Source organism: Haemaphysalis longicornis, unplaced genomic scaffold (assembly GCF_048455015.1).
Source record: "Haemaphysalis longicornis isolate Haplotype H1 unplaced genomic scaffold, Haemaphysalis longicornis Haplotype H1 scaffold_15, whole genome shotgun sequence".
NCBI lineage: Eukaryota > Metazoa > Arthropoda > Arachnida > Ixodida > Ixodidae > Haemaphysalis > Haemaphysalis longicornis.
Genome location: NW_027526257.1, coordinates 22,708,242 through 22,852,420, shown reverse-complemented (window position 1 = coordinate 22,852,420; position 144,179 = coordinate 22,708,242). Strand labels below are relative to the sequence as shown.

General features: G+C 47.4%; 2 pseudogenes; both read right to left on the bottom strand.

Annotated features, from left to right (window-relative positions):
* Positions 1 to 43,186: 43,186 nt before the first annotated feature.
* LOC144165721 (uncharacterized) lies at positions 43,187 to 115,845 on the bottom strand (annotated as a pseudogene).
* Positions 115,846 to 116,481: 636 nt separating this feature from the next.
* On the bottom strand, positions 116,482 to 118,510 carry LOC144165720 (uncharacterized; annotated as a pseudogene).
* Positions 118,511 to 144,179: the final 25,669 nt, after the last annotated feature.

Below are 144,179 nucleotides of genomic sequence, written 5' to 3'. Positions count from 1 at the left end.
CAAGTTCAGTGAACTCAAGTACACTGTAATGTGCCATGATGCATTGCGCCCTGGAACTATTGCCATGCAGCAATGAAGAGGAGTTACTTTAGCACTCCACGCGTCATAAAGCAACCTTGCATCCCACCCAGGGAATGACACTGCTGCAGGGAGCCAGCAGTTATCAGTGCACAATAATAAACTTGCTATATTACCCCCATAGTGCAGACCTTATTGAAACGGTGCTTTGAGAAAGGTATAAAGCGTTGATCAGCGCAAATCACCTCCACACTCGTCCACCAGTGTGTCGGCGTGGGCTGGGAGCGAGTGGAGAAATTCATGCAGGACGTAAAAAATGGCCACTTGTATGGCGCTACCCCAGTCCTGTTGGAGCCGTGCCGCTCGTTCCTAGTAAAATAAAAGGTTGAAACCACTGCTAGCCGAAAAAAGAAAAGGGGTGAGGAACAGAGCATGTGTAGAAGAGCTCGCTCCGCCAGTCGCAGTAACAACGCAATGTAACAATCTAGTTCAACTGGCAGCCTCCACAAAGTGCAGCCACTACCAACAAAAGTGCCGCGCTGTTTGCTGATGTAATGATACCCAAAATTCACTGCAGCACGCGATGCGCCTCCCCATAATCATGCATGCCAGGACGGCGATAGAGGTTCCCATCAACGCCGTAATATTACCATTCCTAGCGTTGCCTGGAGCACGTTTAATGGGTATGCTAAATAAACATCACCACGTGAGCGTCACCATTTAAGCAGGTTGAATTCACTGCGCAACGCGACTGCGCTGTACGAGGACAGATCACAGGATGACGAACAATGACAGCGCGATGCCGCGCACACCGAAGTCGGGCGGCATACCGCAGTAATCATAAACAGCACAGGATCGCTAGTGTTCCCTCGCTTACGAAGAAAACAAAGTGTGCGTACCCAGTTGAATCTCTTGGTGAGGTTCTCTATTTTTTACATCACGTGCTTAGACGTGAACAGCTCCACCACGGCAGAAAGAGCGTTCAGCTCCGCCGCAATGGCCTCGTAGTAGCGCGCGTTGCGCGAGCAACCTCGGAGCCGCGGAAGATAGTACTTCCACAGGTTGATCAGGGCCGTTGTTTCTTCATCACTCCTTTTGATGCGCTTCTTCACCTCGACTTGTTCGTTACCACTCACGTCCACACCACCTTCCATCATTACGCTTCAACTCTGTGACCGCGTTGACTGCGGTTAGCGCAAACTGCGAGACCGAACTGAGGTTGCCAAGCTAGAATTGCGTTAACCATGGTTAGCGGGGTAACAGCAGTTTCGTCTGTCGTGTAACACCGAAAACTGCGGTTTGGCCTAACCGCGGTTTGCTTACCCGGGGTTAACTGTGCCCGTGTATGTAGTGTATTATACGAACGACGTCATGTACTCAAACAGGAAATTGATATACGCGCGACGTGACCGCTGTGCCACCTGTTAACCATGTCGGCTGCTATTGCGCTCCTGCGCCCTTCCTCGAAGACCACGGTCCGCTTCACGTCGTCCCTAGCACCTATGCATTTCGTGTCACCAGCAGGGCTTTGAAGCTCTATGCCACGTATGACACGTTTGCGGATTTTGGGAAAACCTTCATAGAATTCCAATTCCGGAACAATGTCCTTTTCGTTACCAAAGCTCCAAAAACTGTTGAAGTAGTGAACTCTTGTCTAACTCCCAGTTTGGAGCGGCTTAAAGAAGAGCTTATGTATGCAAACGCTAGGCACGTTTGCAAACACAGTGATAGAGCCAGGACCACAGGAACTGGAATCCGTCTCAATCAAAGGTGAGCGGAATTTTCGAACTTGTTCTTGGCAGTAAAGCACATGGCTTACCGAGCCATGTGCACGGTTGTTACGATAGTGTTGACTGCGAACATACGCCCATTGTTTTAGCCACGTGTAAGCGATGGTAAGATCCTTCCGCTTGCCAGGCCAAGCTCTAGAACAAGGATCTTTATCTGAGTTCGCATGTCGTGCGGAATTTTCTTTTGGCAGTAATACACATGGCTTACCGAGCCTTGTGCGTGGTTCTTATGACCGTGTAGACTGCGAACATGCGCCAATTATTTTAGCGACGTGTAAACAATGGTAAGATACTTCTGCATGCCAGTATAAGCTCTAGAACTAGGATATTTATCTCAGTTTGCATGTCGTGCGGAAGTTTCTTTTGGCATTATAGCACAGGGCTTACCAAGCCCTGTGCGTGGTTCTTACGACCGTGTAGACTGCAAACATGCGCTATTTGTTTCAGCAACGTGTAAACGATGGTAAGATACTTTTGCTTGCTAGCCGAAGCTCTAGAACACGGATATTTATCTCAGTTCGCATGTCGTGCGGAATTTTCTTTTGGCAGTAATGCACATGGCTTACCGAGCCAGATGCACGGTTCTTACAATCGTGAACACTGCGAACATACGCCGATTGTTTTAGCGACGTGAAACGATAGCAAGATGCTTCGGCTTGCCAGCCGAAGCTCTAGAACGAGGATCTTTATCTCAGTTCGCATGTCGGGCGGAATTTTCTTTTGGCAGTAATGTGCATGGCTTACCGAGCCATGTGCATGGTTCTTACTACCGTGTAGACGGCGAACATGCGCCATTTGTTTTAGCGAAGTGTGAACGATGGTAATGTAGTTTGGCTTGTCATCCGACGCTCTGGAGTAGGGATTTTTATCTCAGTTGGCATGTCGTGTGCATACTGCAGGCTCATGTGCTTCTGAGCACCCCTGTTTTCAACTAACGTCATGAAATTACAATCATTTTTTGGTCCCCCATCTTTTGGCTGTGCTTTTATTGCTTTGGTGTGAATACATGTTTAATCAGATCACTTTTATAATACTTCTGTCTAATAAATCACATTTCCATGATTTTTCTGACCATCAGTTGGCTGATATTTTGCTTGCAGGACAATGAAGCAGCTCTAACAAGTGACGGTCGTCACTGCGGCACGTCGTTTGACCCAGAAAATGCAAGTGACGAAGTTACCCGCCGTGGTGGCTCAGTGGCTAAGGCGTTGTGCTGCTGTGCATGAGGTCGCGGGTTCGTTTCCCCGCCGCGGCGGCCGCTTTTCTGATAAAGGTGAAAAGCAAAAACGCCCGTGTGTACAAGATTTCCGCGCACGATAAAGATCCCCAGGTGGTCAAATATAATCCGGAGCCCTCATCTATGGCGCGCCTCATCGCCTGCGTTGCGTCGGCGCGTTAAACTCTAATTCAATCAATCAAGTGACGAAGTTGGAGCTGAGCCACAATCATGAGGTCAGTGAGCATATGTACCAGTAGTACCCAGAAAGCCGGCGCCTGAGAGCTGAAGAGAGGCAGTTTATGCAGCCATTGGTTGAGCTGTACGTGCCACCATCCGAGATTGTTAAGAGCCTTAGTGAGGACACTGCTCAGTCATTATAGTGGTCATGATTTATACATACACGGTGTGTGGACTATAATTGGAACACTTTAAAATTTTTCGTGAGTGTGTTGCCGCTCGGTTCGCGCTCAAACTTCACACGAAGGTCGCATTTTGTAGTTTAATTTGTTTACGAGTGAAAAAACAGTGCTAAAAAGACAGGACAAGAAAGGACACACGACCACAGCGCTGACTAACAACCGAATGTGTTTTATTTCTTGAGTCGGCATATATACTTCATCATTATAACAAAGCAATGACAAACAAATTGATTGGAGTACTCAGCCTGCGCAGAGGCTAAGAGGCGATCAATCAGACATGAATTTTATCTTTTTTGGAAGGAGGGAATTTGAGGGGAGGCTTACACACGCCTAGCCACTGTTGTGGATGTGACAGGCTTCTGAAATGAGATGCGCGAATTCATCATGGTATTTTGACAAGAAAGTAGTATCTTAAAAAATTTGGTGGCACTTGCATTTGTTACAGTTCTTACAATGAATGGATAACTGATTATCAGCAGCTTGTTTTTTAACCTTATTCGATTGTTCCCGCAAGCGATAATTCGCGCACCGCCCCGTTTGACCGATATAATAATTCCCGTAAGAAAGAGGAATTTTGTAAACAACACCTTGGCGACATTCAACAAACTTCTGCTTATGTTTGTTAGTACATCATCTTGTTTTCCTTCTCCCCTCTCGATTCACTTTCTGGCACAGACTACCGAGCTTTTTTTGGGGAGAAAACAATAGCTTAAAGCACCGACAACCTTCTTAAGATCGTGCGCCACCTTGTGCACATATGGGATGACGCCTAATTTTTGCTGCGAGTTTGTCTCCGATTGTATGGCAACTGACTGTTTTTTCTTAAGCCCTGCTAAGAAGCTTTCAGCAATGTTAGCCAAAAGCGTTGCTGGAAAACATGTAAGCTTCAGGCATGCTACTTGCGACAGAAAACTTTCATCAACTTGGTGGTCACAAGACCTATTTAGCGCCGCCTTCATTCACGCTGTTGCCATGCCGCGTTTTACAATCTTCGAGTGGGCAGACGAAAAATGAAGCAGGCTTTTTTCAGACCTTGGCGCATAACGCCAACAGACATGGCTATCTGAGAGCGCGATTTCCAAGTCTAAGAAGCGTAGTTTGTTATCTGCAGGGCGCTGAGTCGTCAGTTCAAAACAGCTCAATTCTGCGACAAACACGTCAAAGACAGCCTTAGCAGCAGGTTGCTCGTCAGAAGGTTTAGTGCTGTAAAATATTAAAAAGTCATCCACATATCGCATCACCTCAACCGCGCTCGTCTGACTTAGCTTGCTCTGAAGCTTACGGTCGTAGCTGGCTAATAAAATGTCACTAAGAACAGGGGCGATGCAAGATCATATTGCTGCGAACCATGCATTGGGTTTGTTTATTTGTGTTTTGCTTTTACCGCCCGGCTGCGCAGGTCTGTGTTATCTCTGTGCCAAGGGAAGCGCGTGTTCCATTCTTTCTTTCTGTGCCGCATGTGTTATCTGTTCTGATAGGAAGAGCATTCCGATTTAACGTGAACATTCCGGGATAATCTTCTTGCATCTACAATGTTCTCGATGCGAATCGACGCTTCGAGAACCACGCGCGCCGAAAGATAAAAAAGCCTGCAGAGCAGACGCCGGGGCATTCGATTCGACGACACTCGCCTGTGCAAGTCACTTTGTTGACCGCTGCTTCGCCGCCTCTGTATACTTTTGAGTTGTTAGGGGAGCACAAGTTCGCTCCAATAAACGTGTTTCTCATTCAAGACAACTGCATCGTTCTTGTCTTCACGACATCTGGTGGAGTTGCTGGGTACTAAGTCCTTATGCCCTCTACGACATCTCGAAGCCGCCAAGCCAGTCCAACCAGAGAAAGCCCCCGACTGCAAGGATTGCTACCCGAGTTCGGTCTTCTGCCAGAAGGGCCCAAGAGAAGGAACGCTGCAACCAACACCTTGGTGCAAGAAACAACGTCGCCAATCATCCTGCAGCAGCCCCAACAACCGCCATCGTTCCGGGGAGCCCCCGCTGAAGACACCGAAGAATGGTTGGAGAAGCTGGAGCGCGTCCGCATCTTCAACAGGTGGGACGACGAAGAAACTTTCCGGCATGTCTTCTTTTACTTAGAAGATGCTGCTCGAACTTGATTCGAGAACCATGAGAGCTCTTTGACCGACAGGACTCAATTCAAAAGGGAGTTCCTTATACTTTCACTACCGTGGTGAGAAAAGAGCGAGCTGCGCTTTTGCTTGAAACTCGAACGCAGCACCCCAACGAAGGAGTCGTGATTTTTGTTGAGGACGTGAAGCGACTTTTTCGTCATGCGGACCCTGAAATGACCGAGGAAAAGAAGCTCAGGTTTCTAATGCGAGGAGTGAAGCAAGAGCTTTTTGCTTGTCTAGTCCGTAACCCTCCGAAGACAGTGGCGGAATTCGCGTCTGAGGCGGCCGCGATGGAGAAGACGCTAGAAATTCGAACGAGGCAGTACGACCGCCCTGTCAACGCGCTGTTCTTGGAGACCATCGGTGCCGCAAATGGAAGATCCGATACATTGCGAGAGACCATCCGAGCAGTGGTCAGGGAGGAGCTTCGGAAGCTTTTTCCAACGACGCCGCAACCTGAAGTGGCTTCCCTGACCGACGTAATCCGAGAAGAAGTCCAAAACGCACTGGGAACTACTACGCCATCGGAAGCACCCCGCGAAACACAAGCCATGACCTACTCCTCGGCTGTTCGTCAACCCCGCCCTGCTCCAACCCGTCGTCAAGAGGCCGAGCCATACCGCCGTCCAATGCCGCCCGCCCGACGCCTTGTAGACCAATACCAGACGCCAAGGAAGACCGACGTGTGGCGAACGCCCGATAATCACCCGCTGTGCTACCACTGCGGAGAGGCCGACCACATCTACCGTCGCTGTCCCTACAAGAGGCTCGGTTTGCGAGGGTTCTCCGTCGACGCCCCACGGCCCCGATACGGCCAGCGCCCTGCTGAGATCGAAGAATACCTCCCCAACACCAACCGAGGACCAGCCCGCTTCAACCGTTCACCGTCGCCCTACCCGTATCAGTCACCGAACCGCCGCAGCACTGCTGACTTCTCACGTGGAAGGTCCCCCAGCCCACGCTTGAGAAACTAAAAGCAGCAACTTCGGTAGGTAAAGTTGCACAACGGCGGAAAAATGAAAACCCTCCAACGGCGCAGCGACTCGCTGAAGACCATCATTCACGACATGCCCTCAACCCGACGACCCGACCTAGCCCTAACGAGACTCCTGAACACGACGACAGCTACACGGCGCGACGCGTACCCGACCTGACCGAGACGTCCGTTGAGAAGACGACGACAACGACGATGCACAGTGCCCGACCGTCAACACGTACAAGCATAGATACGACGCCCCGACGAACCCGGAACTCGAGGAAGACTGCATCTGACGTCAAGGTGTCCATCGACGGCTTTGACGTAGTCGCCCTCGTAGACACGGGAGCTGACTATTCGGTAATGAGCGAATCATTTGCGTCTAAACTGAAGAAAGTTATGACCAGATGGGACGGTCCGCACATACGCACAGCAGGAGGCCGCCTCGTGACGCTAAGTGGAACGTGCACATCGCGTGTCACCATAGACGGCACAACGTACCCTGCGGCGTTCGTCATTCTGCCTAACTGCTCCCGCGACGTAATTCTTGGAATTGACTTTTTGATAGACAACGGTGCAATAATCGATCTGCAGACCAAGTCAATAACTTTTTCCCCCAATCACTCCATGACGCCGGAACCGAACCCTGAACGACGTGCTGCTGTAAGGATTGCCGATGATCATGTCACCCTGCCACCCCGCGCAAGCTTGATGGTCGCAGTCTACTGTTAAGATGCTGCTCCTGACGTCGATGCTATCGCAGACACCGATCAAAGGGTGCTTTTCAACCGTGATGTGTCGGTCGCAAGAGGCATTGCGCGCTTCAAAGAACACCAACCCCACATTTTGGTTACGAATTTCACCGAGGAGTACCAGCATTTTAACAAGGGCGCGGCAATTGCATTCCTCGAAGAAGCGCAAGAAGCAAGTGGCGTGATCGCGGTCGCCGACTTTGAACGCACACCCGTAGAAACCTTGAAGCTCCCGCAGCCTTTCGACGCGAATCCGGCGCTACCGCAAGAACAACGGAACAAGTTATTGGCTTTGCTGCGTCGCTATAGCGAATGTTTTTCGTCGAGCGAAAAACTACGTCAGACCCCTCTAGCGAAGCTACGAATAATAACCGAAGATGGAGCCCGACCCACCCGACAGTCACCGTACCGCGTCTCTTCACACGAACGGGAAGCCATCCGGACTCAAGTCGACGACATGCTCAGCGACGACATTATACAGCCCTCGAAAAGCCCCTGGGCTGCGCCCGTCGTACTCGTAAAGAAAAAAGACTGCACATTAAGGTTTTGTGTTGACTACCGGCGACTGAACAAAATCACGAAAAAGGACGTGTACCCCCTCCCCCGAATCGACGACGCCCTCGACCACCTCTGCCACGCGAAGTAATTCTCATCAATGGACCTGAAGACCGGCTACTGGCAAATTGAAGTAGACGAGAGAGACCGAGAGAAGACTGCATTTATAACCCCAGACGGCCTATACGAGTTCAAGGTGATGCCGTTTGGGCTGTGCACAGCACCAGCGACGTTTCAAATAGTCATGGACAATGTGCTAGCTGGCCTTAAGTGGCACACCTGCCTCGTATACCTCGACGACGTAGTGGTATTCGCCCGGACTTTCGACGAACACCTTGCAAGGTTGGAGTCTGTACTCGAGGCCATTCGTACGTCGGGGTTGACGCTGAAGCCTGAAAAGTGCCGTTTCGCATACGGAGAACTCATGTTCTTGGGCCACGTCGTCAACGCCGCGGGAGTCCTAACTGACCCGGCAAAAACTCCAGCCATTGCGAACTTCACAAGGCCGAAAGACAAGAAGGGCGTGCGAAGATTTCTCGTGCTGTGCGCATAATACCGGAGCTTTGTCGCAAACTTCGCACGCATTGCAGAGCCACTCACGCGCTTGACGAAAGATAGCACCCCTTTCAGCTGGGAAAACGACCGAGAAAAAGCATTCTGCGAGCTGCAAAAACGCCTGCAAAGACCGCCCGTGCTCGCTCATTTCGACGAAAATGCCGAAACGGAAATGCACACGGACGCCAGTGATATAGGCTTAGGTGCCGTCCTTGTCCAAAAGCAAAGCGGCTGCGAAAGGGTAATCGCCTATGCCACCCGTGGTATGTCGAAGGAGGAGAAAAACTATTGTGCCTCAGAGAAAGAGTGCTTGGCTATTATATGGGCGATTTTAAAATTTTGCCCATACGTGTATGGAAGGCCATTCAAGGTTGTAACAGACCACCATGCGCTGTGTTGGCTCGCCAATTTGAAGGACCCCTGTGGCCGTCTTGGGCGGTGGAGCTTGCGCCTGCAGGCGTTCGACGTTACAGTCGTTTATAAATCCGGCAGGAAACACTCCGACGCCGACTGCCTGTCCCGCGCCCCCGTCGACCCACCACCACAAGACGCTGACGAAGACAGCGCGTTCTTCGGGATCGTGACGGAGAGCGACCTAGCCGCCCAGCAGCGTGCCGACCCCGACTTACGCGTCATAATCAAGTACCTCGAGGGATGCAACGTTGCTGTTCCTAGGACCTTCAAACGCAGCTTACCAGCATTCAGCCTGAGAAACTCCGTCCTCGTGAAGAAGAATTTCAGCCCCGGAACAAGAGCGAATTACCTTCTCGTCATCCCCGCGGACCTTCGTGACGAAATTTTGGAAGCGTGCCACGACGACCCGTCTTCCGGACATCTCGGCACAGCGCGCACTATTGGAAAAATCAAGGCGAGGTACTACTGGCCCGGCCTTACCTCTGACGTCACCCACTACGTCCGGAGCTGCCGTGACTGCCAGCGACGAAAAAAGCCGCCGTCAAGAACCGCCGGACTTCTGCAACCGATCGCCGTCCCATCGAGACCATTCCAACAGATTGGAATGGACCTTTTAGGCCCGTTCCCTACGTCACGATCAGAGAACAAGTGAATTGTCGTAGCGACAGACTACATGACGCGCTACCCAGAGACCGCCGCTCTTCCGAAGGGGACTGCACAAGAAGTGGCAAAGTTCTTTATAAGCCAAGTTGTGCTGCGACATGGAGCCCCGGAAGACCTAATCACCGACCGCGGAACGGCATTTACTGCGGAGCTGATGCAAGGAATCTTACGCTACAGCAACACGGATCACCGAAGAACGACGTCGTACCACCCCCAAACGAACGGACTAACAGAACGTCTGAACAAGACAATTGCGGATATGCTGTCCATGTACGTCGACGTTGAACATAAGACTTGGGACGAAGTCCTCCCGTTTGTCACGTTTGCGTACAATACAGCGACGCAGGAAACTACGCAGATGACACCGTTCGAGCTTGTCTACGGAAGACGACCGACTACGATGCTCGACGCCATGCTTCCGCATGTAGAAGATGACGACCTCAACGGCGACGTCCAAGGATACCTTCAACGTGCCGAGGAGGCCCGCCAACTCGCTCGAGTTCGTATAAGAGACCAGCAGCTGGTGGATGCCGGCCGCTACAACCTCCGACGCCGAGACGCCGAGTACCAACCAGGGGATCGTGTGTGGGTTTCGACTCCCATCCAACGACGCGGACTGAGCGAGAAACTTCTGCGACGGTATTTCGGACCCTACCAGATTCTGCGACGTGTTGGCCAACTTACCTACGAAGTGATCCCCGATGGTGACTCCGGCACATCACGACGACGTACGCGGCCCGAAGTCGTACACGTGGTTCGCTTAAAACCTTTCTACGAACGATGACGAACTTTTATTTTTATTTTCGGACTGTCGCTTATGTTAGCATCGGGTCGATGCACTCTTAGAGGGGGGGTAATGCCGAGAACCATGCATTGGGTTTGTTTTTTTTGTGTTTTGCTTTTACCGCCCGGCTGCGCCGGTCTGTGTTATCTCCGTGCCAAGGGAAGCGCGTGTTCCATTCTTTCTTTCTGTGCCGCATGTGTTATCTGTTCTGATAGGGAGTGCATTCCGATCTAACGTGAACATCCCGGAATAATCTTCTTGCATCTACAATGTTCTTGATGCGAATCGTCGGTTCCAGAAGCACGTGCGGCGGAAGATAAAAAGCCTGCAGAGCAGACGCCGGGGCATTCGATTCGACGACACTCGCCTGTGCAAGTCACTTTGTTGACCGCTGCTTCGCCGCCTCTGTATTCTTTTGAGTTGTTAGGGGAGCACAAGTTCGCTCCAATAAACGTGTTTCTCATTCAAGACAACTGCATCGTTCTTGTCTTCGCGACAATATGCACACACCTTTCCGCTGTTTAAAAAGGTTATCATCCAGGCAGATGAAGGTGGATTGCATATAGAACTTTAAACATTCTAAAAACCAGTCTATAGTGGTTCCACATGCGTTCTGAAACTTAGTAGCCCCGTATCTGTCAATGCAATTGCTCACTTCGGTACATACTTCTTCCTGAGGCAGCGAATAATATAGGTCCCTAATGTTCACAGAAAACGCACTCACACCAACTGGACACTCCTCCCGGAGATAGTCAGAGACAGTACCTGGCGTCCAAATGAGGTAGGGGTCGTCGACTTCCAGAAGACACAAGCACCTTTGCAGAAACCTACCAAGTTCTCGCTGCCAGGTTCTCCGATCAGAAACAATGGCTCGGAATGGGCATAGTTCCTTGTGGTTCTTGGCACTGAAAAGGCCGAAAGACTGGTCTCTTTGCAGGCCGTCACGGAAGATGCAAGTTTTGAAAGTCCGGCTCTCTTGCACATCTGAACAGCCCTCGCTTTCACCTTCGCAGGAACCACCCTTTTTACTTCGTTGAAGTTACCACGGATGGCCGCATCTGCTTTTTCTTTGTAGAGACTTGGATGCATTACGACAAATCATCCTTCTTTATCAGAAAGGAGCAGGTTTAGCCCATCTTCTGGAAGAACGGTAACCGCTGTGCAAAGCCTAGAAATACTGCCTTTTTTAACCCGCTGAGGCAGGCAATCAACGCCTTCTCTGATACACCTGTCACTTCATGCAATCTTGCTCTACCAGCAGCTGTCCTCACCAGGCGGAGCAGCTCTGTCTTATCCAGATCAGGGTGCTCACAAAATTTCGGCCCAAGCTTGAGGAGATCAGCCACGTTCTTCGGGATTGAGGCATCACCAAGCACCTTGAGTTTTTGACCTTTTCCTTTAATTTGTTGCTTGCTCCTAGGCAGTCGAACGACTGCGTTGCCCCATAGGAAGTCGGCAGTCTGTGACGCGAGTCGCAGGTGATGAAGGAACTTCCTTTGGGCACTGGGCAAAGGCAAGTCGTTGTGGCACACAAAATGTAAGCAATCTGTTTAGAAGCGTACTTGTCGGCATGCCTCTGACCTAAAAATTCCGCACAATCTTTTGATGTGGCCTTCCGATGGTATTAGTGCTCCAAAAAGAAGGGTAGCTTCCTGCGGCAGGTACGACTGCTTGAGCGAGTAGGCGTAGAGACGAGCCCTACACGTAGCCGTAGCTAGCAGATTGATGCAAACGACTGAAGAACGTAAACACGAGGAAGCTACAAACGATGAAAAAGATCCCTATGTAGTAGAAATGAACTGCAATAGGGTACGCATTTGGGCTGGTTGGTTCATGATTACGAGTGAAAAAACAACGCTAAAAAAACAGGACAAGAAAGGAAACAGGACCACGGCGCTGACTAACAACCAAATGTGTTTTATTTCTTCAGTCAGACCCGCCGTGGTGGCTCAGTGGCTAAGGCGTTGCGCTGCTGAGCACGAGGTCGCTGGTTCGATTCCCGGCCGCGGCGGCCGCTTTTATGATGGAGGCGAAAAGCAAAAACGCCCGTGTGTACGAGATTTCGGCGCACGATAAAGATCCCCAGGTGGTCAAAATTAATCCGGAGCCCTCCACTACGGCGCGCCTCATCGCCTGCGTTGCGTCGGCGCGTTAAACCCCACAATCAATCAATCAATTTCTTAAGTCAGCATATATACTTCACCATTATCACAAAGCAATGACAAACAATTTGATTGGAATACTCAGCCTGCCCACAGGCTAAGAGGCAATCAATCAGACATGAGTTTTATCTCTTTTGGAAGGAGGGAAATCGAGAGGAGGCTAACACATACCTCGCCACTGTTGTGGATGTGATAGGCTTCTGAAATGAGGCGCGGGCATTCATCATGGTATTTTGACAAGAAAGTGGTATCTTCAAAAATTGGGTGGCACTTGCATTTCTTACAGTTCTTACAATGAATGGATAACTGACTATCAGAAGCTTGTTTTTTAACCTAATTCGAATGTTTCCGCAAGCGGTCATTCGCGAACCGCCCCCATTGACCGATATAATAATTCCTGCAAGAAAGAGGAATTTTGTAAACAACACCTTGGCGACATTCAACAAACTTCTGCTTATGTTTCTTAGTACATCTTCTTGTTTTCCTCCTCCCTTCTCGATTCACTTTCTGGCACAGACTACCCAGCCTATTTTGGGCAAAAAAAATAGCTAAAAGAAATAAAACAATGACTGAAGAAATAAAACACATTTGCTTGTTAGTCAGCACCGTGGTCCTATGCCCTTTCTTGTCCTGTCTTTTAACGCTGTTTTTTCACTCGTGATCATGAACCAACCAGCAAATGTAACAGGGATAACCAATTAGCTCTGACAGGAGTAAAACCGCCCACTGCAGTGAGGAGAAAGGTTTACAGGAAGTGTAGATCCAATCCCTTCAAGGACCAACTTTCCGACGGTGAGCCGGAACCAGCGTTTCAACTACGCTATCCGCACACAGAATACCCTCGCTGATAACTTAGGGGACTGCCAACCCGAGGTATTTGTTAGTTTGCTTGCGTTCTTAGTGGACGTGAATGCCTCCTGGCTCAAAGGTGAAGTTTTAGCAAAGGGCATTGATGACAATCTCGTTGATTTGGGAGTATGCAACACCTCTTCCGCTCAGTGTGACATATCTGCAGGAGATCGATGCACTAGTACAAATACAACGGTGGCAGTACCGTCTGTACAAAACTGTAGTTCTGTGGAAGGCAGCAAGTAATCTCCTGGTATTAGGCTGCCCGTAGTGAAGTGTCGAGGACGGCCACAAAAACGGGTTCTGCAGCGCCAGGGTCATCGGAACAAATAAAATGAAGGACAGCCAATGCCGTTCAAGCCCCTCTCAGAGGAGTTTCAGCAAATGAATAAGTGGTCTGTTCATGTGAGGTCCTAATATTGGCTCGGATAAAATTTACATGAGTTTTGTTTCTATGTTAAAGCTTTTTTTTCAGTGCTGCTATAATCTACCGCAAGCCATGAGGTCTGTGGGCAGGTGCTCAGTGGCTCGCAACTTGTGAAGGGAAGCAATTTGGAGAGCATAACCGAGCGCTTGCCAAGTTTGTTGCTGTACTATAGGGTTTCGCTACCATAGTTAAAGCAGTTTGTCACACCTGAAGCAAGGCTCTTGCTGCAGTGCTCAAGTGCGTGTTTTTTACTGTCGTTTGGGTTGCATTTTGACGAAGGACATGCTTTAGCAACTAGTAACCGTTGCAGAAAAAAAGCGTCTGGACCTTTGGTTTTGTGCCGTGTGCAAAGTTGAAGAGAATGGGACAAACATGATCTGCTGCAACCAGCGCTTGGAGTGATTTCACTGGTAAGAATGCACTAGTCAGACTACAAAAATCAGGCGCTGTGAAATTGCCGTACTCGCTCGCCAACGCGCCCCAACAGCGCACGCGTAGACTGGGTGCTGGCGGAGTGCTGGATTAGCGCACGTTGTGCTGGAAGAAAAGTTGACGAGAGACGAGGATGCAAGAACCTTGAGGAGTATTTAAAAAGATGAGAATTTACAAAGCGAAGGGGGCAGAACATAAAATGCGAGGGAAGGAAACGCTGCCACGGTTGAACTTACAACCGCGGGGGAAGGAGTGAGACTTCGGGTCGCGAAACGAGCTTCAAAAGTACGGCATGCAACGGCTGCAGTCCGTCTCAAGAGTACGGTAGCTGTGTGGCGCAATGCACGGTAGGTTGCTTGCTAATGCTAACGAGGAAATCTTGAGTAGGGAGGGGGAGGGCGGGCATGATTTCACGACACCTGAGAGGCGCACATCCGCACCTTAAACGTATCCTGCACCCCCATAGCTGTGATTCGAACCGAAATCTTGAACAGTTTTAAACGGTTACAACAGTACTATTGTCGTTTTAAAAGCAAACCATGTACGGAAGACATGAGAAAAAACTCGCTCCTGGATATAAACTTGCGACTCGTAAACCTGGAACCAGAGCGAAGGGCCCGGGATGCACGCCTCGCAGGCTAAGCTGTATGTGCTTTGAGGCATCGATGATCTTTCCAAGTTATGTTGAAAGTACAGCACAGTATTGGGCGAGTTGGTAATCAGAAAAACAAGAAGTAAAGCTGAGGCACCCGGGAGGAGGGGGGGGTTATTCGTTTTTGCGCTGTAAAATTGTCACAAAGCCAAGGACGAAGCAGTTGTCTTGAAGGAGAAACAAGTGTTTTGGAGCGAACATGTGCTCCCCTAATAACTCAAAAGAATACAGAGGCGGCGAAGCAGCGGTCAACGAAGTGACTAGCACAGGCGAGTGTCGTCTAATAAATGCCGCGCCGTCTGCTCTACAGACTTTTATCTTTCGGAGCAAGTGTATCTGGAAACGTCGATTCACATCCAGAACATTGTAGATCACAGAAGATTATTCTGGGCTAGGGGCGTTATGGCGAAACAGTCTGATTATCTGAATGTGATAGCCCATGCGGAAAACAGTAAAGAATGTAAGACGCGCTTCGTTTGGAACGCAGACAACACAGCCGGGTGTGGCCCGGCAGTAAAAACAAACAATGAATAATCAAACCCATACTTGGTTCGCGGCATTACCCCGTCTAAACGTTCATCGACCCGATGCTAAAATAAAACACAGTCCGAATGAACAACAAAAAAAGTTCGTCATCTTGGATAGTAAGGTTTCAAGCGAACTATGTGGACGACTTCGGGCGGCGTGCGTCGTCGTGATGTTCCCGAATCACCATCGGGGATCACCTCGTAGGCAAGTTGCCCGACACGTCGTAAAATCTGGTAGGGCCCGAAATACCATCGCAGACGCTTCTCACTTAGTCCGCGTCGATGGATGGGAGTCCAAACCCACACACGATTACTCGGTATCTCGGCGTTGGAGTTTGCACCACCCGGCATCCACCAGCTGCTGTCCGTTGTGCGAACTCGAGCCAGCTGGCGGGCCTCCTCCGCCCGCTGAAGGTATCCTTGAACATCGGTGTTGATGTCGTCGTCTTCTACGTGCGGAAGCATGGCGTCGAGCATTGTAGTCGGCCGTCTTCCGTAGACAAGCTCGAACGGCATCATCTGCGTAGTTTCCTGGAATGCCATGTTGTACGCAAAGGTGACGTACGGTAGCACTTCGTCCCAAGTCTTATGTTCAACGTCGATGTACATTGACAGCATTTCCGCGATTGTCTTGTTCAGGCGTTCTGTTAGTTCGTTCGTTTGGGGGTGGTACGCCGTCGTTCTTCGGTGATCCGTGTTGCTGTACCGTAATATCCTTTGCATCAGCTCCGCAGTAAAGGCCGTTCCGCGGTATGTGATTAGGACTTATGAGGCTCCAGGTCACAGCCCAACTTGGGTTATGAAGAACTTTGCTACATCTTGAGCAGTCCTCCTTGGAAGTGCGGCGGTTTCTGCGTAGCGTGTCCTGTAGTCTGTCGCTACAATAATCCACTTGTTCTCGTATCGGGATGTAGGAAACGGGCCCAAAAGATTCATTCCAATCTGTTGGAAGGTTCAGATTGGACGCCGATCAGTTGCAGAAGTCCGGCGGTTATCATCGGTGGCGTTTTTCGTCACTGGCAGTCACGGCAGCTCCGGACTTAGTGGGTGACGTAGGATGCAAGGCGGGGCCAGTAGTACTTCGCCTTGATTTTCCCAATAGTGCGAGACGTGCCGCGATGTCTGGAAGACGGGTCGTCGTGGCACGCTTCCAAAGTTTCGTCAAAAAGATCAGCCGGGATCACAAGAAGATAATTTGCTCTCGTTCCGGGGCTGAAATTCTTCTTCATGAGGATGGAGATTTTCAGGCTGAATTCAGGTAAGTTCGTTTGAAGGACCTGGGCTCGCCGACGTTGCATCCTTGGAGGTAGTCGATCATGACCCGTAAATCGTGGTTGGCACGCTGCTTGGCGGTCAGGTCGCACTGAGTCAAGACTTCTAAGAACGCGCTGTCTTCATCGGAGTCTTGTGGTGGTGGGGCGACGGGGGCACGGGATAGGCAGTCGGCGTCGGAGTGTTTACTCCCGGATTTATAGACCACTGTAACGTCGAATTCTTGCAGGTGCAAGCTCCATCTACCAAGACGGCCAGAGGGGTCCTTTAAATTCGCGAGCCAACACAGCGCATGGTGGTCTGTAACAACCTTGAAAGGTCTTCCATACACCTATGGGCGAAATTTTGAAATGGCCCATATAATAGCGAGGCACTCTTTCTCAGAGGCTGAGTAGTTTCTTTCTTCCTTGGACAAATCACGGCTGGCATAGGCGAGAACTTTCTCGCACCCGCTTTGCTTTTGCACGAGTACGGCACCAAAGCCTAAATCACTGGCGTCCGTGTGCATTTCTATTTCGGGATTTTCGTCGAAATGTGCGAGCACAGGCGGGCTTTGCAGGCATTGTTGCAGCTCGCAGCCGGCTGTTTCTTGGCCATTTTCCCAGCTGAAAGGGGTGCTTTCTTTCGTCAAGCGGGTGAGTGGTTCTGTGATTCGGGCGAAGTTTGCGACGAAGCGCCTGTAGTATGCGCATAGTCCGAGAAATCTCCGCACGCCCTTCTTATCTTTCGGTCTTTGGAAGTTCGCTATGGCGGAAGTTTTCGCCGGATGAGGCTGGAGTCCCACGCCGTTGCTGACAAGTCCCAAAAAATTGAGTTCCTCGTACACGAAGCGGCACTTTTCAGGTTTCAGCGTTAACCCCGACGTAGGCATTGCCTCGAGTACAGGCTGCAACCTCGCAAGGTGTTCGTCGAATGTCCGGGAGGATACCACAAAATCGTCGAGGTAGACGAGGCAGGTGTGCCACTTCAGGCCAGCTAACACAGTGTCCATGACTAGTTGAAACGTTGCTGGTGCCGTGCACTACACGAACGGCATCACCTTGAACTCGTATAGGCCGTCTGGGGTTATAAATGCAGTCTTCTCTCGGTCTCCCTCGTCCACTTCCATTTGCCTGTAGCCGGTTTTCAGATAAATCGATGACAAGTACTTTGCGTAGCAGAGGTAGTCGAGGCCGTCGTCGATTCGGGGGAGGGGGTACACGTCCCTTTTTGTGATCTTGTTCAATCGCCAGTATTCAACGCAGAACTTCAGTGTGCCGTCTTTTTTCTTCACGAGTACGACCGGCGCCACCCATGGATTTTTTGATGGCTGTGTAATGTCGTCGTTGGGCATTTCATCGACTTGAGTCCGGATGGCTTTTCACTCGTGTGAAGAGACGCGGTATGGTGACTGTCGGGTAGGTCGGGCTCCATCCTCGGTTATTATCCGGTGCTTCGTCAGAGGTGTCTGGCGTAACTTGGAGTTCGACGAAAAACACCCGCTGTAGTGACGCAGCAAATCCAATAACTTGTTCTTTTCTTCTTGCGGTAGCGCCTTATTCACGTCGAAGGGAATGCGGAAGCTTGACAGTATCGTCGGGTGAGTGATCAAAGTCGGCTACTGTGATCGCGTCACTCGCTGGTTGCGTTTCTACGAGGAACGCAATTGTAGCGCCCTTGTTTAAATGCTGGCAGTCCTCAGTAAAATTCGTGACCAAAACGTGGGATTTGCGCTGCTTAAACCGCGCAATCCCTCTTGCAACAGACACACCGCGGTCAAGAAGCAACCTCTGGTCACCCTTCACGATAGCATCGACGTAGGGAGCAGCACCTTCACAGTAGTCGGTGACCATCAAGCTTGCGCGGGGTGGCAGGGTGACGTGGTCATCGGCGACCCTTACAGCTGCACGGTGTGCAGGGTTCGATTCTGGCGTCACGGAGTGATAGAGAAAAAAATTTATCGCCTTCGTCTGCAGATCGATTATTGCGCCGTTGTCCGTCAAAAAGTTCATTCCGAGAATTACGTCGCGCGAGCAGTTAGGCAAAATCACGAACGCCGCTGGGTACGTCGTGCCGTCTATGGTGACGCGCGATGTGCACGTTGCACCTGGCGTCAAGAGGTGGCCTCCTGCTGTGCGTATATGTAGACCGTCCCATCTTGTTGTAACTTTCTTCAGCTTATACGCGAATGACCCTCTCATTACCGAGTAGTCGGCTCCCGTGTCGATGAGGGCGACTACGTCAAAGGCGTGGATGGACAACTGGACGTCGGACGCCGCCTTCATCGAGTTCCGGGTGCATCTGGGCTTGGCGCCTCGGCTTGTGCGTGTTGACGGTCGGGCACTGTGCGTCGTTATTTTCTTCTCAGCGGCAGTCTCGGTCATGTCGTGTACGCGTCGCGCCGTGTAGCTGTCCTCGGGTTCGGGAGTCTCGTCAGGGTTAGGTTGGGTCGTCGGGATGAGGGCATGTCGTGAATCGGTGTCTTCGGCGCGTCCTTGAGTCGTTGGAGGGTTTCCAGTTTTTTCGCCGTTGAGCAACTTCACCTCCAGAAGTTGCTTCCTTTAGTTTCCTCCGCGTGGGCTGGGGGACCTTCCACGTGAGAAGTCAGCATTGCTATTGCGGTTCCGCGACTGGTATCGGTAGGGCGACGGCGAACGGTTGAAATGGACTGGTCGACGGCTGGTGTTGGACAGGTACTCTTCGATCTCGGATGGGCGCTGGCCAGTTCGGGGGCGGGGTGCGTGGACAGAGAACCCTCGCAAACCAAGCCTCCTGTAGGGGCATCGACGGTAGACGTGGTCGGCCACTGCACAGTGGTAGCATAGCGGACGATTGTCGGACGTTCGCCACACGTCGTTCTTCCTTGGGGCGGGGGGTTGCACCGCGGGTGGTCGGGCCGGCGAGAGGGGACAACGGTACAGAGCCTCGTGACGATAGGGTGTAGGTGGGCGAGGGCGATGGACAGCAGCCGCGTACGTCATGGCTTGCGGCTCGCGAGGTGCCACTGGCGTCGTTGAAGTTCCCAGCGCTTGCTGCACTTCTTCTCTAATCACGTCGGTAAGAGAAGCGACTTTTGGTTGCGGCGGCGTTGGGAGCAGTTTCTCCAGCTCCTCCCTCACTATTTCGCGGATACTCTCCCGTAGGCTATCTTCGGGAATGCGCACGTTGTCGAAGCAATTCGCATTGGCCTTGCTAACATAGTTCCGGTAGTACTGCTTAGCATGCATTTCGAGGGCTTTTTCAATGGTGCTGGCTTCGGTCACGAATTCGGCGACGGTCTATGGTGGATTTCGGGCAAGGCCAACAAACAGTTCCTCCATCACACCACGCATTAAGAAGCGCAACTTCTTTCCTTCCGTCATTTCGGGGTCCGCGCGGCGAAATAGCTGCTTCATCTCCTCAACCAAGACTACGACCCCTTCGTTGGGGTGTTGCGTGCGCGTTTCCAACAAAAGGGCGGCTCGTTCTTTCCGCACGACGGAAGCGAATGTTTTGAGGAACTCGCTCTTAAAGAGAGTTCAGTTGGTTAGGGAGCTTTCACGGTTGTGAAAACACGTCCGGGCCGTATCTTCTAAATAGAAGAAAACGTGGCGGAAAGTTTCTTCGTCATCCCACTTGTTAAAGATGCCGACGCGCTCCACTTTCTCCAACCAGTCCTCAGGGTCTTCTCCGGGGGATCCGCGGAACGATGGACGTTCTCGGGGCTGCTGCAGGATGATTGGCGACGTTGTTTCTTGCACCCTGGTGTTGGTTGCAGTGTTCCTTCTCTTGGGCCCTTCTGCCAGAATGCCGAACTCGGGTAGCAATCCTTGCAGTCGGTGGCTTTCTCTGGTTGGACTGGCTTGGCAGCTTCCAGATGTCGTAGAGAGCACAAAGGCTTAGTACCCCGCACCTCTACCATATGTCACGAAGCGAAGGACGACGCAGTTGTCTTGAGGGAGAAACAAGTTTATTGGAGCGAACTTGTGCTCCCCTAACCACTCAAAAGAATACAGAGGCAGCGAAGCACCGGTCAACACAGTGACTAGCACAGGTGAATGTCGTCCAATGAACGCCGCGGCGTCTGCTCTGCAGGCTTTTATCCTTCGGCGCAAGTGGTTCTGGAAACGCCGATTCACATCCAGAACATTGTAGATCACAGAAGAATATTCTGGGCTAGTGGCGTTAGGGCGAAACAGTCTGCTTATCTGAATGTGGTAGCCCATGCGGCATAAAAGTAAAGAATGTAAGACGCGCTTCGTTTGGAACGCAGATAACATTGCCGGGTGTGGCCCGGCTGTAAAAACAAGCAATAAATTATCAAACCCATACATGGTTCACGGCAACATTACGTTGCCAAGTGCTTTACACGATACATATGGTAAAGTTATTATGGCGAGGATGTTGCGCTACACGTACTTCCCCGAAACAACATTTTATCCAGAGAAAACGCACAAGGCGGCAATACCCACGGTCATTGCGGCTGAGCGAGTGGTACAAAGGAAAGGAAGGGCGCAGTAGTAGGCGATTCAATTAACAGGTGGCACGGCGGTCGCGTCATGCGTATATCAATTTCCTGTTGGTGTACATTACATTGTGCATATACCATTGTTAAAAAAGCCTGAGCGGTCGTGTGTTCCGAACCCATTGTGTTGTGCGTTGCCTTGTAGTCTGTGGTCCCGCGCTGTTAGAAAACAAAACTTGCGCTAATAAAACGTTCATGGCAACACATTTCAGCCGCAGATAATTGTTCATGTGACTACAAGCCACAACAAAATTTTACGGAACCGCTGCCGTGTTGCTTTGTGTATTGGACATTTTTATATTACCTTGCGCCGCCACTGCAACAAGAGTGAAGCCCATTTTTGGTGAAATTTCGGACTGTTGTGTCAAGAACGAGCAAACTAACTGCGACTTTAAACGCAGTATTAAAACCCGAAAGGTGCTGTACGTTTTGTTTCATAGCGAGTGTTAACAAGCTAGAACTTTCGGCTGAATATTTTCGCATGGACGTGTGGTAAGTCTGGTGCTAAGTGCTGTATTTAGTAAGCAGCGTGCATGTGGCATTAGAGTGAATCATTATTTTTTAATTATTACAGGCGCTACGACATAAAGGTGTTTCCCTTGGAAAAGTGGCCTATGCAGGCGAGACAAGCTTTCCAAGCTGGGCTATTCTTTATTAGTGCTGTTCAAACATATTGTGATCTTGGCAGGTCGGCGAATTACCGGGAGGGATGATGGTCCTTTTTTCATTAACCTGAATTCTTTTGCTTTGTAGTTGTCTCAAGCAGTTAAACGAAGCATAATCGGTTCGCGCTTCATGAGCGGCACTGTTTTCAATTTTTTCTCGACAATCGTGTTCGTGTTTGCTTTCGTGTTGGTGTTCGCATTTTTGCCACTGTGTGTTCGTATTCTTGCAACTGTTAAGCCGGTTTGTCGTAAGTTTGATGTGCATAATAAAAACCTACAAAGGGAGACCCGGTGTGTTTTGTGGCTGAATTCTTTTTGGTAAGTCACGTAATTGCTTCGCAAAGATGAGGCAGTTTGTTTATTGTGCCTCGCGGTCCCATTTCTGTTCTGTTTATCCATGCCATTGTACAAGAAACTATTTACGAATGCGCTTAAATAAATATACCGCACTAGTTAAACATTTTTCCTGTATAACGGCATGTATAAAGCAGAAATCTGGTCGCGAGACAACTCATAAAATAAGCATTGGTTATGAGGTTTGACCGCAAACCCAAAAATGTGCAAGAAAATAGCGTTGGGTACACCCATAGGCGTTATCATGGCAACATAATTTGACAGCGTTGCCCAATATCGGCCTTCCAGAGCTTGATCAATTGATGGGTTGTCACCCTTCCCAAGCGCCAGCCAATCGTGGCAGCCGAGGTATTGCCAAACTCGGACACATTGGCCACTGATAATTGGCCATGCTTGGTATTGACAATTTCTGCTGCTTGGGTGGCTGTCGGCGGCTGCCGCGTGGTGTCAGAGCGTCTCGCCAGCCGAGGTCCACTTCTATCCCCTCGAATCAGACGTCGCGGTGAACGCGGACGGCACGGTTCTAGTCCCCGCAGCTGTCCTAACGGCCCCTTTCTTCCAGCCTGACGGGGCTGTGGCTTCAAAGGTCGGAGAACTCGGCCACCTCTTCGCTAGGAGCCTGGTTCGCATGTGTGAGTTTATTCACGCTAATAACAGGGTGGAGAGGTATTTCTAAACTGCGACTACATTTTTCGCGAAGCAAGCACGCACACGGCCGATTTCACGCTCTTCCAAAACAGTCTGATGTTGGAACTTTATTTCCGCGAAGACGAAGAAGTGAGTGTAAAGGGTAGAAGAAGAGAACGATGAGGAACGATGGCGGCGACCGGACGTGTTCTGCTTGTGATCTTATGCAAAAAAGTTATTTCCCCCTTACCGAAGGTGTTATAGTCGCGACATGGTGGTGCCGAACTCCCGCGGGATCAACGAACGATGATATGTATTTCAACGGTTGCGGCCAATGCCTAAAAAAAACTGAAACCGCTCTCATCATTTCCGAATCCCGAACGAAGCCTACTAGAGATCAGCTATACCGAAAAAGAATTGTTCAACGCTCCACTATAACAATTCTGATCTCCCAAGCGAAGCCTGCCACTCTCAAAGCGGACACAACGGATGAAGCAATTTGCGCCATAAGCCAACGCCTTGACTACGAGTCCGGACACTACGGAACACCGACAGTGGCATTGAACCATTTCTGACTGGAAACTACGCTCAGCAAGAGTTTATGGACACTTTTGAGTTTTGTAACATCATCGTCACATGGCAATCAAGGTTAATGCAAGCAATGCAGTGCCCATGAAGCGAGCTTTGGGGTGATTGTCTCAGATACGGCAAAGTAGCGTCGCAGTTCCTCGCCCACACCAAATTATGCAACTTCAATTGCCCCAGTGAAGCATCACGGGTCACCACACCTCTTCAAGCCTCAAGCCACTGCATGAATGCATTCACCGGTATTGAGGGCTCTACCGACAACATCATGATGTATAGAAAAATGCCGAGAGCTAGCGTTCAACCCGAACAGGGAGCTCAAGCTATGCTTGCAGAGAAAGATGCATATCTTAACGCTGTGCTTTGCCTCGATCAACAAACCAACAGAGAACAGAATTCAACGAGTGACACACGAGAACAAGCTGGAGACATTGCAGCTAACCACTTGTCCCCAACGTAGTTGTGGCTTCCATCTCATCTAGAAGTGGGCGCATGGAAGGACGCCCTGCCAAACAGAACGGGGGTGAATCATATACGAAAAGACAATAGCAGGCATAGCAAACACCATTGATGCCATCGCAACATTTACTTTAAGTGTCTCTCTACACCGATACAAGAACATAAAACCAAGAACTTGCATCACACATGCCGTGCGCGGCAGACATCAGGGTCATCACGATCATGACAACTTACATTCTCCAATAAAGAACGGCAACAACCGAATGAAGGCTTCTCCTGCTGCTCGACATACTTGAAAATACCGCTGCAAGAACCACCAGCGAAGTGACCGTTTGCCCTAGATAACTGGAAACTGACCACGCAAGCAAAGATGGCTCTGTTGGGAGTACAGACGCAAAGAGGGGTTCTAGAGCTATCCCCAACGAGTCACTGTCTTTTCGCCGTAGGGGAGGTTGTTGGAACTTCATTTCCGCGACGACAAAGAAGTGATCGCAGATGGTAGTAGAAAAAGCCAACGAAGAACGATGGCAGAGATCCGAAGTGTTCTGTGTGCATTCTAATGTAATACAGTTCTTTTCCCTTGGCGAAGGCATTTTAGTAACGACAGCATGGCGTTATACCTTCTGCGGTATGGAGGAATGGTGCAGTAGTTAGGATACGAACGGCTGCAGAGAGCGTTCTCCGAATAAATCGGCTTTGGAGCGTTTTCGTATGCAAAGCACCTAGCGATTAGCTGCATAGTTTATTACACCAATGAACCCTCCAAAAACCGCCGGGCTTTGCGTCTCTGCACAAGGTGCGTGCGCTAAACGGGAAAGTGGCAAACGGAAGTTAAGTGGTTACCTTAGAAGAACAAAGAATTCAGGAGAACTTGACAGGAGCGCAGAAACTTGCATTTAAATAAGCTATGATTACACGACATTTGTAACGCCAAATTAAGTCAGGTGGGCGTCCTTTTATGAAATATTCGTTTATGCAGCAGTAACAGAAGAAGCAACGTTGTACGTGGCAGTTAATATATGTTTTCACCTTTCTAAGAAGGGATTGTTTGTACTGTGTTCCGAAAATGGAATTTATACCATGAAGACATATGTTTAGCCTCCACTATACCTTTTGCACAACGGCCAACGGAGATGTACCTATTTTCTCGAATCGATGGGAGACCACAGTCTTCAAAAATGGCTGAGACCGCAGCGATGGATCAGAGGTAAAGCACTCGCCTCTTATGCGCGAGGTACCAGATTCGAGTCCTGGTGCCGCCGGGCACCCACCGGTTTTTTTATTGGGTACATGCGTCCCTGGTCGAGTGCGGACCATTGAAGAAGGGAATCCACGCCGGAAGCGCTGCCTTTACCATTGCAAGGGGCCCCTGACCCTTGTCCATGTGGCGGGGCCCCCGCCATCGTGCCACATTGCGCCATTGGCAGGAGTGAAAGAGTCTTGCGGCATGTCCTGCCACAGGCGGTTGCGAGTTGAGCGTCCAGCATGGCCATGGAAGGTACCATGTGACTTCGTGTGCCTTGGTGGCGCCGGGCACCTACCGGTAAATACAAGCGACTCCCCGGCTTGGCGCTCACCCCTTGTGTGGGACTACAGCGCCTGGGAACTTCATCCGGCGTGCACGGGAAATCGCCCCGATGGAAAAATGCGGCTGCAAAAACTCAGGAACTTTTTTTATATAAATTTGTTTTCTTTGACACCGACCCTTTCTCCCCGACTGGACCATGCCTTATTAGTGACACGTGTGAAATTCCACACTTCTCAATACTCACCGTCCTTCAAACCTTGCACCAGTGTGGATTGGAAGGCCATAACAACTCACATTGTAAATTTAACAGATACGACCAAATTCCAAAACTTTTACACACGTAGATGGTATGTTAACTTTACAAAAAAGTCCTTTTATAGGTTTGTTGAGAAGTCTTTTTTCTTATTTTTTGTTTGTTTTACTTTCTTGTAGCTTTCTTTTTCTTTTTTGCCTTGCACTCGCTTGTATTAACTTGTTTGCCTAATAACGTGCTGTTAGTACTCTTTTTTGTTCGTTTTGAACGTTTCCCGCCCCTATGTAATACCCTGCTACAGAGAGCCTTTAGGGGTATTTTTGGAATAAATCAAGAAATATTAGAACAAAGCTCTCTACAACAAATGTCGACGGGTTTCCTTCACGCACGAGAAACTGCTGCATGTGAACAGCCTCAAAATACGCTGCGGGAACTTTGACGAGCAGGCCACACCATCGGTGCTACAGTGGGCATCTTCAATTTACCAGCCAGAGTGGATTGGCCAATGCATTTACCAGAATGGATTCGGACTGAAAGTCGTGTAGGTGTAAATGACAAAACCGAGCACTTGGTCATCTCTCGGTCCGTGCACGGATGATGCGGGACTGAAAATTGAGAAGACCCAGTGGCACCGCTTTCTTCCCCTGCGCCGTGCTGTCAATGCCACAGTTCATCGCCTTTATCAGGCCGTATTGCTATATGGAGTTTATCTTGTGTCGGCGTTCGTTTGGGCGCGTGCAAACACCGCGTATGAGTCACCATTCACATCAAAATACCCTACGGGGTCAATTCAATGCTTTGCCCACGCCCAAGACCTTACTGTGTGTGGATATACGCTCTGAATATGCAGCGGATGCAGTATTGTAGCGGCTAAAATGTGTATACAACACACAGAATTTCTGCCGGTTAGGTTCATCCCATTCAAATTGTAGCGTAGCACCCCAGGGTCGAGCAATGAATAGACACACATAACGATGTTTATATTCTGGTTCTTTGTCTCTCGTGTTCAGCACTTCAGTTTGAAACCGGATTTTACGACGAACTAATGTGATAGAGCGGCCGGCTTGAATCACGCGGCCTGCATACTTCAAATAAATCTCCATGAAACGTGTGAGATTTTTTCAGCAATAAATCGACAATGCACTTCCATTTCAATGAAAAATCGTTTCGTGCCTGGAAATTTCCCATAAAATGTTTCAATTCTGCAGATGCCCCCTTCCATTGAGTACAATGATGTGTACACGTGGGATTTTGGTTGTCATCGTCATATATGTGACATGTTTGCTGAAGTGATGTTTGTACGAGTTATTTTTCCGGTTTTTACACCGCCGGTGTCGGCTATTTTCGCTGGATGAATGATATCCGTAATTGTGCTTACATTGCGCTATTTTTAAATGGTTCATAGAACGTATATTTGTGCCGTGGCCACACAGTACTATATTCTCACGAAGCCACAGATGACGCAGTTGTCTTCGAGGAAAATAAATTTATTGGAGCGAACTTGTGCTCCCATAACAACTCAAAAAATACAGAGGCGGCGAAGCAGCAGTCAACAAAGTGTCGTACGCATGCGAGCTACGGCGCGTCGAATACCCCGGCGTCTGCTCTGCAGGCATTTATCTTTCACATCTAGATTCACATCTAGAACATTGCAGACCCAAGAAGATTATTCTGGGCTGTTCAAGTTAGATCTTAATGCTCTCCCTATCAGAAAAGATACCAGATGTGGCACAGAAAGAAAGAATGGAACACGCGCCTCCCTTGGCAAAGAGATAACAGACTGGCGCAGCCGGGCGGCAAAAGCAAAACATAAATAAATACATGCATGGTTCGCCGCAATATATTCTTTGATATGGATTCTGATTTTTCTTAAACACATCCGAAAAATCACAGCCCACGACCGTTTTAGAAATAGCCGGCACTGCTGTTGGGTAAACAGACTGCTTTTTCAGGTATATCATGCCTGGGGCCCATCTCCTCGATGAGTGTAAGGGTGCTTTGGGATCCAATGGAAGGAGAACTCGAAAACCTCCTCGCCTACGGTTGCATCCAGCCTGCAATGCGGGCACTCAACTCCACCCGCAGGCTGCCCGGTTTGGCGGGTTCATCCCGGGGAAGATGATGTACACGACTGCGTGCGTTAAGGCGGGACCGTTTGTTCATGTGATATAACGTCGCGCAGCGGAGGACGACGCAGGGTTTTCACGGAATGAAACTGATTGAAGTAGACTAGTGCTGTGTAATAATCCACACATACACCAATGTCGAAGTAGAAACTCGCGTAGAAACAATGGCCAAAATATAATAGAGTGGCGGGCATAGACGATTTATTCGAATTCAATGCGGCGGTATTTGCTCTGTTGGCATTTATCTGTCGCGCTCTCCTTACTGTAAACATCGATTCACATAGAGAATATTTTTTATTAAACAAGCGCCCTGTAGCACAGGTACCATACAGCAGGACGCTTGGCAATCATGCCGGAAGTGCGCAGTTGGGGGAAGAGCGTGGTTAAGGGTGCATGATTCGGCAACGGTCCTCTCTCCTGTTTACGCTGGTGCGGCCTACACAAGATAAAGGAAACACCCGCTTGCAGGGCCTTGTAAGGCGCTCGTAAAAAATCTTGAAAAAGCAAATCAAGGGTTAAGGTTCGAAGAAACAGGTAGTTGAGAAATGTTTGAAATGAGGGGTGTTGCCAGAGGTTTTCTGTCGAGCTTTTTGGCGAGAGTACTTGGCAGGTGGCGGATTAAAAATAGGCGAGATGTGCTATACATATATGTGCATGATATTTGCAAACAATATAAAGATGGTGCACGGCAAAATGGTGAAGTAGTAAAAAGCTGCGCAAGGTTCTTGGAGTGGTCAAACTTTTTGACGGGAGCATGTGCTCTGCATTAACGTAGAATCAATGGCCAAATGTCCACTAAGCAGTCACCCAAGTCTTTCGAGCGTCATTAAATTGACTAATGAGGTGATTGCCCAGCTGGCATATCGGAGGGCTCTGCCTTCAAGAAACGTCCAATCACACTGGGAACATTGTCCGTCCTAAATCGTGCGTTAATCTGTAAGATAGCGATAGTTGAACGCGAATCCTTCACGTGAGGGTTCCCTTGGTTGTAGTCTCATGACTCGCAGACGTTTTGGTTTTTGACTCGTTGAGCTTTCTTAGACTTTCACACAGATAGGACTTTTGATCGCAGCGGCTTTCACTTGGACCCTTCGCGGTTTGATTTTGCGTGAAGAAACTTTCGTTTTAAACCTTCAAGAATTGCTTTCTTTACACGGAAGGGTGCATGATTTTTCTAATTTTGCACGTCCAGCTCTCTCCAAATGAAACCTGCTTCGAACGTGCCGGAAAGCCGCCATAGGATAGACGTCAGGTATACAACGCGACAACCAAATTTCCATTCCGACCACTGGAAGCGTGTCCTCCCCCGTTTACCCACGACCATCACCATCGCAGAAAGTTGGCTTTTCCGCAGTGCGTTTTATGATGAGCACGTACGCCATGAGTCATACATAGGAAGATGTGCTTCAAAAAAGTCACTCGGGTAAATGACTGGATGCATGCCCCGCTTGCCTTTCAAACGTTTCTTTACCAAATGTTTACCACAGTGCTCTGACGACAGCAGTAGCATGAAACGCGACGGCATCCAGCCACACGCTGAAGAAAAAACAATTCACAGAGCACCATTCGTGTCGTCGCTCTCCTTTCAGAAGTACATCGTCGCGATGATGAGGAAAAACGCTTGAAGAAACAAAAAAATTGTATTAAGAAGCGCAATACGTTTTGAGACGAACCACATAAGCGCCGAAAGCCGTCGTACGTCATTGGGTTGTCCGGCAGTCGTTTCATTGTGTAGAGGACGACATATTGTTTCAGAAGCTTCGTAATCCGACTGCGCCCTAGGAGTAGCTCCAAACCTACCTAGGTTACGTTGCTGACATACGGCACGTCAGCGTCGAAGATTCCAGCGTGGGAGATCAGTGTGCGTACGCGGGCAAGATGACCGCCTGCTCTACGCGTTGTAGGTATCCTACGACATCAGCTTGAGGCCGTTGTCATCTTCGTGAGGTAGCATGGTGCCATGGGCGTCCGGAAGTGGGGGACGAGGGAAGGCAGCCCCCTCCTTTTCCCTGGAAATTTGGATCTTTTTATGCACTACAAAAAAGCTGCACAGCTTGGTCGGCCCATAATAAAAAAACTTTGCCCCGAAAGACGGAAGAGAGGAGAGAACGAGACCGACGTTCTCTCCTCTCTAACGTCCTTTAGCGCAAAGGTTTTTAAATATGTACCTGAACTACCTAGCCCAACAATCCGTGCTACTCAAATGATTAGCACACTAAGGTCCTGCGTATCCGCAAGGAACGCTTTTCAGTATTGCGGTCAACATTGCACTTAAAACACTAAGATTGCCGGTCTTGTGACCGCAGTGAAACAAACGGCCTGTGCTTGCTATTAAAGATAGCGAAAAATTCTGAGAGGTTTGACGTTTATTTTTGTTTTTTTTTAACTCTATATTTTTTATTTTATTTATTTATTTTTAATACTGCCAGTCTCGGGCGAGCCCATAGCAGGTGGGCATTCATACAATTTCAGCAGGAACAACAGCGAGGGGCCTAACAATGGCCAACAAGCAAAAACAACAATAACTGCACAATAAAAGGGTACCACACACTTTCACTTTACGTGCAGAACCACTGAGTTGCACAGCATCGTCAACGTTGAGGTTTCCCGCAGGGAGCCCTTGCGGGGTGTTACATAAGGGGAAGGTAAAAACATTGGTATAGACACAACAATGGTGTAGACATAAGAATACAGGCAACAATACGGACGTACAGACATGTAAACAATGTAAGGACATAGACATACAAAGTCTTTGCGCACTGTAGACCACCGAAGTTTAGTTTACGAAGAGCATCGAATTCCCTCCACCCCGACATCCAGTTCACGCTTCAAAGCGAACGCTACACGTCACTTCCCCCCCCTTCTTCTCCTTCTCCCTCGTCCTTGATGTCCAAGTGACGAATAGAAGTAGGAGCTCTCCGCTCACAGGAAGACGACGCACACCGGTCGTCACCCTCAGTTTAGTTCGGCTCCCCCCCCTCGACCGAAAGGCCTCAGGCGTGTCCTCCCTATTCCCAGAGCGGCGACTGTTTGTTTCCCGGATTATGCCCGCAAAGAGAGCAGAACCGAGTAATTTCGGGCCCAACAACAAGAAAGAAGAAAAAGGGAACCACTTTAAAGATTTATCTTTTCCGTGTCCGCCGCCGTAAGCAAGAGAGGGCGGCTCACTGCGAGAGGGCATCGACCGTCGGAGCCCTGGAACGCCGAAGCTGGTGCCCGGCGTGCCATGAGCAAGCGAGGCGCCAGACGGCTTATTCAGAAAAGAGGGGTGTAAATCGTCCATAACCATCAACGGCGACGGGCTACCCGATCCGGCCCCAAAGAGAGCGCCCGGAAGGCAGAAACGAAGTCTGCGGACAGAAGAAAGGACGCAGCGCCGTCGACAAACAATGCGGGACGGGATACCAGAAATTGAACTTGCAGGAACGGCCGTCCTCGAAAGGGAACGAACTGGGGGAAGCAGCCCCTCCCCTTGTTGCCCCACCGGGCCTGATTCATTCGGTTTAGGCAGTCTTACCGCATGAAGAGTTTTCTGACAAATTTGCAGCGATATCTAGCAAAAAAATTCTTCACCGCTACACTTAGTAGGGAGAGTGTATCATCCTTCCATGCCATCCCATCACCTGGTACACCCTTTTCTTCGAAATTGCGAAACGCAGTGGTGGGAATGCCCTCGAGCATTTTGAAGAAGCCTTTGGAACAGGAAAAATTTGCTTTTGGAGCTGCCACCTCTGTATTTGGAGCAGACACGGGATTATCATGAAACACAGAGAGGAAAGACGTTTACTTTTTTGTTCTCTTATTTTATATATTATTTTAAAATAGGTAGAAAGACCACAAAATAAGCACTAAAATATAAAAAAGTAGGATTACACACAGAAGTGGTTATAGGAAAGCGGAGAATATTGTACCAACAAGCTGGCTGCAGCAGGAAAACTGTTCACAGACAGAAATGCACAAGTATACATTATATATTGTCACGTGCCAGTCTGTGGGATGAGAGCATTAAGTAGGACAGACATGCTAATCCCCCGCGTGGGTACGTGCCGTGTGATGGGCACAGCAGAGGACGACGAAGGAGCGCGTTAGCTAGCGGCTCGTGTGCTCGGTTCTTGGTCGCCATTTTGCTAGCCACCAACCGGTGCTCTTTGTGTGTTTCCTCTGGCAAGTTAGGCACCTCGCCTAATAAATACTTTGCCCCTGCGTCTTCGCCAAGACAACTTCTCTGCGCCCCTGTTTGACAGGACGCAACACTGGTGGAGGGTGCTTCCGATGCCCCGTACGCCCCCGGACGTTAGCCCCGAGAGACCTTCACCCGTCCACACTCCGGTTCATCGGTGTAGCCGCCGGAAACTCGGCCTTCCTCCAGAACAGGGCCCTCTCTTGGTGTCTACATCACGAAGGCACGCTTCTCAGCCAGAGGTAACGGCGCAGGCAATGCCTACTACGGTAAAAAGTAGGGGGGATTAGCGGGGGATTTGCGGGGGATTAATCCCACGCGGGGGATTAGCATGTCTGTCCTACTTAATGCTCTCATCCCACAGACTGGCACGTGACAATATAAAAGCCCAAAATATATCACCACTCAGTGCTCTGAGTTTCGCACCAGCACAGCCCAAACTAATAAATAATGCACTAACAAAGACTGATAATTAATTACCAAATGAAAAAGCAATGTGTTTGAAATATGCTCACTTTTTCTTAGCATTATTCACACACCCTAGTTGTTTCGTACTAGCTGCCCATTTCTATTTTCTCTCTCGCTTACATCAGTAAAACCTGTCTACTTTAGATGCCACCAAAATTTTCGTTTCACTCCGCGCTCTATTAGTAGTTTCGCATTTTTAACATGCACTCTGCATCCACAGCTTCATTTTGTCTGTGTGCTTTATTTTTGCTGAATGTTGATTGTTCAGCATGAGTTCGGTGCCGTTCAAGAGCCTGCTTTTCCTGTTCAATTTGTTGAGACTATCGCTTGGAAGCATTTCTCAAAGCTTTTACATCTGTTCCAATTTCAAACTTGCAAGGGTCACTGCCATATCATTGTGCAAATGACAACGTGTGACGAATGCTACTTATGCTTTCAAGAAAGAGACTGGACCTATCATGGAGCACTCTGCAATTCTGCCTGAGCCCACGCTCCACAACCACATTTCCATGTGGTAAGCTGAGAAGAGCCTTCGCAAGCTTTGTCGACGGGGGTATGTAACTTGGTTCTCGGCATTCTTTAGCTCAAACACGTTTTTCCAGTACCTATCCGGCCATCCATCTAAAGCAGCAGGTAACGGCTCCAAACAAAACTCTGTCACTTCATCCAGGAGAGACGACCCAACACATGAGGGTATAACTTGCGGTGCATATTTATCGAGCTGCCTGAACGACTCTCTTCACAATTCCAAAACGGAAGCATGAGGCTACAAGAATGGAAGGTGCATGAGAACAGAGTTTTTCAGGAGAAGCTGGTTCTGAAGGTAGCTGGCACACGTCAGGTAGAACGTTCATGCCCCAAGTATAAATGCTGCCTTTTCATCGGCGCTCCATGAAACCATGGCAACTTCAGTGTTTGCGCCAAGCTCAACGTTCGCCTTCTAGTTCTGAGACGATTCTATGTCTAGCGTGGCTAGTTGAGGCCAAGACCTGTTTTAAAAGGCATCCAAACTCATGAACCTTCACAAGCTTTTTTAGGAGCGTCACACACTCAGAATGAAGATTGTAAATGAATGGCTCACTTTCTGGAATAACGTAAGTAACTTTGGAAGCATCTCTGCTGCGTTCTTCACAAAGAGAGCCTTCACGTGAAACTCGTTTTTATTGATGTTCTTCGTCAAACGCTCCTTCATGCTCCCACTACTGCGCACTGGTGCTCCGGCAGAAAGTACACACTTGTGTGCAGGCAACGGTTCAAGTAGCCGCTCCAGAGCTGGCATGTGAGAGCCAGTGACTGCTGACGTCACGCAGAAACACAGTTTGAGGCAGTGTTACAACGTTTTTATGTTCTTTCAAGTGACTGCTCTCAACCGACGAATGCTTCAATAAATAGTATGCGGCAACTACGGCACTTTCAACTTTAACAGCAAAAGAATCTAGGCCATCAGAAAATTCATTCTGTACATTATTGAGCCAACATTATCCCATGCCCATAAAAGATAGATTATCATCATCAAGTTTTTTCAGCGATTTTATCACGTTGGAACCATCACTGAAGAAAGAAAAAAAAAAGCCCGCACGAGGAATGCTTACAACTGCCTCGTTAACACATTTCAAAAGTACAACGGAAGTTGCACTTTCTAAGAACGAAATGAGCGCGAATGCTCCACAAAGACTTCGTTTTGCACTTCCGAAAAAGAACGCAAAAGGATGTCGGGCTGCTGACAACGCAGCTCAGGCAGTGGTGTTTACAAGTTCTTCAAAATGCAGACCAAGGCCTTCTGAAAGAATGTGGTATATTTTTTCGGACTGCATAAAAAATCTCGGGTTTTTTTTAGTCTGGAAGGATCACATGGTACAAAGGTGTCACTGGGTCTATCCAGCTGTATGGCAGTTGTCGTGATGTAAGAGACAGAGCAAAACGTGCTTCAATGGCCGTCCCAGTGCCAGATTGGGACATTATTTTGCTTGCTCAGGTGAAGTCCAGAAAAGCCTGAACCGTCAATACTCGCTAAAGAATCAATGTTTTGGAAAACTAGGTATTTTGGGTTGTATGTGTAAATAACTACCTTTATCTGAAATTCTCTGCTCATAGCTCACCGTAAAAATAAAAAAAAATACTACATAACGGGCCGCGCACCCCCCGATGGGCGAGCCAACGCAAAGCGGACCCATACTTCGCGCTAACGCCGCTGTTGGGCCGTCTTCCGTAGAGTCGCAAATCCCGCGCTTTCTTTTCCCGCCATTAGTGCTTGTGGCCGTGGCGTGCCGAGGAACAATTCGCTTGTTATTGGGTGGCCCGCAGGGCTTTCGAGTTTCCCAGTGCCAGATTGGGACATGATTTTGCTTGCTCAGGTAAAGTCCAGAACAGCCTGAACAGTCAAAACTCGCTAAAGAGTCAATTTTTTGGAAAACCAGGTATTTGGGTTGCATGTGTAATTAACTACCTTATCTGAAATTCTTTGCTCATAGCTCACCGTAAAAATGACAAAAATACTACATAACGGGCTGCGGCACCCCCCGAGGGGCGAGCCAACGCGAAGCGGACCCATACTTCGCGCAAACGCCGCTGTTTTGCCGTCTTCCGTAGAGCCGCAATTCCCGCGCTTTCTTTTCCCGTCATAAGTGCCAGCGGCCGTGGCGTGCTGAGGAACAGTTCGCTTGTGATTGGGGGGATCGCAGGGCTTTCGAGTTTTCCCGTCGCATGTGCGAAAATACGATTGGCGCTTGCGCGCGCTCCTCGATAGAGCGGGGTGATCCGAAACGAGTTCCGACACGCTAAACGTGTTCTGTGCACTGAAGCGTTCTACGAAACTAGCCCGCATGGCCATGCTGAAGGTGGTCTCCGGCGTTTCTAACGATTGAATCGGTTCTTGTAGCAACGTAGTTTTTGCACTGACTATACAACAATACGATGCTTCAAGAACACGCAATGGTGCCTACCACTGGCCCTACACCATGCTACAAGACGCTGGCACTTGCAAAGCCGAGTGCGGCCTCGTACGTAACAATAGTCAAGCCTCCTAACACTACATAAAAAGCTCGGCAGTATGAATTTGTTCATCACAAGGTTAACCCAATGTTGATGCGGCCAACAACATAGCTGACAAAAAGCACAAACAATCGTCCTCTAATCAAAATGACAGTGTGCGCGTTTTCAAAGCCCGATACAAAGCCCAACTGAAAATTTTCTTTAAGGTAGTCTTGCAGTGCAACCCATAAATTGTAAGCACGCTAAACAAATAGACCTCACTTACCTTTCGGGAGCGCCATGACGCATCGGCAGTGGTCAGTGAATGCGGCCACCATAACAAACGGCCGCGGGGAACACACCAGGAGTTGCTTGTAGCTTACGCTGCTCACGTTACGGCGCCATCACAGTGCCGCCATAAAAAATACAGCAGCGCAGAGTAAAAGATGGCGGCCATGACGTTCTACCACTCACGAATCGCGCTGTTCGCCTAAACATTAGTTTCGGTTTCAAAACCACATTGTGGCGTAGCAATGGCGACAATTCGGCCACAAAGACCCCTTTGGAGAAGTATGGAGCAGTAATGTCCAGTTGGCGCAGATTGGAGCAATTTGCGCAGGTTTCGGACCACTGGAACTATCGGCAACACCCAAGCCCCGAAACAAAACCTATAAATCAGCCGCTGAAAATGCTTATACGCCTGTACTGCATTGAAAGTAAGCGAGGGCAGTAGTATCTTTAATGTGTGAGCCATTTCAACAAAGTTTGTCCCACATGTCATATCGCAATTTTCCCAGAAAAACCCGATGTGTCTGCCACTGCTATTCGAGGAAGATTGACGGAGTGCAGTTGTATGTATGTGAACGTATTTTGCTGTGTGCTGGTGTTCAGTTGGGGTGAGTCGAGAATCCTCACGCAGCAAGGCTGTCCACTCTTGTTTACGAAGTGACGGTAACTTTTCGCGTTTTCTTCATGATCTCTTTTTCGCATTTCAGTAATAAAATTCAATGTATATTCTCCAAGTCCTGTTCTAATTCGCTGTTTGTAATTTTTTGTAAACACAAATAACGCCTTCTTGGTGCTATCCAACCGTACCTCTCCCCCCGCTTTTGGATGCCCCGACCCCCTTGCAAAAAATTTCTGTGGACGCCCTTGCATGGCACCCACCACCGTAGCCTGCTTTCCTGCGTAGGCGACATCGAATCGAGTCATCTGCGTCATTCATTGAGCCGTGTTTGGCACAACATTTATAAAACAAATTTCTTTTAACTTCTTATTTTCACGATATTTTTAACACTGCGGTGGGAAGCGACGATATGAGCGAGAGTAGGTCGCACGCTCGCAATGATTACTTTTGTACGAGCGACTTCTGCTTAGCTCTTCCAGCGAGCGCGAAACACTCTTCTTCTCGTAATTGTTTTTCTTCATGGGCATTCTATAATCTGTCCATTGTAGCGAAACCAGCTGTTGAGGTCACGTTGCCTAATTACATTGTGAGAGAAAAAGTTCTCGTTGTACATTACTTTGCAGTAAGAAAAAACAGACCTCATTTGCCACCCTTCCTCTTAGAACCCGAAAATTTTTGGGGAGACGTGGGCTCGCAGCGACCACCGCTCATTTGCGTCGCTACGATGGCATGCGTTTGCTTTGCAGCTTTGACGAATCTCAACAGTGCCGCGCTGTTCGCAGGATTGCACACTTCGGAACGGGGCAGCAGGAGGGTGCAATATTCATCTGCAGCACCTGAAGTTGTTTGAGGAGGGCTTTAGCTTACACTCCGGCAAGAAACCCTTGTCTCCGCTGTCGTGAGTTAATGCCACTGGGACGCAGCCTTCCCGAATACAGCTCAGAATGTGCACCTAAAAAGACGTTCAACGTGCCGCAATTAGGACATTTTAGTTAACACAGCAATTCCCTTTCCAGTGATTTTTGCTAGCAGTTAAGTAGGGACATTCAGGAAGCGAGAAATATCGCAAGCTGAAACGTGCTTTCCCCTAAGTTCGGAATTATAAATTCAATCGTGCAGGCTAAAGCTGAAAAATCCTATATCAAAAACTCACCAATACTCCGCCTGCAATATCTGGCACGTAATTTTAGTGTTTTTAAACGGGCTTTCTTACTGCATTACGAACAATTCCTTATTATGGTCTACTCATCACGCACATCTAAATGTGTCTCAAGTATACTTTGCCTGTCTTTCTTTGCATTTCCATACCCATCACATCTTTAGCTCTGCAGGGCGACTGTGGTGATGAAAATTCAAAATGTTATCTGCAACTTTAACCCCGCATAGTGAAGTCCAGTCCAAACCGAGTAGATTTTGCTTCGAAGTTGGTATGAAGTGGGCTGCACACCTTCGTACGGTGCTGATGAGCAGTAAAGACGCCAGCACCTTAGTTGATGTCCTAACATACAAACCCCCGCAACCTCGAACGGAAACGTGCCTGTAGTCCTTAGTCAGTCCCACGTATGGTAGTATTCTTAGTATATCCACCACTACATCTGTTACCTCCACGCCGCCTGACTGGAGGATACCGTCATGCTTTTTACACGCAAAAATCGCTTTCTAAGCCTTCTCGACTGGAGGCTCCACTGGAATACAATTCATAATACCAGCACAAGTGCTTTACCTGCGGCTTAAAAGTATAAAATACATACCTTGCGTGACTTATTCCAATTTACAATGTAATCATCTTGCGTATATATGTCCAGTTACCTCGAATAATAAAATTATGATAAAACATGCACCTTAGCCGTACATTCCATGTTTCACCCCGGCTTACCTATAACTTCCAAACTGCACATTTTCTGGCCAACCTTACAAGGACCATGAACACAAAATAAAACTTGTTCAAGCTGAAATAACTGCTGATGAGATGCCAAAATGTTCCGTCGGTAGGAATCTCAAAAACACGTTTGACTGAAAAGATTGTCTCGACTTCTAAGTTGTATGATGGGTGTTGTCGAATATGTCGCGTGTTTAGTTGTTGTAAGTGTTTGCGTTGTGTTATGTCAAGTGCCTTGCATTGAATGAGTATATGAATTACGGATAGGCTCTCTCCACAATTGCTGCACATGGGTCATGGGGTTCCAGTGAGCAGGTGGAAGTGTGTTAAATGTGTGTGGCCTATCTGCAACCTTGCCGAGGCAACTTCCGCGTGTCTCGTGTATGACTCGGTTGTGTATCGTCCCAACTGTGGTTTTGCAATGTGGAGTTGTCTGTCTGTTCACTCCAATGTTTTTGCCTAGTTTTACGTAGTTGTTATTTATATGTTGTTTCAGGTCAATTTAGGAAACCGTTGTGATGGGCACCGTGTGTCTGACTGCTGCAGCACCCATTTCATCTGCCGCCTCATTTCAAGCGATCCCTGAGTGGCCTGAGACCCAAGAAACAGTCACCTCAAGGTTTCCGCCACATGCCGACATAACTGTACTAAGAACAAGATTTACGACGTAATTTCTGGATTTTTTGAAGGATGATGGAAGGACAATGCTTAGTGAATCAGTGTAAATGGCGGATTTGGGGATGTGACATTTCAGAATGTGATTCAGAGAAAGAAAGATTCCACAAGCCTCTGCTGTGAAGATGCTACAAGTTACATTCATGAATTCAGAAACCTTGAAATTGGTCCGTCCGCAGCACATGACACGGCGGAAGCACTTTCGGAGGCGTCGCTATAAACTTCTGTACACTGGTATTTCACCTGCAGTGACATAAAGTGCTGCAGAATCGCACTTCTGGTACCCCATTTTTGTCGAGTTGAATGAAAAGGAAGTCACACGACACAGCGCGAAGCTTCCTTGGCGATATAAAATCAATGCATGAAGATTTGAAGGTCTTTAAAACGGAGTCGTTAAGAAAAGCCGCAAGCTCTCTCACTCTTTATGAGAAGAGAACAGAAATACACGGGCTATTTAAAAAGAGCTTTGTTGTGGAGTATCCATAAAAAGCGGTTTAAAAGGATGGCTATTAATTGATGAGATTTTAGAAACATATAAAAGATCAACATAAGTTCGCTGGTGCTGTAGGCACCATTTGGCGCATTCCATATACAGGCTTTGGACAGGGCCTGTACGGAAAGCGCCACACGAGAGGCAAAGCGCCAACTGCAGCACTAGAAAATGCTCATCCCATACACAACACTTCCGTAATCCAAGCGAGACCCTATTGGGGTGGTATAGAGGCGCAGCAGGAGTTGTTTGTCGGAATCGTATGATTGGTGAGATATGACTTTCAGAATATTCATTGTTTAAATTTAGACCTTTTCGCTTGAGCTGTTGGACATGGCAGATGAATTTCACTTTTTCGTCCATCACCACACCAATAAATTTTGTTCTTTTTTAACAGAAATTTGGTCACCATTGAGTGTTATTGCAGGATCTGGTCTTACTCCGCGTCTCTTTGAAAATACGACTCAGGTAATTCTCGCGGAATTAAGAATAAAACCATTTTGGTCTACCCAGCTATAAAGTTTGTTTACCATAAACTGGACCTGATATTCACATATAGATATGTTACAGGATTTAAAAGATATTTCTACATTATTCACATACACTAAGCAGGAGATCGATGAAGGCAATTCTTTCCGAAGCGAGTTCGTGTTCACAATGAAGAACGAGCAGCTAATGCCTCCGCCCTGAGGCACGTCATTTTCTTTAACGTGAACGCTTGACAGTGCCGACCCAAATCTGACATGAAATGTTCATTTGGTGAAGTAAATATCAAGGGTGACATGTTACCTGTTAAGCCATAAGATTTTAAGTCAGCAAGACTGCCGTAACGTCATCCCGTATGATAGCCTTTTTCGATGTCAAAAAATACGGTCGTATAATACGGTTTCTCTATAAAGGCGTCCAGGATGTATGATTTTAATGCAACTAGTTTATCATTTGTGGATCGTCCTGCCCGGAAGCCTGCCTGGTAGCTCTCGTGAAGACAATTGTACTTAAACAAGTACACGAGCCTCCGGTTCATCATCTCGAGAAGCTTACACAGGCAGCTGGTAAGCGCAATGGGCCTATAGCTGGCCAAAGTAGAAGGGTCCTTACCTTCCTTCAGGAAAGTCTCTACTATGGCCTCCCTCCAAGAGCGTGGAATGTGCCCCGAACGCCACATTTTCTTGTATGGGTGTAGAAGTGTTTCAAGAGTGTCTGGGTGTAGGTGTTCTATCATGGTGTATGTAATCTTATCTGAACCGGAAGCTGAAGGTTTAAATGTGGTCAGAGAAGACTTTAGCTCGTGAATTGAACAAAGAAAATTGTATGAAGTGTGTGACTTGTCGCTATCACGCAGATACTTCTTTTCGCAAGACATTTGGTCTTTAATGGAACTGTTTGTGTAGTGTGCTGAATTGGATACGTGTTGGAAGTGTTGTGCAAGTCTGTCACTCTGTCTTCGAGTATGTCCCCGGTTGTGCTAACCAGGCGCAGGCTGTCCCTCTGTTGTGCTTTGAGCTTACGTATATGTGTCCATACTTTGTACGTGTCAGTGTAGTAATTATTGCATGTCAAGAGGGTGTGCCAACTCTCTCGTTTTACCTCACGGCGCACATGTTTTCCTAATGCCTTGGCCCGTTTGAACAAGAGGCGGTTACCCGACCTGGGGTACCGACGAAGAATACCCCACGCCTTGTTCTGGCCCTCTTCCACCCACCTACATTCCCCATTCCACCAAGGGCTCCTCTGACTTTGCGGTGGCGTTGATGATGTGCGCCGTGAGGAATTTGCGGCTTCATCTACGTGTAGGTGTGTTATGGTTGTGGCCGCGGATGTGGTCGTGCGGCTCACCCTACAATTAATTGTACATCACTTTCGACAGAAGCAGGAGTCCACAAGCCGGGGGCACCCGTTGAATGTGGCTGAGCAGCTCAGCAGCCTGGGTGTTCTCTGGCGCGTGGCTCGTCGTGCGTGTCGAGGCCACGCGCTGGTGGCGCTCGCACAGCGGTCCATGGTGATGATAGTGGCCGCTACAGGGCTCCGTCCTAGCGCGGAGTGCGGTAAGATGAAAACAAAAACAACATTAGCTAGCCAGAAAAGCAATGTAAAGAGTGCACAGTCAAGGTCCTTAATCAGTCCAAGTCAAAGGTGTCAGGTATATTCAAGTGGTCATGCTCAGTTCCCTAAGAGATTCCCGTAACAGTACAGGTTGTCGTCATTAGAACGTCTGTGGGGCATTGCAGCCTCTGGTGGCCTGGCCTGAGCGCGGAGTAACGGACGAGCTTGAGCACGGGTCGTCGGGTGCACTTTGACGCTACGGCAGTCATTCACAGCTATGCCGATGACGGAACGGTTCTGGAAAGGCGGGCGTTTTAAACGCAGCATTCCATACTGCCAGTGCTCCGGGGTAAAAGCAGCACGACTGCAACGTTGAATTAGAGGTGAAGAGAGTAGATTCGGGTACATAATCAAGGCGGACGCTTGACTTGGAAACTGAAGGTGTCGCCGGTGAGGCCCGCGGCACTTTCATGGTGCAAGAGTCACCGCAAGCAGTCGACGATACGGACAAGACCGACGAAGGTTCCAGCGCAGGCAGTATGGGCGTCAATGTAGCCAGAGCAAGCGGCTAACTTGGGATTTTGCCCTCGCAGAAGATGGTCCTAATTGTCGGTGCTTGCGACGTCGGTGGTTACGTTTAAGCTTGATGGCGTATGAGACTGCTGTTTGAGCAATGACCGCAACGCCTTCCTTGATGTCAGCGTTGTGGTAACCATTGGTCGTGCATGGCTGCGGGAGCAGCTCGTAGGAGGACAGGTTTTCATCGCCGTTGGTAACGAGTACAATAGTGTGCGTCTTGGGCGGGATTTGCGGTGACGGCAGGAGAAACTTAATGGACGCGTAAGCAAGAGCACAAATGGTTTAAATGCGTGGCGAAACAGCGTCTTCGACAGAAGTATGCAGGCGTGTGGGTAAACACGGCGTCTTGTATGCCGAAAGTGCACCTGGGTTCTCAGAAGCAGCTTGCATGAATGCTGGTAAAAACGGTTTCCTCAGGAGCCAGCCCGGGGCTTGAGTGCTGCGGGCAGGCAGCGAAGATACATTAAGCGACGGACTGCTAGGGTGTGAGGTGCAGTCCTTCATTGTCGATGCCTCTTGGCTGCCGTCCGCTGGGCATAGCGTGGTCATAGTAGTAGTGTTGTTGCGGGGTGGTACCGCTGACGCCAGCATGCTGCTGCTAGGAACAAGGTCCCCGACCGTGGTGGTGCAAGGCCAGCCGGCTGGCGTGGGTTTGAGGTACCGACCGTAGCTTGTCAGCAGGACGACCCTGAGCTTGTCGTAGGGCTGGACTCCAGGTTTCGGCAATGTGGAGGCTAAGCTTGATGGAAGGAGCTCGTACATCAGTGCGTGACGGTCCTCCTGAGCTGTGACGTGGTACAGATAAACAAAGCATTCTATCTGCATAAGCCTCACTCCGGGGTTCTTGGGGTAGAAGGGTGGGCGAGGTGGCAACGCCGTTGTATTGAGTGGCTTGGCGGAATCACCAGGAGTTGAGTGCGTGGCCGCAGCCAGATTTGAGTTGCTGAAAATAAATCAACGTTCAGAGAAGCCGGGTGGTGGTAGAACGTCTCTTTGCTCTTGGGTCGGAGAATCGCCTTTAGCGCGCCAGTAAGCCTGCAAGCAGGTAAGCACGGTTCCCATTACATCGTATGGGACGTCGTGCGAGGCAACCTTCAGGAGGGGGCGATGCAGCGTCCTTGTGGCAGGAAAGACTCGAGCCGAGGTGCGCCATCACGTAGGCCTGTAGCGTGTGGTAGGGCCGCTCACCGTGTCTCAGCGGCTCACAGCGTAGGGCGTCCGGAAGCAGGATGGTGGTGATGTGGTAGCGCTCGTTCTGTGAGTCGATGCGGCGGATGAAGAAGTGCGCTTCCATGAAGAGTAACCAGGCTCTTGGGTAGCGTCACTCAAAGGCCGGGTACTGCAGCACCGGGCAAGCGTAAAGGGGCTCCGTATTGCCAACGTCCGGGTCATTAATTAATGTGGGCGCCGATGTGGTCGTGCGGCTCACCCTACATTTTTTGGAGATAAGTTTCGAAAGCAGCAGGAGTCGGCGAGCCGGGGGTTGGCCCGTCGAATGCGGGCGAGCAGTGAAGCACCCTGGGTGTTCTCTGGCACGTGGCTCCTCGTTGCGGTCGAGGCCACGCGTTGGTGACGCTGGCACAGCGGTCCATGGGGATGATAGTGGCCGCTACATGGTTATGTAGTTCAGTTTGGATGTCTCTGTAAATGTATTGGAGTTCGCTGGTGCTTCATTGAACCCACTGTGGGAAGATGGCCTACATGGGCCTTTACCTAAATACATTAGTAAGATGTGGGCACTGACCCACTCCCGTGTGGGTCAGTGCCCACACCCCACTCGAGACAAGAAAAGCAAACTCCGGGGCGAATACCAAGTCAAGAAAGAAGTGTTTGTTGTGTCCGATACTGTAGTATGTACGCGGTTTATTGTTGAAAAGGCATGCTCAAGAGGATGTTAAAAGGTTCTCTGTCAGGCGACCTCATGCACCCCTGCGAGAAAAGCCCCGAAAAGAATTGTGTGAATTAAGGTGTGATGATGTATGGTTCGGGCAGCTGGTCAACCAGCGCCTCGATATCGGAGCTCGAAAGTGCAAAATCTGGAGGAATGTATATGAAGCATGCCGTTACCAACGTATTCAATAATATTGTGTGGAATGATCTGAATACCATGTATCTATTCAAGAAATTTTGGGGCTTGGAATTCTTGTGTAGTTCCTGAACACACAATAAAGTTTGCTGATTAGCATACAGTATTTCATATACATCGTCACGATTTTTAAGAAGGCCTCTGCAGTTTTATTGGATTCTGTTTTCTCTTCCCATATGATGTGTTCGGGGTACTGGAATGTGTTATTTATGTATCGTCTTTCTGGGCTTGGACTCTCGCAGAGGGTTTTTCGGCCTCTCTGCAATTTTGGATGCGGGGAACCGCTCTTTCCACAGCGACGAAACAGGAGCGGTCCCACGTCCATGTCATCCTCGGATGTCCTAGGTGTGTATGATGGACCAGGCCCTTTTTGATGTGGCACCCGATTGGTGCCTTTGGTTTTCTGAGCCGCAACCGCCGAAGGCTTTGGGAGCATCACAGGCGGCAGGGGCGGTGCGGCAGAGATGGCAGCCACTGCGGCACCCCCGTTGTCCATCTTCTCCGCATGCTCCAGTGGAAGGAGGGAGGGTGGGAAGCAGGGGCGGGAGGGGCATCGGTCCCCACGGTGCCTGTTGCCACCCCAGCCGCTGCTGGCTCAGCGACCGATGCGGAGGCGGGTTGGGCTGCCCGAGGCAATCCAGGGGGGGTGCGGGACCAAGTCCGACTCTCTGTACTGGGTCCCCGCCGAAACCAGACGCCACTCTGCCCCCCGGCGAGCTGTGTCGGCCTACCTCCCCATGGGGAAAGAGGCTATTGCGGAGGACCGAGAGGTTAGCGGAAGGCGAACAGCGGCTGAAACGGGCGAGCCAAGGAGGCAGTGCTCGTCCTGCTTGGGAGACTGCGAGCGCAGTGCTGTCGGCTTGGTGTCTCGATTACAACTGCCGGCCGCGTGACTCGTGCCTCGTGGCTCTGAGGTAACACGATGCACTGCTCCGGTGGTGCGAGCTCGGCTGCCATGGCTGAGCTGCTACAACTACTCCCCCTGTAGTTGGCTCGCGGTATCGAGACGCGAGAGAACGAACAAGAAATTACCAAAAGAATGAGAACAAAAATGTCCCATGTACACTTTACACTATATACAAGTTCATTCCAGTCGCAGTCCCATAGGGAGGGGAACGGCAAGGTGTACACTATATACAAGTTGTGTCCAGTCCTGGGGAGGCCGTGGAAGCTTTCCAGTGGTTTTTCGTTATTTCATGTGGTCGTCCCAGGGTGCTCAGCGGTTGACGAGTGAGACGGCGCAGCGCGAGTCGAGGACAGAGAGAAAGTAGTCTTCTGATTTGGCGAGATCTCGCACAGAAGCTCTGGCGGTTCTAGGGGGAGAAAACGAGGCTGCTTGGTGGCAGAGCGGTGGCTGCACCAAAGGTAGGAGGCTTCTGATCTGAGAACACTCCGCGGGGAACCTCAGGAAACTTTCAGTCGAGCTGCGAGTTTAGGACGTTAGGAATGGAGGGCCTTTGTTTGACCGCCGTGTCCTAGGAGGTACCGTTTGGTCCGGCGTTTGTGCTGACACTGCTGATTGTAGCCTCTTGCCGGCGGTCGTTGTTCACGGTGACCGATTGGCGGCTGGTTCGCCATCCTGGCCATCGTTCTTTCAGGTACGATAGTCGCGTCCGATTTCTGGGCATAGGGCTTGCCTTCCAGAAGGTCTGCCCCACCAGCTGTCTCTGACTGCTGAGGTGGAACTGGCGACAGGCTGCTTGTTCGTTGAGGTGATTTGCGATCACTCGCATTTGAAATGGCAGAACATAAAAGGCCTCTCTCTTGGGTGGAGGACGTCACACGCTCTGGTGCATCAGCGCAGACACACTGGTCCGCTTCCCGGGCGTGGTTCCCAGTTGGCACTCTGATCATGCTATCAGCAGGCGATGCGGAGCACAGAGCTGATGACGACGCGTCCGACATTGGCGATGGCACACTGTCATGAGTGCGGGGCGCACTGGGCATGTTGTTAGGCACCTGTAATTGGACGGGTACTGTCCATGGATGGGTTGGTTCCACGTGAGGTGGGGTCTCAGTTGCAATAAACTCACTCCCGGTTGTATTCGACGATGGCGACGGTACGCACTTGGGCATGCTTGTTGGACCCACTCGTATGACGAGGTCGATACAAGATGGAGAACCCGATGATCCAGGAACATCGCTACGGGCAGCCAGGGCTGCTGGGATGCTAGGCGGCGAAGAGATCACCGGCCCTGGTGCTAAGTCATGCTGACGAATGCTGGTGGGCGAGAGGATCACTTGCTTCTTCAGGAAGTACTGAACCGACGCAGCAGAGAGACGTTTTTCGCGAATGTCGGACAGGTGGTCGGTTGGCAGGGCTCGAATCACAGCTTTGCACTTCGGAATATCATTGGTAATGCCGTTGCCAGCGAAAAACGTCTCGGCCTGAGCGAGCCATACCTCGACATCTTTGGTGTAAAACGGCTGTAGTTGCAGGTAGGGTTTGGATCTGATAACTTCTCTGATGAGCTTTGTGGTGGTATCGACGGTTCCGTGGTGTGGATGACAGTTAGGTGCGTATCGGCGTCAGGTTATGCCGCAGGGTGTTCTTGCGATGCGGAGGACGGAACTGAACGTGGCGTCAACGCAGTGGCAGTTGATAGTCCTGGGGCTGTTGCGGCAGGAGAAGTTTGCTGACGATAAAAAGGGCTGGTCCAGCCGAAATGAGCAAGGACTGCCTTTTTGAAGTCGTTGTACACATCGTGGCTTTGCAGCGGCAGCCTAAGTTGTGCCACGATGTGCTGTGGGACAGCCTTGCTGGCCATGTTGTAGCGCTGCGCCTGCTCGTGGATGCCTCGGATGAAAAAATTGCTCTGAAGCAGCGCGAACAAACACGAGAGTCCTTCTCGTAAAACTCGTGTAGTCCCAGTAGCGTGAGGTTGGGTTGCTGGACGGATGAGCTTGGGAAATAGACCGGTGCGGTAAAGCCACGGCGGATGTGTCCTAGAGTGCGATCGCAACGCTGACGTAGCGTTGGTGATGCCGCTGAGACCGTTGCCGTGAACATCATCAACGCCGGTGCGGGCTCGTTTTTCGGGTCACCATATATGAAGGGGGCGTGAGATGAGGTCCCGCCTTCATTTATTGCGGAGGACCGAGAGGTCAGCAGAAGGCGAACAGCGGCGGAGACGGGCGAGCCATGGCACTGGTGGTGGTCCTGCGTGGCAGAGTGCGAGGACAGTGCTGTCGGCTCGGTGTCTCGATCCCAACTGCCGGCCGCGTGACTCGTGCCTCGTGGCTCTGAGGTGACGCAATGCACTGCTCCGGTGGCGCGAGCTCGGCTGCCCTGGCTGAGCTGCTACAAGGCGAACGTATTTCGGGCCTCTGGGAAAGTGATGTTCTCGTTGACTTTCAAAGCAATGATCTCTTTCTTTTGTTTAAACTTTTCAAAGCTTCTCGAATAGGCAGCGTGCGGTGCCTGTCAGTTTGAGCAAGTGAAGTTCTCGGATTCGTAATTGCCAGGTGGATGATCTTGCTCTGCACATTGTGCGCACGTCCGTTTACCACGACAAGAGGTAGTGCCGTGCCCAAACCGCTTACACTTGAAGCAGAGGTGGTGGTTCTGCACGTAGGGTCAGACCGCGCATCTCATGAAGGCTGCGTTGAGCTACTCAGGAAGTGTTGAGTGGTCATACTTTAAGTTTATGTGTTTGGTTGGTATTATCTGGTCATTTCACTGCATAGTTATTCGCCTCACGGCTGTCGCGCCCTGATCACTAAGGCCATGCGCAGATCGGCTTCAGTTTAACTTATAAGATCCCGATCAGAGATCACGCCCTGGCAGCTATTAAGGCTGCGTGTGGGCGTGATCTTGATGTCAACATCGACCATGCGCGTTTGTGCGAGGAGGTTAGCGCACTGCTGTTTGTTGTCTACCTCAATTAGTAGTTATCCCATTTTCAGTTTCTTAGCCTTGTATTACAAGGCTTTCAAGATACTTGAAGATTAAAAACACGGATTGGGAAGTGATTAGCTTTGTCTTATAAAGAGATTCCATGATGAGAAAGCACGAGAAAACCGGGCTTTGGGAGTGAGATTGTGTGCAAAGGAGGAAAAGAAACTTCGGTGCGACCCCTTTTAATGGACCTATCACGTTTGGTGGGGAGGTTAGAAAATACCATATATCATAGTATAGAAGCTGGGGACGGGGGTACTTTCTTCACTTGGGTTACCCTGATACCAAGAGAGGTCCTGGAACTTCTTGCCTGGTAACCAAACAGGGACCCATCCACCGGAACTCGACCTGGGCTCCGAGGGCCACCGTTTGTGGTTTCTACCCTTCACCATACAACACATCCCCAGGATTGATTCGAGCTTGTGTTTGGGTGCTGGGGGTCCGCGGTATCGCCAATAACGGTATCAAGATTGCTCAAGGTGCCCCGTGCGGGGTCGCCGGGACCCTCACTCTTTTTTGAAATAAATACCACATTATAGTAGAACGCTATTGCTTGTAGCAGAAAGGCATTGCTTTATAAGAATTTGCACTTCCATGCACGCCTCTCCAAATCCTAACTGCTTCCAGCTTGCCGGAAATGCGTCTGTGCTAGTACGGCGTTCTGCGCTAGTAGTAGGAGACTATTCGCGCGTTTTTTGTTTCTTCACGAGGCATTACACGATTTTTGGTAGGTACTAGGCAAATAATACTTAAGCATTAAAAACCGCACGCTGACATTTACACTGCCACATTTTTTAACTGTCGATGCCAGCTTATTCCACCCATGTGGTAAAATGGGAAGGAGGGGTGATAGTTTGTAGCTTGTGCTCTTATGTGGTTGAATAACTTTTGGTCTTGATAAAATGATAACTACAAACAAACGTCGGAGTTCTGCTTCGGCTCTCCGGCTCCTATGCTGTCACTCAGGGCCGTAGGCGTCTTTTTTTGGATGGCGCTGTGAGTTATGGGAGTGGCTGAGCTTTACCGAAAGGAGCAGTTAGTCTCCCTGACACGCTGCCTAGAAAAAATTTAGGAGAGGGTTTGAACCCCCGAAACCCCTATGGCTACCTGAATGGTGGCACTCACCAAAATCGAAGGCACAAAGCTCACGGTTATAGAAAGTGTAAACTGCCGCTGCGTTTCCCAGGATACACGGTAATAGATCTCGTAACTAAGGGTCTTTCTCTTCAAAGCACAAATATCGAGATACCCCATTGTTGAGCCCAGCGTGGAAACCATAGTCATTGAAATCAGTGAAGATATTTTAAAGCTGTAGAAGGGAATACTGACATTATAGTTTTATTCTACTCAGTTCGCGCGGAGCCAGGCCCAGAGCGCCGCAAAAAGCACTCTTGTCATTGTAGCCCGGCCACGCCCAAATTTAAAAGCGCCCGACAAGTTTACGTAGCTGTTATTGCATCTAATAACTCAAAACATCTCGTTTGACTTCGTTTAACCGGAAATATCCGCTTACAACACCACCAAAACATTCAAAGCACCAAAGCAAACACAGAAAAAACAACGGAAGGCCGCGTAGTCAAATGCACCGGCTCATTCCACTAACGAAGGAAGCGCTGAGTAGTGGCGCCAACCGTGCAGCTTACCGGTCCCAATACCAACTTGCCACAGTCGGTGCTCCTGTGATAATGACGGCTGACTGATGCACGCATCGTGATTTTTTCAATGTACGCTTCTGAAAGATCACGCGCCACAGTGTCACGGCTACGGTCACTCTGTGACCGATAATAGTTTCTTTGAGGTGCGGCGTACAACCATAATCGCGGCAATTAATGGGCAAGTGTGATCTAGTGCCTTTCTTGATTGATAAATCGCGTCCTCTGAGCCGGTCATTCATGCAACGACCACTTTGCCAAATATACACCTTCTGACATGTGAGCGGTATCTCGCGAACAGTGCCAACTTTGCCTCCCACGAAATTAATGGCATACGGTTCCTCCCGCAAGAGTTAGGCTTTTCTTTTTTGCTGATACGGCTGCACAACCCCCTTAGCTTGTGTGGTGCGGAAAACAGAATGGGCACCCGATACTTCTTTGCGTCCCGCGTAAGGTTACGAGCTGCTCACGTACCACCTCAGGCGTCGTTTTCTTTTCGGGTGTGACCTGAGGTTTCAAACAGTTACGCTTTAGTTTTTGAAGCAACGCCTCCGACCCAGCCGACAGTAACGAACCAGGGAACCCGGCATGCCACCTTCAGTAAACCATTGTGGTTTCCGCACCACACATGCTAGGTAGGTTGTGCAGACGTACCAACGAAAAAGAGAAGCCTAATCTAAGCAGCAAGAAACACGGCACGGAAACACGCCATGCGGCAAGAAACACGTCAAAGCACACGGCAATCCATGGCGTGTTTCTTGCCACCGAAGCTTTTGTTTACATACCCAACCGGCGGGATCATTTTGACTCGTTCTGCGCTGCATTTTGTTGCGGGTCTGTAGACTCAGGCGGCCTCTCAACCGCGCTTGACGGTGGAGTCAGATTACTCACTTGCGGTTGAGATGTGTCCATTTTCACGTCGTTGCCATGGCTGGGCTCGCGATGCGGCGGTAAAGGGGCGCTCGACGCTACGATGGAGCTGCCTTGACTGCTCCGCTGGCTCCATGTGTGGGGCAGCACCTTTTCAGCTTTCCAGAAAAAAAAAACTATGCAACATCCCAGTGTACCCGAGGCTTTTCTGAACAAATGCACAGTCCTTATAAACAGAAGTTGTAATTTTTTCTTAAGTTTGTTTTGCAAAGTATTGTTTTGTTTATAACTTCAGCCGTACATCTGGGGCCAAGGTTCTGGTACAACGTTTACTTACTCGCATGCAGTATCTCACTTAATTGGAATCAATACATCGATAGTCAAGCCACGTGAATCATAGAAACTCCAGTTTAAAACATGTTGCTTTATTGTGATTGCGGTGCGTGTATCAATTTCTCTACGTCAATATTCTTACCAGTACATTCAAAATACACTTTACTCTTTAAAATCGACCAATTTTGTTGGACCTCTTTACGTCACGCATGTATACACGGACCATACTCTCGCGAAACCGAGGTCTGTTGAGGTTGTCTGGTTGTATTGAGCCCTGTGCACGGCGTCAAGACCATTAATTCCAAGCGTTTTGTGTGAAAACGGTTCAGACGCGGCGATGCTCTGGCCTCCCTTTTTTCTGAGAAACGGCTCCGGCATGTGTGTTTGCTCATCGGCCGACCAGAAGGCGCGGCTGTTGCAAGGGCCGGCGACCCAGCTTAGGTTACCGAACCGCAGTAGCGTCTCCGACCCCCCTCTCCTCCCCCCCCCCGTGGCATCTGCGCAGGTCGCTCTGTTCTTCGAACCATCGGTCTGTTTCAAATGACCGCCTGTCTTTTCCTCTTTGGAGTTTGTATGCACTACTTTGTGCTCAACAGTACTTTTTAGCTGGAAATGGGCGCCTTCGAGTCTGACCTTTGCGTCTTCAGTGATTGGTTCATTTTTCCTTTTGAAAATGTAGCTGATTGCAACTAACAAGCGCCTCGCGGTTTGGCTGCGGGAGTGTCTTATTCCCCTCAGTCCTCGCACTCAAGAATGCACTTTTTCCCCCAAAAAGTCTCCCAGCGGACCGCTTGACGCGAATATAACGCGGCTGCACCGGCTGTTGAGAGCGGCTGCACCAGGGGAGCCACTTGCTGCCGGTTGTCGGTACCAGACGCCGGGAACCCTTCGCCCGCCAACTATGTTTCGTTAAGTACTCATGATTACCTCTTTTCTCCTATTTTTATGTAACAGTTGTACAGTTTTGACTCTATGTTTTAAATCTCAGTATCAATCATTAAACCAGTTAACCTTTGAACCTCTGAAACCTTCGAGTGCTTATTCGCCAGGACTCATCGAGCAACAGTAGCGGTGGAAGATAAAAGTGATCGCTACAATACGTTTTGGGCATGGCACACTCCGGCGACCCTAACAGTTTGTGAACAAGCGATAAGCATTGCAGCTATCTTTTTGGCATCGAAACGCATCAACTAGGATGCCTTACGATTTCCTCCGGATTGGACCTTCTTCAACCACGCGGGGGGGCCGGGTGATAGGAGAGTGACCTATTGGCTACCACTTCGCGTTATTGCCGCATTTCAAGACACCCGTACAAGCGACCCGGCGTCATCGACAATCCAGTTTACGAAGTGAAAACATGACGCATCCGCCAGAGGCGCACTCACTGCAGCACCTCGGCAAACTGCCGCCTTGTTGCGGGTCCTAATGCCAGCTGAAGTGCCCCCCCCCCCGGTTTAGAGACAGAAGAGGCGCAATGATCGCCTTGAAAGAAGCGGATTTGCACCTGATAATTGGTCGAAGGAAATAGACGTTGGACATTTTGTGTGCCCCCAATCATAAATTCGACGTAAGGAAATTCCTGTTGTATTAGTGGGCTGCGATAAATCGTTTATGGAAACAAGGCTCTTTAAAACTTTTGTAACTAGGTTGTAAATTGTTGAAGCGACCAAATAAATGTCTTCTAATCAAATATCGACTTGTCGCATCTTCAAGGTGCCAGCAGATCAAAGAGTTTGTCTTCCATCCACCATCCAGCTGCTGCTTCCCTAGTAAGACATCGAGAAAGAAGATGGAGAACGGGACTGCCACATACTACACTTGAGTCACAAACTTTCCCTAAATACGGAAAAATTCAAGAATCATATAATATTTTCGAAATACAAAACTGAACTCCATAGCAAACTATGGCTTAAGAAAATGCTAGCGTAAGAAACTCCAGTACTTCAACACTGCTTGCCACCAGTAGTCACCGGTGCAATAGTGGAGCGAAAGAACGCTCTGAAAAACGCAGCACGCCCATGCTGCACCTCCTCAGCGCGTGCTGTCTTGGCTGGTTACGTCATCTTATTTCTGAGCAAACAGCGTGAATTTATTTACAAGCAACCAGCACGGAGCTACGCTCAAACTCTGGCATATTGGAATTGCACCCCTGGCATCTTTGAGTATCTGGTGCGTTCTCCAACGGTCCGTGTTATCCCCGTTCCTCTGCAACGCGGCCATAATTCGCAGCCATGTTTACACAACCACATCATTCGTAATGTACACCAAAGCATTTACAGGGACGACGTTGCGATGATCAGCATGAAAGTGCCGTCCGTGTAACTACAAGGTACGCATAGCACCATAATGGGCTTCCACAGGGGCCCGTGAAGGAACATACAAGATCGCCTTGAAATGGCTGACAAGATACAACAAAATCACACGATGGTAAACATTGTCACACGCCCACATCGGCATCCAAAGTCCTATTTCATTTACCAAAAACCCTGGAGAGCCTGCCACGCCCAACCACCTATCCCGTTATCCGAATTAGGGTGGCTAGAATGATGAGGTGTGGAGACCGACCTCCACACGCTGGCACCAAACCGCGCTCCCACCACACGGTGGCGCTGCCGGCAGGGCCAACGTCGTGTTTTGCAGCGTCTGCAAAGGAAAAGGCCCGGGCATACAAGGCTACCATTCTTATGAGGTACCCACCATTCGCTACGCCTCCATTTCTGACCAAGCTACCAGCGTAGTGATCCAACAGACAGCTTTATACGTTCTGAGAGGAACCCCTCACTGCCAGGTGCCTACTGCAGGCATGTGCAACGATGTTCAGGAAGTAGTGGCTGTCCGCGTGTCCTTTGGAGGGAGGACCTTACTTGTGGCATCGACCTATGTGCGTCCTCAATTACCAGGTGCAAATTTTGACTGGATGCGGCAGTTGCGTGCTCTGTACCCCCGGGACGAAGTTGTGATTGGGGGTGATTTCAATGCCCTCAGCACGACTTGGGGATATCGCGTCACCAACATCCGCGGCCGCAACCTCGAGGAATCAGCAGAAGATGCGGACCTCATCCTTGTTAATGATCTGTCGTGCCCCACGCGGCTGGGGCAGTCGCCGAGCCAGCGGGACACCATTCCCGATTTGACCTGGGCCACTCCTTCCACGGTGTCATTATGGAAATGCGACTCTTCATCTTGGGGAAGTGACCATTTCCCCATTTGGATCACGCTTTCCGGCACCGCGCGGAAAATTAACAAGAAGGTCCGGTATGTAGACTGGCCCCGTTTCAGGGAGCTTCAATTTTTCGAAACAGAAAGACATCGCAACGCGAACTTAGACTCACTCACAATTCTGCTAAATGGCATTTTGATCGCTGCAAATGGTGCTACAACGGTCGTCGAAGTGGACCAAGACACTCCTGCTCCTGATCGACACCTGATCAATCTATGGAATGTTCGCGACGACTTGCAGGAGCGCTATCGGACCGGTGGTCGCACTTATGTTGACCTTGTGCGCCTCCGCCACCAGACAGCGAACATCAGAAAATACGCGAAGCTCCTTGCCCGCAAGCGTTGGGAAGAGCACTGCGACTCTTTTTCCTCTCACACTGGGTCCTGGAAACTGTGGAGCACCTTCCGAAGCCTAGCCGGACGTACAAAGCTGCAGGGTACAGTGGATACAGTGCTACTTCGAACTGGGCAATCCCGTGAGGTCTTCGAAAGAGAGGCGGCACGTATTTTCTTTCCCCAACCCCCGTCTCAACCGCCACCTCATATCTACGCTCTGGAGCCAGTGGACGACAGCGAACAGATTGAGATGCCATTTACATCTGCTGAGCTCACGGTTGCCCTTGAGCAAATCAATGTGTCTAGCACACCAGGAAAAGACGGTGTGTCTTGGTCAATGCTTCGCAATCTGCCAGTAGCACAGAAAGAAGAGCTTCTTCAGGCACTTAACGACATATGGATCAGTGGCGTCGTCCCTCCAGCCCTCAAGCACGCTGTTGTGGTACCCATTCCCAAGGCAGGCAAGGATCCTGCAGTCCTTGCAAATTTACGTCCAATCTCGCTTACGTCTACCACCTGTAAGTTGATTGAGCGGATGGCCACGACTCGACTAAGTCATCACTTGGAAGAAGAAAACAACTACTTCCACCCGGCTCAGACAGGCTTCCGACCAAATTTAAGCACCCACGACAGTCTTTACCTTCTACGAAAGTTGGTGCGAGCAAGCCGGTATAAGCGGCCACACATTCTGGTTGCTATTGATTTGCAAAAGGCTTACGACACCGTATCACACGCAGCGGTACTCGATGCCCTAGTAGATGCTTATCCTGGTAAGCGGCTACGAAATTTTGTACGGAGTTTCCTGGCTAACCGCACATACGAGATTCGATCCGGCCGCCACGACACCATTTCCTTCACCAACTGCTGCGGGGTGCCCCAAGGGGCTATCATCTCCCCTATTCTTTTTAATTTGGCTCTCAGGAAGTTGATTCATGGGGTGTCTGCGGTGGAAGGTGTTCATGTCACGGCCTATGCCGATGACATCACAATTTGGACTGAGGCAAGTGATCACCCCACAACCGATGCCGCGATGCGTCAATTACAGAAGGCCCTAGACACGTTCAGCGCCCTCCCAGCTCCCACTGGAATGAAAATATCGCTGGCGAAAACACACTTCCTGGCGATACGGGGCACACCTGCAGAACGCTCCCGGATTCATTTAACCATTGACGGCGTTTCGCTTCAGCCTGCTCCACAGGATTGGGTGCGTGTCCTCGGGGTGCCCGTTCACCAGAACGGTGGCGCTACAGAATGGATCAAGCAACTTCGGCCGCAGTGGCGTAGCCTCCTGCACCTCATTCGCCGCATCTCCAACACCTTTGGCGGGGCATCGCAGGACGTAGCTCGGCGTTTAGTGCAAAGTGTACTTGTGTCCAAAGCCACATATGGCGCCATGTGCTATTCCCTCACAAAACACCAGACCCACCAGCTAGAAGTCCTTTACCGGGAAGCGCTTCGAGCTATAACTGGGCTTCCACGACACACAAGGATTGAGGAGCTCTATCGGTACGCTGGTCTTCCCACTCTTGAAAGCATAATCCAATCCAGGGCAGAGGGGGCGAAAGACCGTCGCAATCTCACTCACCAGGGCCGCCGCTTACTATGCCATGCCGGTGAGGATTCCGACACGTCTGTGCCACCCATACATAAGCACATTCCACCTTGGGAGGATGAGCTCATTACTGAGCAACGGCCAGCACCCACTCCACGTCACCAAGGAACTTACCAATCGCATAGACATGTTCCTTCGGTCACCGCCCCTCCCTTGAACACAGAAGACTCATCAACACTTTCTGTCTTCGTGGCTGCTTTGTGGCGGCGCCATTTACAAACGGCGTCCCTCGCCGCCGTTGCATGTGTTCCGGCCGTAGACACAACCCGCACCTTCAAGATGACTATACCACCTACCGCCACAGCGCTGGAGCTTCGTGCCATCGACGAGGGGGTCCAGCTGGCTGTACGCCTACTGGCAGCTGATCCCCAGACGTACCGAAACGTCAGCATATTTACGGACAGCGCAGAGGCTTTACGTTATCTCATTGGACCACCCAGACGGCACTCAGTCGCTCATAACATTAAACGTTCCTGTGCAACGTTGCGACTGCGCACTGGCATTACTGTGACCGTTCGCCTGACACCCGGGCACGCAAGAGCCCTCGGTAGTGAGTGGGCCCATCAGCTGGCGAGCGAGGCTTGTCGAAATTTCCGCCCGCAGCTTGACGGCTCCCTCCCTGAGGAGTTCTGCTTTGATCCCGATGGCGAACGCCGCTGCCGCAAACAGCGCCGCCGACAGGAGATCCTTTCAACAGTGCCCATCAACCCGGACCCGGTGCCTCCTGGGCTTAGCCGTGCTGCACATGTCTTCCTGAACCGTGCGCGCTCCTTATACGCTTTAACAGATGACGTCGTGGCCAGGTGGAGGCACGCCTCGAATAGAACAATGAGGAGCGGCAATTCCACGGCAGCAGCTTCCGAAGACCTTTCATCTGCGGTGGCATCACCATCCGACCCTTTGTACGTCTGCTACGCATGTGGGCAGTCACTGAAGCCAACCATCCAACACCTTGTATGGGACTGCATAGGTCTCGTAGGGCCACGTGAGACACATCGGCCTGCCTGGGTACTCGCTTACGAGGACTGGATCCGTCCGAAGGGCCGCATCAAACAGACTTTATCCGCACTTTGGCGGTTCGTTCTGGACTCCTCAATGTTGGGACACTATTGAGGTCTTCATCTCCCCTCCCTTCTCTCCCCCATGTGGCCTTGAGCCATCCCTTTTAATAAATGTTCGTTGTTGTTGTTGTTGCAGCGTCTGCATACCTCCGGATGGTAAATGATTCGTAGCGCTTAGGTTTTCCCCGTTGATTCATTTTTTTCAGTGCTGACGAGTGTTTGTTCTAGCGTTACAGATTCTGACACAATTTATTAGAGTGTGTTGAAACATTCGAAGAAGACAAAGATGAAGCTGGCATCGTGCTCAGCATACCCATAGGCAAGGAAGAAGACGATCAGGCGTCGCGAAAAGATGGGCGCTTTGAAGACGGTTTTCTAAAAATAGTGCAAAAATAGCTGCTTTCTATAGAAGACGGCCTCTTTTCTTGCCACCCTGGACGTTTCGTACACAGTTCATCACTGGTCTTATTCCAGGTAGACCCTGTAAACCAGCCACGCGCCAGCTAGGCCGTGGGGACAACCTTGAATGTGTCGCCCGCACATTAGTCGCATATTTGCGATTGGTTAGTTGATTGATTGTAGGAGGTTCACCGGGTCAACGCAACGCAGACGATGATACGCGCCCGTAGTGGAGGACTCCGGAATATTTTCACCGCCTGAGGACCTTAAATGTGCGCCGAGATCTCGTACACACGGAGGTTCTTGCTTTTCGCCTTCAACCGAAAAGCGGCGACAGCGGCCGGGAATCGATCCCACGTCCTCGTACTCATGAGCACGACAGTTTAGCCACTGAACCACCGCAGCGGGTACATAGTTCTATTGCAATAGCACTTTAAATGGGGAAGGAGTTATTTCAACGTATCATAAAAGTGGAGAAATTTTTTAAGAGTTCGAAACAGTGTCAGCTTCATAGAAATTTATAGAAATGGCTCACTGTTTGTAAAGCATCACATTTTTTCACAAAACACCGGGTTTAAGCCTGTTGACTCTAATTTGTTGGGAGTACCTTCCTGTCCGTTTCTTTCTGTCCACGATGTGAACGAAGTTTTTCATGATGAACCTGCAGAAGTAGTAAAAAAGTAACCATAGCCTCTATTATAAGAAAACGTCTGAGATTTAAAGCAATGTCTTAACAATGCAGCTTCTACTACTTAAGAAGCAAACACGCGTCCAGCTTTCATGCGAGCATACCTAAACTTATCAGAAAATCTTAAACACGTCCTAACTTACCTTGCGTCGAAATGTCTCTCGCAAACCGCAGAATTATCTTGTAGGGGATGTTAGGCCCATTTCATGGCACGTGCCCACTTCTCGAATTCACTTTTGCGGGCAGGCGCGCGGAAGAGCGAGTTTGTGTACGCACGACTAGTAGCTGCCATGGCAGCCTGGCGCAAAGCACCACCTCTGCGTTTTCTTCTTCGCCATTGACGGCATTGTCTAGGGCGTGTCAAGTGATAGGAACAATTGCTCACACCACGTACTTTAATCAATTAGGAAAACACGGTACAAACGGAACTGTACTACACAAAAACGAACTATCTAACACGGCGCCACCATGACCTACGAGGCAGGGAGAATGACAGCATGACGGCACCCTAGACGGAAGCGCCGAATTTTCTTCGAGCGGCAGGAACGCGCACAGGAGCCTTGTCATACAATACTGGCGGCTCCATGCTCTTCACACCTCCCCATTCTAGCCACCCTATCCGAGTGTAGCTACAATGATATTCTATCCCTCGAGCAGTAGGTAGAAGCATTCTTGCGCAGAGGAACCATGAGACAGTAGTATACACGCCTCATTTTCTCAGGCACCAACACCGCAGCCACTAAATTTGCCGAATTATATCCCGTGCCGCCAAGAGGTGTCACGGTCTCTAAAAGCCCATATTTGCATCTTGTGGACGAGCTCATCATAAGCAGAGTTACTCCATGTTGTATCTTAGTTCACTAACCCAGAGCCGGAAATAATTTTCCGTCGGTGTCGCTCCAAGTCTACAGGGAAGCTATTTGATATGAACGCACATTACACTAGAGAAACTATTTGAATTCCCGCGTATGGCACAGAACACTCGTCTTAGGGCATTTCGAACATGACAGGTGTTCCCATCAAACAGCATAACCCTCCCTTGTGCATGACACTTTTTCCCCGTAATATCCACATTTAGGCTGCACAGTTCCTGGGCACATACCCCGTTCGGTAACTAAGCACCTTATCTTCTATGTACTACACCAATTGAAGAGAATACGGCAATCCCCACACCACGTTGGTGTTTGGGATTCATTCTATATGCTTCATACTCGCATAGGCCTCTGCACCTGACAAGTACCCTAAATCGGGCAGTAAGTGGCTGAATCGGTTACCTAGATTGCGGCAGACGACCCTGTCAGCATTACGGACGTGTACAAAACCCTTACATGTGCATGAAAGTTGCAGATGTTAAGGTAAAGGCCCTGTCACGGCACTGACGATAGCTAAAAGCTGTCTTCTCAAGGCCTTTGAAGCATTTGCCGATTGCAGTTTTGTCGCCTTCCAAACGTCAGCTAATAAAAACACTCAATTGATTGCCGACCTTGAAACCAATAATTAACCATACCTGGACTTGCATTTTTATCTGCTAGAATTGTGCCACTGAGTTCATCTTTAAAAAAAATTGACCGCCAATTCTCGGCCAAGCTTGTCGGTGTTAGGCCTTCCTGCTTCCACGTTAACCCGATTGAATCCGCGGACAATTTTCCACACTTATTTCTGAAGTGCCTTTTATTATGTCGTAGTCTTCATCTGTCCCATCTAGTCACCAGGATCCTGCTTTGCGGGGGCTTCACAGCTTTCAAGCAATTCCTTGCTTTCCACCTCCGAGGACTGTGTTGAGCTTTTCAATCGCCCCGTAGAAAGAAACACGGCCACAAGTAGCAGAAATTGCCAATACCAAGCATGGCAATTCATCAGTGGCCAATGTGTCCGAGCTTGGCAATACTTCGGTAGCCATCATTGGCTGGCGCTTGGGAAAGATTACATGCCAACAATTCTCTGTGTCCCGTCCCACCGCTGTTACCAAACTAAGTATATATACTTAGTTTGAACACAAAGAATTGTTCAACTGGGGGAGACGGAGAAATGTTCTACTAGGAATCCAACTGCTGCCAACTGGTCGCAGTTTAACTGGGTTACAGAACAATTCCCAGTCGGGACCAGTCCCCAGTTTGTCCCAATTGGGGCGTTGCGGTGATTCCCAGTCGGAACCAGTCGAAACTGGTTCCAGGTGATACCAACTGCATGTGGGATAGCTGGGAATGGCTGCAACTCGTCCCAGTTCCGACCTGTTGGGACCAGCTGCGGCCATCCTCCACTGTTTCAGTTACAGCTGATATCCGCCACTCCCCATTATACAGTCATGTGTAGAGGGGCGTTTCTCCCAAATGCACTTGACTGCGCAACCAGGTAGCACCAACAACTGGTCAAGGCAGCCGCAGCTTCTTCGACGTCATTTATTAGAACTGCTTTAAAATAGTTTCTCCTCGTATCCTCGGCTCAGAACGATTTCTTCACTCTGCTTTTATTATGTCCAGTATCGGCAGGCGAGGGAGAGAAGAAAGAATGACTTGCACTTGCCCTCAGCAACCGCCCCCTAAGCTACAGTTCCTGAAAATGTGCAATGTGGTGATTAAAATATGCAGCATTATAACCAGTAATTGCCCTGCCATAAAATAACAATATAAGGTGACCAAAGAAGTGGAGGCCTTTAACAATGGCATGAACATTTATACTTTTCAGTGCGACCTCTCTGGCGTGCACCTCCAAAGCACACAGTTGTATGTATGTATGCACACACACACACCCAGACACAGACAGTTCAAACCTTTTTGACCCTGCTTTTGCTGGAAGGCTGCACACAGTGTCAATTAATAAACCCTTTCACATGAGTTGGAATGTCCTTCCTGCAAATGCATAGCCCCAGCTCCATGGTGTTTAATAAATCTATGTCAACCAAAATTATCATCATAAACAAAAACATCAGGCTTTTGTGTGGCGCAGACAGAGACCTTACTGATAAAGCATTGGCAAATTCACAATTCCTCCATGCGATGAAGAGACAAAACGATTTTAGGCCCACAACACGTGATTGCCAGTAGTCATTGGCATTTTTTATCAGTTCTTCATTAACCAGTAGGATAAAAAAGAAAAAAAAGCCTTTAAGGCCTGCACCACATTAAGTTTGTTTACTGTAATCACCAAACATCGCAGAAAAGTGTGGAATGTATACCTGAAAGGAGAAAAGTCACAAATAATGTGAGGCTTCCAGCGAACTATAGCTTCCTGCCCTCATTAGGTTCTCGAAACAGGAGCCGGTGGGAGCCATTGGAAGTGGGGTTCAGGTTAATAAACACTCTGACCAGGAGTTCAAGAAGTTCTTTTTTGTGCTGCTAAGTCCCTGCTTTTCTTCCTTCTCTGGAGTTGTGTACACCTTATCCAAGCCCATTGTATTTCCTTGAAGGCCATGTGCACTTCTAAACAAATACTACAAGACAAACCAGGAAATGCACTTCCCCGAGGGTAAGAAATACTATCATTTTTGGGTCAACTGGCCTCTGAGCAACCTACCGACCCATGATTAAACGCCATTTGGCGAACTGGCCTTAAACGTGTTAGAATATGTGGTGACGTGGATGAGTCCGGCACGAAAAATTTACCTTAACCACAATAACCACTACCAGCGCAAGTCAGCTGTTTTTGTTTCTTGTAGTGATAGGTGCACAAGCAAGGCGTTGTGGGACATCGTTTCACCGTGCCACATACACACATTAACCACAGCTAGAAGGTAAAAATTGACACTCTTCATTGCATTCACTTTGAATTCTGTAGGAAGTATGTCTTAGCACAGACTCATAATAAACTCGTATCATGATAAATTGCACCCGGAGTTAATTTTTATAGTCGTGGGTTGTGCTGCTTTAACACACTTTTGACAAAACCAAAACCCTTCCGTTTCAGTCGGTCAAGGAAGTACTGATTTATTGAAACTAACACAGAATTTAATGAAAATAACACACAGCTTACAAGCCACATGTGGGTCCTGTTTTTTTTTGCGCAGCGAGAAGGGAATACTGCCACCTTGAATGGTTTATCTCCTGAAAATTATGAAAAGATGCATAGTAAAGTTGGTTTTCCCCCTCCCTCAAAAGAAAGATAGAATGAAAAACAGGGAGAGGAAGACTGAAACCTAGGAGTTTCGTTCAGACGGTACATATTCGCCACGAATCCATGCGGAATTGTGCTGCTAAGAGAAGCCCAACAAGATTGACAATCGTGCGACCGGTCGCCGTGTATTAGAATATTCTAGTTATTCTACCTCTGGCAACCCTGAAATTCGGCAACCTCGTCCGGTGTAAATCGCATGAGATCCCACGGGATACTCTTCCTCCGTGTCACCGGATTTGCATTTGCCGAGAAAACCACAAAGCTGCTCCGTAGTGCACAGTCTTTTTAAATCACCGGAGGCATGCAAAGGCCTGTTGCATTGTACGACAGCAAACATTAGTACGCGCGACTCAGAATACGTCTTCGGGTGCGTCCGACAAGCCTGTACTGGCATCCACTTGCCAAGCCAGCCATACCTTTCTTTACCCTCTGGGTATCGGGCACGTCCGACGTGTCGTAAGATTTTATGCATCGGCGTGCGTCCGACGTACCTTTAGACACAGCGTCAAAATGACATACCTAGGACGTGTGGTTTGTGAAAATAAATCATAATAACGTAATATTTAGCAGTCAACTTCCTTCATGAGCGGTGCAATTAGAGAACGATAGCGCGTGAAAAACATGTTTATCTAACACAATAGATTTGTAGAGCTAAAGTTCAAGCAACAAGTACCACCTAAACAGCCAGTTTATGATACAGTCACGTACAAATATAAAAAAAGCAGACACATACCTGCACTGTCAAGAGTCCAGCCGAGGAAAAATTCTTCGTCAATTATTCTGGTTCAAAGTTCGATAGCTGCACCGTGCTGGGAAAAAAATCCTTGAAAGCTCAAGCCCAACTTGCTTGTTCATGTGACCACTATAAATTATCTGCACAAGCTAGCTGATGAGATAAGCTGTAGTGCTCACACGAAATATTTAAACCTAAGAGTAGCGATACCAGGATTATTGCCATCACGTACGCGACCACCTGTACTTTCGCCATTTGTCTTTGTACGAAACTATAGAAACCGCAGACTACGATTTTGAATAAATATTTCATGTAACATTTATTTGGCGCAATAAAATGTCAAAATTATGCAAGGCAATATTTTTTATTTTGCCTAAATATAAAATGTACACCACTGTTTGTTATCTCTATACGCGATATGTGAACGCCTCTAAAACGGCTTGCTCAACATCGTAGTGGTGTACCAAAAAGGGCGCTGCTGTGGCTCACGAGCTCAGGAACGCCGCTTATAAAATCTCCTTGATATATTGTGTAATTCGTTAAAGGCAGACTTAATAGCGGGGTGTATTTTCTTTGGTGGCAATTGTGGCCGCGACATCTGCATTTTTTACTGCGACCTGTTTCCAGCTGGCGTTCTTCGCTATTATGCTTGTAATTGCTTCAATGCCCGGTGGAGAGGAAGAGCAAAGTGACTTGATTTTTGGGTTGAAAAACTGCTCTTGCCTACTTTGTTTTTATGCATGCCCATTTAAGAAAAACAAATTTGGCTGCCGCCTCACAGGAATCGGGAAATATCCCCTCCCACCCTTCCTGAAACTCTAAATTCCTGCAGTGCACCTCTCAGCTACCGTGCTCACGAGGCTGGCCTCCGTCGTCGCGACTGTGCATCTCGCGGCCTTAGGACGGCCCTTGGAAACGAAAATCGGGCGTCAACAACAAAATTGGGCTTAGTGAAATTGCCATACTCGCTCGCCAGCACGCCCCGACAACATATGCGTCGACCGGGTGTTGGTGGAGTTGTGCTGGAAGCAAAGTAGGGAAGGGTTGAGGACACAGGAGGAGAAGTAAAGATAGATGAAAATTTACGAAGCGGAGGGGGGAGAAAATATTATGCAAGGGCAAAAAATGCTGAGAGAGTTCGGACCACGCGCAGGCGAGCGAGGATGGCGTTTGATTTTCTTGTCAAGCTTCACGAGTACGGCACGCTTAAGCGACGGCCATCTTAGTTCACGTAGAGTGCATCCAGGCATACAGTTCGCATATGTGGAAATTGAAGGTGAAAAGCGCGCGTGTGGATTCGCAGGTAATTAAGTGTGCCTCGAGTTGTAATCTGCTTTGTAAAACCTTGCGAAAATTCAGAGATAACAATGATATGTAACATTACACATTGATTCTACATTCAATATGCATGCCTGCAATATGCAATATCCTGGTTATGACAGTGTCAGGGTGCGGGATTTAATAATGAACTTCAGTCATCTCAAAAGTGTATTACTTTATATTATAAACCAGACTCTAAACACCGGCATAATCACGCAAGGTATGAAAGTCAGCGTTGTCAGACCTCTTCATAAAAAAGGATCTAGAAAAGACCACAACAACTATAGGCCAATCTCAATACAGTCATCAAATATATGTATTATAGAGAAGATTTTACAAAAAAGTATGACCTCTTTTTGCGAAAGCATTGCCTAATCTCTACAGCGCAGCGTGGATTCCGAAGTGGACTTAGCACGACCAGCTTATTAGAGGATTTCAACGACTATATATGCAGTCAGATAGACAAAAACAACCTCGTTATTGCGCTTTTTTTAGACCTCCAGAAGGCGTTGACACGATTGGCCATAAGCTGCTTCTTGAAAAATTTGCCAACATCGGGTTTAGATGTCCTTACGCCAGATTTTTATTAGACTATTTGTCGAATCGTGTACAGTGTGTTCGTATCAAGAATGCTTGTAGTGAAATGCTGTGCGTCCGTTCAGGTGTGCCACAGGGATCAGTTCTGGGGCCACTCTTATTTAACATTTATATTAATGACTTGGCTTCCTTGCCACTGAATGCCAAACCTTACATGTATGCTGACGATACTGCTCTTCTTGTACCGTGTTCGAATTATGATGTTGGTGCTCGTCTTATGCAACAGGATGTTTGTCTACTCATGAACTGGCTGAATAATAACCATATTTTCCTGAATAAATCCAAAACCAATTTTTTTTATATGTTTTCACAGCCCTTACCGGACCTCTGTCGAGAGCACATCTATATTTCTGCATACTAGCTCCTGTGATAAGTGCTCCTGCCGCCCAGTCGATCTTGTTTATGATGTTAAGTATTTAGGTTTGCAATTCGATGAAACTTTATCTTGGAATTTACATATAGAACAGCTTGCAAAACGCTTGCGAGCGGTATGTGTTCATTTGTATGCGCTTCGATCGGTTTGTTGCCTCGCTGTAAAAAGAATGGTTTTTAAATGCCTAGGAGAATCTATAATTAGATATGGTCTAACTATTTATGGACATGCATCTTCCTATAAAGTCAACACTCTTAATAACATCCTGCACAAAAAGCGCACCATATTACGTATGGAACTAGATATCATGGAGACCGAACAGAAATTGTCATGAAAGAATCAGATGTTCTACACATAAAAAAACAACTAATTTTTGACATCTTGTTAAAAAATTTATTTTACAGTTCTTTCAAAATTGATAATATAAAAACAAGGTGCCTCCGTAAAACTGAACGTTTTGTGCTGCCTCGAGTACTAACCAGCTATGGAAAGAAAACAAGGTCGTTCCTTATTCCTTTCTAGTTTAATAAAATTGACGCCCCCCCAAGCATTACCTGTCCCTCCAAAGCCAAAAAATACTTAAAGGCGTGGGTCCCCGAAGCTGCTATTGAATAAGACAATGATTTTAGACCGTGCTTGAATGTGATTGCGCTCCTTTTATTTGTATTGCAGTTTGTGAACCAAAGCAAACATTTTTATTCTTTATGCTTTTATAGTGGTTTGTCATCAGGCAAAGCAGTGTGTTTCCTTGTTGCTTGTATTTTTCTTTTCTTTTTTTTCCTTTTTCTTACAGCCATTGTTCTTTTTTGCGTGCCTTTTTTTAGAATTGTTTTATTCACCAAGGTGTTTCTCTTTCGGCTCTTTGTATTAGCCGAGACTGCCAGCCCCGCACACAAGCCACTCGGCCTTATGCGGGCTGGATATTAGCGTGTAAAAGAGCTTGAATAAACATTATTATTATTATTATGCCTCCCAAATGAGACGAGCTTAAGCCCAACTGAGACCAGTTGGCCCCTTTCAGCTTCCCAGTTGGCGACGTTACCTTCCAAGTGGGACCAGGTTAGGCCCAACTAGGACCAGTTGTCGCATATCAGCCTCCAACTGGGACCAGTCGCATCCAAACTGGGACCAGTCGCATCCAAACTGGGACCAGTTGCATCCCAACTGGGGCCAGCTAGTTCTCCAACGGGACCAATTCACCCCAGTTAAAACCAGCTGAAAGATTTTCACTAGGACAAACAAGCCCGCATTACCACGGTTCTTTCTCCCCACGGCAGAGCTGGTAGACGGACACATCGCACCGATGGCTCCGTCTCTTTTATGGCATTAAAACCGCCGTAGTACTCCTGTACGTGTCTGTGAGGTGCGTTTTGGTGTCGGTGGCTCTGTGAAGTATACCTGCCCGGTTGAATAACATCGTTTGGCTGCTGCGGCCGCCGCTGAAAACGTAAGTCACCTTTTCATGTTTTCTTTCCGCGGTGCGGGATATATCCCGATCGTTCCCGCGAAAACTTCGGCTGTAGTTTATAACATCTGGCACCCGTGAGTGCAGCATAGCGTGGTTGGTCCTTGCGAAGAAAAAGCTGTCGTGTACATACATGTACTTGCATTGGTGTGACGCCAGTTCTAGCTATCCTTTTTCTGGCTTCGTGTTTTCCCAAGAAACGGCCATGCTCGCAATGCAGGTTCACGACGTTCAGCATGCGATGAAGCAAGGCTCGTGTGCAGTATAAGAGTTATGAATGTACTAAGCTGGCTTAATTAAACTCTAGCTCTAAATGAAGCTGTTTGAATATTTTCTTAGGCAACATAAAGATATTGTCGAGGGACAAAGTAATCACACTGCCGCTGGGCTTCTCCGTCAGTTCCATTCGCATCTGGCGCGTCTGAGGAGGCAGAAGTGAGCGACGGCACCAGCAACATCGTAACCAGTTTAATACTTTATTGTGGCTTTGTTTTGTTACCCCTCGAAATATAACGCATTCAAAGGTCACAAAGTTTTTATTCAACCTCCATGTCGGCATAGAAGTTTTAGAAAAAAAAATTCTGAACGTTCATGCGTTCCGAACCTTTTGTGTAGTGCGTTACCTTGTAGTCTGTGCGCTGCCTGTCGCATGTTTGAAACATTGGCATGCTTAAAACGTTAAAACATCGGCTGCCTTAAAAATAAGGTAGCCGGCTTACTTTAAGGATAGACGAACCATACTGGGCTCCCAGCCTCAACATGGGCTACTTCGAGTGTTGAGGTGAACGCACGCGTACAGGCAATATTTCTTCCCAGGTAATTGGGGCCATCCAAATTGATCTAATTCTTCGTGGCCTTCGAGTGTTCTCTAATGGCCAAGCGTGTTACGTAATCAGACACTAAAGCTTGAAGTTGGGTACACAGTCTGACTACTATAAAACATCGCAGAGGCTAAAACGTTAACGTATGCAGGGACAAACTACAGTAGCCTTTGTCAGTTGTCTCTGCGCTGCTTTCGAAGTAGCCAAAGCGTGTTTCATAATCTTGTTCTGCTTGTAATTTCCGCTTCGTCTTTACCGAAAGAAAAAAACTTGAAAATCATCGGTGGGATATTTGTCGTCGTCGCCATACCTAATTTTATCACGTACTTACTTCGCGACGGTTTCCACCCAGACTCTGCGCGTAATTGTTCCGCTACATTAAGAGCTCAAATGGACGACCTTCGTGCGTTTAATGCAGAGAACACTGTAGCCAGAGCACCGCACCGTCTTTCATAGTCCTCAAGAAGCGCGCAACATGCCGGCGTGGCACGGTAAAATCAGCTCCTCATCTCCTGCGCCACCACCACACCAAATATCTTCGCAGCATTGGGTGACGAAATTTTCTCAACTCGCGCCACGGTCGCTTCAAACAACGCAGGAAATAAGAAAATCGGCGCACGGGGATGACACGGATCGAGATAGCGCGAAATCGCCAAAACGGACTGGGTTATGCACGCCACTGGTCGTGCCTGTCAAACCATCGAACAGTTGCATTCGTCGCGCGAAATGATACCGTCTTCAAGCACTGACCTGGATTTGGCTTCGAAACAACAACAAAAAAACGGCGCGCAATGCTTTCGTCATTCGACCTGCTTCGGGTCTGCGGTTGTAGGAGACGTGAACAGCGCATCCGGAATTTCGCAGCGAAAACAATGCTGGCTACTCGTTATGACCAGGCATTCTCAAACACCCCCGCACGGGGCACCTCGAGCAATCTTGGTGACGGTACTGGCGATACCGCGGACCCCGAGCCCCCAAACATAAGCTGAATCCAACCGTGGCGATGTGTTTATAGGTGGAGGGTTAGAAACCACGAACGGTGGCCGTCGGAGCCCAGGTCAAGCTCTGGCGGATGGGCTCCCTGTCTGTTCACCAGGCAGGGAGCTCCGGGACCTCTTTGACTACCAGGGTAAGGTCAAAGAAGAAAGTACCCCCGTCTCCCTGCTTTTTCCTATGCCATATGAATAAATCAAAACCCCCCCAGACGTGATCGGCCCCCTAAAAGGGGCCGCACCGAAGTATGTTTTCCTTCTTTGCCTTCTACCTCGCTCCCAAAGCCTGATAACTATCCTCGCTTTTTGATCATTGAATCTGTGGACAAATCGAAGCCGGTTTCCTCTCAATCTGTATTTCTTGTTTCTAAATACCTTGAAGGTATCATCGGCAAAACATATGATGCCAAAAAGCTCAGAACTGGTGAAGTGCTAGTTGAAGTTAAAACCCAGCAGCAATCCACAATCCTCCCAAAACAAACTCGCATAGCAGATCTGGAGATCAGCGTAACACCCCACCGCAGCCTCAACAGTTGTCAAGGTGTGATCTCTGAGGCAGATCTCCTAACCGAGACAGAGGCTGATCTGATCGAAGGCCTAAAAGAACAAGCCGTGACGGCAGTAAGGCGCATCGTCATCAGGAGAGAGAACAAAGAAATAGCCACCAAACATCTGATCCTAACTTTCGACCGCTGCACACTGCCCGAGCATGTCAACGCAGGTTTCATCCGTTGTTCTGTCCGGCCGTACATCCTGAACCCGAGGCGCTGTTTCAAGTGCCAGAGGTTCGGGCATGGTACCAACTACTGTCGAGACAGAACAACATGTGCAATATGCGCCCAGCACGATCATCTATCCGACAACTGCACTGCAACCAACTTCACCTGCCCGAATTGCCAGGGTCCACACGCAGCATACTCTCGCGCTTGTGAAAAGTTTCATCTTGAAAAAAAAATTATTAACCTTAAGATAACCGAAAACATCACCCTCCCAGAGGCGCGAAAGAGGTTCGCCTCCTTCCCTCTGCGCAGGTACGCCGATGCAGCTCGCCGGGGGGCGGAGCGGCGTTTGGTTTCGGCGGGGACCCAGTACCGCGAGTCGGACTTGGTCCCGCACCCGCCCCCCCCCCCCCTGGGTTGCCTATGTCAGCCCAACCCGCCTCCGCACTGCTCGCTCACCCAGCAGCGGCTGTGGTGGCAACAACGTCTGTTGGGGATGCCGCTGCATCCACTGCTTCCTCTCCACCAGCCCAAAGCACACGCAAGGGCACGGAGATGGAGACGGAGGCAGTCGCAGCGACGCCCTTCCCGCCTCACTGCCTGTGCCAGCTGTGGTGCTCCCCACGCCTTCGGCACTGGCAGCGCAGGCAAAGAACACCCGAAAGGGTAGAACGTCAAGGGGGCCCAGTCCGCTGGGCACCCCCTTGCCTTCAGATGACGACATGGACGTCGAGCCCTTCCGGCTTTCATCGCAACGGAAGGAATGGGCCGCGACGTCCAGGTCAGTAGAGAAGGCAAAAAAGCCCCTCCCAAGAGTGCAAGCCCCAAAAGACCCTACATAAATAATCACACTCCAGTAGCCCTAACACATCATATTGGGAAGAGAAAACATAGTTCAATGGAACTGCAGAGGCCTTCTGAATATTCTTGACGACGTGCATGAGATTCTGCATGCCAACCAGCCAAGTTTAATGTGTGTCCAGGAAACACATCTGAATTCCAAACACACAAATTTCTTGAATAGTTACCTGGTATACAGGAAAGACAGGGATGGCTGCACACACTCTTCTGGCGGTGTGGCCATAATTGCCCGCAAATCCTTAGCATGCCACCCTGTCACCTTGAACACCGTCCTTCAGGCTGTAGCCGTCCGCACAATAATATTTAATAGGTTGGTAACGGTATGCTATATATACATTCCTCCTGATGTAGCACTTACGAGCTCTGACTTCGAGGCGCTGGTTGACCAGCTGCCCGAATCATACATCCTTACAGGCGACCTTAATGCTCACAACTCTCTTTGGGGCTCTTTTCGCACGAATGCCCGAGGTTGCCTGATAGAGAAGTTTTTAACATCCTCTGGAGCATGCCTTTTAAACAAGAAACAGCCTACATACCATAACACAGGACACAACACATACTCACATCTTGTCTTGGCTATTGGTTCTGCAATTATTTTTCCATGTCTTGAATAGGGTGTGGGCAAAGACCCATATGGTAGTGACCATTTCCCCACTTCATTAACGCATATAGGTACAGGCCCGAGCAGTCCATCTTCCCATAAAAGGTTTAATGAAGCAAGAGCTAACTGGAATACATTAACAGAGACATCCAAACTACACTACATGTCCATAACACACTTACACGTTGAAGAAGCTACCCAACTGCTCACGGCGCACATCCTCGACGCCGCCGAAAGGTCCATTCCCCACGCCTCTGTTGCCCCGCGCAACCAGCGGAGGCCGTGGTGGAATGAGGAGTGTAGGCGTGCGCGAGAGGCCCAGAACAAGGCGTAGGGTATCCTTCGCCGGTACCCCACGTCGAGTAACCTCCTCTTGTTCAAACGGGCCAAGGCATTCGGAAAACGTGTGCGCCGTGAGGCAAAACGAGAGAGTTGGCATACATTCATAACATCAATTATCTCCTACACAGACACACGGAAAGTATGAACGCGAATACGCAAACTCAAGGAACATCAAACACACAGCCTGCCTCTGGTCAGTACAACAGGGGACACACTCGAAGACCAGGCTGACACACTCGCCCAAGACTTCTAACACGTTTCCAGTTCAGCACACTACACAAACACCTTCATGAAACACAAACTCGTGGCCGAAAAGAAGCTTTTACATGACAATGACAGGTCAGCCACCTCTTATAACTCCGAGTTCACGCTTCATGAGCTGAGGGGTGCTCTGAGCACGTGTGAACCCCCAGCTCCAGGCCCAGACAACATTACATATACAATGATACAGAACTTACACACAGACACTCTTGTAACACTTCTTCACCTTTTCAACAAGATATGGCTTTCGGGCCACATTCCAAAGTCTTGGAGGGATGCCATAGTTGTAGCATTCTTGAAAGAAGGGAAGGACCGTTCTTCTCCCGCTAGCTATCGACCCATTGCCCTGACCAGCTGCCTGTGCAAGCTTCTCGAGAAAATGGTAAACCGGAGGCTCGTGTACTTTTTGGAGTATAACGGCCTTCTCGAGAGCTGCCAGGCAGGCTTCAGGGCGGGGCGATCCACGAATGATCAACTTGTGGCACTAGAGTCATATATTAAGGATGCCTTCATTCATAAACAGTTCTGTTTAACTGTGTTTTTCGAAGTAGAAAAGGCCTATGACACCGCTTGGCGTTACGGGATCCTTACTGACCTGAAGTCATTCGGTGTTTCTGGTAATATGTTTAACACCCTTGCTAGCTATATGTCGGAGAGAACTTTTCGCGTCAGAGTTGGTTCTGCACTGTCAAAGGTACACGTGCAAGAAAATGGCGTGCCGCAAGGCGGAGTTCTAAGCTGCACTCTCTTCATAGTAAAAATGAACTCCCTTGGGAAGGCACTGCCGGCTACAATTTCTTACTCCATGTATGTAGATGACGTGCAGATATCTCTTAAATCATGTAATATGTCCATCTGCGAACGTCAAGTCCAGCTCGGCGTCAAGAAGCTTGCCGGCTTGGCAGACAAGAATGGTTTTAAATCGAATCCTGTAAAAAGCACCGGCGTTGTGTTCTCTAGGAAGCACGGCGTCCATATAGACCCAGACATTACTCTTAACAGCGTGTGGATTCCTGTGAACAAGGAACACAAGTTTTTAGGCGTTTTATTCGACGAAAAGCTTACATTTATCTCGCATATCAGACAGCTCAAATGCAAATGCTTAAAAACAATGAATATTCTTAAGGTCCTCTCACATCAATCTTATGGGGCCGACAAACAACTCCTGCTGCGCCTTTACATAGCCTTGGTGGGGTCTCGGCTAGACTACGGCAGTGTCGTGTATGGGTCTGCTACAAAAACCGCACTGAAAATGCTCGACCCAGTGCTGCATCTTGGCCTTCGCCTCTCATGTGGCGCATTCCGCACTAGCCCTGTTGAAAGTCTTTATCTCGAGTGCGACAAATGGTGTCTAGGGCATCAGCGGGAGTATGTTGACCTGTTGTATGCATCCAAGATCGTGTCTCTGACCAACCATCCTTTTAATCCCACCATGAACGATACATCAAATTTAAAACTATTTTTAAACAGGCCATCTATTCCCTTACCGTTCTCTCTCAGAGTTAGGGAGGAGGCTTCTGCACTCAATGTCCCCCTTTCAGACACGCACAAGACACCCATTCAAATTTCATCGCACCATAGAATCTTCGTTCTGTATCATGCGACCTGTCATTCACTCTTGTAGAAAAAAATAGGGTACCCAGGAATGCAATTCTGCAGCACTTCCTGTTCCTCCAGGACAAGTACAGGTGTGCAGAATTCTATAGCGATGCGTCGAACTCTGGTTCTACAGTATCTTGTGCAGCGCACGGACCAAATTTTAGAGTAAGCAAAACAATGAATTTTCATAACAGTATTTACACGGCAGAAGCATATGGCATTTTACTCGTTTCAAACCACATCATCAAACATAAAATTACCAAGTCCATTGTGTACACAGATTCTCAAAGCGTTGTACAGGCACTGTCATTAGGAAGGTCATCTAAAAACTATGTGATAAATGCCCTTTTCAAGGTACTAATGTCTGCATATGCCTCAAATCTTGAAATAACTCTATGCTGGGTACCAGGGCATTGTGGAATCCCTGGTAATGAGGCCGCCGACCAAATGGCTGGTGATGCTGCGCTCATGACTACAGTTGACATTACAACAGTACCTTACACCGACCTAAAGACACACATCAGACGACAGCTTCGTAACACATGGCAATTACACTGGAGTCAACAAACAGACAAAAAACTATACGTAATAAAACCACAACTGGGACGCTACATAACTGACTCACACAACAGATACACTGAAGTCGCCCTGGCTAGGCTGCGGATAGGCCACACACATTCGACGCACTCCCACCTGCTTACTGGAACTTTGGGACCCACGTGTAGCAGGTGTGGAAAGGGCCTATCCGTAGTCCACATACTAATCACATGCAAGGCACTTGACACAACACGACACAAGCATTTCCCTGAATTATACAGGCGACACATTCCTTTGCACCCATCATATTTTTTATCCGACGAACCCATGTTTTCTAGTCAGCGTGTTTTTAAGTTTTTAGCTCAGGTGAACTTTCTGCAGCTCTTGTCATATCACGTGTAATCATCCTGGCTCTATACACCAGCCATCTCCATTGTCTTTTGTATTGCATCACTTTTGCTTTTAGTCACATGTTTTAGTATGTACGGTCTCATCACAATTCAGTAACTTCTTCTTTGGCGCTCTTTGCCCATAGTCGGCCTTGCGCCAATAAAACCCAACTATCATCATCATCATCATTCTCAAACACACGAATCACGCAGAGAAAAACACCGTCCACACGACAGTTCTTGCCAGCACCACGCCGCAAACAACGTTTCGCGTCGGGAAACGCGCTGGTCGCGCAGCGGTGTGCAACCTTAAATATGGCGTCGCCGCCGCAGCGCAGGTAGCGCCGCCTCGCTGTCCAAGGCCCTGTGAATACACCCTATTGGAGTTTTCAAATTACCTTGCGTGAATGCAACCAGAGTGATCACATTTTTGCAAGAACGAGCCGAGTAATTGCTACAGTAGACCGCAGTATTGAAAAATATTAGTGCAGCACGTTTTATGTACGCGGATGCAACCGAGTACCCGCAAGCACGCGGATGCTGCCGAAACAAGCTTTCCAATCTGGGATGTTATAAAATAGAGCTGTTCAACAACATATCGTGAACATGGCAGGTTGGCGAATTACCGGGGATAACGGTCCTGTTTTCATTTACCTTAATGCTTCTGTTTTGTAGGCATCTCAAGCAGTTAAACAAGGCATAATCGGTTCGCGCTTCATGAGCAGCGCTTTTTAATTTTTTTCTAGATATTTGTGTATGTGTTTGTTTTCGTGTTCGTCTTCGTATTCTTACCACTGCGTGTTCGTATTCTTGCCACTGGTAAATAGGCCTTGAGATGGATTTCAAAGTGTTTTTGTTTGTGTCATAAGTCTACTCTACAGTTCTGGTAGAAGCAAGTCCAAAAATTGTAAGCACATTCGCTCACGCTAAAAAATAATTACCCAGACGAGACAGAAGTATTCGATGGCTCGGCGGCTTGCGATGACGTATTATTCCTACCTCGTCTGAGGCGAAGAACTCAATTCATGGTTGCCCACCGGAATTCTCTTCCATGTCCGCGATTTTTGACGGTGGCGGATCTACCCGCGTTGGTTTACAGTGTCGTCGTTTTCATAATTACTTCAGTGAGTGGGTTGTACACGAGATGGCGACGCTTTTTAAAGCTACCTTTTCAGTCCTTAGGAACTTTGAGCAGGAGGTACTCGTGATTTCGGAAGTGGACCTCGCATGTGCGAGTGTTTCCGTGAACGGTAACTTACTTTTGTCGTCGCTACATAGCGATACAGTGGCTCGAATTTCTAGCTACTGTAGTAGCGAGCCCCCTGCGCCGGTGAAACGTACGCTCGCGTCTCGATTAGATTACCGTAAAGTTCCCAGAGAACGCCCTCCCCCAAAAAACATTGCCCCCCTCCTAATACGGGTGAAATATTCAATGCACTGAAAGACGCGACCACCCCGTAAAATCGGTGGCTCTAGCGCCGATGAAAGAACAATAAACCCAAATAATCTCTTCATGCGTACATGCGGTCACTTATTCGTCCTTTCCGCGCTTGACCCGAATGTTCGGCAGTCTCAAATTTTTTTTCTTGATATCTCAGGAGTTTTGTTTAGCGGTGCGGCCACCTTTTTGTAGTTTTTTGCACCTGACCCGAAAGCTGATATGACTGTACTTTGGGTGGGCGTTCTTTCGGAACTCTACGGCACAGTAAACTCACTGCGCTCAGAGCTTCATACAATCAATCTTAGTTGAGGTTGTTCATTGCATTCTTCCTATATGTCGATCAGGAGTACGATTAATGACAATATTTTCCAGAAGAGCGAGCAAAATTTCCGCCCCTACTCCAGCCTCCCACGCTTCCAATGGTTCAGTTGCGTTTATAAACCAGCATAGCTATTTTATTATTTTAAAATCGTTTTGGGAAAGGTAAAAAAAGTAACTGCAGAATCATTACAACATATCTTACTCAAGATATATCGAAATATTTAGCGGAGGCATAAATTCTTGTTAATTCAACATTTGGTGCTAATGGTTCCCACTAGATGGCGGTTTCAGCGTCTTGTTTTCTAATATTTTAAGCTCTACAGCGGAAGTGTACATCTCTTTCGAAAGAAAAGTATTGTACTGTGACAGTTTCAATTCAATTTTTCAATTCAATTTGTTTATTTTTTAACAAAATCAATACACCAGGTGAAAAATGGTGAAAAAATGGCGGCCGAAAAAAAAACTGCAATAAAGCAGTTTTACAGAGCTCCGGCCACCGTCAACTAGCAGAAAAGTGCAAATACAATACATACATACATACTGTTAAATGATTCATTTCCTACTGGGTAACATTTCACACAGGGAAAAGAAAAACGAGATAGCTGAGGAAACACGGTAAAACACAATTAGAAACAGTATTTGTTCACTTTAGAAAAAACTAAATGAAGGCGTGCACCGTAAAAACGAGGTAAAAGCAACGTGAATATTCAGCAATGTAGCGCTTGTCACATGTAAAAACAAGTACATAAAATGCAAACCGGCAATGAGGTAAAATTGCAGAACATGTTATCTTAGAATTCCAATGACACATAACATTCGTACGCGAGAGTGATAATGTATACATGAAATTGACACGAACAGCATTTCCTGCGTTCAGGAACACGTTTTCGCAAGTAAAATTCAAATAAAGCCATCACAACGATAGTTCCAACATGCTCTTGTCAATAATGAATAAAGGATCAATGCAGTGCTTAGAAAGCTCATTTAATGTGTTGGGTAAGGTGTGGCATAATCTCTGGCGCCCATAATCTGTGCGTGAGAAAGGTACCTGCCAAGGAACTTGACATCGACAGGAGTATGGCAAACTTTTTTTGTAGCTTAGCTAATTCTATAAATACCGCTAATTTACCCTGTACTGCATTTTTTTAGCTTCTAGTTAGTTTTTGATGATATAGTTTAAATGCTCGGACTATCCGATTTTCCTGAATAATTCGTCAGTGTGTGCATTATACGGAACATTTTCAATGGCTCGGACTGCCTTTTTTTGAAAAACCATGAGTTTGTTCAGATTATTTGCTGTTGTGTTTCCCCATATTAACACACAATAACTGAGCTGCGATTGGAATAAAGAATTGTATGATAATTTTTTAATTCCAAAAGGAAGAAAATAATGATACCTGCTAATTATCCCAAGAGTTTTCGGAGCTTTTGACCACACTAAGTCAACATGGTCGTAACAGGACATATGTTCAGTGAATATTACACCTAGCGTTTTGACACATTTTTCAAGCTTTACCATGTATGGGCCCAAAATAATACTGTTTGGTATATTTATGGGGGTATTCCGAGCCCTATATAAGACGCACTTTGTTTTAGATTCATTAAGCAAAAGGTTATTGATTTCCGACCACTTTTTTATCTCGCCACAAATTCTACCTGCCTGTTCTGTTATGTCAGTTAATTGTATTTCATTAACAAACACTGTGCAGTCATCAGCATAAATGACAAAAGTGCATCTTGTACTGATATTGACAATGTCGTTTATGTAATACAGAAAGAGAATGGGACCGAGAATACTGCCTTGCGGCACTCCTGTGACAACCGGTCGAACATTAGATCTGCACTTATTAATTTCTGTAAACTGTTTACGTGATCCTAGGTACGACCGTAAAAGAGCTAGTATATTTCCTCGAAAGCCATATTTTTCTAATTTAGAGAGCAGAAAATTGTGATTGACGCGATCGAAGGCTTTACTGAAATCGAGGTATATTCCTAGGGCCATCATTTTTTCTCAATATTATCTAAAATTATTTCTTTTTGTACCAGTAATGCAGATTCCGTGGAATGCTTTTTTCTAAAACCGTGTTGGCTGCTTGTAATTAAGTTGTATTTGTGTGAAAAACAGTCCATTCTAAGGTTGATAATTTTTTCAATACATTTCGAAAATATCGGTAATATCGACAACGGCCGGTAATTGCTGAACACATTTTTGTCCCCGCCTTTGTGAAGTACGGTTACCCTCGCTATGTGCATGCTTTTAGGAAATGCACTAGTTGACAGAACTAAATTATAAATGAGTGTTAACAAAGGCGCAATAAGGTCTAATACATGTTTTATCGGTGCAATTTCTAGGCCGTCAGCGTCCCTGCTACGACTGTTTTTCAGTCCCCGGAAGATTGCGATAATCTCCGATACATCGGTTGCCGTTAAGAACAACATGTGCGCATTGCTCGATATGCTGTTGGCTACGTCAGTGCATCCGCTTTTGTTGGCGCCTCCCGCCAGCTCTGTAAAGTAATCGTTCATTCGATCGGCTAGTTCTTTCCCTTTTAATACTTTGCCATTAACAATAGTAGGTTGAACTTCAGTAGATTTGTTTTCCTGTTAAAAACGTCGTTTAATTTTTTCCACACTGTTTCACTTTTGCTAAGACAGTCTACATTAAATACGCGAAAGAGATAATCTTTTTTTGCTTGATCTTTCTCTTTGTTTAGATTATTCCTGAAAGCCTTGTACCGTTTCGAATCGCTTTGATCCCGAGTACGAAGAAATATTTGATAAAGTTTGTTCTTTTTCTGTATGTGCCTAAGGATACCTTTCGTAATCCACGGTTTCCGCGATTTATTGCTTGGTTTAAAGTGTTTTATTGGAAATGACTCAAAGTATTGCATTTTAAACATTTTCAAAAATTCTTCATATGAGGTGTCAGCTTCATGATGAGGTAAAACGCTTGACCAGTCTACGGCCTGTATCTTTTCTCTAAAAGTCTGTAGTGTGCCTTCACATATAAGGCGGTATGTAGTTTCACAAGGCTTGTTAGGCTGGAGGTGGGAGCGTGTGTTTATAAAAGCAAATATCGGCATGTGATCGCTGATATCACAGCTTAAAACACCAGAAATGCTATGGCTCTTCGGGATGTTCATTATAAACATGCCAAGTAATGATGACGTTGTAGCAGTGACACGCGTTGGTAAAGTAATTACATTGTGAAACCAAGTGTGTTCAAGTATTCCTAAAAAATCTGCTGTAGGCATTGATTGGCTTAAAATATGTATGTTAAAATCCCCACCAAGAACTAGAGTATATCCCATTTCATTGGCGTACGACAGAATAGCGTCAAGGAAATCCAAAAATGCCCGCATACGTCCTGCAGGGGGTCGATAAACGACTGCAAACACTTTTTCGCGTTCCTTAATACACAGTACTTTGTAATCATCAGTTATTTTGCTGAAAGGTTCCATCATTTCACAGCCAGTGAAGGCCGTCAGGATACAGACACCGCCCCCTCTACTGTCTGTGCGGTTCAAGTAGAAATGTGTAAACCCTTTTGGTATATAAAATTCGGAATCATTGTTGTACCATGTTTCTGTGAACATAACCACATCAAATTTAAACTTGAAGGAAATGAGCAGAGCAGGAATTTCGTCTCGCTTTGGTTGTACAGGTCGGGCATTCAAGTGGAGAAGTTTAACCCATGGTTCAATATTTTTCTCACCACACACTTTGCCGATGTCCTGTGGAAGAACGTAATCACTAGCCATGACAGATGATCAACGCGACGTTGCACATGTATCTTTTTAGAGGGTATTACGTCGTGTGCACAGGGCAAATTTTGCAAGATCACTTTCGCGGTTGATGCGTATTATCTGCGATTTCTCGGTTCGTCGGGCGAAAATGACGCCGTTCTTGACCCAGACAAACTTCCATGCTTGTTCGCGCTTGCGTGCACCAGCCATGCAAAGAAGCCGTTTCATTGCAGGGCAAAGATGCTCATTTATGTAGATCGGGTCATCGCACTCGGAACCGAGTAAATCATTCTTCAGCCTCATCTTACGTGCTTTTTCAAGAAACTGGTCCTGTTTTTCCCGGCTTTGAAACTGTACAATAATATTCGTTTTAGTATCATTTTTCGTCCGTACTCTGTGGCACACGTCCACATCCCCAGGTGACAGGGCTTCGCCAACGGCCTCCCCTAGTTTTTTATGTATATCAGAAAGGTTCTCCGCAGGTTCCTGCGGGATGCCTTTGATTTCCACATTTTTGTTCATCGTGTATTGCTCAGATTTCAAGAGCTCATTCTGGCTTGTAGTCAAGTCTCTTTCCAACGCGTGAACCCTGCTCCGAAGTTCTTCGTTTTCTTTTTTCAAAGCTTTGTTTTCCCTGGTTGTGCTTTTGAGACGGCCATTCGCGTCATCAAGGCATTTGCACATGAGATCCATGCTCTTTTTGATTTCGTCTATTTCCGTGCGAAGGCTTCTTTCGTCAAGGTCAAAGTTTTGTTCCAGGGAATCCTTTAGGAGCGCCATCCCTTCCTTCAGTTCATCTTTCAGCTCAAGTATGAGTCTCACTACTTCTTTACTCATCTCAAAACATCAACAGAAACACAACAAGTAAAAAAAAACACCGGGCAGCAGTAACAGCGTTACAGGAACAACGTATTAATCGAGGTTTTTTGACAAGGTTGTCAAGCACTAACCTGCAGTGCACAGAATGGGATTTTCAGGGCAGTGTTCGCCGCGCTGCCACTGCTGCCAGTAGCGGGGCTCCGGGATTCCGCTGTCTTTATACGTGCGGTAGGTGACCACGTGGGTAGACACCGGCTGCACGCTGGCGTTCCTGTCGGTAGCACGGTGACGAGTTGAGCTGCGCAGTATTGCCCGTCGTTCTCAGGGTTGCCTCGCCGTCGGATGCACGTGCCTGGTCCAGAGCTGGCCCCTGCAGTGCATAGAATGGGATTTTCAGGGCAGTGTTCGCCGCGCTGCCGCTGCTGCCAGTTCTAAAACACCCAAAATTCAAGCTATTCCAAGCGTAAGCGAACAGTTCTGGGCAAAAAACTTTTGTGTCCTGTGCTTTGAGACGAATTCGCCAGTTGTCGCTACATGGCAGTCGGTAAGCCGGAATGAAAGAACCGCTGAGTGCAATCCTTTCATTTTCAGCGACAAACGGCTACTCTTGCTTCAATAACCACGGTAAAAGGTAAAGTGCGCTAATGACACTAGACAACACGGTTCATTAGGAAGGGCGGGCGCACCAATCTACACTTTCCTGCGATCATGACTTGATGGGAAGCAATGAAATAAAACTCTTTGGCAGGACCTGTCGTTAGGGGATGTGCATGCTCTTCCCCTTGTCGCGACCGGCGCAGAGAATCAGCTGCAAAAGCGTTGGGGCTTGAACTGATTTATTCAGCCCGCGTGAGCGCACTTTTGCGTGCGCCTCGGGATCACGAGCAGTGCCCAGCGTCGTCCAAGCGCTGCTTAAGGATCTCCCACCTTCGTCATTGGCACGGCGCACCCTGGGCAACACCGCAAGGGTGTTGCCGAGGGCAACACCCTCGGCAAGCTCGGCAAGTTCGTTACAACCTCCTAATTGACACAACATTGAGGCTATGCTCGAAACTCAGATGGTGCAAAGAATCCTGTTACGTACAGCATCCAAAAACAAATGCAAAGAGAACTGATGATAGTGTTTCACCAACCACGGAGCGCTGAGCGATCCCGCTGTGAGCCTCATTGCTCCTGCGCTCACTGTATCCTTCCGCCGAGAACGGAGGAGCGTCAAGCCTGGTTTGGCCCGGTGTGTAAGCTCTTTACACTCCTGTGTAAAACAAATATCTGCGACTGTGTAAACGCACACACACACAAAAGATGCTTTTGTAGCTTTCTGATATTTTTACGCGCGTAAAAAAATGATTATATCAAGAGCGCACTATAACGTCACGGTTAGTTCAAAAAACAGCCATTGCGCTTCGATACCATCGACCCCCAAAAGCCCCATCTCAGGGGCCCTTTGGGCCAGGTTTCTCGTAAATTTAATATGCATAATAAAAAAACTACAGAGAGACCCGGTGTGTTGTGTTGCTGAATTGTTTTTGGCAAGTCATGTAAGTGCTTCGCAATGTTGATGCAGTTTGTTTATTGTGTCTCGCGGTCCCATTTCTTTTTTATATATACCAGTTTACAAAATACAATTTAACGAGGGCGATATAATTAAATCATTCGCACTCCTTGAATAATTTCCTGTACACTATCATGTATAAAGCAGAAATCTGGCGGCGAGGCAGTTCATAAAATAGGCATTGGTCATAAGGACTGGCTGCAAAGCCAAACATTTGCATGAAAAAAGTCTGGGTCCACTTATAGGCAATATTATGGCAATATTCTTTCCCAAGCGTTTTCCAATATTAGCCTTCGAGAGCTTTGCCAATTCGTGTCGCTTTTTGTGTCCAGGCCTCGTGTCGCCTTCTCTGTGTCCTGTCCTAGCGCTGTTATCAAACTGTTGGAGAAAGAACGCCCAAAGGCACAACGCTGAAGTAGTTCGACGGACACCGTTGCGTCAGGACACACAAATGACCCATTCCTACTTAACGTGTAACACTATCTCCCACGCTCTTTTGATTACGCTGCACTTTAGTTTAAGTATGCTTTGTTTCATGGCCCGCTGCTGTGGCTCTTTAGGTAACTACTTTTTGCTGCGTTGTGGCCTGCTCACCCGCTCTAACCGTCGCCGTCACGGGCTCGGCAAGCTCAAGGCCAAAATGCCGTTTGATCCGTCAGCTGAAGCTCAGCTTCTGATGAATCTTCCTTGTAACGTTACTTCCGGTCGCCGTTTGCTTGCCACTGACTAAATCTTTACGCCGAGTTACCGATAAGTGGCCGATATCTCTGATGCCAATAGGGACCCATCAGGTTTCGAATCATTGGCCATTGGCCTCGGCTGCTTGGGCGTTCGGGTTGCAGACGTACCAGATATTGGACTCCAGGATTAACTGTACGTATTTCCCACTATTTAGGAATTATTTTTTGTGGACATCAGATATAATTTCGGTTGTTATGGATCGTTCTAATCGCGCTGAAACTTGTGCATGGCATCGGTGGAGCTTCAGTAGCCCCACACAGGTGACCCCATCAAACCAGTACGTCGTGAAGATAGAGGGATCTTCCTTCAGAATGGCCTATCATCTGTTGGTCCCTTTAATTGTTTTACATCGCGGTACTGTAATCATTCACCAATTACTGTCGCACGAAAGTGTAAATAATTGAAGGCCATTTGTGAGCATTTCCTATGATGGGAAACGTGCTGGTACTGATATTTTGACGCTAGCTGCAGGAATGGCAAGGTGTCAACAACCCACCACAAACAACTTCGCATTCATTCCTGCAGAAAATGAATTTATTATTCGTTGTAGTCGCAATCGCACTCACAAACGTTGGGCACAGTTTCTGGGATGATGAAATTTGTTTCGGAGTAAAAAACTTAGTCTGTACAATACCCGATGTGGCTGCCTCGGTGCCGTGCTTGGCAAAGAATTCAATTAGAGCCTATATGATTCGGAATTCCCCATAGCAAACATAGAAAGGATTAGATGCCCCAGGCACACTGCAACGTTCACACCAGCGTTTTGGGGTTTACGGTCATCGTTTAAGCCTGTACGCTCAGAAGAGTGATTACTTCTCAACAAAAGCACTTCACTTGGCAAACCTCGGGCCACCAATAGCATTATACTTTGGGGGGGCTTTTAACATCACATTCAATAGTTCCATTCCAATGCCCAAGATGGCCAATAAAATAACTAGTTCTGCTGGTCTTTTTCCTCACAACACACCAATTATCTATGCCTTTTTAATGAAAGTTTTATTGATTGCGCGAGACAAAAGCCTACGTGATCTTCAATACACAGGTAAAAGCAAACGGTTTTTGTTGACAGAAATTTCAATGGGTAAAGTAAATATTAAGTGTTTACTTGTCATCAAGGGACATTTTAAATTTAAGTTAAAATTTTATGGCGAATAGGCAGGCATGCAGACCAATATGAAAACAGAAACAAGACCACAAACATTTTTTCTGCTTTTTTTTCTTCAAGGTTTTTCGCTCTGTTTTCCCCACCAATATCCGCCAAGCAAGTGGCCTCATAGCACTGACGAAACATTTATAAACATCCAGTAACAGGTAGTGCGTGCTTTCTATGTCTTTCTATCAGCCTATCTATCTTTCTATCTCTTTCTATACCTTTCTATCAGAATAAATCCTGTGAATGGAAATTGAGTATTTTGAACACAAAATCAGTGTAAGAAAGTGCAGAAGAGTGTCGATACTAATGTTCATCTCATCCACAGCGAAAAATTAAAATGCGGCTTCGCCTACGCCGTATAACCATGAATAATACAAAAGATGAAAGGTCGTGACTATATTGAGAGCACACAACCATCAAAGGGACACAAGATTTCTCCCGGAGCCCTAGGTAAGGGTAAGGTGTTCTTGAAATGTTTTATTGGTCCATACGGCAGGACTCCAGCTCCCTGCACTGGAGCTGATAACCAAAACACTTCCCGGCCACGTTGTGGTTTTAGCTACACGGTTGTAAGCGCACAATTTCGGCAGAAAACTTGGGAAAATGTTTGATCTTCAAAACATAAATTATTCCCTTCGGTTACATGGCTGGTACTATTGGAAACGCACTCATTTAGCCAAGCTCACATCCACCAAAAATAACATCTGTCGTTTTGCGCTTTCTCCCCAGGAAAAGTTCTTGCGGTAACTCGAAGTCCCTTTTGTGCCCCAGCTTTCCCCTAATAGTTATTTCTTTGTAACGTTTTTTTTTCTTTATGCAGCCCAGCGGACGCGTGTCTGGTCAACTTTAAAAACAAAGCAAACTGTGCCGTTTCTCATACACTGCCGCAGAGTTAAACGTGCCCACAATATTCGGAAAAATCGCACACAGACCAACAGATATATTGCGTCACAACGTATCCCGCACTTTTTATACTCACTATTTGTCTTGCCCAACAAAAACCTTGTATCCGACGAGATAACTAGCAATGTGGTGCATAATACGTTGATTAGTATCTTTTTGCATCGAACAGCGGAAGATTGGAAATAAAAATAGGTTAAACACGTAGCTGACTACATGGGAAGCCGCCCGCTTAAAAAGTTGAAGTGAAATATTATAAAAATACATTTTATATAAATGATCGTTATGTACATGCGTCAGCTGGCTGAAGCTCAATCGTACAACTAAAAAGGAACCCAAACATCAGTGAATTTAAAATTACCAAGCAACCCAAAGCTATCAATAATTTATCATTTTGGTGTGCTTTAAATTACTATGCTTTACATTGGATAATTGAAAAGGGCACGAAAATATATTATCTAACACCCGGAACTCGCCCTGCTTCAAAACAAAGGAAACCGAAGCATATGGTGTATTCGACTCACATGACGTTTTCTTATTGCAAGAAATGCAGAACATCTAGTAATATTTTCTCAAAGCTGTAATAATCGCAGAATATTGAAATTCACAATGAAAATATAAAAAAATAGGTATTTTGTCGGGAGTACACAACAAAAACAAGCTTCAGAGATGCCTTGGTAGTACGAATTACCCGACACCGTCACCGTCACCGGCAAGAGAATACCGAAGTAACTCCGCAGAGAAAACATTCATTTAAAATATCCGTAACTGACTAATTTTTCCACTTGGTGACAGTGATGTTTTAGGATTAGGCGTATTCGGTTTCTTTCAAAGAACATTGAAAAATAAATTTGTAAATACTTGCATACGGCTGCAAGGTGTGGCAATTATTATTTCTTGGTTTGTTGGCATTTTACTAGCGTTATGTCGCCCATTAAATTCATTCCAACTTCTCATTGTAAAACAACCTGCACAATATAAAAATTCCCGAAAAGTATCTGAATTTTTGGATACATACTCTGCCTGAGCATTGGCGTATACCAACTTCAGGGAGAAGTTAAATATATTTGAATTTCTTTTGTAGTGCGCAAACATTATCTGAAAGATCTTAAAATACACACAATTCACGTTTGAAAATAATTTATTATGGCTGAAAGTAGAACAGTTTTACGAAAGCAATCCTCTTGCGTAGTAGAATAAACATTTTCACGTAAAGAGAGATCTTCTAAGTTACGATTTGACCTCCATTATTACAGGCTCCCGAAAGGGTATTTAGGCGAATTAAAATTATTGCCATGTTTTTGTTGCTACGCAGTATGACTAGGCAACCAGCGAATATATTCTTAAATATATTACGGGTGACTATATTTGCAGCACATTAAGGTGATCGATTAATAAAATAGCCAGCACGAAACCACTTAGGGTGCGGTTCTAAACCACATCTATTCTTGTTAAGAGGCCTCAATCATAAACTCTGTGCAGAGCGTCCTTTTTCTTCAAACACGTTCTTGTTTGCGACAAATGTAAAATCTTATTCAAAGCGAAACCTAGTAGTACCTCCATGCCCAGTATGCACACCTGTTTTGTATTGTTCGGTGTATTAATAATTTCTACTAAAAAATATCAGCCTTGATTGAAGACCGATTGAGGTTAAAGTTTAAAATGTGTGCTGAAATTGTGACCATAACCAAAACAAATTGTCACTTTTACAGGAACGGATACCGAAAACAAGTCAATTTACATTCAAACGGAAACTTAACAAAGTATTGGAGCAAATGTGGGTAAAACGCATGCAAATAATTGAAACATTGGTAGGATTACACAAATGTACATATCAGCCAACTAAGAGGAGGAATTATGATGATCTTTCATGAAGTATTCTTGTTGCCAAAGAAGGGAAGTGTTCACTGAAGGCCTTAGCGCGGAATATGTTACGTCCTGTACATTTCAGGCGTGGCAAGTAACTGCGAACTTTTCACAAGCAGCTTTTTCAGCTGGAAGCCACGGATGTACAAAGAAACCCTATCAAACAGAAACTGTTCACCCTTCTTTCAAACATTTCGTAGCTGTGTTTAACGTGCTGGGACGAAGGGTCTGATTTATTCTTGAAGACACTATGACTAGATATGTTCGAAATTTTCTAATAAAGAAATTCTGGCGTTTCAATGTCGTTTCTACATCACGTTATCGGGAGAGGTCTAACAATAGATGAGTTTTTCGTCAAATTCTTGGTGGCAGAGGGACCCCATCGAAAGCATTAAAATTCATGTTCTCAACTCTATAAGGCAAGCGAAATGTTAACTTCTGCAACACTATCCCACGCACGGGATAATACATGGCCACGGCTCAAAATATAGCACACCTGTACCCCGTAAATCAGGGTGTAGTTTTTTCTAAGAAGGGGTAAACTGCGCTAAAGAAGACGGCACACAGATAGAGGTACACAAAGACAGGCGCAGACTTCCAACTCAAGAGTTCCAATTTTGGCGCAGACTTCCAACTTTTTGTAGCTATCTGTGTAGCGTCTTCCTTAGCGTAGTTTACCCCTTCTGAGAAAATGCACTAACTCGCCCAACAAGTCCTTCTAAAGTACATATGTAGTGTTTTCCATTGGAGTTACGCACACTGATTAAACCATAGGCGGCCAATATTTCTGTGAAAACAAATATTTATTTTTACTTCAACGTTAAAGAATACTTCAATCTAGAACATCATAAGACTTCTTGATAAGTTGTGCAACGTTTGTTAATAAATTTATCTGCATAGAACTTCGTCCAAGCCAAGTAAAGAACTTCCAAAGAAGAGTACCCAGCTGTGACAAATAATGGCGAGCACAGTGGTGGTATCTGAAGACGGTGCGTGAACTTCGCACCCTTGCATAGAAAAGATGCAAGGTTTAGGAAGGAGCCCTTATTCTGCTGGAAGCAACGCAAGCAGCATAAAAGTTTCTTCATGGTATTTTGATCAAATGGTGTCTAGCAGCTCTAAAATAATAGTGCCGTTCCGCAACTTATGTCAGTAGCGGAGGTGATTTTTAACCCTTACTCCAATAATGAACCTCCATGCAGTAGGTTTTCACTCACAGTCAACACCTCTCCCACCGACTTGAGTGGCCGCATGCAAAGAAGCACTGATTTGTACTAATAAATAGAACAAACGTACAGCAGCACAAAAGGTAAACACTGAAGTTGGGCTGTGTAGTGTTCTGTTTATCCCACGGTCGCACTCTGCATCATGCCTCCGTACAACAGGCAGAAGTGTGAGATGTACCTGAGGCTATCAGAATAACTCTACACTCAGAAAGTTTGCTTCGTAATGATGTTTATGAGCAATTGTGTTGCTACCGAAGGTAGATTGAACGTCGCTTAATACAGCTTTTTTGTTTTTTTATAGGTATAAGCGTGGCATGTTTTGTGAGCCTGCCCAAGGTCTCATGAGGCCAGTTTTTAGTTGCGGTTTTATAGACGGCGGGTAATTCTACAAAAAAAATGCTGTAGTACTTAACAATTCACCCCTGAGCCTTGAAAGGTCACCCTTAAATACTCGACTAAGAGATTCAGCTCGAGAGAGGCATAAAGTGAGCAGATACACGTAGAAATATACACTATTTCTTTACCTCTATTTCATGTACTACGTCACTGCGCTGAACTTGCCGCTCTTGCTGATGCAGTATTGATACAATGATAAGTAAAAGTCCAGCCTTACAATCACTTCAGCAACATTTTGTAGGAGCAACAGAAAGAATAATTGCCACGAAGGGCACTGCCACGAACGAGTAACCAAATAACACTCTAAGGCGAGATGAAAACATCGTCAGTAAAGTGGGGCCGCAACACATTCTACCTCCGAGCCTGGAGGCAATCGCGACAAGGCCCATTGTAAAGCGTAAAGAGCCAATGTTTTACATTTTCTTGGTCGTCCCCTTGCTCAAACGCCAGAACGGCTCAAGAGATTGTGTCGATGCCTCCTATATATTTTTCCACCATCTGGAGTGGAACTTTTTGTGACGCACGGTCTGCCCGCTTCTCCAAAACAAAACTGGCTGAAGGGGTGTTATTTCTAAGCCACATAGGACGGAGAAGCTATGCAAAAGGCTATTGAACCTGTGGAAACAGAATAATAGGAGCAGAGGTGGAGAGGTCATTAAATATTCTCATGCAAAAGGTGGAAGGGAAGGCGCAGATCAGGACCACTTAGAAGCCACTAGAAAAAGGACATCGCTTTGCTGGGGTATCTCGAGGCATAGTGAGGGGGATGAACATTGCTTGAGCCCTAGCTAATTTTTGTTCATAAAAACCAAGAGTGCCATAAAGGAAATGCTTCTTAATTTCTAATTCATTCTAGTTATAAATCATTGCCCCCGAGTTAACAAAATTCTTTTCTGGGCTAATGGGTACGTTTTTTTTGTAACTGTGTTCCTGCGAAGGGATATAATACAAGACGCAAATATATATGTTGTGGGAAACCCAGAGCCGGGCGCTTTCCCCATTCCTCGCCGTCCACCCCTGAGGCGACGGGGAAGGCTCCCTCTCTGCCCTCGGCGGCTGCGCCTCTCCCGCCGTGGCGCAGGCATGTCACGGTGGTGGCGCGGAGATTGCTCCTTACGTGACCGGTTTGTTCGGAGCCCCCGAGAGCGGGTGTGGCGGCGCGGGACGAGGCAAGGGTCTCTTTGGTATAAGCAAGAGACGAAGAGAGACTTAAGTACCGCTCATCTGTCTTTACTCCTTCCTTTGTCTGCTCAATTGCGCCTGCCTCCTGATCTTCGCCGGACGGCTGGGTCCGGACGAGCGAGGAATGGACCACGTTATTGGTGGAGCGCAAATAAACGCGAGTTTGGCGGTTTCGTTGTGTCTTGTGTGTTCCTTGGTGTTCTCTGCCGCTACTCTGATTGGCGGTCAATGGCGGAATTCAGCCGAGCTAGCCTTGCGGGCGAGTCTCGTGGGTCGAGCTTGGTCGCGGTAAGAACCCTGGTCCCCGCAAAGGCAGTTCTTCGTTTTGGCGTGTTATCCCTTCTGCTATTCCCAAGTCACGACAAAACCAATCTGTAATTTCGAAATTGCGATGCAAATGGCCTTGAAGATGGTCTACACTGGCCTTGCGGTAAAATAGATGATTGACCGTCTCTACGTTTTCTGGTTGACATTCAATTAGTTGACCTTGTTAATGCTGTCGTGTGGCTGCCTAGAGTATATTTTAACCCTGAATGGTTGCAGTTATTGCAAATTAAGCAGCATTTATTTTATAGCTTCCCACAGGACATATTCACCTTCATGTCAGCTGTAAATCGAACGAAAGCATAGTTGCTACACAATCGTTATCAACGCCAACGTCGCAGATTGCAGCGAAGAACCAACAACGCCGAAGTCGGCATCACACACATTAGGCATCTGTATGGTTCATTTTCCTTAGCGCATCGTTTTTTCAAGGTTTACGAAAAACGTTCCGAACAGCGTTGGGCAACATTTTGGAGGGAGTTTATAGCCCCGTCAAAAATAAGCATTCGCCAACAACACCTAAAATTAACAGGAAAAAATACAGTTCTCATGAAATCGAAAAACCAGAAATTCCAAGCGCATTTTGAAATTTTCCCCAAACGTATTTTATTGTGATCCAGAAATACTATTTTAATGGAGTTCATCACACTGCGCTTGTCTCATTGAGAACAGCCCTGACTACTGAACTACACCAAGATAAATCGTGTCTGCTTTACTTCAAAACACCGTGAAACTGCAGCACTGCGAGAACGCGAAGTTTTTCTTAACTTTTGTCGTGTGGGCGCTCTTAGTGCCGGGAATTAAACCGTGTCCCCTTAAAGCTAGCCACACAGACAGTTTACACGGCTTCAGGAGATGGTCAGATTGTAGCTAGCAAAGGCTGATGTTCTGTAACTTCAGTGCAGAGTGTTGCTGCCTTTAAAATATCTGCAAAACATCATTTTAACGTTCCTCACTAAGGTTGATACTGAGGACGCTTCATGTCGGCATACAAATAAAAAATATGAATACAGGGGCACGGCACGATTGTTATAAAACGTAACGAAGCTTAATCAATTTCTTCTCCATCGAACAAGTTTCTGAGGAAGGAAATAGGAGTAACAGGAGCAACACAAAAGGCGGACGTGTGGTGTAGAATGGTCAACCGCTTCCTGAAATGCTTGTCACAAGTCTCGAGCTTGGTGTTGCTCAACTTGCCGTGACGACACTCCTTAAGGTGTGCTCCCACGCGTACGGCTGACTAGAAGGGAAACCTGGTGGCACAGCGGCAGGGAGCAGGGCACAGGGAGAGGTCACCCAGCTTTGATCGCATGAAGAGCCGATACACGCACGCCTCGCGAAGATTCGCTGCCGGTCACCTGGAGGTCACATGGGGAACAGGGGCCGGTACCGCTGCCTCCTGGACAACAACAAAATACAAAAAGTGAGAAAAAAAAGAAATCCACTTCCACCCTTCGTGAAATCGGTGAAATGAAAGGGCACAGCTGCGGTTCTCGTGTGTCAGCTTGAACGTCAAGGGGCCCTCGCCCGAGGAGCGCAGTGCCGTTGTCGCGCCAACACTACGGTTCTTGCGAAACTGCTGCTAAATGTCAGTGACGGGAGGCACCCTCTTCGTCTGCTAGCGCGAGGGAGAGGGACCCATCTCCACGAAATCCTTCCACGAAATCATTCTGAGTTGATTTGGAAACCGGTTTCTGCAAGCCCACCGCGTTATGGACGACCTACACCAGACTTACGAGAAGGTTCCACCTAAAAGAGCTCTGGTGTTAAAATTAGCGAGAACTCGCCCTGGTGTTGTAAAGTGGTCTTTGGAGCTGAGCGTTTATGCTAGCTCATCAGACAAATACGAATGCAGAACCGTAAAAGCTTCGTTTCATTCGAAAAAAAATGTGCATCCATACTGCGCCACCACATTGATGGGTATTGAAGCACACGTGGAATTGCTGCTGCAACGGCCACTTCGTGACCTATGCCCGCTATCAGGTTACTCACCGCGCTGGCCCACAGTGGTTTGGCGGCGGGTTCTCGGGCGGCGGGTGCGGGGCTTCCGGCCTCCAGTGGCCGCGTTGTCGGGCACCATGGACGCGGAAGCACAATGGCTCAGCGGCATTACGGACAGCGGGGGCACCGAGAAGGCGTCCTATGCCGCATTTATCACCGCGGTATGCGAGACTCGGGAGCGTTCCACGCCAATAGTGGCGGTCATCTGGAGGAAAGCGGAGGAGACAGATGGACGGTGTTAAGTTCGGGTCAACCACTTATTTATTAAAACGCCAAGCAACTAGATATCTTTCGCTGGGGTTAGCTTGTTTACCTTTGCTGTGTTTGTTTCCCCGCTGGCCGAGCTGACTTGGCGTGACGGGCGTAAGAAGAAACCGCAGAGGCATCGTTGTTATTCGCCGCGCTTTTCAGTCCACCCGGCGAGCGGTCCCGGAGACAACGCATACCAACGCGTCGGCCACTCCATAATAGCTTAAAGCGATATAAGCGTTCGAAGAAGGATTTCTTTGCGTTCATTTCAGAAGCCGGTGGAAGGCAACCAGTGACATTGTAACGACCGCGATTACTGCCCGAGAATCGCCGAACCGGACCGGAAGTGAAGGTGGGTGAAGGGGTAAAACCTTGGGTAAAACAGAGGAAGAGGTCACCAGACGTTCTCTCTGTGATAGCTGCTCGGCACAATGTTACTGGAGAAGTTCGGTTCATCACGCGTCTCAGCCTGGCTACTTGGTGGATGGGATGCGTCGTTGGGTAGAGGGCCAGGTTTTGTTAGGTGCTCCAATTAACAAAGGAAAGGAATTCTGTCGGCGGTGAGCACAAACATAGGCGTGTACATTATGACAAAACTTCAAGACGTGCCGCACGAGAGCCGATTTTTGTAAAGCTTGCATTATTTTGGTTGGTGTTCATTCCTGTTATATTTATGTTTTGCGCAATACCTTTTAGTTTCTGTGTGGGAGTGGGAGAGGTGGGTCACGTGACTATTTTGAATCCACCTTGCGTTGTCACAATGGTAAATCAGTGGACTAGTATGAAATAATCAATGTGCCATCCTCCCTCTGAAGTTCTGACGTCCCTTTTGTGGGCGGAGTTTGTAGGTAAAACCGAGGAGTTTGATGTTTAGGGAAACAGTTGTTGTTGTATGTGTTGTTTATTGGCGCAAGGGCAGCTTGGGCAAAGAGCGCCAAATACCAGGGTCTTTTATATTTCTTTGGGGGTATACTTCTTTAAGTAAAAGGGTTAAAAAATGTTGTAGGGGGCCATTTCATTAAAAGCAACCTATTGGTGTAGAGAGCCATACTGCTAAGAACTATATGCGGTGATTGGAAATGCAGTTCAGCTTTCACTGATTATGCTGCCCTCATCAGAGGGAAATCGGTGAAACAATTATGGTCGACACGAAATTGTTTGTAAAACTCCGACGCTAAATAAATACTCTAGGACACGACTGCACGCAAACATTGGATTGTCTGCAAGGAAATGTGCTGGGTTAATCGGGATGTGGTGCGTGTAGAGTTCTGGAAAGTGTTTACGTCTGTCAGCATCGTGTTCTTTGCATTGAACAAGGATGTGAATAACGGTAAGTGCTTGTCCGCATCTCGAACATTGTGGTCTTTGTGGGCCATTTAAGAAGTAAGAATGTGTGCCGTGTGTGTGTCCTATACGTACTCTGCAAAGTGTAACTTCGATGATTCTATTCTGTTTGTCTGTTATGTATTTGCCTATTTTTGGCTTAATTACATGAAGTGTGTTCACTGTCTGTGTGTCCCATTCTTCTTGTCATTGCTTGCGGAGTTTACGTCTGATGAGAGGCTTTAAATTAGTGTAAGGTAATAATGTCACGTCAACCTCATCAGGGTGGGTGGCGGCAGCTGCTTGTCTGTCAGTAGACTCATCGCCAACTATTCCGCAAAGGCCGGGGACCCAGCAGATTGTAATTTGGAGCCCCATGGAGTATGCACGCATAATAGTATTTAAAGCTGGTTAAAATATGTATTTTGTGGCTTCTGCCAGACGATAAAGCCAATACAACACTAAGTGAGTCTGTGTATATAATTAACATAGGTATTACGCTTTGTAGGATGTGTTCAACAGCCATAGTAATACTGTATGCTTCTGCAGTGAATATGCTTGCGTTTAGGGCCTGAGGGGCTCGGTTCTTACGAATTTTAACAAATGACAAGTCGCATGACACGGGTAGAAGTTTCCAAGGCGCAATGAAATCCGTAAAAATAGTTTTCTGAGTGTCCGTGAAAAATATTCCCAACTCAGAGGCCTCAGACCTGGCTGTAAAAGAAAAAAGATTGGGCCAGTGAGGGGCGTTTTAAAAACAAGTATGTGGTAGTGTGATCGCTTAGTAGTGCGTTACAGGGATGCTGAGGTAGCGAGGCCACTTTAACGGCATACAAGAGTGCACTGAATTTACGCTGGTGTTCTAGGGACCACATGTCAGACTCCACATAAAGACTTAAAACGGGACTCATACGGAAAGCACCTGTAGCTAGCCGGAGTCCTAGGTGGTGAACAGCATTCAGCATCTTGAGGGCAGTTTTTATGTCGACTGATACACAATGCTTCCATAGTTAATTTTGGAGATAATTAGGCTACGGAATTTTCTCAGTAAGCATGTCTTGTCAGTGCCATAGGACTGGTGTGATAAAACTTAAAGTATGTTTCAAGATTGCATGCACTTCATTTTGAGTTGCTGAAAATGTGGAATGAAAGTGAGCTTTTTGTCAAGCAAAATAGCCAAGACCTTCTGTCTATCCTTCACGGGGATTTGGTTTCCATTGAGCGTAATGCACTGCTCCACTATGACGCCTCGCTGCCTAGAAAACAACACACAGGAGCTTTTGTCGGCGTTGATACGAAAGCCATTTTCGGTGGCCCATTTTGACAGCCTGTTAACTCCTAATTGTACCTGTCTTTCTTTAACTCTACATTACATGATTTGAAACTTATCTGGATGTCATCCACATAAACAGAATAGAATAAAGAGCGTGGTAAGACAATTTTCAGGGAATTCTTTTTGACAATAAAACGCGTACAACTCAAGGCACCCCCCTTAGAAACGCCATTTTCTTGGGTAAAGATTTGCGACCGCCAGGAGCCTAACGATCTGTGAAAATACGGTGGGTTAAGTAAATTGTAATGAAATGTAACATATTTCCACAGATTCCGAGCTAGTCTAAGTCCAGTAAAATTCTGTGGCGCCACGTGGTATCATACGCCATGTCTAAGTCAAAGAATACCGACATGCAAGTTTGTTTGTGAAGAAAAGCGTCTCGTACATAAGATTCAAAGGTAACAAAATTGTCGTTTCTGCAACGATGTACTCAAAAACCTGATTGGTGATTATCCAGCACACCATGAAACTCCAAGAAATACAGTAAACGCCGGTTTATCATCTTTTCTAACAATTTACACAAGCAGCTTGTAAGGGCTATTGGCCTGTAGCTGCTAGGCAGACCTGGGTCTCTCCCTTGCTTTAGCACAGGAATGACAATGGCCTCTTTCTATGACTTTGGCAGTCGTACTCTTTGCCATATCAAGTTAAAAAGGTAAAGAATTGCTTCAAGCGTGTCTTGGTGTAAATGTATTATCATCTCGTATGTTATGTTGTCTGCCCCTGGAGCTGTTTTCCTACATGATCAAAGTGCAATGGAAAATTCCTGTTTTATGAGTGGAGAATTATAACCGCCGCTTGATGTTTTCTTGTTGTGAAGAGGCTTACGTTCTGCAATCTTTTTATGACGAAGAAATTCGGTTGAATAGTGGGTAGAGCTGGAAATATGTTCAAAATGCTTGCCGAGCGCGTTGGCCTGATCCTCTAGTGTGCCACCTGTTGTGCTAATAAGTGGGAGGGTGCTCGTGTTCTGACCCTAAAGTGCTCTTATTCGTTTCCATACCTTGTGTGTATGAGTGAATGAGTTTATAGAGGTCAGGAATGTACTCCAGCTTTCTGTTTTCGCAGCACGTCGAATTCGTCTCCCTTTGGCTTTTGCTCGTTTAAATGCAATGAGGTTTTCAACTGTTGGATATCTTCTGAAGGTTCCCCAAGCTATAGTTTGTTCTTTGCGTGCAGTCCTACAATCCTCGTTCCACCATGGTCTGGGCCTGTTTTTTGTGTTTGTTAAAGCTCGAGGGGTGGAGGAATGTGCGGCATCTATAATATACGCAGTAATAATGTCTCTGGCTTGGTCAATGTCTACATGCTGTATGGATGTGTAAGAAAGCTCAGATAATTCTTTGAACTTCTTCCAGTTTGCTCCCTCTTCTTTAAACCTTGTTGGGATGGTTGAAATTGCAGGGTTGTGAGCTAATTTAAGTATGACAGGAAAGTGATCACTGCCATATGGATTTGGAGCGACGCTCCATTCAACTAGAGGAAGTAGAGTGGCAGAGCCCAGCGCTAGGTCAATAGAAGAAAATGTATTGTGTGTTGCGCTGAAAAAAAGGTGCTTGTTTCTTATTGAACAAACAGGTGCCAGAGGACAACAAGAATTTTTCTAGGAGTCGCCCTCGAGGGTCATCCCATGCTGAACCCAAGAGCGGGTGGTGAGCATTCAAGTCCCCTACCAATAAGAATGGTGCTGGAAGTTATTCTATTAAACTTTCAAACTCTGTTGTTGTTAGGTGATAGTCGGGCACAATGAATGTTGAACATATAGTTGTTAGCTTACGAAAAATAATGGCCGTCATTGCTACAGCCTCTATATTAGTCTGTAGGTATAACTTTTGGCAGGCCACCGACTTTTTAACAACTAAAGCTACACCACCTGATGAATGAGTGCAGCCGGCTGTCTTTTCGAAAGATAGTGTATTGCCTAAGAAAGTTAGATTGGTGACTATTCAAATGTGTTTCTTGAAGATATAATATGCTTGGGTGGTACTCTGTAAGAATTTCATATATATCGTCAAGATTTCTGATTAGGCCCCTACAATTCCAGTGAATTAGGCTTTCTTTCATATTTTTTTACTAGAAGAGGAAGTTTAGTGTGTTGTGTTTCTGGAGTACCATTTATTTTTGGGTAGTTGAACTCTTGGAGGTGGCTTTTTCTGGCGCTCCATGGAATGGCGCCTTTCTTTGTACGTTTGTGAAGCCGGCGAGGCCTGCGTCACCTCCATCTCTTCATCTGATGGCAAAGGAGTAGCTGACGGGTCAGGCTCCTTCACCCGCGCACCCTTAGGAGTGGTGGATGTGCGTGCCACTGAAGGCTGCAGCAGCGCAGCGTTCGCAGAAGAACCAGCGACTTCCTTGTCCTTGCCCGTCAGGCTTTCAGGGGCCAGTGGAACAGGACTGGGGAGTGCAGACTCTCTCACGGCAGTGGTGGTGGACGCCACTACCACCGGTGGTTCCCCAACCGGCGGAGCAGTGTCCTGGGCTGCTGGGGCAACCCAGAGGGGGGCCGGGGCAGGACCATGTCTGCACTGCAGTACTGGGTCGCTGCCGAGACAAGACGCCGCTCCGCCCCCCGGCGAGCTGCGTTGGCATATGCTCTAGACGAGAACATAGCGTGCTTTTTGCGGGCTTCGGCAAAAGTGATGTTTCCAGTGACTTTCAAGTGTATGATTTGCTTTTCGTTTTTGAAGACGTCACAAGACCGGGAATATGCTGCGTTGGGAGTTCCGCAGATAGAGCATTTGAATGTGTTGCTGGGACAATGTTCGGTTGGGTGGTCATGCTGAGCACATTTTGGGCATGTCAGGCTACCTCTGCATGTGGTGGTACCATGCCCATAACGCTGACACTTGAAGCATCTACGAGGATTTGGAATGTAAGGCTGAACCTGACAGCGAATGAAAGCAGCATTGATGGTCTGAGGAAGAGAGCTTCTGTCAAAGGTTAGTACAACATGTTTAGTATTGATTTCTTCGCCGTCGCGTCTCATAGTAATTCGTTTTACAGCTGTTAGACCTTGATCACGCAGGCCTTCAAGAAGATCTTGCTCTGTTTCATTCAAAAGTTCTATTTCAGAGATTACCCCCTGCGAAGAGTTCAGGGTGCGGTGCGCTAAAACAGCTACTTTGAGGTCACACATATCCGCCTGGTTTAGAAGCTTGTCTGACTGGTGCTTGGTGAATACTTCGACAAGTACATCACCTGATGACAGTTTCTTTGCCTTATAACTGCTACCAAAAATAGCTTCAAGGGATTGTGCGACTTTGAACACGGACTTGCTTGCGAGTGTAATTTCAGCTTCAAGAGAGTGAATCACGAGGAATTTGGGAAAATTCTGTGGTGCACAAAATATTTGGCTGTTGGACAGTGGCTTAGTTGCTTCGGTGCGGACCCTTTTTGGGGCCCGATCTTTTGGAAGAGAGGGTTTCGATAATACCATGCGACATAGTATAAAGCAGGGAACTGGGGTACTACTTCTTTGACGTTACCCTGATGGTCAAAGAGGTCCCGGAGCTCCCAGCCTGATAGACAGACAGAGAGCCCATCGGCCGGAGCTTGACCAGGGCTCCAACGGCCACCGTTCACGGCTTCTAACCCTTCACCTTTCAACTTCTCAACATGGTAGGTAACAGCTTAGGTATGGGGGGCTCGGGGTACGCGGTGTCGCCACTCACCGTCACCAAGATTACTCAAGGTGCCCCGTGCGGGGATGTTTAGGGAAACAGAAGGGAGACAGGGGATCGAGAGCAGTGAGCCGCATTCGACGCAGGCATTGCCCAACGTCTTGTTTGCGATCACGAACCGCGCGTGGTAAATAAGTAGTGTAAATATAGTTTACATACTGTACATTTTGAGTTTGCTTGGAATAGACCATCATCAGCCATGTGCCATCGGTCAACGACCCAGCTAGTCATCGTTTCATTGATCATCTCTTCGATCGTCTACTTCGCCCACCTATCCACGCTTTGAAAGTTTAACTAACCGTAAATTGGTAACTGCGTTTGGGACATGGCAAGAAAAGTACAAGCGGAAGGTAACTAAACATGACAGTAATAGCGAAAAAGAGAAGCGCTTATCTAACCATAAAATATGTCGTTAAGGAAGGTTCTGCCCGTCTCTAGCCACGAGAAGACTTTGACGATCCCCGATGCAGCTGACCTGACGTGCTTGCCACCATAACCACAGTACATCGTGCCCAAAGGTAAGCATGGAATTTGTCAACATCCATTAGGTTTGCCATTCAACAAAAAGAAACACTCGGGCATTTTTTGATTAAAGAGTGTTTATGTCGGGTGCTCTCGAACCGACTCAGCGGAGCAAGTATTACTCCATAGTCCCACTCGGATGTTTTGAGTCCACATATGTTCAGTCATTAGTACAGTCTCCAGAATTGAGCATGAAATTGATGCAGGAATCCAGAGTACAGAGAACCTAAGCAGTCCACCTGATGTGCTTCAGAATGTCTGATTTCCGCATACCTCGAAATTGTAATTTCATTATAACCATAATTCGTTACCTCTTGTTTATTTTTGATCTTGTCAGGGTTACTAGGGCACAGACATAACCGCGTTCCAACGTCCAAAGAAGGGGGCATATATTTTAAACCTGTTTTTGGACTCCCTTTGTCACCACTTCTGTAATTAGCGTTATGAAAATGCCTACATCTAACCTATGTATTTCTCGATGCTCGTGTGCCGATTCTTGAGTGAAGGGCGTGAACGCATTCACTGGTCAACCTTAATATTTTCCGCCCTCTGCGTCTTCTTCTTCTTTCGTGAATTGATTTTCTTAGTACTTAAAAAATTGGATCTGAGGAGTAAGCCTTCAAAATGGCCACATAAAAATAGGCTAAAGTTATGAGGGTGGAGGTTGTGGTTTGCGATGGGAAAAGGGAAGGAAGTTCACTGGGGACATTTTGAGCTCGGCAGGGAGCTCACCTGCAAACAACCCAGTGAAGGCGAAGGGAAGCCCAGGGGGAGTGATAGGATAAGGTAGAAAGGGAGCAGCGCTGCACCTGGCCGCCGACCTCCTCCTCGAAGAGGGTACGCATAACCACCCAGGAGCGGTCATTCCCACGGACTCTAGGACTGCCCTGCTGCGGCTGCACGCGGCGGATCAACCCGTCAACAGCAGCGGCTACCCGGAACGCTCCCTTGCAACTAAGCTGCGCACTGTGGCCTCCCGAGGCTGCTACCTGCGGCTCCACCGGCTGCCGGGACACAGTGGCATCCGGGGCAACGAAGACGCCGACGCCCGCGCCAGGGAGGCCCACCTGGAGGGCACCCCAGTCACCCAAGACGTCACCGCGTTCGACGTGGCCCGCACTGGCCTTGCCGGCGTGGTGCAGACGATGCACCCCGACCCTCTGGTCGTGAGCGGCCTGGCGCCCAGACCGTTGCCCGCACGCATAAGCAGGGACGCCCGCTGCCTGCTTCTCCGCATGCGTCTCAACTGCTGCAATATGGCGGAGCGTGGCTGCACCGACACGGGTGCAAGGATTTCCCAACATGTGCGGACTGTTCCGAACTTGAGACGCCCGAGCACCTAATCTGCTTCTGCCCCCATCACGCGGGGCCGAGAGCAGAGCTCTAGCGAGCGCTCCAGCGTCGAGCCCTTCTCAACGCCGGCGTGGAGGACCTTGTGTTCCCGAAGGGGCCTGCGGCTACACAACGGGAAGTCTTCGCTTATCTGCTTCATTTCCTTGAGACGACTGTCCTTAAGCAGCGGCTCTAGCCCGGAGTGCAGTGATTGACTGATGAGCTGACTGACGGAGGACTGACGGCTAAAGTTCTGACACAATAGAGACAGAGCTCTAAGTTTGTAATTCAAAAAGCGCGAAAGAAAATGGAAGATGAAAAAAGGGACAAAAACACCTGTGTTGTCATCTCTGCTATCGGCTTTGTTGTCTGATTTTACTTTTCCTTACATCATCTTGCGTGTTCTGACCGAGACGTATGTCCAGAGGTCTTTGTAATAACTTTCTACACGAGGAGAAAGAAATCCAAACGTTTCAAATCGTGCGTTTCATTACGTTAAGTCAATAGCACTGCCCGAGAAAGGAATGTGTGCCTCAATACCATAACGTTCACCTTAAGCGCAGAAAAATACGCGAACACAGACGACAAGGACAAGCACTTGTCGTTTTCTTCTGTGTCCGTGTATTTTTCTCCGCTGAAGATGAACGTTATGGAATACCAACTACCACGAACGCAAGCCCTTCTTCAATACCAGTGTACAAAAGAAAATGTTTATGAAAATTGTACCTACAACATAGTGTAGAATACCTAAAATAAATGCCCCCAGGCCAATACCGATGGCTCATCGGGGTCAAAAAGTTGGTCACTTCGAGTTCCTTCATGTCATCTTAAGGTTTTTATACACTTTATCTTAATGTGAATGATTACTGGCTCACTGTCCGAAGAAAGCTTACAGAACTTAAAGAAAAGCACGTCCTCAAAATTGAAATCACCTCATCAACACGCAGCACATAGTTCACGTGCCAAGTGAAAAGAGGAATCAATAAAAAAAGGCCTTTATTCTAAAACGAAGTTGCCGTACTCGGACGCTAATTGGCAACCCTATGGTGAATAATTGCAGAAATGCAAAGCAGAGATTGAAGCGTATAAAGACAAGTTTTTTAATGGTGACATTGTCAGCATAATAACTAACAAACCAATAAGTTTTGGAAAGCAACAAATCCTAAACACGCGTCGCAATACACAGTTTCAATGGTCAAAAATGTGCTGCTCGCATCATGTGAAGCTGCTTCCGAATTAAACTCTTCTTTCAGCCCTGTATTCACAAAAAATCCCATTACACATGATCTTGTGTTGTCATCGATTAACGCATGTATGGATGACGTCATAACCACAATGGAGGGTATAGAACGTGCCATTGGTCGTCTTTCAAAAAACTCAGCACCAGGTTCAGACGACATCGGTCCAAACATACTCAAAATGACAAAACCTGTAATATCTATCATACTTGCCACACTCTTTCAGCAGTCACTCGATACCGGAATCGTACCGGACGGCTGAAGCATCGGTCGTAGAAGTCCTATATATCCATCAGATGACCGATCACTGCCCTCAAATTACAGACCAACCTTCTTGACTAGTATTCCTGGTAAAATGCTTGAGCATATATGTTCTGCAGCTATGCAATGTTTAGGTCAGCATAGTTTTTTTTATGAATCAACACGGATTTCAAAGGGGACGTTATTTTGAAACACAAATATTTGAACTCAATACTGACCTTCACCTAGCTATTCACAACTCGGTAAATATAGATGCCTTATTTATTGACTTCAAAACAGCGTTTCATAAAGAACTCAGTCGGCTCAACTTACATAGCAAAATTATCAACTGGGTTTCAAGTTAGTTAACCAATCGCTAGCAGTTCGTTTCCGTAAATGACCAGTACTCCGCCTAGGCACAAGTTCAATCTGTTGTTCCCCAGGGTTTCGTAGTGAGCCCGAATTTATTCCTTATATACTATAAAGGTTTCAGAACAAACCTACATTTAACTCTTGGATTGTTTGCGGACGATTGCGTTCTCTACAGAAAAATTTTACCCCTCAAGATACTAACATTTTACAGACAGATCAAAACAAACTTTTCATTTGGTGCGAGGAATGGCAGATGGAGATAACTCTTTCGAAAACTAAAACAATGCCATTTTCTAAATCTAGCAACGTTCCACCGATATTATGTGAACAACATGTGCATAGCAAATCTGTCTACATTGAAGTTTTTGGGGGTTCCTGTATCTTCTTACCTTACATAGAATGATCATTTTGACGAGATAATTTAAAAAGCAAGTAGAACTCTTGGCTTCATTAGCCGACATTTGTATTTAGCAAATCAATCGATGAAACCTTTAGCTTACACAGCCCTAGTTCGTTGGAAGATGAAATATGCTTTTAATTTGGAATCCGAAACATACATACCAAATAAACAAGCTGGAATGCTTACAGAATAAAACAGCACCGTTTGTCACTAAAAATTACTCCAGATCATCGAGCATCACAGCTATCAAAGCAACCCTCCAATTACCGTCTCTACAAAAATGGCGACTGATAGCACTGCTCTCTTTCTTCTACACACTGTATAACACCCCTTTTTCTTTTAGAGCATCCCATATCAAGCCCGCGAATCTCATTTTTCCGCGACTCGATCATCCTTACAAAGTCCGCCCCACGTTTGCACGCACAGGTATTCTTCGACAATCGCCGCTAGGTATTGCCATTTAAAAGTGGAATAAGGTGCCGCCAAAAATTGCATTTATTATATATAACGACTCATTTGTTAACTTTTTGAAGGGCAGTTTAAATGTGCTTCTTTGGGAAAGTAGAATTCTTGTGCTTTGTTTCGTGTGATTTTTCATTCTTGTGTTCCATTTGACAGTGTTTGGTAACCCTTAATCTATGTTCAAAATTACGCTTCCTGTTTATTATGAGCCACTGTGTGGAGATGTTTGAACAATTTTGTAACTCCCTCCCCCTTATGTAATGTCTGCAAGAGCCTTTAGGGTATTTGAATAAAAAATAATTGATAGAAAAAACGAATCCAGTGGGATCCAGAAAAATTGTGCTCATCCCATAGCATGCGGTGGGGTAAAATAAGTCGTGGCGTCCAAAGCGACTTGCGATACTCACACATCGCGTAGCACGAGATGTGTTCACAGCAGTAACACCTGTAATCGGAGTCATAGGAAATTGTGCTTTCGTCGTACACCAGTGAGAAATGTGTCCTGCTAACCCTGGCGTGTACAGCATTGCGCGTCCTTCCAAACTTTTCAAGGGGTTCAGCTCTAACAATCCAGTCGTGTCTCCCTCTGGCATTGGCGTTTCCTTTTCCCCTTGGCCTTATTTCCCTATTCACACAGCCGCCATTCCAACGTCGCTGGGTGGACGACCGATAGCCGTGTGTAACGCACATAGGACGAAAATGCTCAGCGACTACCGCATTTGGACGATTCTAACGCGCATGTTTTTTTTTATGAAAAATGGCTTACAATCACAGCTGCGTGGTAAAATCGGGTTCCCAACCTAACTACTTAAAAACCTACACCGCCAACTACAAACCAAAACGAAGAGGCTCAATGAATGCTGGAGTCTTCCTTTATATGCAAAAAATTCATCTTGCCAAAAAAGGAAGGGCCCGCGCAGTGACCCGTGTATAAGGCGTCTAGAAATCCTGTGTTCGCGATTGTCGACAACAAATGGACCACATTTTTAGGTGTACGAAAAGACTTTAGCCGTCTATGGCGTCTGGTAATGACTGTTCCTTGAAAGGTTTTCAATTTTGAGGCGTCTGTTACCTGCATTACTTCATGTATTGAAGAATTGGCGCCAAGTTGTTTTTTTGTGGTTGCAATGTGTCGCATTTTACTACTGGTTACAATGGCGGTGGGTTGGAGCCACGCTAAAGCCGTTGTGCTAGAGACATTCCTTGTTAATATTCATCCCCAACTTCCCATGCCTCAGTTCCCAAATTAAGACACCGCGGAACAGTGCCCAATAGAGATACCGGGGTCAGTTGCATGCGCTCTCTTCATTGGTTGATTGTAGTATTGCAAGTTCTAAAGCATGTTCGTTTCAATTATAGAAAGGCATAGTCATGTTTCAATTGTGCCCTTACCTGAACTACCAAGGGCACTTGGAGGATTTCGCCCCATCGTTCACCGGGATGGCTAGCTCCTCGTCCGTTCACCACGAGGCCAGCGGAGGTGCTACGCTGAACCTCGACACGGGAGGTTCCAATGAGCCTTGCTCAATCATGAACTTGCGTCGGCGCCGGGCCAGCATGCTACCCCTGGAAACGGGCATGCGCGATGGAATCTCGTCAGCCCCGCTGCTTCCAACCTGGTGATAGGCACGCGAGAGGGAGAAAGTTTGAGCAGAGTGAGGATACAATGTTTTTGTCTGTTGCAAGATGATTATTAACCATTTTCCAGAATGTGAAAGCACCCACTTTCAAAAATTTTAATGCGTCACCAGCCATGTATCCGGTCATTCAACTGCACCCCTTCGTTTGGTATTGCCTCTAACACTCAACCCCAAGGTGCTCTACATTTATTGAATGTGTTAATTTTCTGAAGTCGTTATACAGTTCACGTGACAAGATGTTCGTGTTCTGACTTCCGGGTCCAGCATGAAGAGCTAGTTTTTTTCTTCTTCCTATAGCTATTTTTTCTTTTGAAATATGCCATCTTTCGCGCGATGGCTATTGAGTCCATCTCGCGAGCCGCAACCTAAACCAAGCACTAGTACTACAGGTTTCCTTCTAAGCAGAGGTGTAACCTACCGTTTAATAATTCACTGTACTGCCATTTACTGGAATGCAAGTGTTTGTCAGAGCTTGGCCTTTCCGCGATAGAGCGGATGGCCAGAAAATATGCGATAAAAGGAACCCTATGTTTGGTTTTAAAATAAATAAGATTTTTGGGTTCGATTGGAGGTTTATGGCACATAAGCAACTAAGGCTATCATGTGCCGAACAGGTAGTAGTGTGTTTACTTTTGTGTGTTTGCTTATTTTTAGAGCAATTACAGCTTGTTTAAGAGTGTCGCATCTCTTAGAAAACTAACAAGGGAGGAAATTTCAACAAATGCATAGTCTCCTCTGAGTAAGCTAGGACGAAAGGGATGTGTTGGTTGTAAAACTGCGGAAATTGTTTTTTCCTGATGGCCTCAAATTTCGCACATAAGAGTAGGATGTGATTTAGTGTTAGATCTTGGTAAAATTCTTCACATCTCGGTATATCTTGTTTCATCAGGACAAAGTTATGTGTCAGATAAGTGTGCTCTATGAGAAGGCGGCCCAGAATGGCTTCTGTGAAATGATCCTCATGTCTGCTCGTTTGGGAATCTGCTATAATGGGTTTAACCGTGTGCAGTTTGTTAGTTTACTTCGCATTAAGTTCGTGCAGTCGCGGTGACGAATGTTTATCTTATTTATCCTTTCATTACTTGCCTGTGCGGCTCTTCTGTCTGCTCTCTTGTTTCCCTTAATTCCCAAGTGGCTAGGAACCCAGCAGAATATAATTTTGTGCCCGGGAGCTTCGACAGTTACTCGTCGTGTATTATGTCTCCTACTACAGGCTGGACCGCATTCCTCAGTGGTGGAATGGCGCTTAGCGAGTCTGTGTAGATACTAATGTTTTTAATTTTTTGTTATTCTTTTTATAGCCACAACAATGGTGTAACATTCAGCTGTAAAAATCGAGGCACATTTATGTAGCCTGACCCCCTTTTCCTATTTCCCTTGCCCTACTGCAGCCCCAACATAGCCTTATGATTTCAAACCATCTGTGTAAAAAGCTGTGCGCTGTTTGTATTTTTCGTTGAGTGTTAAACCTCCTATATGATATCTTTACGTGTTTTGGTTTTTTGAAAATGTGTTATTGTAAAGTCACATAGAGTAGGAAAAGTATACCAATGTGGTAGTTGGTCATGTATCTGGGCAATTTAAGGTAATGCATCCAACATACCAAGCTCTTGGCATTTTTCTTCGAACCGAAGAAGTAATGGTTTAATTTTTTGGGGTTTGTTTATAAAGTGTCCTTGACAAACATTTTGTGAATGTGGGGTAACACAGACGTTTTGGTAGAGAATGGACATTTAGGATGTATGAGCATGTCAGCATTGTTCTTCTGTATGTGAGTGGTGGTTCGTTTGTTTCGACGTAAAGACTGTTGATGGGGGATGTCCTATATGCCTCGGACGAGAGACGTATACCAAAATTGTGGACTGGGTCTAATCATTTCAAATATAATTTTCTGGCTCAGCCATATACACTGCAGCCATAATCCAAGCAGGAGCGTACAACCGAGCGGTACATTTATAGAAGGCATGCCCTGTCTGAACCGAAGTGTTTTTGGGACAGGGCTTCAGGTATGTTTACAGTTCTGGGTGCTTTATTTTTAAACATATTGATGTGAGGCATGTAAGTGAATTTTCTCTCAAACATTATGCCAAACAATTTGTGTTTGTTTTGCATGGGTAAGTCGATTCCCTTGAGGTGTAGGTTGGGATTGGTCTGTGCCCCTTGTTTGATGAAAACCTAATAGCTACTGTTTTGTTTGGTGAGAACTGAAAACCGTTTCTGTTCGCCCATGTTGTTAGTCTATTTATAGTTACTGTACTTCTCTCTCGCATGTTACTATATTGGAGGATGTGCAAGCTATTTGGAGATCATCAACATAGAAGGAATACATAATCGACTTCGGAAATACTTCGGGTATAGAGTTCATTCATTCAACACACAATGTTGTGCCTAGAATACGCCCCTGAGGGTCTCTGTTTTCCTGTAAATAGTTCTTTGAGAGTTTTGAACCCAGGCGCACTTGAAATGAACGGTTTGCCATAAAGTCGTTCAGGAACTTCAGCTTCTTGCACGAATGCGTAATTCTACTAAATCGCGCATGATTCCAAATCTCCATGTGGTATCGTACGCCTTCTCAATGTATAAAAACAGCAAGGCAATGTTGTTTGTGTATAAATGCTTCTCGTATAATGTTTTCGAGCCGGAGAAGATTATCAGTTGTCGAGCATGCTTTTTGAAACCCGCATTGGTGAACATCGAGAAGTTTGTTTGATTATATAAAAAAGCCTAATCTGGAATTTAAGATATGTTGGAATGTTTTGGCAAGACAGCTAGTTAGGGCAATAGGTCTGTAACTGCTGGGAAAAGTTGGTGGCTTCACAGATTTTAAGAGTGTTACAATGAATGTTTTTTCCAACCTTCTGGCATTCTTCCAAATACCGAAATTTTATTTAAAAACTTCAAGAGTGCTTCAACCGATGGCATTTGTAATGTATTTCATCTGGTCCGCGGAGGTCTTGTTCCCGCCCAACCGAGCAATTATTAGTTCTTGAAGTGTAATTAAACTGTTCTGTGGTACGTTTGTTACTTCATGTGTTGGAAGTTCTTGGTTTTCTGCTGTGTTTTGTACTTTAGGAATTTTTAAGTGTAATGTGCAGAACTTGAAACTCTGGAGAAGGGTTCCTCCAGTATATGTGTCGGCTCGGTTGTGCTTGTTTGTACACCTGATGCAGTTAACACGGGGAGTGCGTAGGGGGAGTAGGTCCCACTTAGCCTATGAACCTGATCCCATACCGTTTTTGATGTAACAGAAGTATTTATGGAAGAGACATAACTTTGCCACGAGGATTTCTCGGCATTAAGGCAGATGCACCTTGCTTTAGTTCTTCTCTTTTTAAAATTTATCAGGTTTTCCTGTGTTGGGTACCTTAGAAATGCACCCTATGGTTTTTTTTGCTCCTTTTTCACCTGTTCACACTCTGGGGTCTACCATACCTTGCAGTTTTGCCACACCACTCCCGTGGACGGTGGAATAACTACGAGCGCCGCATTAACAATGCAGGATATAAATACTTCATTCAGTTCGTCAAAGCTAAGACTGTTCGAGAAAACTTTGCTTAAATTTGTGTGGGAAGTCAACAGTTCCCAGTTGGCAAAGTCAAGTTTGCACCAGCGTGGTTACATTGGGATAATGGTTGGTGAATGTAATATGCTGATTATGACCGGTAGACGATCGCTGCCATATGGATTGTCAATTATGTCCCAATTAAAATCACTAAAAGACTCGGGGAACTAAAAGAAATCTATGCAGCTCATTTTTCCGGAGCTTGGAGAGCAGTACGTAGGTTTTCCGGTGTTTAAAAGAAAGACATTATTGAATAGAAAAACATTCTCTAAGATATTACCCCTTCCATCAGTTTTTGGCTCCCCCAAAAGGAAGAGTGGGCATTAAAACCGCCAACTATTAAAAGCGGCTCCGGTAGATGGTTTACCAAGTCTTCAAAATCTTGCAGTGTTACTGTGAGGTGTGGCTCAATGTACACACAGCACACTGTGATTGTTTTATATGCAAGCAGGGTAATAGCTGCTGCTTCTAGCCTATTTTCAAGTTTGTCTTCCCGACCTGCCACGCCATTTTGGACAATTATTGCCACTCCGCCCGAGAACCTACTCGCCTGCTCTCGGTCGCAGCGGAAGACCTGGTAAACTATCAGTATATTCTTGTGTATAGGACCTAAGTTTGTTTTCTGAACACAAATGGCCTCAGGTGAGTTTGTGGCGAAGATGTATTTAACGTCATTTAAAATATTTAAATGCCCTCTACAATTCCAGTGGGCAATGAATGCCATGTTGGGTATTTGATGGACTGAAAACTAGGTTTTCGGTCTTGTGATTCGGCGCTTGTGTCTCTTTGTGTTGTCTAAGGAGTTCCGCCTCTCACGCGACGTATAGGGCGCAAAACTTCCTTCAGTTGTGTCCATCGTCTCTTGAGAGACTCTTGAGGTTCGTGCTGGACCCAAGTGTGTTGAAGTGTTTGACCTCACCGTGTGGGATGAGGCCTTGGAGACTGCCGAACCAGGGGTCCGTGAAGCCCGCTTTGGAGGTGGTGGCGCAGTGTTAGCTGGTTTCACCGGGTGCCCGGGGGGCCTTCCTGCAGCCTCACTCTGTGTGGCTTCAGCAGACACCGAAGACCGCTGTGATGCTGCGCTCTGTTTCTCCACAACAGAGTAAGATCGGGTATGTGCCTTTGAGAGTCTCCTCCTTGCCTCGTAAAATTTTAGTTTCCCTGTTACTATGAGTGTGATTATTTCTTTTTTCCCATGCCGGGCATGCGCGGAAGTATGCTGTGTGGTTTCCTTGCAGTTCACACAGAGCTTTTGTTGAGATTTGCAGTTCTCCGCGTGGTGTTCGTTGGAGGCACATTTCGCGCATGTGTCTTGGCCCCGGCAGCTCAGCGAGCCGTGGCCGTAGCGTTGGCACTTGAAGCATCGGCGTGGATTTGGTATGTAGGGTCTGAGTTCCATCGTTATGTACCCCACATCTACTGATTCTGGGAGGATGCTTGAAGCGAAGGTCAGGACGATGTGCTTAGTCTCAACTCGCGGGCAAGTCCTATCCATGCCAGCCATACAGCACGAAAATAACCAAATTTGGCTGAACGCAGGGTCATTCGCCCCACAAGGTTAACCCTAGCCGTCAGGAAAAATTGAAACTGAAGTAGAAACGAGACGACATGAAAGTTGTTAAAATGAATACTATAAAGTCAAAGATGAAAGGGAGGAGAAAAAAAGGCTACTGCCGATTCCCCCGGGCGGGCCAGGGTGGAGGTGCCGTCCACGAGAAGCGGAGGCCAAAGTGGTGCGTTGCCTTCGCCAAGGAGCCTTAATTGTTCAAGCACTCGGGGTAGGCTCAACCACGAGGACCCTCTTTTCTCCGGACACGACGCTGCCACGTACGGCTAGGCGTGGGTGCTCTCGGTCTATGGTTTCGCACTGTACACACAAACATCTGCTTTAACAGATGTCCCCTGGGGGGAAGGTAAATAACAGGGAAAAGGTGAAATGTGAAACTGATTACAGCCGTGCTAAATGAATTCTGGGGCCTATTCCTACAACTTTTGACATTTAGGGTAGGGAAGTTTAGCCTAGCATTCAGTAAGCTCAGCCGCTTGTGAGTGGGGGTGAGGGGAGAGAACATGCGACCGAATCAAGATTATGCACATCCAAAATAAACAATTCTCACAGTAGTGTGTTAAGGTGTCGCGTAAAAATGCGTAACAAGACGATGTAAGATAAGCTATTTTCAAGGTTGTATTAAATAGTACGCATTAGCAAGGCATTCTTCGTGGAACCCCGAAGATATACAACAATGACCACCAAACTAACAGGGCGCGCATTTGGGCTACTTTAATTGGTTCATCGAGGCAGAGACGATCCTCCGTAACAGCGGGCAAGAAAATGCATGGTGGAATACAAGCACTAAAGAAAATATTAGATCTTGTTTCTCAAAACGAATGGCCTAAATCTGAGCACCTTCAAAGAGGTTCAACATAGAAAAACCACATGCGTGTCAGACTTTCTGTCAACTGCGCTGCCCACAGCTACACAAGGACATAATAGCGGTTACAATTCAAAAGAAAAAACTATAGAAAATTGCCAAAATATGGGTAATGGGGCCACAATTCTTATCCACTTTATAGGCAATCTGTTCCAAATTGGCAAAAAAGTTTGAATCATACCTTCCGCGCCCTTAAGTTCATACGTTCTTAGCGTCTACTGACATTCAATTAATGTCAGTTCGCTAGGGTCCTCGCAAGTTTTACTGCTCTCCGTGAGCATAAATAAAGCCCGTACAGCCGACATGCACATTGTGTGAGAATCAAGCAGCTACGTTGCACAATGGCCCGCTTGCGCTATCAGAAAGTGCCGTTCTTTCCGGGCTCCGCTGTTTTACAACCCCACTTGGAGGACGTTCCCATGATGCCGACATGGGATCGCCGGAGATAGGGTAAAAAGGTGCTACCATACCAACTACGCCCACGGCACCGAATCCCCTAAATTTATCTACTTGCTTACAAGTAAGAAGCCCACTCCAATCCCTGAAAACCATCAAAGGATAAGACGACGTACACCACTGTGTCCGGGCAGTCACTTCTCTCACAATTTTTTGAAAGGTCTCAGGTATTAGCATGCAGATATTAGGCACACACACACACACATTTTTTTCATAACGCTCGTGCAGTGCGCCCCCCAAATCCTCACAAACATCTCCATTCCACCGACTGCATTCCTTAAGCAAAAATGCTCTCAAAAATGTGTGGCTTGTGCTGCTGGCCGCTGTCCTAGGTCACCCAGCCGAAAAAGTGGTTCCTGGTCCTTGTACTTACGCTACTTCTGTTGTTTATAATTCCTCATAGCCACTGACTTTTCCCCCGTCTTCAATCGGCTTTCGATTTTCTTCTAGCCTTGCAGTCAGCAAAGCATCACATGTGCGGTTGTGCGGAGCAACTTGTACCTCGAGCTGTATACAGCCTACAAACAAAGGCACATTCTTACAGGCACAAACGTGTCGTGACCTAATTTCAAAGTGAGCGGCCGAATTCCGCCGACCCGACCTCACCCCGCTGACCAAACTTTGGGCCGAATAATTCTGCCGGAGGGTTGGCGAGCCATGCAGTAGAGCAGTCAAACCACGTCATCTCTATTGAACGTTATACGAAACCTCACAGGAAAGAGGAAAGGAGGATATATGGAGGACGGCCCTTGCGACTTAATTTTTATACTTTATTGCACTTGCTTACACACAGCGAAAGTGGCTGAAACCGCCCCGAAACTCCAGACTAGAATTGGCGCTCGTACTCCTGCAATGTTTACAAATCACTTCAGTGTCCCCTTGATCAGCAATCTCTAGAAGGAGGACAGCCAACCAGTTGGGGTGCATTGGCCCCTAATAGCACAGCAAAGAGTAAAATATGAAAGAGCAAATATTGTCAAGTGAAATCATCCCCACCCTGGCCCCAGCATCGCATCGCGTGGGTGTGGGCGCCAAGGATATCGAAGCCGCACCGAGAAGCCCCGCCCAGCCGAGACCAGGACATGCCGATGTCCTTCTCCCCGTGTTTCCACCCAGCAGACGCTATCATAGACCAGCCGAGACGAGCCCTGGCCAGACAAGCCGAAGATGTGATCCCCGTCCTTTTGTCCGACGTGGCTTCGGACCTTCGGCACTTCGTTGCGGCTGAATTCATTGCTGTTGCTCGTCATCATCATCCGTGGCGGCAAGCGATTCGTCTGCATTTTTCGTCGCAGCACTCATCCATATTCAATCGCCAGCTTTCCTCGGCGTCGACCGGGATGGCCGTCATTGACTTTGGGGGTGATGTCACAGGACAGGACAATGCCCGGGTCGCCATGGCCCACCACCAAATTACAGCAATGAAGAAGCTCGGTGTGGGTTGGAACCAGCCCGGCCTCAGTTATGGCTGCATGTAAATTCTAAAATAGATGGTTCCTCATTGTTCGCCATGGTTTCTGTCATCTGTTCTGCCGCCACGTTACACTATGAAGTCCTTTATTTTTCAACACCAAACGGAAGATAACGCAAGTCTCCTTAACCCAACCAAACAAAACCTAATGTAACCTAAACTAACTTAACCGAAGTCTGCCTAAGCTAACCAACGCTGACATAACCTACCCATTGTAGGCGTTCCTGGCGATGCATTTTTCGGCATAGCTGGATGCAGGTGCAGAATGTAGTGAGACCGTTTTGAAAAAAAAATGTGTAGCACACCCCTAAAGACCTTCCACCTAAAATTGAAAAATGCATTACCGTAACGATGCGCCATGTCGGCGCTCGGTGGGTTCGTGCCTTAAAATTGAGGCTTATTTTGGCATGCTTCCAAACTGTACTGGTGTCTCAACTCTGGAGTCGAAAAAAATGCATATTCCACATGAAGGATCTTTGGTTTTGTCATCTAACACAGCTGATTTATTGGGCTTTTTTGTGCGGCTTTCTGGTGTCCGCTCACCATCCCCAATTATTCGTGCGCGCCACCAGTACGTGATATATATGCACAAGAAGTTTCTTTTGATGTCTTTTTCACAAATGATGTCGTTCCACAAAACTTGACTTCCATTGCACACTGCCCATCACCACAACTAGAATGCTTTGATTATTCTGCAACGTTGCCACCAACAATTGATGATGGTGCAGTAAAAAATTGCTTTAACATTGCAAATGTATCTTCAGTCCCAGGCTGTGATTTATTTACTCCCAAGTTCTTGGTGGGCATGCTTTGTTATTCTTTATTCTTTCTATCAAAGATTTTTTAGCAGCCCAGTCCCTCACCGAAAGTTCTCTGCCATCACACTGGAAGGTTGGGAATGTAGTTCCATTTCATAAATTTGGTAAAAGCATTCCCCACTTAACTATCGTGCAATTTCGCTTACTGGTATTCCATGTAAGATTATCGAACATAAACTGTATTCAAATCTGCCAAATTTTCTTGACACGAGTTCTTTTTACACCACCTCAACATGGCATTCGTAAATCACATTAACGCCGAACACAACTCGCATCATTTAAGCACAAAAATAACGTTATTCTCCATCTTTCATCAAAGACAGACTGCATACTATTATATATCAGCGAAGCTTTCGACAAATACGCCATAAGTGTCTGTTGCTTAAACTCCGGTTTCTTAATCTAGATTCACAACTCTTAACCTGGATTGAAGGTTTTTTAACTAACCGTTAACAATTCGTCTGCACTAACAAAAATACAGAGCTAAGTACAGTGCACTCTGGTTTGCCACAAGGCTCAGTTCTTGGTCCGCTCCTATTTTTAGTCTACATAATGACCTACCCTCTAATGTTACTAGCAACATTCATCTCTTTGCTGACGACTGCGTTATCTCCGAGAAATAGCATGCAATCACTACTTCCATATTTCAGTCAGATCCTAATGCGATGTCTGAATAGTGTAACAATTTATTGATAGAATTAAACCCCAGTAACTGCAAACTCATGCGTGTAACTAGGTCGCCAAGCACAACATGCATGTACTTTTTTGCTAATAGCACGTTAGAAAATGTACCCTCTTATAAATACCTTGTCCTGCACATCACAGCTAACCCAACCTGGAACCGCACGCTCGGGTGCCTTCGGCGTACCTTTTCAAAAGCCCCTTACACTCTAAAATTACTTTTACACAAAACAATATTTCGCACAGAACTACAGTACACAAGATCAGTATGGGATTCCTTTCATGTAAATTTATTACAGTCGCTAGAAACGGTTCAGAATAACTCGGCTCGCTTGATTACAAGTAATTACAATCGCACTACAAGCATTTCATCCATGAAAGCGGAGCGTAGTCCACCATCCCTTGCATCCCGCCGTAAAGTTTCCCGCTCGTCTTTTTCACAAGCTCTACCACCACATCTGTTTACCTAATGAATTCATTTTCCATCAAAATCACAATTCACAACGTTTGGATCACGCATTCAGAGTCGGCAATTCTTCCTGCAGAACTAACTTCTCTTCGCAGTCTTTCATGCCACGTACATCAAAGGAATACAACGGCCTTCCAAACCCGACAGCAACCATTCGAGACTTCAACCTTTTCAAGAACTCTAGCTAACATTGTATGACCATAAACGTGCTGACTGTATAACTTTTGCAGTTTTTTTTGTTCTTGTACTGCGTTGTTTTTACCGTTTCTCCCTAACTACTCCCCTCTGTAATGTCTACTGACCTTGAGGGTAAATAAAAAAAGAAAAAACAGTGCATCAGAACAATCCAAGCATGATAAGGAGTGTCAATCCTTTGGCTTAATCGCGTTCAACCACCTCCACACTTGAAAGCACTGAAGAATGGTCGTCAATAGCTTTGCCACCATTGCTAAAGCTGCTTAGTCGCACACTTATTTGTGTAACTCACCGATCCGGGCCTGTTGCAGCGCTCATCAAGTTCGCGCTGCGAGCTCGGTGGCGTGTCGTGGAGTCCCATCAACCGAAACGCATCTGGTAGGTCGCACAGGCTGATCAGACTTATGGTGCACGCCTCGAAGTGGCGTTTCGTATTCGTCTTTCGAGTTTTCATTTCATCATCCACCTCCGTTTCTTATCTCCGAGCCAAGGCTCGTCCGAGTGCATTCATGTCAGAACATGGTTCCCTGCCCAGACCCGCTGCGGAGGCGTCGGCGGCAGTTCGGAAGCCAAGAAGTCTTCCGTGCGGGTTCCGAGGAAAGATGATCTTTCGATGCTCGGCTTCTGGAGTATCCCCCTTGGAGCTGGCGTGTTCGTAGAGCTCGCGGACCTCTGCACAGAGTGGCTGACCGACTCCTCAGGGCGTCGCAAGTCGGTGTCTTTCCTGTCATCCGGCGTCCGCAAATGGACGGACGGTACTGATGCCCTCCACTCTTTGGCTTCCTCGCTGGGCCTTGCGGCGAAGGTGTGCGCCACGTTCACCTCGTAGACGGTGTCAAATGCCGGTGTGAGCGAATGTGCAGTGTCATCGATCGGCAGCTCCAGACTCTCGGCAGCCCCAGTGGCCCGGGGCCCTGCAGAGGGAAGCCCTCCAGCGTGATGTGCTCGGCCGGCAGGGAGACTACCTGACGCACGGGATGCTTGGCGTCCTCCTGGATGACCAGACGTCCTTCCTCGAGCCACTTCCTTCTCTCTTCGTCCACTGCTGCGGAACTCTTGGCCACCTTGTCTAGCGCGTAGCCCGACGAGTCTCACTTGACCACTGTGCGGTCTGGCGATGTGAGCGGTGCGTTCTTGTCAATCTCGTCGTGCTCTGTTTCCTCACTGTCGCCGAAGGATGCCTGCCACTTGGACACAGGCGTCATCGCGGCCGCGCCCCCCTTGGTGACCTGCTACATCGCCGCGTTGTTTTTCATCATCGGCAACCGCGAACTGCGTGAGGGACACGTATCGATGGTAGGGCCTGCGGTTCAGCCTTCGGTGCTGCTGGCGCTGTTCCAGGTTGGCATGTTTCGGATACGTTGGAGGCGTGCTGACGGGTAGCTGCTTCTGCTGCTTTGAGCCGGCGACGACGTCTCCTGCAGCCGTTGCAGTTAGCTGCAGCCCTTCGTCTAGCGGCGAAGGTCCCTTACACATTTCGGCAATCTCCGGCTGGGCGGGGTCTTCGCCTTCCGAAGATGGGGCCGCTTCAAGCGCCTTCCTGGCCTTGTGGCGAAAGCTCATCGGCCAGATGTGCAGACGTTGGAGCTGCAGTCGCTCGTGATGCCTTGGTGACCACACTTCGCGGGAAGGTATGTCCCGAGCCGAGGCCGTTACGGAATACTCTAGGATGCTCGGTGCTGGCTGCGGCCTCTATTTGTTGTTGGAAAGGCCGTTTTCAGCAGTTTCCATCGGGTGATCCAGCCATTCCAACTATTGGAGCAAATATGTGTGCTGAAAAAAATGTTATTTTGCAGCACTATTGCATCAGAGCTTGATTTTGGAGCAGCTTGGGAGCAGCACCAAACTTATGTTGCAGCTTCTCTTATCTGAACATAAAGAAGGTTGGCAACCATTCCAGCAACGCTAGTTGCTTCCCCACAGTTGTAGACTCTGAAGCTGCAAACTAAAGCACCCAAACATTTATGCCCCACACATCCTTAACACACCACAAAGAGTGAAGCATATGATAAGCGTTTTCTTATCTTAAAAAACACCAATTAGGTGCCCATTTAATTTACAAGAAATATGTTCCACTATCTCAGACATATTGCACTAATTTGTTGCTTCTTGCCGTTTTGTTCAGTTCATCCAGCTTAGATGGTCCGGCTCTGCAATAATTACACAGAAAATATTGCATTTCACACACATCACACCATACTATTGCTTCTTCCTTGCGTTCTTATTAAGTTCATCCAGCTAGAAGAGCTTCTGGCTTAGGGCATAGTTAACTTCTGCTAATAAAGCCTGCAAGTGGAAACTGGGCAGGCTGGGTGGCTTTTGGAATTTACCCCTGATTAACTGATGTCTTCAGCCCATTTCAGCAACCGACGGCATGAGATCACCTTTTCTTCCAAATTCCTCCCGAGCAGTTTTTTATCGTCCACATCGGAACCACTCCCCGTGCCTCCAGTCCTTCTCCTGCAAGCAGATTTTTGTGCAGTCGCAGTTCTTGCTGTATATAGGGTTCCGGATCTCCTTACACTACGTAAAAGTTATGGCGTCAACGGCACCTTTGTGATAATTCCATCATACCTGCGAAGGTATGACTTTGTTTGGCGCAGTTCGTTAATGCCTGCAAGGCATGACTACCGGTCTTCATACAAATGCTTATTTTAAATAAATCCCCTCTCACAATCTGCGTTGCCATGTGGCAGGCACAGAAGAGCTTTTACAAGCTTCGACAACAACGGGTACTTCTGAAGACATGCACCAGAGTTCAGCTGTAATATTAGAATCTATTCGCTCACTTTCCTCTGGCTGCAGGCTATTACTGGAGTCGCATTTCAGCATGTGCCACTCGTCAGTTAAAAACGCCACTTTTTTGTTCTTGATCCCGTGTGGATGCTGCGAAGCAAGGTACTTCAGCGATCATACTTCGGCCTCAACATCTGTGGGCTGCAAACTCAGGAGGCCGAAATGTCGGAGTACTTCATTCTCAAATGCAACCTTTTTGCAAAAGATCCTTGGAGTCGGCCACGTTAAAAGCGCGGGCCCGAAGATGGAACCGCTTCTTTTGTGTGTTGTGCACTGTGTGAAAATTGCAGTTGCCCACTTCATTAGGCACATCTGTGTTAAACTTGCTGCTCCAGCCTAGAAAGAAACAAGAACGCTTTCATAAGAGTCAGTTGTGAGCAACATGAAGTATTTGTCGGCATAACAGGCAAGAGAAGGCTTCGAAGGATAAAAAAAACTGCACGAAGATACATTACCTGATACTTGATATTTATTATTTTCAACAATACTGGATTTACCAGCGATTTTCGTTGCCTTTTCAGAAATGTTTGACAAGTGCGAAAAAATGTGACTTTTGATGATGATGTCGATGGTTGGTGTTTATTGGCGCAAAGCTAACTAGGTCAAAGAGCGCCAGAGAAGTTATTTAACGAAGAGAAGTAATTACCACAAAAAGGTACGTATGGCAACTTGTAAACAGAACATAGTAAAATCAATTAAAGATTGTGGTGATGGCTGGTGTATAGGGCAAATTTGATTATGCGGGATAGGAAATGATGTTTGAAATCCTAACATCTGACAAATATATAAACACACGTTTAACGGAAACCATGGCATCGTCACCCAGAAACACCGATAGATGTAGGGGAACCAGTTCTCTGTAGAGTTCTCTGCAGTGTTGGTGTCGTTTTGTGTGAAGTGCCTTGCAAGTGATTAGTATGTGCACTACGGAGAGGGCCTCTCCACACCTGCTGCACTGGGGTCTAGAAGATCTCATCAGCAGATGCGAGTGCGCAGCATGGGTGTGTCTTATCCGCAGCCTACCCAAGGCGGCTTCCGTGTGTCTGTTGTGAGGCAGCTGTGTACCGTCCCAAGTGTGGCTTTATTACATATAGTTTGTTGTCAGTCCGTTCATTCCGGTGCGTTCGCCATGTTCTGCGCAACTGTTGTCTTATGTGTGGCTTGAGGTCTGTATAGGGTACCGTTTTAATGCCTACAGTGTTCCTGAGTGCAACAGCATCGGCCCTCTCGTCTGCAATTGGATTTAAAACACTGATTGTGCCTGCAGTAAAGCGCGCACGCGCGCTTCAGACGTGGCCTACGTCGCCTTCTTGGTGGGTGCTCTGCGAGGATCCTCACTAGCCGTTGCCGGCTCGCGAGGTTGCTGCCTAGCCAGCACCTCGATGACCTGCTGGACGGCCTGGACTTGCGTTTCTTGGTGGTCTCTCCGCATTGCTTCGTCAAGCTGCAGCGACATACATCCTGAGTTAGCTTCGCTTGGATGTTTGGAGCAGTCCCAGAGCATGTGCTCCTCGTCTGCCAACTCGTTCCCAGCACTCCAAGCGTGTCCTGGGAGCCAGCAGAGGAGCAGCTCATGCTTTCCCGCATACACAGACATAATGGTGTTGACCACAAGACTAACTATGTGGTTTTTGGGAGGCCTATGTGATGATAGCGAATGAACAACAGCCAAGGAATCTGTATAGATGATGGAATTGGGAATTTGATTACTAAGAATTAGCAGTACGATGAGTAAAACTTCATATGCTTGTGCTCAAAAAATGGTTGTGTGTACGCTCATGGTTCTGGCTGCCTTAAAATTTGGACCATGAGCACCGCAGAACACCATAATGGAGGTTTTAGATGCATCAGTGTAGAATTCTGCACGTTGGTATTTAAACGGCAGAGACAGAATGTGCGGCAGTATTGCAGCTCGTGGTACCCACGTTTTCTCGGGTTTCCTTAAAAGAAATGTCGGAAGACACCGAACGAACTTTCCAAGGCGGTAAAACATCTGAAAAGGATGATCTATACACATCTAAAAATGAAAAGCTGAGATCCGAGGCTCGCTCTCTCACTCTAAGTGAAAAGAGCAGAGGAGCAGAAGGGCGATTTACAAAGAGCAGGACTTGAATGTATCGTTAAATACAGGATAAAATGATGGTTATTCAGTAATAAAATTTTAAAAGCATAAACCAAGTCCATGTACGTTCGTTGGTTCTCAAGAGACCACCTGTTACACTCAACATACAAACTCTCCACAGGGCTAGTGCAAAATCACCTGACGCGAGACGAAGCCCCAAGTATAGCACTGGGTAAAGCATTCGCAATGCTGTTTTAGTCATCCACCCATACACAACACTGTCATAGTCCAAAGAAGACACAACCAAAGCAGTATACAAGGGCATCAGGAGTTTGTTGTCGGAACCATAGGATTGGTGGCAGAGAACCTTATAATATTCATTGTGTTGAGACATTTATGCTTAAGTTTCTTGATGTGGGGAATGAATGTGAGTTTGTGGTCAAACACAACACCTAAGAACTTGTGCTGCTTGTTGACAAGAAGCGACACGCCATTAAGAGTAATGCCTGGGTTGGATGGACCCCGCGACTCCTGGAAAACACAATGTAGGAACTTTTTGCAGGATTCATTTTAAAACCATTCTTGTCTGCCCAGCCGGCAAGCTTCTTTACACCAAGCTGGACTTGACGTTCACAGATTGACATATAGCATAATTTAAAAGATCTCTGACGTCAGCTACACACTTAGAAAAAAAATTGTAGGTGGCAGTGCCTTTCCAAAAGAGTTCATTTTACTTTGAAGATAGTTCAGCTCAACACGCCACCTTGCGGCAGGCGATTTTCTTGCACGTGAACCTTTGAGATTGCAGAACCAACTCCTACTTGTAACTTTCCGTCTGACAAGTAACTAACAAGAGTGTTTAACATGTTACCCGAAACACCGAATGGGTTGAGGTCACTAAGGATCCCATACCGCAACGCGGTGTCGTGCGCCTTCTCGAGGTCGAAAAATCCAGGCAAACAATACTGCCTCGACGCTGGGCTCACTCTTCACATCGATTCAGTCCACCCAACTCGGCTAGGCAGGTCTGTGGCACGAGATGCGTGTCCAGATTCGACCTTTACCCGCAACATTCAGTATTCAGAGTATATCAACACCAAAGGAAAAAATCGGAAGCGATCACTGAATTTTGAACATAACAATCCGAACGAAAACATCAGCAAAACCAATACCGCAGGCCCGGCTACAAGATTGGCCAAATTTAGGCCTAATTACAACAACGCAACACCAATACTCGAGCCAGGCTATGAAAAGTGGTCCAAAAAACTGATTAGTAACCTTCGCTCCACTGAAACCACAATTCAGCTCTTTCAGGCAGTTTCGGACGTAGACAACCACCTCCGCCACATCTGGGAAGCGCGGAATCGTCTTGTTCGTCGATGGCGCCTACAAAAGCGTAACCGCAATCTTAAAGCTCGAATCGCCGAGCTCACTCAGACGGCGCCCGCATATGCGGCCCAGCTCGCGAACGCCAACTGGGTGAAAAGATGCAACACGGAAGCGCACCAGATGTCCGGCAAAAATACTTGGCGGCTATTCCGCGTGCTCATAGACCCAACGCAGACTCGCACCGAAACTTAAAACGTCTACCAAGGGCAATTCATAGCTTCCAAGGCAATACCACTCATCTGGCGCACAGGAGAAGGGACCAATACCTGTGCTCTACACAGGACACCCGCCGATCGGCCTACTCCTATGCAGGTTCGGAGAACGTTGAGCTGGATCGACCTTTCGAGCTTTTGAAGCTGCGGAAGGCCCTGGCTAGAAGGATACGTGGCACCGCTCCGCGTCGGGACAAAATTACTGTCAAAATGCTAGCTAACCTTCCCATCCCGGCATATGAAATACTATTAGCTTAGATCAACTCAGTTTCGTCAGGGGAAGCACCACTCCCGATAGAATGGAAGTCTGCCCTCGTCACATTTATCCCAAAATCAGCCAAAGCCATGAGTACGGATAGCCTTCGCCCATTTCACTTACATCATGTGTGGGCAAACTAATGCAGACCATGGTACGGGATCGGTTGTCGGAGTTCATACAGAACCAATGTTTTTTTTTTTCAGAATCAATACAGGGGTTACGCCCACACGGATTCCCGAAGGACATTCTGCTTCAACTTAATCGGCATATCGTAGACCCCGTTAATGCCCCGACAACGACAAGGTCGTACTCGCCTTGGACTTAAAAGGGGCATTTGATAATGTAACTCGTGAGGCAATTCTAACACACTTATCACAAACCGGATGAGGCTTGGGAGCGTTAGAATACATTCGGCAGTTCACAACCGATAGACAATCTTACATCCGCATGCAGGATAAGGAACACAGCCCTTTCCCGTTAGGAACTAGAAGTACCCCACAAGGTGCAGTGCTGTCTCTTCTATTATTCAACCTGGCCATGATGCACCTGCCGGCTCGGCTGGCTGTTGTTCCCGGTATACAACATGCTTTGTATGCTGATGACAACACCATCTGGTTCACACAGGGCTCACTAGAAGATATTGAGGCGAGCCTGCAGCAAGCCGCACGCATTGTCGAACGCTATGCCCGTCAGTCAGTGCGGCCTCTAATACTCTCCCTCGAAATCAGAATTCGTGAACAAATGCCCCTCGCCAAAGAGCACGGCCAAAATCGAACTCTTGCTGGAGACAGGACCAATCCCTGAACAGAAAGAAGTGCGGGTACAGGGGCTTTTTAATGATCAAACCAAACGGTCAGACACTACACTGACCAAACTTAGTAAGGTGGGAGAGCACGTAGGCCGCATGGTCCGCCGGGTCTCAAACAAACGCTGGGGGCTCAGATGCAAGAATGCTTTCGGCTGGCACAACCATCTGTAAACAGTATAATCTTATATTCTACTCCATACCTCCACTTACGGAAGCAAGACGAGTATGCACTTGAAGTCATTCATCGCTAAATAGCACAGCGGGCCCTTGACTTCCCTGTGAACACCTTGTGGGAATTGCAAAGCTCCGCCATCTTTCCTATCCCTCTCAGCCCGCCGCGGAGGCGAGAGGGGTGGTACCTCTCTCTCCGCGGTCGCGCGCTTTCCCCTCCGGGAGGATCCCCGTGAGAGCGGGGGGCGCTGCCGAAACCCTCACGTGACAGATTTTGCCCGGAAGCTCCGGCGGCCTGGTCCGCGACGGGCGACAAGGAGAGGGCCTCTTTGGACACGAACCATCGTCGGGAGCGGCCGTAAGTACGACTCGCTCCTTTTTGCCCTGACTTTGTCCGCCCTCACGCCTGTCTCTCCCGCCCTGGCTGAGGTGGTCGGCGGTGTAGAACGACGCGCCCGACGTCTCCTTTATTGCACTGCAATAAACGTCCGAGTGGGCGAATTCTGTGTCCTGTGTTCCTTGCTGTTCGCTGCCGATACGCCAAGTTGGTCATCCGTGGCGGTGTTCCGTGGAGCTAGCCTTGCTGCCGGATCTCGAGGATCCAGCTAGGCCGCCGTCAGAACCCTGGTCCCCACATTTTTGGCGCCCAAACGTGGGGCTCGCTTTCAAGTGAATCCGAGGTTCGCAAGCTCCGAGGAGCATGGCACAGGATTATGAGTTTTGAGATTTGATGCTGTTGGCCGACCTTTGTGATCATGCCCGGGAGGTCCTGCGTAACTCTGCATCAACAGCGCCCGCCGCAGCCGCAGCAGCAGCTCGGGTCCCCCTTCTCCACGCCCCCTACGCAACCGCGAGTGCGGCTTGCGCACCAACGAGAATTTCGGGAAGTTCTGAATTCCACGAGCGCTATACGTCGGGTGACGCCGCGCTTTCAACCACCGTGCGCCGGGCCTACGCAGATGCTGCGGCTCGCGCGGCAACGGAAGTTTCCGAAAGTTCCGAATTCCACGAGCGCTCTACGTCAGGTGACGCCGCGCTTTCAACCACTATGCGCCGGGCCTACGCAAATGCTGCGGCTCGCGCGGCAACAGAAGTTTGGGAAAGTTCCGAATTCCACGAGCGCTCTACGTCAGGTGACGCCGGGCTTTCAACCACCATGCGCCGGGCCTACGCAGATGCTGCGGCTCGCGCGGCAACGGAAGTTTCGGGAAGTTCCGAATTCCACGAGCATTCTACGTCAGGTGACGCCGCGCTTTCAACCACCATGCGCCGGGCCTACGCAAATGCTGCGGCTCGCGCGGCAACGGAAGTTTCCGAAAGTACCGAATTCCACGAGCGCTCTACGTCAGGTGACGCCGCGCTTTCAACCACCATGCGCCGGGCCTACGCAAATGCTGCGGCTCCCGCGGCAACGGAAGTTTCGGAAAGTTCGGAATTCCACGAGCGCTCTACTTCCGGTGACGCCGCGCTTTCAACCCCCATGCGCCGGGCCTACGCAGATGCTGCGGCTCGCGCGGCAACGGAAGTTTCGGAAAGTTCCAAATTCTACGAGCGCTCTACGTCAGGTGACGCCGCGCTTTCAACCACCATGGGCCGGGCCTACGCAAATAAATGCTGAAGCCCCATGCGGCGCGCCTCTCGTGCAAGTGAGCACGCAGGCGCCCGTAAGCGAAGGAATGACTGTGGATGCAGCTTCCATCGCGAATGCTCTCGCAGGCGCCATGCAGCAAGTGCTGCAGGCGGCGCGCTCACCCGCTCCCAGGGTGCAGCTACCGATGACGACGTATAGCGGTTATAGCGATCAAGTGAGCGCGAACGCTTTCCTGGTGGCTCTGAGCCGTTACGAGCAGGCGACCGGCATCAGCGAGAGCGAGGTGCTGCACAGAGTTCTGCCCGCAGCCCTAATCGACCATGCCGCCCGGTGGAATCGAGTGATGGGCGACACGGCGCGCACGATGGATGACTTCCGAACGATGTTCAGGGAGAAATTCCTGCCCTCCCATGTAGCACAGGACTGTTCGGCCTAAAACAGGCTGGTGTACTTTGGCCGGTGATTTTCTGTCCGGCCGTTTTACGGCAGCCATGTTCGGCCCATGTCCAAATGTGGGCCTTTTGGCCGTATACGGCCGTACTCCCACGAATTCTGTCACAACCAGTTCCCAAAACATAATCAGAATTCAGGTTGAGTGAGTGCTGTGGCGAAACTAGACAACTGGAAGATTCAGTATCGCCAATACATATGGCGGTATCACGGCAGGAAATAACTGTAGAGGCAGAGGAAAGTCCCATCCAAAGATAACTAGGTGAGCACAGTTCGCAATAACGCACATTGAATAGGACGACGGAATTCTTCAATTATTACGCCCACGGTACAATAAGCGGAATGCCTAATGTCTTGATGATTTTCGCCGTGTAAATAGGTAATGCAATGCGGAGTCTTGGCATTTCAAAGACGGGAACACAGATCTGTATGAATCACCAAAAATATAACGCCATCACCATCATCATCATCACCACCATCCTGTCTACTCCCTTTGCAGGGCAAATGGAGTAGACAGGCTGCCATTATTCTCGAATTACCTCGGTCCTGTGCCAAATGTGACCAATTTGTCTCTGCAAACTTCTTGACCTCATCTGCCCATCTAAGTTTCTGGCGCCCCCTGCAGCCCTTTCCTTCTCTAGGGATCCACTCTGTTACCCTTAATGACCAGTGGTTATCTTGCCTTCGCACAACATGCCCTTCCCACGTCCATTTCTGCTTCTTAATTTCTACTAATATGTCTTTAACTCCATTTTGCACCCTGACCCACTCCGCTCTCTTCTTGTCCCTTAATGTTACACCTATCATTTTCCGCTCCGTTGCCCGCTGAGTCGTTCTCAATTTAAGTTGAACCCTCTTAGTGAGCCTCCAAGTTTCTGCCCCGTAGGTGAGTACCGGTAAGATGCAGCTGTCATACACTTTCTTCTTCAGCGACAATGGTAGGCTGCTATTCATTATCTGAGAATGTCTGCCATATGCACCCCACCCCATTCTGATCCTTCTAAATATCTCTGCCTCATGGTTGAGATCTGGGGTCACAACTTGGCCTAAGTAGATATATTCGCTTACCGCTTCCACTGCCTCGCCACCTATCTCAAACTGCTGTGCTGTCCCGAGGTTATTGATTATTACTTTAGTTTTCAGCATATTATTTTCAGGCCCACGGTTCGACTCGGTTCGCCCAGTGCAGAAAGCATGCTTTGCAATTCGTCCCCCGAGTTACTTAGCAAGGCAACGTCATCAGCAAATCTGAGGTTACTGAGGTATTCTCTATTACCCTTAATCCCACCTGTGCCAAATTCAATGCTCTGAATACTTCTTGTAAACATGTTGTGAATAACATTGGAGAGATTGTGTCTCCTTGTCTGACACCATTCCTTATAGGTATTTTACTGCTCTCCCTATGGAGGATGATGGTAGCTTTAGACCCAATGTAGATATCCTGTAGTATTCTTGCATAATTCTCATTTACCCCCTGGTTCCGTGATGCCTGAATGACTGCTAGGGTTTCGACCGAGTCAAATGCTTTCTCATAATCAATGAAGGCTATATATAGGGGTTCAGTAAACTCAGCGCATTTCTCTATCACCTGATTGATCGTGTGAATATGGTCCATTGTTGAATAATCTTTAGGGAACCCTGGTTGTTCTTTAGTACGACTGAAATCTAAGGTTGCAGAAATTCGGTTAGCGATTACCGGTGTAAATACCTTGTAGACGACTTACAGTAAGCTGATCGGGCTGTTTTTTTGAAGTCCTTCATGTCGCCTTTCTTATGGATTAGTATGATGTTCTCGTTCTTCCAAGGTTCCGGTACCATTGCGATCATTGGGCATTGCGTGTACAGGTTTGCCCGTTTTTCAAGTACAATTTACCCGCCATCCTTCAAGAGGTTTGCTGTTATCTGATCCTCACCAGGTGCTTTGCCCCCTTTCATTTCTTTCAAAGCCTTTCTTACTTCTTTTGTCGTTACTGGTGGGATGTCTATCTCCTCTGAACTAATGTCTCGTTCGGCATTATCCTGGATGTCCCGGCTACTGTACAGATCCCAAATAACTCCTCGGCCACTCTCACTATAAATCCCTATTTGCCTTGCTTATCCCTAAGTGCATACATCTGATTTTTCCTCACGCTAAGACGTCTCTTGACTGCTTTCAGGCAACATCCGCTCTTTACAGCGTATTCGATCCTCTCCATAATATACTTCCGTATGTCAACTGTCTTACACTTATCGATTAACTGCGAGAGCTCCGCTAGTTCTATTCTGTCAGCTGCGGTAGAGATTGTCATGAATTGCCATTCCCTGATTAGATCTTTCGTCTTCTGTGAAAGTTTACCAGTATCCTGTGTAGCCATAGTGCCCCCGACGTCTCCTGCACACTTCACACTGTGATGCGTGTAATGGTGTCGCTGGCTTCCTTTGTCGTAAGCTCGGCTTCCTCGTTAAGAGCGGAATATCGGTTCTGCAGCGCGATCCTGAGTTCTTCTACTTTATGTCTTACTGTCAGCTCATTTATCGGCTTCTTTCGTAGTAGCTTGTTGCGGTAACTCCTGAAATCTCGCCTGGTTCGAGATCTCACCATACGGTGGTCACTACACCTTACCCTTCCGACCACTTCCACATCCTGCACGAAACAAGGGTTATCGCATATTATGAAGTTTATTTCATGTTTGTGCTCCTTATTCGCGATCCTCCAGGTCCACTTCCGACCCTCCCGTTACAGAAGAAGGTATTCATTATACGTAGGTTATTCCATCTTGCAAACTCAACTAGTAGGTCTCCCCTGCTATTTCTACAGCCCAGACCGTAGTTCCCAACTGCCTTGTCCCCAGCCTGATTCTTGCATACTTTAGCATTGAAGTCCCCTATAACTGGACGCAGCGATGGTGTAGAGGTAGAACACCCGCCTCGCGCGAAGAAGAACCATGGTTCCAATCCCGGTTCCGGACAATTCCCACAGAATAAAAAAAAATCGGCTTATATGGAATTGCACAAAGGGGCTTGGGGTGCGGCCTGACCCCGGCGACCATTGCCGGCAATGCCCTCCCTCTCCAGAGCAGGATTGGCAACCCTGGTGTAGTAACGGCCACAACCTCCCATGAATACGCCAAATAACCCGCGGCCCTCAGTCCCCAGCGGCTTGGAAGCAACTGGCCACGGCGGCGGCCACACCTGTGACGCAGCAGAGGGTGCTAAGAATCCCTGGATCCGGACAGGCCGCCAATTTCATCTGAACTTGCAACATTTACCGCGCAAACCTTATCTAGCGAAGCAAGTCTCGAGGTGTTGGTGGAGGAACTAGAGGGCATTAAATGGGATGTAATAGGGCTTAGTGAGGATAGGAGGGCAGGCGAAGCCCTTACGGTGGTGAAAAATGAACCCGTCCTATGTTACCGTGGTTCCTTTGTACAACCTTTATTATCCACTTCAGAGTTCACTGATCATTATTATAGTACATATTCATAAATAACTAGTCAAAATGCGGATCAACATTATCCGACCTATGACTTTTTCCTTATGCGAGTTCCGTGCCAATGTTAAATCCAAAGAACATGAAAACAAATTCATCGGTGCCCACATGTGTGCACCAATTATAGAGGACAAAATGCAGGAGTCATTCCACTCTCTGATGGTTATTGTCTGCAGATTTCTATTGACGACGCAACCGGCACCACGAGAGCCGGATGAAACAAGGTACCCAATCGCTTCGACCGCCGTAAAAGGAAGGATGGTGTGACCGCGGACATCGCACATGTGAGGCCCACTGATTGTTCTGTTTGTGTAACCTTTATCATCTTCTTCATAGTCTACTGATCATGAAAAAGTACCTATTGATAAATAACTAGTCAAAATGCGCATCAATATTATCAGACCTATGAGCTTTTTCTTCTGCGAGCTCTGTGCCAGTGTTATTTCCAAAAAAAGCTGAAAACCAATTTATCGCTGCTTACACGTTTACCCCAAAAATAGAGGACAAGATGCAAGAGACATCTCCCTCTCTGAAAGGTAATTGTATGCGCACTTGTATTTACTACGGGACTGCACCCCGAGGAGCTGAATGAAACAATGTACCGAAGCGCTTCGACCATCGTAAAAGGAAGGACGCTGTGACCGCGGACATCGCAGATATGAGCCCCAAAGATGGTTCTTTTTGTGTAACCTTTATTGTATACTCCAGAGTCTACTGATCGTGAAATTGATACATAATAATAAATAACTAGTCAAAATGTGAATCAATATTATCAGACATGAGTTTTTTACTTGCGAGTTCTGTGCCAGTGTCTTTCAATAAAAACCTGAAAACATATTCATCGCTGCTTACACGTTTGCCCCAAATAGAGAGGACAAAATGCATAAATCATTCCACTCTGAAAGTAATCGTCTGAGGACATGTATTCACGATGCGACCGCCAACCCGAGGAGCCGAAATAACCTACGTACCCAAGCGCGTCGACCATAGAAAAAGGAAGGACGCTGTGACCAGGGACATCACAGATGTCAGCGACACAGATTGTTCTCGTTGTACAACCTTTATTATCTACTTCAGTGTCTACTGATCGTGGAAATGGTACATATTGATAAATAACTAGTCAAATTGCGCAAACATATTATCAGACTTCTCAGTTTTTTTTTATGTCAGTTCTGTGCCAGTGTTCATTCTAAAGAAGCTGAAAACAAGTTCATTGCTGCTATCACGTTTACCCCAAATAGAGAGAAGAAAATACAGAAGTTATTCCACTCTCTGAAAGTAATTGTCTGCAGACTTGTATCGACGAAGCGACTGCCACCCCGAGGACCGGAATAAAATTGGATACCCATGCACTTCCACCATCAAAAAAGAAAGGACGCTGCGACCGCAAACATCAAGATGTGAGCCCAACAGATTTTTCTCTTTGTCTAACCATTGTTATATATTCAGTGTCTCCTGATCGTGAAAATGGTACATATTGATAAATAAACTAGTAAAAATGCGCATTAACATTATCAGACCTAAAAGTTTTATCCTTATGCGAGTTCCATGCTAATGTTAATTCTAAAGAAGCTGAAAACAAATTCATTCCTGCCCACACGTTTACCCCAACTATAGAGGACAAAATGCAGGAGTCATTCGACTCTTTGAAAGGTAATTGTCGTCGGACTTGTATTGATGAGGCGACTGCCACCCCGAGGAGCCGCATGAAATATGTGTACCCAAGCGCTTCGACCGTCGAAAAAGGAAGAGCACTGTGACCGCGGACATCACAGATGTAAGCCCCACAGATTGTTCTCTTTGTCTTACCTTTATTCCCTACTTCAGAGTCTACTAATCGTGAAAAGATACATATTGATAAATAACCAGTCAAAATGCGCATCAATATTATCAGACTTATTTGCTTTTTCTTAAGCGAGTTCTGTGCTAGTGGTAATTCCAAAAAAGCTATAAACAAATTCAACACTGCGCACATGTTTACCCCAAATAAAGAACAAAATGCAGGAGTCATTCCACTCTCTGAAAGGTAATTGCCTACGGACTTGTATTGACGACGCGACTGCCAACCCATGTATTAGAATGACACTAGGTACGCAAGCGTTTCGACCGTCGAAAAAGCATGGGCGCTGGGACCACGGACATCGCATATGTTAGCCCCACAGATTGTTTCATTTGTCTAACCTTTATATCTGCTTCAGATTCTACTGATCGTAAAAATGGTATATATTGATAAATAAACTAGTCAAATTGCGCATCAATATTATTAGACATAAGTTTTTCCCTATGCGAGTACTGTGGCAGTGTTGTTTCCATAAAAAGCTGAAAACAAATTCATTGCTGCGCACACGTTTGCCCCAAATAGAGAGGTCAAAATGCCGGAATCAATCCTTTCTCTGAAATTTATTGTCTTAGACTTGTATTGACGATGTGACCGGACCCCGAGGAGCCGACTGAAACAATGTACCCAAGCGCTTCGTCGTCGAAAAAGGAAGGACGCTGTGACCGCGGACTTCTGATATGGGAGCCCCAAAGATTGTTCTCTTTGTCTAACCTTTATTATCGACTTCAGCGCCTACTGATCATAAAAATGCTACATATTGATAACTAAACTACTCAAAATGTGCATCAATATTATCAGATATGAGTTTGGTCATATGCGAGTTCTGTGCCAGTGTTAATGCCAAAGAAGTTGAAAACAAATTCATCGTGCTTACCCATTTACCCTAAATAGAAAGAACAAAATGCAGGAGTCATTTCACTCTCTGAAAGTAATTGTCTGCACACTTGTATTGACGACGTGACTGCGACCCCAAGAAGCCGAATAAAACTGTACCCAAGCGCTTCGACCGTCAAAAAAGGAAGTACGAAGGGACCGCAAACATCGAGATGTGAGCCCCACAGATGCTTCTCTTTTTCTAACCTTTATTATATATTCAGAGTCTCCTGATCGTGAAAATGGTACATATTGATAACTAAACTACTAAAAATGTGTATCAACATATCAGATCCATGAGTTTTTCCTAATGCGAGTTCTGTGCCAATGTTATTCCAAAGAAGCTGAAAACAAATTCATCGCTGCTAACATGTTTACCCCAATTATAGAGGACAAAAAGCCGGAGTCATTCCACTGTCTGAAAGTTATTTGTCTACGGATTTGTATTGACAATGCAACCACCACCCCGAGGAGCCGCATGAAACTATGTACCCAAGCGCTTCGACCGTCATAAAAAAAGGACGCTGTGACCGCGGACATCGCAGATGTGAGGCCCATTGATTGTTCTCTTTGTCTAACCTTTATTATCTACTTCAGAGTCTACTGATTGTAAAATGGTACATATTGTTACGAACAAGTGGACAATTCTCAATGTCCCTCCATCGACGACGGCGAGGAGGTGGCTGACGCGCAGCCGGAGTGAGCTCGGCGATACCCGCCATGTAAATAGTTCAGAATGCATAGTTCGCATGTCATTGTTCATGTCCTGCGCCACGTAACATGTTTGGTGTAGTGTGCGAGTGTCTCTCCATCCTGGCCAAACCATCGCTACGTCTCGCCACCGGCGAAACATTGAGGGTACGCGGGTCGTGTCGGGCAGCCCCAGCCCCGCCGCGATCAGCACATGATGATGCCCCCGCCCCGTGTCCCCAGCCCATGAGAAGCCGATCAAGAACCGAGACCAGGCGAGACGTGACCAGCCAAGACGTGTCGTCCATGCCGTGTCCCCAGCCTTATCGTCCGGCGCGGTTCCCAGCACCCTCATCGTTTTGTCGTGGCCTTCTGGGCATCGATGTTCGGAGACCAGTCGACATCGGAGACCGCCATCGTCATTGGCCGTGGAAAGGACTTCACTGTTTATACACATCGCATCTCATCCTCACCCCACCCATCCATTCACGGTGACCGAGCATGACCGAGAAGGTCTTCTTTGGCGGGGGTGATGCTATGAACAAGTGGACAATTCCCTATGTCCCTCCATCGAAGACGACGAGGAGGTGGCTGACGCGCAGCCGGGGCGAGCTCGGCGATACCCGCCATGTAAATAGTTCAGAATACATAGTCCTCATCTCATTGTTCATGTCCTGCGCCACGAACAATACTAATAAATAACTAGTCAAAATTTGAATCAATACTATCAAATATAGGAGCTGTTTCAAAGCGAGTTCTGTGCCAGGGTTAATTAAAAAAAAAAGCTGAAATCAAATAATTCGCTTCTTACACGTTTACCCCAAATAAAGAGGTAAAATGCAGGAGTCATTCCACTCTCTCAAAGGTAATTGTTAGCGGACTTGTATTGACGACATGAGTGCCACCCCGAGCAGCTGAATAAAACTATGTACCCAAGCGCCTCGATCGTTTAAAGAGTAAGGACGCTGTGACCACGGACATCTCAGGTGTGAGCGCCACAGATTGTTCTCGTTGTACAACCTTTATTATCTTCTTCAGAGTCTACTGAATATGGAAAAACAGCGCTAAAACGGGACAAAGAACGTGACAAGACTGGGCGCTGACTAACAACAACGATTTTTATTTCGCCGTGGAGGTATATATACCCTCGGAAAACACGAAAAGAAGAGAAAGGGAGACAAACAATCAACTGATATACAAGGCGCATGTGCAAAAAAACTTTCATTGATCAAGGTATATATGTTCTTTTTCCAACAATTCAATGAATGCCTTACTGGCGGACGAATCACCCCGCTTGTGGATGACATGAGCTTCGTAGATTTCTCTGGACATTTTTCCTTTATACTTTCTTTGCACACGTGTCTGCTCAAAAAGAGGAGTACATTTAAGATCTGCGCAGCCCGCACAATGGAGAGCTAAATTACTGCCAGTTTTATTTTTCACTGTGTTCGAGTGTTCTCGCAGCCTATCGTTCAGACACCGCCCTGTTTGGCCCGTGTAATATTTACCACAGGACAACACAATGTCACAGACCACACCAGACGAGCATTCAACGAAACGCTGGGCGTAGTTCTTCAAGCAGACCTTGGGACCAGTTCCTTCCCCGTTTACTCTGGCGCACAACACACTTTGTTTGTTTGGTGCACTAAACACAGTGGTCACTCCGGCTCGTGCTGCAGCCTTTTTTATCCGGTGGGAAACACCATGAACGTAGGGGATCACTGTCAACTTCTTCCGGTCGATCACTTGGCGTTCTTTTGTAGGGTTTTGGTTGCGTATTTCCTTCAGGAGGGTCTCACACACATTGAACAACAAATGTTCAGGGAAACCAGCCCTTGTCAACCTCTTAGCTTGCTCGGAAAAGCTGACCCCCATTTGATGAGAGCACGACCTAATGAGGGCGTTCCTGAGTGACGAGGTGGCAATGCCTCGTTTTACGATTTTTGAGTGGGCAGACGTGAAGGGCAATAGATTCTTCTTCGAGCGGGGACAATATTTTCAGCAGACGTGTTCCGGATGCAGGGTCAATTCTATGTCCAGAAACCTGAGGCGATCATGACAGGGCTCCTCCGTCGTCAACGTAAAGCCCCCAAACGTTGAAGAAAACATCATCACAATGCTCTGGACTTGTTGCTGGCTGTCCAAAGATAAAGAACACTTAAAAATCACCAAAAAATCATCAACATAGCGGAAGACCCGCACAACTTGACTACTTGCGAGGTTGCACAACTTTACTTGTAGGTCCGTATTGCCTACGAACTTGTATTGACGACGCGGCAGCCACCCCATGTAACAGAATGACACTAGGTACCCAAGCGTTTCGACCGTCGAAAAAGGATGGACGCTGGGACCGCGGACATCGCATAAGTTATTCCCACAGACTGTTCTCTTTGTATAACCTTTAATATCTGCTTCAGAGTCTACTGATCGTAAAAATGGTATATATCGATACATAAACTAGTCAAATTGCTCATCAATATTATTAGGCATGGATTTTTCCCTATTTGAGTTCTGTGGCAGTGTTGTTTCCAAAAAAAGCTGAAAACAAATTCATCGCTGCGCACATGTTTGCCCCAAATGGAGAGGACCAAATGCATGAATCATTCCACTATGAAAGTAATTGTCTGAGGACTTGTATTGACGACGCGACCGCCACCCCGAGGAGACGAATTAGAATAGGTACCCAAGCGCGTCGACCATAGATAAAGGAAGCAAAATAATTTTTATTTTTCTCTTGTAAAAAAGTAAGTACAAAACACTCATGGTTACGCTTTTCCACATTCACATACTCGGTCCGTCCGTTACATGGCAGGACGACATCTCTCCTTGCTATTAACAAAGCAGATACGAAATGAGTGAAAAACTAACACGGCTTTAATACGAATGAAAATGACGTACACTTCTTGGTACATAAATTGTGCACTGAGAGGACAGCATTCTTCCTGGGAAGGGGGGGACTACTCCCCCACCCCAAGCACCAGCTCCTTTTACACAAGACGTTTCATTTACTCGGGGTCTTCCTTGCTACATACGCATCTACAAAACATTCAGCTGCAAAAACAAATACAAAAGAAACCGACCATTGGTTTGTTGACTGTACCACATACACTTATTTGGCCCACCTTCCCATTTGGGCCACAAAACTTATTGAATACTCAGAACATGACTTCTGTTTACAGAATGCAATTGAAACTACCTTTGGCAGTAGCAACACAATCACGCGGTTTACATCCGCACCACATGGCTTACACCTGTAAAAACGCAAGTAGGCGGCTTACATTTGTGAACCCGCTCACTTTGTAGTAGAGTAAGGCACCAAGTGCACAGGTGCGGGAGGAAAGTCTCACCGCCCAAGGCGCTTGCCCCTTTTAAAAGCCTCCCTTATGTTCCCGTAAACTTAACCCGTACGTCATTGGAGTGCTACTCAAGTGCAGTCACCTTCATGAGCCTCCCGTTATATTCCCATGAAATGTAGCCCATGTATTGGAGTGCGGCTCAGGCGCACCCGCTTTTATAAGCCTCCCTTTATGTTCCCGTGAAGCGTAATCCGTGTATTGGAGTGAAGCTCAAGTGCACTTGCCCGTTTTGAACCTCAATGAAAGGACAGGACCATTTTCTCAAGAATTCTTCTTCCCCTAAAAAGAAGAGCTCTGCTTCCACGTTTTCGGTTAATTCTGTGTGCATTTTGATCAGTAAATTCCACTGGTTACGTCGGGGGCGTGATTGCTTGACAGCAGTATACCTGTTTATCCACAGTACATAAAGACCAATCGTTATGATAAGCACAGCTAGAGGGTTTCTTGGGCACCGTCTGCCCTACAGGAAGTGCCGAATGCGGAGTTTTCTATATGCCCTACTCAATATTAACGAAAATGGTTTGGCGACTGTACATTGGATTATTGCGTGTTCATTTGTCTCCTTCTGATTACAGTGCACACACTTGTCTGTTGTTGTTGTACCCCATCTTCTTAAGACAGTTCCAGTCTGCAAGACTGACCACCCATACTTCCATGTTTTGTCCTGGGCTTCACCCGGTACATTTGCATTGATCAGCGTGCGCCAGGGAAACTTCTTTTGTTTCTCTTCTAGGTTTTCAGGACTCGTCTCATCTAATTTCTGAGCCAGTTCTATGTTCCTCATATCTTCTATTTCCCTTTGTGAGTTATGTGTGGTTAGTTTCTTATATGCCGCTATTACGTTGGCGCAAAAAGGAAAGGGGGTGGCTGAGTTGCCTTGGGCCCATCCGGAGTGTGCTGGGGAAATAACCTAGCTTGCGCTCCCAAAAAATATACACTGAGCAGCCTTGCTGGATGCCCCGTCTGCAGATCAAGTACCCTCAGAACACTTTTTAAAGCATAGGTCACGGCATAATTGGTTACGGAGGGGATGTCCCCCCCCCCCCGAATTGTCTGGGCAGGCCCAGTTTCCCGGTTTTGACTGGGGCTGTTATATACGACCAGAACAGGCGCAGTACTTCAGATGTAATTTTAACCGCTATGTATCGAAGAAGGGCAGCTGTCCCGGCTATATACCATACTTTTCTTGTAAAAACATTTAGTGCCAGATACCTTCTAACCGCGTATGGAAAGTCGTAAGCTACGGCTTCGTTTACATCATCCCTGAGTTGTTTAAGTGTCTGGTGCCATGTCTTAAGTGATACCCCGCTTGACGAGTAAGTAACTCCGAGGATTTCTACATGTGTGACTACTGGGATGCCATATATGTGTTGTTTTTAATGGACTTAGGCTTAAGGCTTTACTTTTTGTGTCATTTAGTCTTGCACCAGCTAACTCGGAATACTTCTCAAAGCAATTAGATGCTTGCAAAAAAACTATATTGCTGTCATCACGGACATCGCAGATGTCAGCGCCACAGATTGTTCTCATTGTACAACCTTTATTATCTACTTCAGTGTCTACTAATCGTGAAAATTGTATATATTGATAAATAACTAGTTAAAATGTGCATCAATATTGTCACGAAGACAAGGACGATGCAGTTGTCTTGAATGAGAAACACGTTTATTGGAGCGAACTTGTGCTCCCCTAACAACTCAACAGAATACAGAGGCGGCGAAGCAGCGGTGAACAAAGTGACTTGCACAGGCGAGTGTCGTCGACTCGAATGCCCCGGCGTCCGCACTGCAGGCTTTTTATCTTTTGGCGCGCGTGGTTCTCGAAGCGTCGATCCGCATCGAGAACGTAGTAGATTCAAGAAGATTATTCTGCGCTGTTCACGTTAGATCGGAATGCTCTCCCTATCACAACAGACAACACATGCGGCAGAGAAAGAAAGAATGGAACACGCGCTTCCCTTGGCGCAGAGATAACACAGACCGGCGCAGCCGGGCGGTAAAAGCAAAACACAAATAAACAAACCCAATGTATGGTTCGCGGCATTACCCCCCCTCTAAGAGTGGATCGACCCGATGCTAACATAAGCGACAGTCCGAACAAATGAAAATAAAAGTTCGTCATCGTCCGTAGAAAGGTTTTAAGCGAACCACGTGGACGACGTCAGGCCGCGTGCATTGTCGTGATGTGCCGGAGTCACCATCGGGGATCACTTCGTAGGTAAGTTGGCCAACACGTCGTAGAATCTGGTAGGGTCTGAAATACCGTCGCAGGAGCTTCTCACTGAGTCCGCGTCGTCGGATGGGTGTCCAAACCCACACACGATCCCCTGGTTGGTACTCGGCGTCTCGGCATCGGAGGTTGTAGCGGCCCGCATCCACCAGCTGCTGGTCCGTTATACGTGACTCGAGCGAGCTGGCGGGCCCCCTCCGCACGTTGAAGATATCCGTGGACGTCGGCGTCGAGGTCGTCGTCTTCTACGTGCGGAAGCATGGCGTCGAGCATCGTAGTCGGCCTTCTACCGTAGACAAGCTCGAAGGGCGTCAGCTGCGTCGTCTCCTGGATAGCCGTGTTGTACACAAACGTGACATACGGGAGCACTTCGTCCCAGGTCTTATGTTCAACGTCAACGTACATTGACAGCATATCTGCGATTGTCTTGTTCAGACGTTCTGTTAGTCCGTTCGTTTGGGGGTGGTACGCCGTCGTTCTTCGGTGATCCGTGTTGCTGTAGCGTAATACTCCTTGCATCAGCTCCGCAGTAAATGCCGTTCCTTGGTTTGTGATTAGGACTTCCGGGGCTCCATGTCGCAGCACAACTTGGCTTATAAAGAACAAGGTCGCTCTCCGTCACGATCCCGAAGAACGCGCTGTCTTCATCAGAGTCTTGTGGTGGTGCGTCGACGGGGGCGCGGGACAGGCAATCGGCGTCGGAGTGTTTCCTGCCGGATTTATGAACGACTGTAACGTCGAACTCCTGCAGGCGCAGACTCCACTGCCCAAGACGGCCAGAGGGGTCCTTCAAATTGGCGAGCCAACACAGCGCATGGTGGTCTGTTACAACCTTGAATGGCGTTCCATACACGTATGGGCGAAATTTTGAAATCGCCCATATAATAGCCAGGCACTCTTTCTCAGAGGCAGAATAGTTTTTCTCCTCCTTCGACAGACCACGGCTGGCATAGGCGAGTACCCTTTCGCAGCCGCTTTGCTTTTGGACAAGGACGGCACCCAAGCCTATATCACTGGCGTCCGTGTGCATTTCCGTTTCGGCATTTCCGTCGAAATGAGCGAGCACGGGCGGGCTTTACAGGCGTTTTTGCAGATAGCAGAATGCTTTTTCTTGGTCGTTTTCCCAGCTAAAAGGGGTGCTATCTTTCGTCAAGTGCGTGAGTGGCTCTGCAATGCGTGCGAGGTTTTCGACGAAGCGCCGGTAGTATGCGCACAGCCCGAGAAATCTTCGCACGCCCTTCTTGTCTTTCGGCCTTGGGAAGTTCGCAATGGCGGAAGTTTTTGCCGGGTCAGGCAGGACTCCCGCGGCGTTGACGACGTGGCCCAAGAACTTGAGTTCCCCGTATGCGAAACGGCGCTTTTCAGGCTTCAGCGTCAACCCCGACGTACGAATGGCCTCGAGTAAAGACTCCAACCTTTCAAGGTGTTCGTCGAAAGTCCGGGCGAATACCACTACGTCGTCGAGGTATACCAGGCAGGTATGCCACTTAAGGCCAGCTAGCACACTGTCCATGACTCTTTGAAACGTCGCAGGTGCTGTGCACAGCCCAAACGGCACAACCTTGAACTCGTATAGGACGTCTGGGGCTATAAATGCAGTCTTCTCTTGGTCTTTCTTGTCCACTTCAATTTGCCAGTAGCCGGTCTTCAGGTCCATCGATGAGAAGTACTTCGCGTGGCAGAGGTGGTCGAGGGCGTCGTCGATTCGGGGGAGGGGGTACACGTCCTTTTTCGTGATTTTGTTCAGTCGCCGGTATTCAACGCAAAACTTTAATGTTCCGTCTTTTTTCTTTACGAGTACGACGGGCGCAGCCCAAGGGCTTTTCGATGGCTGTATAATGTCGTCTCGTTGAGCATGTCGTCGATTTGAGTCCGGATGGCTTTGCCCTCGTGTTAAGAGAAGCGGTACGGTTACTGTGGGGTAGGTCGGGCTCCATCCTCGGTTATTATCCGGTGCTTCGCCAGAGATGTTTGACGTAACTTTGAGTTCGACGAAAAGCACTCGCTGTAGCGACGCAGCAAACCAATAACTTGTTCCATTCTTCTTGCGGTAGCGCCGGATTCACGTCGAAGGGGTGCGGAAGCTTGAAGGTATCGTCGGGTGCGCGTTCAAAGTTGGCGACCGCGATCACATCACTTGCTTCTTGCATTTCTTCGAGGAACGCAATTGCAGCTCCCTTGTTTAAATGCTGGTACTCTTCGGTGAAATTAGTGACCAAAATGTGAGATTGGCGTTGCTTAAAGTGCGCAATGCCTCTTGCGACGGAGACACCACGGTCGAGAAGCAACCCTCGATCACTTTATACGATAGCGTCGATGTCACAAGCAGCATCCTCACAGTAGACGGCGATCATCAAGATTGCGCGGGGTGGCAGGGTGATGTGATCGTCGGCGATTCTGACAGCAGCACGGTGATCGGGGTTCGGCTGCGGCGTCGTGGAGTGATCGGAGGAAAATGTTATCGACTTGGTCTGCAGATCAATTATTGCGCTGTTGTCCGTCAAAAAGTCCATTCCGAGAATCACGTCGCGGGAGCAGTTAGGCAGAACGACGAACGCCGCAGGGTAGGTTGTGCCGTCTATGGTGACGCGCGATGTGCACGTTCCACGTGGCGTCACGAGGTGGCCTCCTGCTGTGCGTATGTGTGGACCTTCCCATCTGGTCATAACTTTCTTCAGTTTAGACGCAAATGATCCGCTCATTACCGAATAGTCAGTTCCCGTGTCTACGAGAGTGACTACGTCAAAGCCGTCGATGAACACCTTGACGTCAGATGCAGTCTTCCTCGAGTTCCGGGTTCGTCGGGGTGTCGTATCTCTGCTTGTACGTGTTGATGGTCGGGCACTGTGCATCGTCGTTGTCGTCGTCTTCTCAACGGACGTCTCGGTCAGGTCGGGTACGCGTCGCGCCGTGTAGCTGTCGTCGTGTTCGGGAGTCTCGTCAGGGTTAGGTCGGGTCGTCGGGATGAGGGCATGTCGTGAATCACTGTCTTCAGCGCGTCCTTGCGTCGTTGGAGGGTTTCCAGTTTTTCGCCGTAGAGCAACTTCACCTCCAGAAGTTGCTGCCTTTAGTTTCGCCCGCGTGGGCTGGGAGACCTTCCACGTGCAAAGTCAGCACTGCTACGGCGGTCCAGCGACTTGTACGGGTAGGGCGACGGCGAACGGTTGAAACGGGCTGGTCCACGGCTGGTGTTCGACTGGCATTCTTCAATCTCAGATGGGTGCTGGCCGGGTCGGGGGCGTGGTGTGTCGACGGAGAAACCACGTAGTCCGAGTCTCTTGTATGGGCAGCGACGGTAGATGTGGTCGGCCTCTCCGCAGTGGTAGCACAGATGACGATTATCCGGTGTTCGCCACACGTCAGTCTTCCTCGGCGCCTGGGTTTGTGCTACCAGGGGTCGGGCGGGTGACAGTGGGCGGCGGTAGGGCGGGGCCTCTTGACGACGTGCCTCTTGACGACGTGTTGGAGCAGGGCGGGGTCGGTGAACAGCCGCGGAGTACGTCATAGCTTGGGGCTCGCAGTGTACTTCGGATGCCACAGAACTTCCCAAAGCGTTTTGAATTTCTTCTCGGATCACGTCAGTTAGGCAAGCGACTTGGGGTTGCGGCATCGTCGGGAAAAGTTTCCGCAGCTCCTCTCTTACTACTGCGCGGATGGTCTCGCGTAGGCTATCAGCCGGAATCCGCATGTTGTCGACATAGTTCGCACTGGCCGCGCCAACAAAGTTCCGGTCATACTGCTTAGCACGCATTTCGAGAGCCTTCTCAATCGTGCTGGCTTCGGTCACGAATTCAGCGATGTTTTTGGGCGTTTTGCGGACAAGTCCAGCAAACAGCTCCTCCTTCACACCGCGCATCAAGATGCACGTTTTTTCTTATGCGAATTCCATGCCAATGTAATTCCAATAAAGCTGAAAACAAACTCATCGCTGCCCACATGTTTACCCAAAATATAGAGGACCAAATGCAGGAGTCTTTCCACTCTCTGAAAGGTAATTGTCGTTGGACTTGTATTGATGACGCAACCGCCACCCCGAGGAGCCGAATGAAACTAGGTACCCAAGCGCTTCGACCGTTCTAAAGGACGCTGTGGCCGCGGGCACCGCAGATGCGAGCGCCACAGATTGTTCTCTTTGTGTAACGTTTATTCTCTACTTCAGAGTCTACTGATTGTGAAAAGCTACATATTCATAAATAACTAGTCGAAATGCACAATAATAATATCAGACCTATGTATTTTAGTGATGCGAGTTCTGTGCCAGTGTTAATTCAAAAAAAGCTGAAAACAAATTCATCGCTGTTTACACGTTTACCCCAAATAAAGAGGACAAAATGTAGGGGTAATTCCACTCTGTGAAAGGTATTTGTCTACGGGCTTGTATTGCCAATGCGACCGCCACCCCATGTGTCAGAATGACAGTAGGTACCCAAGCGTAATGACCGTCGAAAAAGGATGGACGCTGTAACCGCGGAGATCGCGTATGTTAGCCCCAAAGATTGTTCTCGATGTCTAAGCTTAAAATCTACTTCAGAGTCTACTGATCGTAAAAATGGTATTTATTGATAACTAAACAAGCAAAAATACGCATCAACATTATCAGACCTAAGAGTTTTATCCTTATGCGAGTTCGGTGCCAGTGTACTTCCAAAGAAGCTGAAAACAAATTCATTGCGGCTTACACGTTTACCCCAAATCGAGAAAACAAAATGCTGGAGTCATTTAACTCACTGAAAGTAATTGTCTGCGGACTTGTATCGACGACGCGACTGCCTACCCGAAGAGCCGAATGACACTAGGTACCGAAGCTCTTCGACCATCGAAAAAGGATGGACATGTGACCCCGGACATGGCGGATGTTATACCCACAGATTGTTCTGTTTGCCTGACCTTTAAAATTTACTTTACAGTGTACTGATCGTAAAAATGTTACATATTGATAACTAATCTAGTCAAAGTGCACAGTTATATATTCAGACCTATGAGTTTTAGTTATGCGAGTTCTGTGCCAGTGTTAATCCCAAAGATGCTGAAAACAAATTCATTGCTGCTTACACGTTTACCCCAAAAAGAGAGGAAAAATGCAGGGGTCATTCCACTTTCTGAAAGGTAATTGTCTGCGGACTTGTATTGAAGACACGACTGGACCCCGAGGAGCCGAATAAAACTAGGTATCCAAGCACTTCGACCGTCGAAAAAAGGAAAGACGTGTTCACTGCGGACATCGCATATGTAATCCCCAAAGTTTGTTCTCTATCTAACCTTTAAAATCTACTTCAGAGTCTACTGATTGGATAAAGGGTACCTATTGATAAATAACTAGTCAAAATGCGCATCAATATCATCAAACCTTTGAGCTTTTCTTATGCGAGTTCTGTGCCAGTGTTAATTCCAAAAAAGCTGAAAACAAATTCATCGCTGCTTACACGTTTACACCAAATAGAGAGGACAATATGCAGGAGTCATTCCACTCTCTGAAAGGTAATTGTCGGCGGATTTGTATTGACGCAAACGCCACCCCGAGGAGCCGAATGAAACTATGTACCCAAGCGCTTCAACTGTCGAAAAAGGAAGACTGCTGTGACCGCGGACATCGCATATGTTAGCCCCATAGATTGTTCTCTTTGTACAACCTTTATTATCTACTTAAGAGTCTACTGATCATTTAAATGGTACATATTGATAACTAAACTAGTAAAAGTGCGCATCAACATTATCAGACCTATGCGTTTTATCCTTATGCGAGTTCCGTGCCAATTTGAATTCCAATAAAGCTGAAAACAAATTCATCGCTGCCAACACGTTTACCCCAATTATAGAAGACCGAATGCAGGAGTCTTTCCACTCTCTGAAAGTTAATTGTCGTCGGATTTGTATTGACGACGCAACCGCCACCCCGAGGAGCCGAATGAAACTATGTACCCAAGCGCTTCAACTGTCGAAAAAGAAAGACCGCTGTGACCGCAGACATTGCATATGTTAGCCCCACAGAATGTTCTCTTTGTCTAACCTTTCAAATCTACTTCAGAGTCTACTGATCGGGAAAAGAGTACCTATTGATAAATAACTAGTCAAAATGGCAATCAACATTATCAGACATCAGCTTTTTCTTAAGCAAATTCTGTTCCAGTGTTAATTTCAAAAAAATCTGAAAACAAATTCATTGCTGCTTACACGTTTACCCCTATTAGAGAGGACAAAATGCAGGGGTCATTCTACTCTCTGAAACTACTTGTCTACGGGCTTGTATTTCGGATGCGACCGCCACCCCATGTATCCGAATGACACTAGGTGCCCAAGTGCTTCGACCGTCAAAAAAGGATGGACCCTCTGACCGCGGACATCGCAGATGTTAGCCCCACATATTGTTCTCTTTGTCTAACCTTTCAAATCTACTTAGGAGTCTTCTGATAGTGAAAATGGTATATATTGATAATAAACTATTCAAAATACGCATCAATATTACCAGAGATTAGTTTTTTCTTAAGCAATTTGTGTGCCAGTGTTATTTCCAGAAAAGCTGAAAACAAATTCTTCGCTGCTTACACGTTTTCCCCAAATGGAGAGGAGAAAATGCACGACTCATTCCACTCTCTGAAAGGTAATTGTCTGAGGACTTGTATTGACGACGCGACCGCCACCCCGAGGAGCCGAATTAAACTAGGTACTCAAGCGCGCCGACCATCGAAAAAGTCAGGATGCTGTGACCACAGACATGGGAGAAGTGAGCGCCACAGATTGTTCTCTTTGTGTCACCTTTATTATCTACCTCAGAGGCTACTGATCATAAGAATGGTACATATTGTTAACAAAACTAGTCAAAATGCACTTCAAACTGATCAGACATGAGTTTTTCTTTATGCGAGTTCGGTGCCAGCGTTAATTCCAAAGAAGCTGAAAACATGTTCATTGCTGCCTAAACGTTTACCCCAAAAAGGGTGTACAAAATGCAGGAGTAATCATGTCTCTGCAAGTTAATTGTCGGCGAACTTGTATCGACCACTCAACCGACACCCTGACGAGCCGCATGAAACTATGTACCCAAGCGCTTCGACGTCTAAAAAGGAAGATTGCTGTGACCTCGGACATTGCATATGTTAGCCCCACAAATTGTTTTTTTTGACTAACCTTTAAAATCTACTTCAGAGTCTACTGATCGGGAAAAGTGTACCTATCGATAAATAACAAGTCAAAATGCACATCAATATTATGAAACCTTTGAGTTTTTTCTTACCGAGATATGTGCCAGTGTTAATTCCAAAAAAGTTGAAAACAAATTCATCACTGCTTACACGTTTACCCGAATACAGAGGACAAAATGCAGGAGTCATTCTTCTCTCTGAAAGGTAATTGTCTGCGGACGTGTATTGACGACGCGACTGCCACCTCGTGGAGCCGAATGAAACTATGTATCCAAGCACTTCCACCATCGACAAAGGATGAGCGCTGTGACTGCGGACATCGCAGATGTATGCCCCACAGTTTGTTTTCTTTGTCTAATCTTTATTTCCTACTTCAGAGTCTACTCATCGTGAAAAGATACATATTGATAAATAACTAGTCAAAATGCTCATCTATATTATCTGACTTATGAGCTTTTTTGTTAGGCGTGTTCTGTGGTAGTGATATTTCCAAAAAGGCTCAAAACAAATTCATCACTTTTACACGTTTACCCCAAATAGACAGGACAAAATGCAGGGGTTAT